The sequence below is a fragment of the Leucopleurus acutus genome (genome assembly GCF_964270905.1).
Source record: "Leucopleurus acutus genome assembly, chromosome: 11".
NCBI classification, from domain to species: Eukaryota; Metazoa; Chordata; class Mammalia; order Artiodactyla; family Delphinidae; genus Leucopleurus; species Leucopleurus acutus.
In genome coordinates, this window is record NC_139152.1 from 42273662 (window position 1) to 42417840 (window position 144179).

The window sequence follows — 144179 nt, forward strand, 5'->3', positions numbered from 1 at the left end:
GCCTCTGCCCTAGGGTGAGCTGCCCCTCTTGATTCCTAATTTCTGTTCTAGACAATGGCTACATGGGCTAAGCCCATGGTCACATCTCCTGTTCAGTTTTCTCCCAACTGAATTTGGACTAAGATGTTTTTGATCTCAGAGGGCATTTGACATTCCTCAGGACTTCCCCTTTTCAGGTGTGAGTTCTTCCATTCTGCTGTGGGTAGGAATCAGCTGTTCTGCTAACTGTGGTTAGTGATTACCAAGGATGAGGCCATCTCAGGCAGCCCAGTATCCTTCATGGTTCCTTTGACAGACCTGCCCTGCTTACTGCCCTGGTGCCCCTGAAAGTAGTTTTCTCTTGTTACCTCTGGGTGCCTAAAGTGAATGTCATTGTTGAGAAACAGGAGCTAGGGAAGCACCTGCAATGATACTGGCTTCTGCTGGATAATTTGAACTAAAGTATATTTCAAACCCCTCACATTAGCTTGTATTATCACACGCATTTGCCTGTCTAATCTTTTCACCCTTCCTGTGATGGGCAGAGACACAGCTCATCGTAGGAGAGGAGAATGAGGCGGGGGTAGTGCACACACATCTCTGGCAAAATGAGCCCCAGGTTCCTTGGTGTGTCCAGAGTTGTTAACTTCATGCAGTGTCTGTAAACTGCATTTGTAGGTCTGGCAGTGCACTGAGAGGGCAGCATTAAAATCCTCCCTGTGAATGTTGCAATGGGTGGTTGGCTAATAGCGGGGTCTGTTCTGCGCTTTGCTGGCAAATTGACACCCTCCCTCCACCCCCATACACACAGGAGAGCCCTGTCCTACCCGCTGCCGAGGTCAGGGTCTGGGATGACAGGGTCTGGGATGACTGGCTCTGGGGGCAAGTAACAAACTATTTCTCCTTTCGGTTAGCCTGGGGTTTGGAACAAGTGACAGGGAATCAGGAAGTTGGTGACAGTCACAATCATGAACACCCATCAGACTCCCTCCCCACAATACCGTGTACACAGCTCCCGCCCCCCAAAGGCCCAAGCCTCCAGAGGAAGAACATCTGAGGCCCTACGCCCACCGGGAGGCTTCTCACCGCTAGCCCCTTCGCTCAGGAGCAGCGTGGCACCGGCAGGAGGAAACCTCTCTGAAAGATTTTCTGTAGCGGAGAACAGGGGGTGGCCCAACGTGGGGAGATGGGGCACAGAAGGGGTGCGGGGGGATGGGTGGGTGAAGGGCAGAGGCCACAGGGTCCCGAGAGAGTGCGCTGTCTAGTCCCTCTTCATCCTACCCCTCCAGGTCCCAGAGACCTGAGCTTTTCTTTCGTCCTTTCAGGAGGGCGCAAAGGTAGAGGGGGTCCTACCGAGGGAGGAGCTAGAGGCCACCACGACAGATGGACCAGCCCGGTCCTGCCCCTTCATTTTACTGTCGGGGGGTGGCGAGGAAGAACAGGAGGAGTAGAAGGTGGGCGGAGGGGGGAGGTGGCGAGCAAGGACTTGGCAGAAGCGAGCTCGACTGGTGGGAAGTCGCGAGAAGCAGGAGAGCTCTGGGTTCCAGGTCCAGGGGAGGGTCGCGGGCTGCTTCTGCCGCTTACCTGTCGCGCCCAGGAAGAGCCACAGCCGCGCGGCCGTGCAGGTCGCGGGTTTCCCGACGGGAAGTCCTGGAGGGCGGGGCCGGGGCGGGCCCTGCACTGCCGCTGGGGCGCGTCCTCCCCGCCTCTCCCGGGCCAGGTGCAGGCGGCCATCCGCCGCGCCCCCGAGCGCTGCAGCGCGCCGCGGAACGCCCGGCTGCCCCGAGGTCGCCTCCGGCCTTATGCACCCAGCCCGCCACCGCCGCCGCTGCTGGGAGTCCGGCTGCTCCAGCTTCTCTGGATCTCAGCAAACCCCGGGGGGCAGTCTCCGTGGCCAGGTTCTCAGCGCCGGTAAAGATCGGAGGGTCCTAGCCACCCCAGAGACGACAGGCATTAGCCGAGCCGCCGGCGGCGGAAGCAGCTTGTTTATGGAACCGCAGCGTGTGGCGCGCGGGCTGAGGGGCTGCGCTGCCTGAGGGGCTGCGCTGCCGGAGCGCTCAGAGCCGGGCAGAGAGGCGCCCCTGGTCTCCGTCCCAGGTTTGCTTCTCATCGCCGGGGTGGTCCCTAGCAAATGACTCCTCCCCTCCATCCAACAGTGAGAGCAGGGAATTTGCTGTGTGCCCCGAACAATGCTAAAAAAAGCCTTCATGTGCCAGGTCTCAGGTAAATCCCAGCCCTAGCAAATAGCTACGATTATTGTCCGGAATATACATGGGAGGCGGCTGATAACACAGCTAGCAAGTGCTCCTCAAAAGTGTGGTTCCTTGACCAGCAGCGTCAGCGTCATCGGGTAATTTGTGAGAAATGAAGATTCTTGGGCCCCACCCCAGACCTAAATAATCCGAAACTCTGGGGATGGGGCCCGCAATTTTATCTTTAAAAGCCCTCCGGGTGATTCTGGTGCATACTCGACTTTGAGAACCACTGAACGAGTAGAGACAGAATCCAAATAAGTAAGTTCAGTTCCTACAGCCACGCTCTGAATCATCCCCCTCGGGCGGCTCACCGGTTCAATCCAGCTCTAAGGTTCTGTGATGTAACCTTTTGGGTCCTTGTCTCAGTAATAGAGAAGGACCCCTCCAAATAGCCGATAATTTGGAAATTTTCTGGCGTGGAAAGTTCGACCACCAATTTTGGTTTTCTTCTGTTTTGATATTTAAACGCGTTTGTGTTTCTAAGTCTGTAAGACCTGGGAGCAGGGGCGTGGGTGGGTAGATCTGAGCAAGAAGGCAGTTGTGACATGAACTGGGAAGGGCAGGGGAAACTACTGGGGATTAACAGTTGGATGGAGAGAAGTAACCTTGTTTTCTAATCTGGGACCCCAGGGTAGAATTGAGCTATTCAGAAGGAGGCCAGAGTTATTCCAGTGATGGATTCTGGAGAAAGGAGGCCAGTGGAGCATGGAGAAGAAGATCTTGCCTAGCCACACTAGATCGGGAAGCAGGTGAAGGATGGACATTCCCAAAGGGGTAGAAAATGGAGGCATCCACTCACTCTCAGCCTGGTCACCTATCTCCTCCCCTAACACCAAGCAGCTGAGTAATCCCGCCCCAACTCCCTTCCTTTCACATCAGAGACTCTGTCTGGGGTTTAATCCCTAAACAGAGACTTTCTACAGAGTTTGCCTTGATCGTCCGTTTTGGTTCCTTTACAGACCCTCAGGGTTCATTCTCGTTCCCACTGCTCCAGCTGCCACCCTTGTCACTTGCCTGATTCCACAGCTATTTTTCTCAGAATAAGGGCATTTCCTGTTGAAGACTGTGGGATGCTGCCCTTCATTTCTCTCTCTCCGGGGGCTCGACACTCCTGTGCGCGTCTGACCCTATAGTCTTTGCACCACCCTTCCTCTTGATCCTGATCTGACCCTTGAGCCTTAGTCAGGACCCAGCCTGACCTGAGGGTGATGGGCTCATCTGGACTCACAGCCTCAGTTCTTCCCCAGAACAGAGTCATGACTGCTAACCCCATCCCGGAGTCCCTGAGAGGCTGATGCCCAAGGAAGCAGCATTGGTCTGTGTTGTGTGTTCCACATTCTGGAAGCAAATTACTCATTCAGTTTTACTTTACCTGACTCTGATTTTAAACATGACTTTGAGTCCTCAGAACAATGAGCTGCCTGATTTGGAGGTGCATGTAGTCCACAGGATGTGTGACCACACTGACTGAGCTGTTCTTTTTTAAAACAATTAATTAATTAATTTTTGGCTGCGTTGGGTCCTTGTTGTTGCACACAGGCTTTCTCTAGTTGTGGTGAGCAGGGGCCACTCTTGATTGTGGTGCACGGGCTTCTCATTGAGGGGGCTTGTCTTTGTTGTGGAGCATGGGCTTTAGGTGCACGGGCTTCAGTAATTGTAACACGTGGGCTCAGTAGTTGTGGCGCACGGCCTTAGTTGTTCCGCAGCCTGTGGGATCTTCCTGGACCAGAGCTCGAACTCGTGTCCCCGGCTTTGGCAGGCAGATTCTTAACCACTGCGCCACCAGGGAAGTCCCATGACTGAGCTGTTCTGTCCTCGCAGGAAGGACTGGAGGCGAGCCACACAGAATGACTGCATGGCAGGCCACTTAAAAAATAGTTTTCTTTAATTGAAAACATTATAAAGGCACCTGGTTAAAAAAAATTCAAGCACTAGCAAAAGGTATACAGTGAAAGATACATTTCACTTACTCCTCTCTGGAAATCATCTGTGCCTACTCATGACCGCAACTTTCCATCATTAAACTCTTCTGCAGGGCAGGCTTGGATTCCCCACTCCTCAAGAAGTCCTGTGAATTTCTTTCTTTCTTTCTTTTTTTTTCTTTTCTCAGAATCTTATTCTTATTTCTTGCCATTTTAGTTTCTGTTTTTGGGTGTTCTGAAGTTTCGCTTTTCACAGCAGTGTACTTCAGGGGTTTTCCCCCAGAAAGGCAGGAAGTGTGGTGGGGAGCAGATGGGTGGAAGCAAGCGAGACAAGAACAGCTCTGGGAGGCTATTGACATCAGCCTTGGTCTTTATGGAGTCTCTCCCTTATGCCTGTGGTCCCTGGCGAGGGGATGCCCACCTCCGGGTGGGGCAGAATGAAGGAGACCTGCCCACCAGGAGGAGGTGCTGGCTTCACTTGGGAGGGAAAGTTGGACGGAGAAGCTGCCACGAGCACCCCAGGGAGGTCAGGAGGGAGGGCAGGTCCACCCACCCTGCCCCAGACTGTACCCCTCCCCCACCCTCTGCAGGTGCCTGACCAGCGGAAGGAACCTAACACGTCCCTTGAACATCTTTAGTCTCAGTTTCTTATCTGTAAGGACTAATGATACCTTAGGGGTGGTTGTGCAGGTGGAGCTGAGAACTGATGCGAAAATGGCATAGTTCAGGTCCTCTGTTACATCCATTTATCTCTTTTCTCCCCCTATTTCCCCCTTCCTCTTTCTCATCTCATTCCCGTGCTCTGAAGAGAAACCATCAAAGTGAGAAATGTTTTAGGAGCCCAAGCAGAGCTGTTCCAAGTTCTGCCGTAATCACTCATGCATCACAGTTCACTCTGCTCTGCGGGCCTCAACTTCCTCATCCGTAAAAAGGTATAATATTATTTTTACTGTTGAGTTGTTACATTAAATAAGTAAAACGTTTAACCCAGTGCCTGGTATACAATAAGCACACAATAAATGTTAGGATGTCAGTCGTTATCACTAGCTGTTGTCCTTCTTCCCTTGCTACCTTCAACAATACCATGTTAGCCCACCATGCTTTAGCTCTGTGCTAGGTATTGAGTAGGACCAGAGACACGAAAGTAAACAATCTGTTTCCTTCTCCTCAGGACACTAACCTAGGAAGGGAGGTTGATAAACGTAAAAAGGATTAGGACAGGGCAGAGCCAGGACTCTAAAGCAAGGCAAGTGCTTTGGGTTTAAAATTGAAGGGGGCACCAAAAACTCAGTAATCAAGTAGTATATAATGTAATATTTAAAAACATCAAAATTAGTGCAAAAGATATCGATGATGAACAAAATATGAACAATTTAAAACAGAGTAGTGCTCTGCTGAGCCATATTGGAGCCTGAGGTAAAAGAAAAAATGTGGACCCCATGTCCATGCTTTTTTTCTATTAATTTTTTTTGGCCTCGCTGCACAGTTTGTGGGATCTTAGTTCCCCAACCAGGGATCGAACCCAGCCCCTCATCAGTGAAAGAACAGAGTGCTAACCACTGGACCACCAGGTAATTCCCCCATTTTTCTTTTATATAACTGAAGCCTCCTTATATCATACAATGAATAATTGTTTACTCTCTTGGGAAACGTGGGAAAGGTGCATTATGACTAAGGACACTTCCACTTAAATTACACACGATTTTCTTAAAAGCACTCAAGATACCCAGGATCTGTGTGTACTTTTTAAAAAAGAGAAATTTAATAATTGTGAAGAACATCTACATGCTTGCAAGATTTTGCTATGAGAACTCTTTCTGCTGAAAATGATGATATATTATTTATTTAATTTTTGACGGTATGCGGGCCTCTCACTGTTGTGGCCTCTCCCGCTACGGAGCACAGTCTCCAGATGCGCAGGCTCAGCGGCCATGGCTTACGGGCCCAGCCGCTCTGCGGCATGTGGGACCTTCCCGGACCGGGGCACGAACCCGTGTCCCCTGCATCGGCAGGCGGACTCTCAACCACTGCGCCACCAGGGAAGCCCGATGATATATTATTGTTTAATAACTTTTTTAAAAAAAGAAAGAGATATGCACATTGAACCTTCTGAAACAAAGGTAATCGTATCTCAACCTGACAAAAATATAAGAATAAACTCTCCACCAGAGCAAACTCTCCCCCAGCTAACTGCAAAACCTCTGTTATCTATCCCTAAAAAATAAGAGAGGAGGTTCCTATCTTCTTAGGTATTTGAACAGACGATACATTTCCTTACAGAAGGTTGAAATATATATGATGGCACTGGAGTGTTGTTTAATATTGTTTCAGATTGACAGTAAAGGAGAGGTGATGGAATAACTCAATGGCATGTCTAATGTCCTGATTTTTAATGTCCCCTTAGTGTCCTGAAGTTTTTGCCTCACTGCTTCTTAATTCCCATGGAATCTTATTTATTTTCAATGGGTAACGTGCGTATGGCACAATGATCAAAAGTTCCTAAGTATAGTGAACTACTCCTATCCCTGGTCACCTAGTTTTCCTCCCCAGAAGCAGCCACTGTTAGCAATTTCTTTTGATTCTTTCTAGAAACATAGATCAGAGAAGGAGTCACCCTGATTTTAGCAAGTACCTTAAATAGTAGCTTTTTTCTTTTCTTTTCTTTCTTTTTTTTTTTGCCACACCATGTGGCATGTGGAACTTCCCTGACCAGGGATCGAACCCGTGCCCCCTGCAGTGGAAGCCTGGAGTCTTAACCACTGGACCACCAGGGAAGTCCAACTTTTTTCATTATATTGTCTGAAGTGGTTAAAGTTATTTTAAAAGCAATTAACTTACTGAGCGCTCTTTGTGCCTCTGATAGATTTCCAGTGGACTCTCTTGGGTTTTCTAGGCAGACAGACCTATGAACAGCATAGGATTTTGGCAAAGTGGAAACGGTTTTGGAGTGAGACCTGGGTTGAATCTGTGTCTGATTTTAAATCCAGCCTTTAAAAAATGTTGGCACTCTCAAAAAAAAAAAAAAACAAAAAATAAGTTGGCACCCTCCAAAAGCAGCATGTAAGTACAGAGTGGTCCTTCCCCACAGGTGTGGTGGGTAGAGGGGGCAGAGGCCACACAGAACCAAGGACTGCTCCTCTGCCCTCTCCTGGGTTTGTTTGACCTGGATCTGCATAGATCCAGAGGGCTTTGATCTTGGGGATTTCTAAACAGCCAGTGACCAGGAGGAGAGACTGAAGGGGAAGCCCTAAGCTACCTTTTCTTTCTCCACGAATGGAATGTGAGTTGTGTTTCCTGAGAGCAGATTAAGATAGATTCTATTGTTTGAAATCATGGATTTATGACTCTCTAAAGAGCTGCTAATTGTCAGCAAGACCTACAACCTCAGCCCACCCCCCATGTAGTAGTGGGAAAAAACAGTCCAGCACATGGGAATGGGTACAGGTCTTCTCACAGATGGGACCCACTGCCAGACAGGGAGTTGTTGGTATTGGGTGAGGAGTGGTACTAAGAAACACCTATAGTTGGTGAGGAAAAAACCCACATTCTTACTTACTCATGGAATTTTATCAATTTGAAGGGATGCCCCAGGACATCTCTGATCCCTTTATCCACTCCATGGAAAAGATGACTGGAGACGTGGATTATCTAGTTTATTTATATCACATAATTTTTTTCAACAGGACCTCAGAGGAGCATGAATGAACTCCTTTATATCTTACACTACCAGGAAAAGACAGACCTGAGGTGGTGCCTTGATATAAGTACAGTCCTCCAGGCTGCAGTAAGATGGGACAGCATTACATTGTCATAACGGGTGATGAGCTTAAACTTTGAAAAGGTAATTGGCTCCACTTACTAATTATCAAGACTTAAGATATCATGGGGTTCAGCAGTTACGCGAGGTTTACGGAAAACTATACCAGGCTTGCCAAACTACCAAGTGACTTACCAGGTACAAAACAAGGATGCCTCGCGAATAGAAGGAGGAGCCCCACTGTGGGGAGCTGGAGACAGACTTAGGACCCTGATGGGCTCTGTAATGTGTTATCCTGTCCTGGCGTTCAGTACCCTGAGGAGCCCACAGGTGCTGAATTTTTTTTTAATTAATTCATTTTATTTATTTATTTTTGGCTGCATTGACTCTTTGTTGCAGTGCGCGGGCTTCTCGTTGCCGGGGCTTGTCTCGTCGCGGAGCACGGGCTCTAGGGGCGCAGGCCTCAGTAGTTGTGGCTCGTGGGCTCTAAAGCGCAGGCTCAGTAGTTGTGGCGCACGGGCTTAGTTGCTCCATGGCATGTGGGATCTTCCAGGACCAGGGCTTGAACCCGTGTCCCCTGCGTTGACAGGCGGATTCTTAACCACTGTGCCACCAGGGAAGCCCCAGGTGCTGAATTTGAAGGCAGTAGTGGTCAGGGTATTTGACCTCCTGGCATTTTTGGTCCCTTGGCCATTAGCTCAATATGGTGATCTCCTTGCCAGTGACGGGCAAAGAAGTGTGTCTACTGGGGGCCTGCGGGAAAGCTTTCCATTCCTTTGAATGAAACAGATACAAGAATAAGACAGCCTCTTAAAAGCCTATCTGAGAACAAAGCCCACACAGTGACAAGGTGGAGCAAAGGGATGACAGAACCTGGGCCACCACTGACACTGGTTTTTTTTTTTTTTTTTTTAATGTTTATTTATTTGGCTGTGCTGGGTCTTAGTTGCGGCACGTGGGATGTTTGTTGCCACGTGTGAGATCTTCATTGCCACGTGCAGGATCTTCATTGCTACATGTAGGATCTTTAGTTGCGATATGCGGATCTTTAGTTGTGGCATGCGAACTCTTAGTTGCGGCATGTGGGATCTAGTTCCCTGACTAGGGATCGAACCTGGCCCTCTGCTTTGGAGCGCAGTCTTAGCCACTGGACCGCCACGGAAGTCCCCACCACTGAGCTGGAGCTTATACTGCTCATGGGGACCATCCTATCCTGGTATCTGTTATGTGAGATAACTCAGTGGGCTGTTCTGGAGCCAAGGGAAGGATAGGGGGCACCAGTCCAAAGCGACCCAGACCTCCTCTAAGGACATTCAGATTTTGCTTTGAGTGTACAAAAACAAGAATTTTCTGTAGAACCTGGAGCACAACAGTGGAAACAATCCTACCTGGGGAGTCAGAGAACCTCAGAGCTGATATGACCCTCATCTTTTAACTCCCATGGCGAGGAAGCCATGTCTGAATGGGAGCCTTAGCCTGCTGCCCACGTGAGCAGCTCCTCTGAGCCCTCGCAGAGGAGGGAAGCACTGGAGCTGGGACTCATGCACCTCTTGCCTTCGGGACCAGAGAGTAGGAGCCCAGGGAACGTTCTGGAGGTGCCAGGTCACCTCGCCCATTCTTCACAGGGTTACCCCACAGTCAGATGCTATGGGGGAGGCACATCTCAGTATATGGGGTGGGAAGCCCTGATAGAACGCCCCCCAAGCAAAGGAAAGACTTGGAGAGTGACGGCATGGGGTTCCTCAGTTAGCTGGCAGTTCTGTAATCGTGGGCAAATTGTTCAACCTCAGTTTTCTCTTTTTAAAAAGAAGATATTGAGGTGAGTCTGTTGTGGAATTTGATGAGCTAATGTATCTAAATCACTTGTAATGTGCTCAGAATATAATGAATGGCTTTCCTGGTATGTGCCCATAACTCCTCCAGAAAGCCTCACCTGCTTGTTTTCAGCGTTTGGGCAGGAGCCACACAGCTTTTTGATGAGCTTGGCTGACTGTGGAGTTTGGTCTGGGTTTGAGGCTGGGCAGGAATGACCACTTGGATCCAGTTCAGAGTTCTTTTGTGTTGGTTTATTCCCCAAGGAGCTGAAAGCAGTCCAAGGGATAGAAATGAGACCAGGGTACATCCAGGTGGCTCCCCACGGCCTCTTGTGTCAGTTCCCAGAGAAGCATCCCTCAGAGTTTGGTGACGTTGGCAGCCAGCGGGCAGGAAGACGTCTGCCAGAATGGAGGAGTGCAGAACTGCAGGTTGGCTGCCTTTGGACCCCGGGCACGGCACACCCAGAAACAACAAAAATACCTCGTAAGGCAATCATTCTGTTACTCAAGCCTGGTGACCCAGGTCTAAACTGCAAGCCTTGAAATTCTTCCTGGATCAGCCTTGGGACAGTCTGTCTCCCCTTATCTGCCCCTGTGCTGCAGGTAGGCAGCTGTTAGTCCGTAAAGAGCCTCATGAGTTGTGAGCAGGAGCCCCTTCCTCTGGGCAGGCGCAGACCTGTGTCAGGGCGTGGCTTGGCAAGCGAAGCGTGAACCGGGTGCAAGCTACACGGCCACCCGGAGCGGTCTCGGAGTTCCCATCTCTGTCCACAGCCTGCCTCAGTGATCTCTGCCTCAGAGGCAAGGGAAGGGGCTTCACTCAGGGTGAAACCAGACTCAGGGGCAAACTCTAGGAATCCACCTGCTTCGCCACTGTTGCTGTTTGCTGTAAGAATAGACGCAGATCTGATGTCAGGAGCTGCGTGAAGGAGACTGATGACTACTTAGGACCCGAACTGCCTACTGAGCATGAACTTGTCAGTCTGTGAGGCTGACTCCTGACCAAATGCAGGAGAGCCTGGGGAGCTTGACTCTGTACGGGGACAGACGGAGACTGGGACAGGACCGGTCAAGGGCAAAGGACCTTCTTTCTTCTTTGTCTAGCATGTTTTCAGGGAACCACCTTTGATTCTTAGTCCATGGAGTTCAGATGAGGCCCACCTCACTCCCCAGTACCAAGGGTGGACCTACAGACGGAGGAGGGCCCTGCCTTGACCAAAGGAGCCTGCATCCTCGCCCCGCTCAGCGGACAGCAGCGTCTACCTGCGGACACCACTGCACGTGACGATTGCCTGTAATCATCCAGATGTGGTGTCTGTCATCCTGGAGCAAAAAGCTAATGCTCTTCATGCCACCAACAACCTGCAAATTATTCCAGCCTTCAGCCTCAAGGATTCCCGAGACCACACCGTGCTGGGCCTGGCATTAGGGACTGGCACGCACACAACCGCAGCCCAGCTGCTGGGCTCCGGGGCTTGCATCCACGACACCATGTCAGACGGGCAGACCTTGCTGCACACGGCCATGCAGCGGCAGGACGGCAAGAGCGTGCTCTTTCTCCTGGAGCACCAGGCGGACATAAACGTCAGGACTCAGGCTGGGGAGACAGCTCTTCAGCTGGACGTCAGAAATCAGCTTCCCCTTGTCGTGGCTGCCACACGCACGTGAGGAGCTGGCACGTCTGGGCCAGATGAGACGGGGAACGCCCCACTGTGGCTCGCACTGGCACATAATCTGGAGGACATCGCATCCACTCTGGTTAGGCGTCGTTGTGATGCCACGTGCTGGGGCCCAGGACCTAGTGGGTGCCTTCGGACACTGCTGCACAGAGCCGTTGATGAAAACAAACGAGTCCATCGTCTGCTTTCTTATTCGCAGTGGCTGCGATGTGAATAGTCCCAGACAGCGTGGTGCTGATGGAGAAGGAGAGGACGAGGCCAGAGATGGGCGGACCCCCTTGCATTTGGCAGCCTCCTGGGGGCCGGGAGAGACGATACAGTGTCTTCTGGAGTTTGGTGCCACTGTAAATGCACAGGATGCAGAAGGAAGAGCGCCTGTCCACGTGGCCATGAGCAACCAACATGGCGTCGTCATTCAGCTGCTGATTTCCCACCCTGACATCCGCCTGCATGTCCGACACAGGCAGGGCCTGACCCCCTTTGCCTGTGCCAAGACCTACAAGAACAACAAGGTGGCCAAGGCCATCCTGAAACGAGAGTCTGGGGCTGCTGAGCAGGTGGATAGCAAGGGCCGGAATTTTCTTCACGTGGCAGTTCAGAAAGTGTGCTGTTCCCGATCAGTGTCTAGGCTAACGTGAATTCCAGAGTCCAGGATGCTGCCAAGTTGACCCCTTTGCACCTTGCTGTCCAAGCAGGCTCAGAAATTAATATAAATATGTATATTTATATATATGTATGTCATACGTATGTGCAAAGATCCTCTGGCCACCGTGATTAGTTTAGGGTTTAGCACATTACCCAAGCCAGGCTACTCAGAGCCTTTCCTGAGATATTTCCTGGAACTAGCAAAAAAGATGACCCCCTCCCCCCAGCCCCACACCTCTGATCCCCTACCCCACGTGACCACTGATGGAATCATTAGCTGGGAAGGTGACGTAAGTTCAGAGCAGCTAATGGCCATCTTTGCTATTACATGAGGAAGGAGAGTCAGCCTGAGCATGAAGACAACACTGAGAAAGCAAAGAATAAAGGTAAAGCACGAGAGGACCCTAACGTTATATTTTGTACTCCTGGATCCTGCTCTACCTGAAGTTGTTTATTCCTAGATTTCTCCCTTCTTCTGCTTTCTCTTTTTCTCCTTTTCTTTTCCATTTTTTCCTTTCCTTTACTGTCTCGCCCTCCCTCCCTCCCTCTGTTCCTGTTCCCCCTCTCTTCCTTCCTTTCTTCATTCTCATTTTGGTTGAAATTTGTTTGAGTGTGTTTTTGTTACTTGCAACCCAAAGAATCTGACCAGTAAACAATATGATGCACTGGATTAACTTACTGCTCTGGGAGAGAGGTGAAAGGGCTCTCTATGTTCATTTAAAACCAAGCCTGGCAGAGAGACAGCAGAGGGAAACTCCTAACAAAAACTTAGGAAAGGACACTTCTGGCTCTCCAAGGAGCAGAGAGAGTTGAGTGGTAACTCATAGTGTGGCAGGGTATGGGGGACACTTACAGATTGGGAGGGATGGACCACCCATCCTTTTAGGCTTTAACCTGTGAGATATACTCGAACAAGACAATTTCCCAGATAGGACTTGGAGATAGCTGGGAGACCAGGGAACTGGAGGGCTTCCGCTTGGGAGACGTCCCCAAGTCTAGAGAGGCAAGAGGCTGTTGCAGGGTCTGGCCTATCCCTAAGCCCCTCAGGACATGGTGTGCCTCAGACCCTGTTAGTGCTGGGTGAGCAGAGAGTTCACCATTTCTCCACTTCACTACTACATTAGCTTCAGGCCTGTTGACGTTCTGTGGCCAACCATGTCCCCCATGTTTGCTTTGGAGAGATTGTACCGAGTTCCCTAGTGAGGTCTTCCCTGTTGCATATAAAGAGCGCCTCTGTAACCTTCCTTTGTGCAAATCTTTGGCCATTTTCCTAGGGTTACCTGCTAGAAGTGGAACTTGCTGGGTCAAAGGCTATGAACATTATTAAGGTTTTTGATTCTTATTCCAGGAGGCACTATTATCCATTACGAGAAAAGAGATGTAAAAAGTCCCCACCCTTGTTGGCTAGGAGAGGGCTGATGGCTAAATAACTAGAGTAAGAGGTGACCTGTTTTTCAGAAAAACAGAGCCATATCACAATGTCTATAATAAATGGAATTAAGACCACAAAATGTGGTGTGGGTGCAGCAGATCACATAGCATTAAACAAATTGGACTGCCTGGTTCCCTGAAGATACATGGGTCAGAAAGCACCAGAAAGACCTAATGGGGTTATCAGGGTGCTTCCTTGAATATAGGAAGTGTCGGGACAGTAACAACTGAAGTTGCATTTACTGAAGGCGACTTTTGTGTAAACAGGGTTAGGACCGGAGGAGGGCAAAGAACTAGCATTTCTCTCTCAGGGAGCTCTTTGTTGAATGAGAGAGATCACCAGCTACAAATCAAATTATCCCAGGAGGGAAAGTCTGTCCTGGCGTAAGCAAGAGCGTCCTAACATTCTATCCACAGTTGGAATGGTTAATGCACGTGGAAGCTCCGTGGAAGCCGTAAAGCATCGCTGGCGTGGGGTGCAGTGGTAGGCACTAGGGGATCAGAGATGAAAACTCAGTCCCTATCTGTGAGGAGATATCAGTCTACTGCACAAACCTTCTAGAATGAGATAAGACCCGTACTGTAATAGAGGGACGTTATACAGGAGGTCCAGGATGGCACAAAGGCAGGAATGATTAACTTCCCTGCTGGAGGAAGAGGCGAGGTGACCTGGTTTGCGAAGAATGAGTAGAAGTTTGCCAGGTGGGCAAGTGGGGGAGACACAAATAGAGGGAGGGGCATACGTGTGACCTGGGTGGCCCCCAAAATTTGGAGTGCAAATAACATGCCCTAGCTTGTCCCCAGAATTTAGTGCTCTAGGTCCCTTGGCCTGCCAGAGCAGATCCAGAAGCTTAGCCTGGGGCCCTCTGAGGCTCCATTCTCTCCCCAGCATCCCTGTGGTCACTAGTGTTGAGTAGCGGCAGAGCTAGAGGGGTGCGGGGTAGGCGGGCTTGTTGCAGAAGGGGGCCAAAGTTAACGAGGAGGAGCCAGCCCCAGCCAGCTGGTCCTCAGGGCAAAGTTGGAGGCATGTGAAAGGACGAGGGTGCTGCAGCTATGTCTTGCCCTGAGAGGTCATTGCACTCCTGGCTGGACCGGTCAGAATTCCCTGTTTAAAACTCTTTTGGCTTTTCCACTAGGCCACTTCCAACGGGTAAGCAGCCTCCTGCCCTAGGGGTGTGGAGTGCACAGATTCTAATTGTAGACGTCTGTATCTGTTTCTTATGACTGCTATGACAAAGTACCACAAACTGGGTGGCTTAAAACAGAAATCTATCGTCTTACAATTCTGGAGAAATCTGCAGGGTCATGCTCCCTCTAAAAACCTGTAGGGGGACCCTTCCTTGACTCTTCCTAGCTTCTGGTGGTTTGCCATCCATCTTTGTCATTCCCTGGACTGGAGACACATCGCTCCAATCCTCCATCTTCACGTGGTGTCCTCCCTGTGTCTCTCCGTGTCTTCACATGGCTGTCCCTTTATAAGGACACCAGTCATATTGGAATCGGGACCTCTGCTACTCCAGTGTAACCTCATCTTAATTAATTCAACCTGCAGTGATCACCTATTTCCAAATAAAGTCCCATTCTGAGGTCCTGGGAGTTAGGACTTCAACACATCTTTTTGTTGCTGTTGGTTGGGTGGAGGCATAATTTAACCCATAGCAGCGTCTCTCAGACACACGGCAGAGCTTGCAGGTGGTAAGGAAAGTCTGGCAGCTCCCAGGGCTCTGAAGTGCAGCTCAGGGGTGACAGCCCGGGAACACAGTGTTTACGTTTTTTTGCTTGCAGACCCAAGGCTGCCTGCAGTTGTGGCTACAGGAAGGTGTGGGCTCCAGGGAGCTGGGGCTCTGCCACACCGCAATGATGCTGGGTCTGGAGGAGGTTGTAGAGTTGAGTCCCTGTCAAGGGAGCCATTTGGGGGCTTTTTCACAGCCATTATTCAGGGAAAGAGGCCCCCAGTGTAATACTCACTCCAGAGCGTTTTCCTTCCCGAACAGGTAAGGCGTGAAAAGGGATCTAACTGGAGACCCAGGTTTGTTTGTTTGTTTCCCAGAGTTTTCCTAGATATTTTTGTTTGCCCATTAAAAAACTAAACCTTGTTGGTAATTTTATTGTGATGTTCTGTAATTTATAGATGAATAAGAAGAGGATTAACAGCTTTAATAAAATCGAGTTTTTCCTACCAGATGCAGCGTGTGCCTTTCAATTTACTCAAGACTTCTCTTGTGCCACTCAGTAATAGTTTTCATATTCCTGCATGTTACTTTTCTGCTTGATCTCTTCATCCTTCGCTATGACTGTAATGGGAATCTTTTCACTCATGCTATTACCTCATCAGTTGTGCTCTGTGTTATAGGGAAGCTATTGAGTTTTGCATAATAATCTTGCACCCAGCCACTTTTCTGATGCCTCTTGTTTGCAATAGTTTTCAGTTGATTCCCTTAGGTTTTCCAGGTTTACAATGATATAATTTAGTCTATTCCTTCCTGATCATTTATCTATTTTATTCTTTTCTGTCGTCGAGGTCTGTTGGCTAATTCCTGCCCTATCCATTAATACTGGTGACTGTGGTCATCTTTAACTAGTTTCTGACTTTACTGGGAATACTTCTATTGTTTCCCTGTTAAGAATGGTGCTGGCGCTGATTGTTCCAGTCAGAGTCACCCACAAATGCATCTGCGCTTGGATTTATTAATCTTTTTTTCTTTTTTAAAATAAATTTATTTATTTATTTATTTAAGTTTGGCTGTGTTGGGTCTTCGTTGCTGCGCAGGCTTTTCTCTAGCTGTGGTGAGTGGGGGCTACTCTTCGTTGCGGTGCACAGGCTTCTCATCGCAGTGGCTTCTCTTTGTTGCGGAGCACGGGCTCTAGGTGCGCGGGCTTCAGTAGTTGTGGCTCGTGGGCTCTAGAGCACAGGCTCAGTAGTTGTGGCACACGGGCATAGTTGCTCCGTGGCATGTGGGATCTTCCCGGACCGGGGCTTGAACCCATGTCCCCTGCATCGGCAGGCGGATTCTTAACCACTGTGCCACCAGGGAAGTCCTATTCATCTTTTTTAATGGAGGGTATTTCTTTGAAACTTTCTTGTCTTTCCTTCCCCCATCCATGGTTTGGATTTTCTATGTCTTCTAACAATCTTTCTTTTTATAGAGCATTTGCCATTTAATTGAGTTTTTCCGTTACTTACACAGAATTGAGTACATATTCTTTGCATCAGTGAGGTTATTTATATCATCTCTTATTTTTCACACTTATGCTTTTTCACTTACCTGCCCCTCCTCACACTATGATTTGGTTAACTGATAGTTTATCTTTTTTTTTTCTCTAAAGAATTAGTTTTGAATATACATTTTCCCAGATTTATTGAGATATATTATTATATTGACGTATAACATTGTGTAAGTTTAAGGTATACAACATGATGATTTGATATATATGTATATTGTGAAATGATTACCACAATAAGGTAATCCATTACATCACACAGCTTTCAAGTATATATTTTTAACTATATTTTTATAGTTTTATATATATTTTTAACTATAGTCATCAGCTGTACCTTAGATCCCCAGAACTTATTCATCTTATGACTGGAAGTTTCCTTCTTTTTTATGACTACGTAATATTCTTCTGTGTGTACACATCACTTTTTTTTGTTTTGTTTTGTTTTTTTTTTTTTTTGCGGTACGCGGGCCTCTCACTGTTGTGGCCTCTCCCGTTGCAGAGCACAGGCTCCGGACGCGCAGGCTCAGCGGCCATGGCTCACGGGCCCAGCCGCTCCGCGGCATGTGGGATCCTCCCGGACCGGGGCACGAACCCGCATCCCCCGCATCGGCAGGCGGACCCTCAACCACTGCACCACCAGGGAAGCCCAACATCACTTTTTTTTTTAACTGAAGTATAGTTGATTTATAATGTTTCAGGGGTACAGCAAAGTGATTCAGTACTATATATATACATTTTTATATATATGTATATATATATTTTTTTCAGATTCTTTTTCATGATAAGTTATTATATGATATTGAATACAGTTCCTTGTGCTATACAGTAGGTCCTTGTTTATTTTTTTATATACAGTAGTGTATATCTGTCAATCCCAAACTCCCAGTTTATCCCTTCCCCCTTTTCCCCCTTTGGTAACCATAAATTTGTTTTCTATGTCTGTGAGTCTATTTCTGTTTTGTAAATAAGTTCACTTGTATCATTTTTTAGATTCCACAGATAAGTGATATATGATATTTGTTTTTCTCTGTCTGACTTACTTCACTTAGTATGATAATCTCTAGGTCCATCCGTGTTGCTGCAAATGGCATTATTTCATTCTTTTTTATTGCTGAGTAATATTCCACTGTATTTATATTCCACATTTTCTTCATGCATTCATCTGTTGATGGACATTTAGGTTGCTTCCATGTCTTGGCTGTTGTGAATAGTGTGCTATGAACACTGGGTGCATGTATCTTTTCGAATTAGAGTTTTCATCTTTTCTGGATATATGTCCAGGAGTGGGATTACTGGATCATATGGTAACTTTATTTTTATTTTAAGGAAACTCCATACTGTTTTCCATAGTGGCTGCACCAATTTATTGTACATTCCCACCAACAGTGTAGGAAGTTTCCCTTTTCTCCACACCCTTGCCAGCATTTATTATTTGTAGACTTTTAGATGATGGCCATTCTGACCCCTGTGAGGTGATACCTTATTGTAGTTTTGATTTGCATTTCTCCAGTAATTAGAGATATTGAGCATTTTTACATGCCTGTTGGCCTGTCTCCTTTGGAGAAATGTCTATTTAAGTCTTCTGCCCAATTTTTGGTTGGGTTGTTTGGGTTTTTTTGATATTGAGATATATGAGCTGTTTGTATATTTTGGAAATTAATCCCTTGTTGGTCGCATTTTTTGCAAGTATTTTCTCCCATTCCGTAGGTTGTCTTTTCGTTTTGTTTATGGTTTCCATTGTTGTGCAAAAGCTTTTAAGTTTAATTAGGTCCCATTTGTTTATTTTTGCTTTTATTTCCATTACTCTAGGAGGTGGATCAAAAAAATATAGCTGCGGTTTATGTCAAAGAGTGTTCTGCCTATGTTTTCCTCTAGGAGTTTTATAGTTTCCGGTCTCACATTTCGGTCTTTCATCCATTTTGAGTTTATTTTTGTATATGGTGTTGGAATATAGGACTTTTATGTCCCTTCCAACAATTCTCAGAGAACAGGGACAAGAAGTTCTGGAGAGATGCCAACAGATATCTAGATTATAATCAAATTGTTGGGACTTTCCTGGCAGTCCAGTGGTTAAGAATCCACCTTCCAATGCAGGGGACGCAGGTTTGATCCCTGGTCAGGGCACTAAGATCCCACATGCTGTGGGGTGACAGCCCGTGCGACGCAACTCCTGAGCACTCGAGCCACAACTATAGAGCCCGTGTGCCGCAACTACAGAGCCCATGTGCCACAACTACAGAACCCATGTGCTCTGGAGCCTGAGCACCGCAACTACTGAGCCTGCTTGCCACAACTAGAGAGAAGCCTGCACGCTGCAACGAAAAGCCCGCATGCCGCAACGAAAAGATCCTGCATGCCACAACAAAGATTCCACATGCCACAACTAAGACCCGATGCAGCCAAAAATAAAATAAATAAATAAATATTAAAAAGAAAACAAAACAAAAAGCAAATTGTAATGGCCCTTGTTCATTTTGCCTACCCCAAACAAAGCTGAGTGTTTCTATATCTGCTTCAAGGCTGGATTTGTTTTCTCTGCTATTCATTGACTGACCATCTCATAGTCCTCGTTGTTTGTGGTAAATCTAGCAAATACTCTTTCTTTCTTATATTGTATAAGAAAGGACCAGAGAAACTCTACCTTCTTTAAAAAGGAGGCTGGCCTTTTCAATTTGGCAAAAGATTAGAGGTAGAAAAAGGTAAAACCATGAGATACATTCAAATTCTATGTCTAGCCCCTTTTGCCCCAGCCCAAATGCTGAATAGGTCTCTTTTCTTTTTTATTAACTGCAAAATAAAAGGCCTCAAGGGGTGTTTCAATGCGAGTAGAAGTAGCTCGGGTTGAATTTATATCTATGTCAGATAATATGTTTCTAGAGATAAGAGGCAGTAATAGTTATTTTCAGAACTTCATGAGAGTTTGTTCAGTAAACTAATGAATGGGTATCACTGACAAGCTTTCCAAAGTGGAAATTATATGAAGCTGTAATCTGATGGGAAAGGGTAACAGAGGGGAAGCCCTTGGTTTCTGCTCTGGGGAGTTCATGTCAATTCTAAAGGAGATTCACAATTCACTGTTCAACTGAAGGCAATTCAACTTTATGCAGGAAACGGCTGAATGGAATTATATTTCTAGGAATCCGCACAATGAAGTGGAAAGCCTGAGTAGTTCTTGACCCAGCTCTGCTACTAACTGGCTTGGGCAAGTCCCTATTTTAGGCACATTTCAGCTTTCTAGTCTGTGGAGTGTTCTGTGTACAATTACAGACCCATTGGAGAGAAATGAGATAAGGTGATAAAAACACTGAGCATATAGAATTATACAGATGTGCGGTATTGAATTTGCAGCCACCTTAAGGATATACTAGGCCTACTGGCTACAAGTGAAATAAGAACTTCCCTGCTTAGCATAACAAGCTCAAGAGGTCTTATCCCCAAGAAGATAAGATATGGAGTGAAACCACTGTAAACAGGCTTGATTTCTAAGCAGGGCGAGGTTTGGTTAGAAACGGATAAGATAAATGTATTTAATGAACACAAATGTGTTCAAATCTGATATCAAGGACTTGGCAAGTGGTCCTTGGTTAACACCTGTTTCTCCTAAATTCCTGAATGACTTCCTTCCTATGTGGATCTGGAAATCCCAAAGTTTTTTTCTTCAAGGCCTGCTTTTCTGTTTTGTTCTGATCCCTCTATAAGTCCTTTCCTTCTGCCTCTGTTCAAATATCTCAATTGTGATTCCAGAGAAAGCAGAACGTAGTTTTCTGCCAGTTTACGTGGGTTCCGTCTACCAGAACCTTACTTTAGTCTGGAACAAGGTGTAAATGAGTACAGTATAGGAAATTTCTTTTATTCTTTCTTCTTTTTTTCTTTTTTTTTGGCTGTGTGACTTTCAGGATCTTAGTTACCCGACCAGGGATTGAACCTGGGCCCATGGCTATGAAAGCACCCCACACTGGACCGCCAGGGAAGTCCCCAGTATAGGCAGTTTCTAGGGTGATGATGACAAATGGAGGGAGAGTGATTTTCCCAGTCAAGAGTCAGTTTTTGTGGCGCTTCATTGTTCTTCCCTATGATGTGTGGTGTCCCAGGATGGCAGCGTGCTGTGAACAAAGAAAATCGTATTCCGTAGTCTCTTTAGATATGCTGTGACTTGGTAAGAGCTGAAGGCATATCATGCACCTGCATACCTTTTCAGCTTGACAAAGAATAGTGTCTCTCTCCCCCGCCCCACTCCCTTCACAGGAAATGCTCGCAGACAAACGCACAGCAAGCCCTAATTAAGTCTTTCCTCGGATCCTGACGTCTTTTCCTCCAACATTTCCTTGGGTGTAGATGTATAAGTAAGAGGAAGCAGGAGAAAGCAGATCAGGTATAAGATGCAGCTGGGAATTGGGAGCTCCCTAACGGTAAGAAAAGACTAGAACCTCTGCCCTGGCGGCTCTTTTTTTTTTTTTTTTTTTTTTTTTGCGGTACGCGGATCTCTCACTGCTGTGGCCTCTCCCGTTGCAGAGCACAGGCTCCGGACGCGCAGGCTCAGCGGCCACGGCTCACGGGCCCAGCCGCTCCGCAGCATCTTCCCGAACCAGGGCACGAACCCGTGTGTCCTGCATCGGCAGGCGGACTCTCAACCACCGCGCCACCAGAGAAGCCCTGGCGGCTCTTTTGACAGTTTAAACAGGGCAAGAAATATGGTAAGTTGATGGAGAAATTAAGATGCTTTAGATGGAAAAGTTGGTTGCAATGATGTGAGAACACTTTTCTCAGACCTTCTGAGTTTCTTGTGTTTGCGCCTTTTTTGTCTCTGAATAAGAGAATTTCAATGTTTTCCAGCCAATGTTTAAAAATAATGTAGGCGCTCTTTCCCTGCTTCGCGCGGAGGGGGAAGCTCGGGTAAGTTCAAGATTCGGCTCCACCTGTAACCCACCGCCGTGGCCGAAGAAGGCATTGCTGCTGGAGGTGTAATGGATGTTAACGCTGCTTTGCAAGAGGTGCTGAAGACCGCCCTCATCCACGGTGGCCTAGCCCGTGGAATTCGCGAGGCAGCTAAAGCCTTAGACAAGCGCCAAGCCCATCTTTATGTACTTGCATCCGACTGTGATGAGCCTATGTATGTCAAGTTCGTGGAGGCCCTTTGTGCTGAGCACCAGATCAACCTGGTTAAGGTTGATGACAGCAAGAAACTAGGGGAATGGGTTGGCCTCTGTAAAACTGACAGAGGGGGAGAACCCTGTAAAGTGGTCGGTTGCAGTTGTGTGGTGGTTAAGGACTACGGCAGAGTCTCAGGCCAAGGATGTCATCGAGGAGTACTTCAAATGCAAGAAATGATCCAATAAAAAAACGGGGCTCTTGTTCCTCATAAGTTAAAAAAAAATAATAATATAGGTAAGGTGCCTAGTGGAAAATTTGGGGCTTTTTTTACTTACCTGAAAAGAGAGTCCCACAGACTTTACCATGTCCCCGGGGGTTCAAGACCTAACCTCTCCCCACCAAAGTCTAAGAACACTGGTATTAGAGAAGGAAGGATGTAGAGACAAAGTTGGAAGGATAGCCACATTTGGAAGCCACGAAGAGAGGGTGGGAGGCTACAAAAGTTAGGGAAGGACAAAAGCCCAGGCAGCCCCATGGGAGGCAGTAGGTGGTTAAGTGTGTGCACTCTGCAATCAGATACATCTGAGCTAAGGGCTCAGCGTCTCCATTTATTAACTGTGCTTGCTGCGTGAACTGGGGCAACTTACATCTCTAAGCCTCAGTCTTCAGTGTTCTCATCTGTAAAATGGGATGATAGAACCTACCTCATAGAGTTGCTGCAAGCCTCCTTGCTTCCCTGTGGGGTGTGTGTGTGTGTGTGTGTGTGTGTGTGTGTGTGTGTGGTCTCTGTCTTTACCCATATTTTGCATTTTCTTGTCCATTTTATGACTCCTTCTAGGCCAAGAATGCTGTTTTTTCTGCTTTCTTTAGAAGAATAATCAGTGTGAGGTGGTGTCCTTGGCTGAAAATCCTCCTTCTAGCTCCTCCCACGCCTCTTTGCTGGCCAGGCTGAGAGCAGCGTATCTGCACTTTTCCAAGCAGTGTAGGGAGCAGTAGTGGCTGGGAGCCTAGAACCTGGACCCTGGAGCCAAGCGAGCTAGACTTCTTTGGGAAGGAGAGACCAAAAGAGCCCTGGGAGGGGAGAGCCTATCTGCAGCGCTCCAGAGAGCAGCTGCCTCAGGGCAGCCTAGTTCCTTTTGTAATTTGCGCAATAGACCAGAAGATGGGGCTCTTGACCCTGAGTCAAGGGCCAGAGGCTCAGACTTTTTCTACATTTGAACTGGAGGAAAATCAGATCCACTAGAGCTCCCAGGAATCCTCTACCTCCTCATTCTCCCTGCCCTGACCACTCCTGCCCACTCTCATGAGAGCACCATGGGAGCTGGCTTTCTAGGGAGTGGGGAATGGAGGACACATCTTCCCTTTGGTTGCCATCCTTGGCCCCTCCTGAATTACCACGTTCCCAGAGTCCGTATAAATGACCCCCTGCCTCACGTTTCCCCCTCTAACCCATCTTGCCCCCAGTGGCAGATTTCAGCAATGGTACCATTTATATAGGACAGTGTTGCATTGTGGCTAAGAACTCTAGAATCAGACAGATTCATCCTCGACTCATCTCATCAGATGAGACTCTCCTCACCTCCTCAGAGAAGCCCCCCTGACCACCCCATCTAACGTAGCTCTCCCCACCCCCATGCCCATTACGCTATCACATAACTTTGCAATTTACTTCACAGCAGCTCTTATAACCTGTAATTGTCTTGTCTTTTTACTTGTTTGCTGTCTCCCCACTAGACTGTAAGGCGCAGGAGGTCAAGACCCTGTTTGTTTTATTGCTGTTTCCCTAACACTCAATGCTGAATACACAGATTCTCAGTAAATATGTTCTGAATTAATAAATGATCAAATCCCAGCTTCATGACTGCTTAACCTTGAGAAAGCTGCTAAACTTCTCAGCCTCAGTTTTCTTACCAGTGAAACGGAGAAATAATGGAGAGTTAGGAATATTAAATGACACCAGTGCATTTAAACCCTGGGCCTGGTGCATGGAAGTGTTCTTTAAAATTTTCAGCAGTGTCCTACTTTCTATCACATGAGAGAAAAAAAAGTCTGAACTAATTAGCTGGCTCTCTATAATTTGGTCATAGTTTTTCTTTACCACAATTTTTACTTCCTACTGCTCTTCTCTATAACTTTCTGCTTTGGTCCAAGTTGTGGCTATCCTGAGTGGGTCATGTGCATTCCTATTGTTAAATCTTTGCCCAAGAATTGAGATGCTTGCTCTCCTTACCTTGGCTCGACTGTTTTCAGATTTAGCCCAAACCCATGTCCTCTGTGTCATGTTCCTAAAGTGTCCCAAGTCATAAAGATCATTTTCTCTTCTGAATTTTTATAAACTTTCTTGTTTATATTACTCATATGGCTCTTGTTTTATGTTCTATTATCTTGTCATCATATTAACATATATATTATTTCCGTGATTAGACTGTAAGCCCTTTGGAGATATGTATTTTATTTTATTTTAAAATTAATTTTTATTTATTTATTTTTGGCTGCGTTGGGTATTCGCTGATGCGCGTGGGCTTTCTCTAGCTGCGACGAGCAGGGGCCACTCTTTGCTGCGGCTCGCAGGCCTCTCATTGTGGTGGCCTCTCTTGCTTCGGAGCACAGGCTCTAGGCGTGTGGGCTTCAATAGTTGTGGCACTTGGGCTCAGTAATTGTGGCTCGTGGGCTCCAGAGCACAGGCTCAGTAGTTGTGGCTCACGGGCCTAGTTGCTCTGCGGCATGTGGGATCCTCCCAGATCAGGGCTCAAACCCGTGTCCCCTGCATTGGCAGGCAGACTACCAACCACTGTGTCACCAGGGAACTCCCTGTATTTTATTTTAGATTTCTCTGCATCTTCAGTGCCATTTGGGCTTGTCCTTAGTAGGTGTTCAATTTGTTTTTGGTTAGACTGAATTAAAAGCACATATATTCACTTATGTATTTAGAAATTATGTATATATATTTATACAACTTGTATAACTTACGTATTTATAGCTATGTTCTATGTGCCCAGCATTCTTTTGAGGCTCTGTGAAGTATACAGAAGGGCATAGGAAAAATAATTTTGCCTTCAGAAACTTACAATATTATAGTAAGCTAAAGTCAACATTTAATGAAAGTACTTAACCACAGCATGGTAACTGCTATAAGAAAGTTATGAGGTGCTATGAAGATTCAGAGGAGGGAGTGATAACATCTCCTAGGGGTGTTGGGGAGAGTTGAGGTTTCTTGGAAGAGGTAGCCTTTGAGACTAACTTTGAAGGATGATTAAGATTTCGATGGGCAAAAATGGGGGTGAATTCCAGATTCAAGGGACAGGATTAGTGAAGTGATGAATTAGGGAAGAGACTGTGGCAATGAACACTAAGAAACAGGACCAAGGCCTTAAACCAGAGACCAGGAACATGGTTCTGCCTCAGGGACACTGAAGCACAAACTTGTTTCAGATTTTCGGGCCAACACAAGGAGTGGTATGCAGGGGTTGAACCTTTAACATGCACCAACCATACTATTTTCCCCAGGTGTAGCTTCTTTGGCGGCTGAGGATGATTTGCAACTGTTCTTTTTCCTTTAATAATGTGGACTCACCTACAGTCTGATAGTGGACATAAAGCAAAAACCCCTTTTTCCTCCTCTTGGGGACAGAGAATTGGCTGGATTATGGCCAGCCTCTCTTTTCTTTTAAACCCAAATCAAACTGAATGTGTTACTCATGGGTTTCTAACCTTGCCTTAGATCAGTAGTTCTTCTGTTGTTAAATAATTTGCCTTAGATCATTTCTCGGAAAAGCTGGAAGCATTTCCGTGGAATTATTTCAACAATCATCCTTAGCTCAACTCTGTGCTTGTACTGCCAACCTGAGACCCAGGGAGAAGACCTAAACTGCAGTGAGTCCATGGAGGGGATCGGATCACTGCCTGCCTGCTTCTCGTTAATACTCTTTAAGCTGACCGCTAGCTCGAGGATTAACAAGTAATTTTAGAAGGCCCTTCCCCCTCACCCTCAGTTCCTTCCTTCTGCAACCCCAAGGGATGGTTCCCCAGAATTTAAAAATCAACACCCAAAGAACAAAATCACGATAGACAAAACCGACACTTTCTCAGTTTTCAAGGGTCAGGTGCATCCACAAATAGAACCACGAAATTTTCAATCTCTAGCAAGCAGTCGGAAGGACCTTCAAACCCAGAGGCCCCTGAAGGGAGGGAGGCGGTTTCCATGGCAACCGGGCCCCGGAGCGGTTGGCTCTCCCGGCTCCCTCCTCCTCCTCCTGGTAGTCCAGGGTACCGCCGGACAGCGGCCTCCGGTGCTCCGCGCCCTGATTGGCCGCACAGGCCGCGCGTTGATTGGCTGCGGCGAGGCCTCGCGGGCCGGCGGCTATGGAGGAGGCGGCCGCGGTTGATGGTTGACTGCTGGCTACAGGGTAGGGGTCGCCGCTCGGGCGATCTCCTCAAACCCGACCAGAGTGCCTGGACTGCTGACGTTCGACCTGGAGCCCGCGGGCGAGACCTAGTTGGGCTCCGCCATGCGGGCCGGGAGTAACGAGCCGGACGGCGTCCTCAGCTATCAGGTAGGGCCCCGCCTCCCGCCCCTCCCCGGGGCTCAGCCTCCTCATCCTCTGCCCACCCTCCTTTCTCTGCCCCCGAGTCGGGGCTCCGCAGGCCACTCCCTGAGGGCGAGGGGAGGCCAGCTCGGGACACCAGGGGGCGCTCGGGGCGGTCGGGGATCGGGCCCGGGCTGCGAATGGGTGACCTTGGGCCAAAAGGGAGAGCCGCATCCTTTGCGTGGCCGGCTGAGGAGCCCTGACGGCCCGCGGCTGGTGACCTCTGTTCTCCTCGGATCCTCCTTGCTGGGAAAGAGGCTGGCTTCTGGCCTTGCCGTGTCCTGCTGGAACGTGGGCGAAAGGGTAGCCAGGGACCTTGCTCTGGTGAGGCATGTCTCCTCTTTGTGTTTTCCTTTCAGGGGGTTTCTGGTTCCTCACTGGCTCAGAGGAAGAGCTGGAAAAGACTTGAGGCTGAGACCAAACCCTAACCCTTGTCAGTGTGGTCAACTTTATGACTCCCTCCATCCCGTTGCACAGCCAGCTGTCAAGTTCTGGATAGGGAAGTGGAAACGGGCTGGGGAAGTATTAAGGGGTCAGGAACAGGTGTTTATTTAAAGGAATGAGGAAACTAGGTTTAAGTAGCTGATAACCCAACTGTTGGGGTGGCTAATGTAAGGTAAAGCATTGGACTAGGGGTCAGAGACTGTAGGTTCAAATCCTACATCTGCCTCTCACAGGCTTTGTGACCTTGAGTAAGTCACTTGCCTCTTTGAACCACAGTTTCTGCATCTAGCAAAATGGGAATGATATTATCGGCTTTGCTTACCTCACAGGGTGATTTTGTGGACAAAATGAGGTGCTGTTTGTGAAGGAGCTCTGTAAAATGATGTTTATTGTGTGGCAACCAGTATAGGAGTGGGAGCTCATTGAATTCTCACTCCCCCCTTTCCTGTGCCCATCACGTGACGATGTGGTTACTGCTCTGGAAAGAGGGGTTGAAGGGAGGTCAAGTCTGAAGTGGAGGGCTGTGAAGAGAATGATGGACCTTCTCAGAAGGATGACAGGTCTTGAAACAAGGGTCATGTTGACGTCAGGATGGTTTCTGTAAAGAGGCAGAGAAAACTTGAGTTTGTAGCAAAATGGGTATCACTGACTCACTCCTCTTCTTCCTGGTAATAGTTTACTACTAGATGATCCCATTAAGTGTGTCTGTGTATGTGTGTGTGTGTGTGTGTGTGTGTGTGAATAACCATTTTAATCAGTCACACAAATAAATGTATTATTTATAAACTGTGATGCGTGCTTAGAAAGGAAGATATGCAATGCTGTGAGTGTATATCACAGTGGTTCCAGCTTTGGTCTCAGATCACAGATTTTGCTAAGGAAGAAAATTTGGGCAAAGATCTAAAGAATAAGTGTCAACTGAGGGAAGAGGGAGATCAAAGGGCTTGGAGACAAAGAACAGCAGAGGAGGCACATCTGGTTAGAAGACCTGAAAGAAGGCCATTGTGGATGGAGCCATAGGGAGCAATGAGGGGAATGGTGTGAGATGTACTCTGGGGTCATAACATAGAGAGAGAGAAAGAGAGAGGAGCCAGAGAGAGAATGAGAGCTAATGAGATCATGATTACATTCTCCTCCTGAAAGATTTCTCTGGCTGCAGCAGGGAGAACAGGCTGGAACGAATGTGAGGAGACAGTGTCCTTAACATGCAGAATGTGTTCCAGTTGTATTGTCAAGATCATAATAACCCCCAGGCTTCTGTTAGTGCTCTGTGAAAATGATAATTCCTGAGTGCTTCTGGGATAGGACAGAAAATAATTATCTCTTTTATATCTAGTTCATGAAACTTTTGTGGGCAGTGGGGTGATGAGAGAGCAAAGAATAGAGTGGAAACAGCAGGATCTCGTAAAGGCTGAGTCAGGGGATGGGCAAATGGGTACTTGAGATATAGGGTGGAAAAGAAACAAGAGTAGAAGGAGGAAAGGAAATGGGGGTGACTTGGGGGAGACACAGTCAATCGATTGAAAATTACCAACTAAGCCTCCTGTGTGCCAACTGAGCTGTGTGGAAGGGAGCGGGCGTTGCAAAGTGAGCAGACTGTGTAACTTGTTGTAAACTGAGATTCCAGGCATCACATCTAAATAACCTAAGTCTAGGCTGTTTTCTCTGGTTTGGACTACTGTGCTGGCTCCTAACAGTTTCCTTCTGCTCTTCCTTCTACAGTCCACTTGCCCCATGGCAGCCAGGGAGAGTTTTTTTTTTTTGTGGCTGTGTTGGGTCTTCGTTGCTGCGTGCAGACTTTCTCTACTTGCGGCGAGTGGTAGAGACTTTGTTGCAGTGCGTGGGCTTCTCATTGAGGTGGCTTCTCTTGTTGTGGAGCATGGGCTCTAGGTGCATGGGCTTCCGTAGTTGCAACACGTGGGCTCAGTAGTTGTGGCATGCAAGCTATAGAGCACGGAGGCTTCAGTAGTTGTGGCTCACGGGCTCTAGAGCTCAGGCTCATTAGTTGTGGCACAAGGGCTTAGTTGTTTACGGCATGTGGGATCTTCTCAGACCAGGGGTTGAACCCGTGTCCCCTGCATTGGTAGGCAGATTCTTAACCATTGCACCACCAGGGAAGTCCCAGAGAGGGCTTTTTTAAAAAAAAATCAACTAATTAATTAATTAATTTTTGGTTGCGTTGGGTCGTCATTGCTGCCTGCGGGCTTTCTCTAGTTGCGGTGAGCAGGGACTGCTCTTCCTTGCAGTGCGCGGGCTTCTCGCTGGGGTGGCTTCTCTTGTTGTGGAGCACGGGCTCTAGGTGCGTGGGCTCAGTAGTTGTGGTTCGCGGGCTCTAGAGCGCAGGCTCAGTGGTTGTGGCACATGGGCTTAGTTGCTCTGCAGCATGTGGGATCTTCCCGGACCAGGGGTCGGACCCATGTCCTCTGCACTGCCAGGTAGATTCTTAACCACTGTGCCACCAGGGAAGTCCCCCAGAGAGAGCTTTTAAAAACACAAATCAGATGTCATACCCTATTTGGAAACCCTTCAGTGGCTTCCCAGTGCACTTTAGAATAAAATCCAAACTCCCTATTGTGGCCTACCAAGCTTCATTGTGACCAGGGCCTTGCCCACCCTCCCTGACGACCTCTCCTCCACTCTCTCACCACGCACCCCTGCACTGGCTATCTTTCCGTTCCTTTAATATGACCAGCTCCTTCAGGCCTCAACAGCATTGTTCTTGTCATTCCTGTGGACATTCATCTACCTGGGCCTTCTTGTGACTCAACTCAGATGCCCCCTCCTCAGGGTGGCTTTCCTTGGCCTCGACTCACAGTTAATCTCGTTCATATGATCCTGCTTTCTTTTCTTAATAGTATATATAACTTATCTGGAGTGTTCTTGTTTTGATTTCTTGATTACTATCTTTTCAAATAGAAGCTTCATGAGGGCAGGGACCAGGTTGAAAATCTTGTCATCTGCACAGTGCCTGGTATAAAATCTGTGCTCAGTTGCTGAGTGAATGAACGACTCTCTTGTATCCAAAGTCAATGTACTTCTCTTTAAGGCGCTCCTGGTCTTGTCAGTATCAGCCCAGAGCCTCAGACGGCCATTGCTTTATTACACGGAAGCTCTCCTTTCCCTGCTGCTGTGCCTTTGCTCAGGTATTCTAGCTGGAAAACTTTCCCCCTCTTCTCCACCTAGAATATTCCATTGGAATCTTTAACGTCTGGCTCCACGTCATCATCAGAATTTATCACTCACTCTTTTTTGCTCACAACCACCACCACGTGCTATAACTTCTTCCATCCCTTACTTGTGGAATCTACATGTTCATCTCTGCTGCTAACCTGCCAGCTCCCTTTCATGTTGTTGGTTGTGTAAGTTGTATTGAGTGCTTGCCACGTGCCAGGTATGCTGCCAAGTGCTTTCCATGCATTGTCTCCTTTAATTCTCTCAATAACCCTGAAACTTATATGCCCTTATTATGCTTATTTTCCAAATGAGGAAACCAAGATGTAGAGTGGTTAAGTAACTTCTAAGAAGTGGCAGAGCTGGCCGTCTGTAAAGAAGTGTCCTTCATCACTCTACATTACCGTGGCTTGTGTCTCTGACACCTGGACCGGTGACTGATTAAAAATGAGCACTTAAACGTGTTTGGGAAGATACGTGTGGCAAGGTGTACAAAGGATGTATTAGAGTGGGAAGAGCTGGAATGAAGGAGGCCAGCTAGGTGGCTGTTGGTGGAGTTTAGGATGAGTTAATGAAGGCCTGCATTATTGAATTTTTTTTTTTTTTTTTTTTTTTACGATACGCGGGCCTCTCACTGTTGTGGCCTCTCCCGTTGCGGAGCACAGGCTCCGGACGTGCAGGCTCAGCGGCCATGGCTCACGGGCCCAGCCGCTCCACGGCATGTGGGATCTTCACGGATCAGGGCACGAACCCGTGTCCCCTGCATCGGCAGGCAGACTCTCAACCACTGCGCCACCAGGGAAGCCCTGTGTTATTGAATTTTGATGAGATCTCCGGAGGTGGTTATTGCAATTTTAGGAGTCAGTGAGCTCTTAAAAGGGATAGTAAGAGTGGAAGGAGATCAGAAAGCTTGAGGGAGAGCTCCTAGTTTGGACTGGAACTAGGGACAACTTGTAGCTTCAAAATTCTCCCGATCAGCACTTCCAGAACTGAGCAGAAAGCATTTTTGGAAGAGAAGGCTGGAGAGGTTGAAACCAGAAGCACTTGGTCAAGTGGTGCTGGGAAGCGCAGGGAGGTTCAGAGAGGGTGCCAGTGGTGGAGAGGGGAGCAAGTGAACTTGGGCAGTTACCAAGGCTTTTACGTGAATCAGGCCGGCTTAGAACGGGAAATTTTGAAGAAATCTTCAGAATACCAAATCCTGGTGAATGGCTGATAACTGGGAAGCTTGGCAGATGGGAAGAGAGTCACACTTTATGTTTTAAAGTAGACCTGAAAAACTCTCAGAGGCTAGTGCTCAGCGGCCCTGGCACGTGTTTGTGCTCAATAAATATTTGCTGAGCGAACGAATGGCTCTGTAGAGAGCGGATAACTTTTCTGAGGGTCATGGTCAGTTCATGGGAAGCAGTCAGTATGTATTTGCTGAATGTTACTGAACAAAAGTATCAACCAGAGCAGCTTCTCCTGTTACTGCCTTGCAATGTACAATCCATCCGCCTCCAGCCCCTCCCCACGCACTAGGTGTTCCTTTCCTGTGTGGGAATTGGGGAACATGTGAGCGTTCTCTTTATCTGGCATCACCAGTTCTACTGGGGAGCTTCAGCAGGAGAGGTGTGGACTTTCCTGCCAAGCAGAGAATTGAGGCAGGCTGGGGGGACAATTCAGTTTGCAAATTTACTTCCTTCTGAACTTGTAGATAATTGTCTTAGCTCATGGTTTGCCTTGGCAGGGTAGACAGGGCTCTCAGTTAAGCCTGCCACAGTGGTAATCAGGACACAGAAGAGCAATGTGTTCTAAATCTGCTGCTAGGTAACAGCAGCAAATCTGAGATAATGGAGAGGTTGATTGTTTCCTGTAAGGTAGTAACAAGTTTATTCTGGTTTTGCTAGTTAGAAAGCCATTAATGTATGTATTAGTGTCTATTGCTGCCCTAACAAATGACCACAGATTTACTGGCTTAAAGCAACACGAATTGATTAGCTTACAGTTCTGTAGTTCAGACGTTCAGCACAAGTCTCACTGCGCTAAAATCAACGTGTTGAACGGGGCTGTTTCTTTCTGGAGCTTCTAGGGGACAATCTGTTTCCTTAATTTCTTCAGTTTCGTGAGGCTGCCTGCATTCCTTGGCTTGCAGTTCCCTTCCTCCATAGTCAAAACCAGCAACACAGCATCTCTCAGACCCTGCTTTTGTCATCAAACCTCGTTCTCCAGCTGCGCTCTTCTGCCTCCCTCTTCCACTTTCAGGGATCCTCGTGATTACATTGATCCCACTGGATAATCCAGATAATGTCCTTATTTTAAGGTCCACTGATTAGCAGCCCTGTTTCCGTCTGCAACCTTAATTCCCCATTGCCGTGTAAGGTAACGTATTCATAGGTTCCAGGGATTACGATGTGCAAGTCCTTTGGGGGCCATTATTCTGCCAACCACGATGTGCTAGCTAGTAAGTTGTATGGAACAGGAGGGACTCTAAGTAGGGTTCAATAAAAAAGTCGCTGAGAAACCAGAGCCACTTTGGAATTTTAGGCCCCTAGCAGGCTGCTGAAGTGTCAGAATAGGAAGCTCATGGGTGTTCAGGAGCTCACGGCCACTGAGAGGGGGTCTAGAACAGCTGCATACATCCTCATGGAACCCCTTTTTCTTGCTATAGGTTGTCAGCATTCATTGAGGAAGTCAAATTGAGGGTATTAGAGAGTTGGGGATCTTTGGGTCAGATTCAGTGATGGGCTCTACAGGGGGTCAGAATTCATGGGCTTTCTGGGTGAAGAGGGAGTTGGAAGTGAATAAGGAGATGGAGAAGTATTGGAATTCTGGGCAGTAAAGGCAGTGTGAAGTACAAGGATTTAAGAAGGTAATAATATGACGATCTTGAGCTGTTTTCACTGTGGACATTAATCCATGATTAGGTGACCAGAGCTCTCTAAAATGACCAGGTTCTTTGCCTTTGGCAATGTTAGCGTATGATGTTAATGCATTGTAGTATATAATGTTAATACAGAGAGACTTGAGTTGACGTTCCTCCTATCTCACTTAACTCTTGTGAGATCTTACTTAGCCTTGATTTAGGACTGTTGTGCGGATTAAGTGAGGTGAGATGCGTAAAGCACAATGCTAGGTATACAGTAAGTGCTCAGTAAATATTTGTTCCCAGTACTAATTGTGGTGACTTAGTTTGTTGATTAGAAACCCTGGAAGTCACTTCTGTATTTGTTGATTTAAAATGATTGTGTATCAGAACTCAATAAGTACTTGTTGTTGTTGGGTGGGTGGGGTAGGAGGGTGTTACCTGAAACCATTGGATAAAAGATGAAAGGGTGGGACTTCCCTCGTGGCGCATTGGTTAAGAACCCGTCTGCCAGTGCAGGGGACATGGGTTCGAGCCCTGGTCCGGGAAGATCCCACGTGCCGCAGAGCAACTAAGCCCATGTGCCAAAACTACTGAGCCTGCGCTCTAGAGCCTGTGTGCCACAACTACTGAAGCCTGCACACCTAGAGCCCGTGCTCCGCAACAAGAGAAGCCACTGCAATGAGAAGCCCGTGCACCTCAATGGAGAGTAGCCCCCGCTCACCGCAACTAGACAAAGCCCGCGTGCAGTAACGAAGACCCAACGCAGCCAAAAAAAAATTAATTAATTAATTAAAGAAAAAAGATGAAAGGGGCTTTGGAGGTGAAAGAGTCGAGACTGATTGCAGGAAGGGAGGCTGCGCTGAGTCTGGCAGTACTACCACCCTGCAGGTTCAGAGTGGAGCCGCAGCGAGGGGTCAGGGAGAGGGCTCAAGGTGGGCTCCACTGCCTGCTGCTTCTCCCTCGCCTGCAGCCTCTGTGTCTGCTTCAAGGATCTGGGGCCATTATGTAAGACTCAGCCCCACCAGTGCCTTTTAACTTGTCCATTAACTGTAAGTGAGAATCTGGTCTGCTACTCAGCTATAATTCATTCATTTGTCAAGGCTTATAACAGTGCTTTCTTTCTCATGATGTGCCTTGCAATTTCAATGTTTTAATGTGTATTTAACCCTCTGAGTTCTTTTTATCTTACTTAGTCCTTCCGGTAGGCACCCAAGTCAATACACATTTACATAGTGGGTCATTCTCATGAGCCAGTGAGACATACAGAAACAGGGTCTTTTCTCTAGTTCATCCTTCTTTACCTTTCTCTTTCCCTCCCTCCCTCCTTTCCTTTTTCTCCTAAACTTATACAGTGTGGTTCTTATGATTCTAATATTTTCTGAGTCACAAGCTCCCCTGAGAATCTGATGAAAGTTATGGACCCTCTCCCAAGAAAAATGCACCCTCACACATAATCCTCTGAAGCCCATTCATAGGAACCCTGGAAATCCATGGTTAAGGAATCCTCTCAGCCATAAATGATGACGGTATCAGAGGAAGTAATAATCAACTGGTGAGGAATCTGCAGCAAGCACAGACCAATGAGACTTGAGGTTCCTTTCTTTTCATTTTTTATGATTTTAAGCAAACTTTTATATATTTGAAATTTATGGAACATTTTAAGCATATACCAAAGTAGAGAGACTTGAAGTACCCCATGACCTGGCTCCGGCAATGAACAATCAACCTATCTTGTTTCGTTTATGGGTCTACCCATTCTCCAGATCCCAGACATCATATAAGTAAGTATGTATCACTTGAGATTAAGGGCCCTTTTTTTAAAAAAATGACATAATCACCATATTACAATACAGGCATACCTTGGAGATATTGCAGGTTCAGTTCCAGACCACCACAATAAAGTGAATATTGCAATAAAGCAAGTTGCACAAATTTGCTGGTTTTTCAGTACATATAAAAGCTATGTTTATACTATACTGTAATGTATTAAGTGTGCAATAGCATTATAGCTAAAAATGTACATACCTTAATTAAAAAATACTTTATTGCTAAAAAATGCTAACCATCATCTGAGCCTTTAGCAAGTCATAATCTTTTTGCTGGTGGAGGATCTCGCCTTGATGCTGATGCCTACTGATGGACCAGGATGGTGGCTGCTGAAGGCTGGGCTGGCTACTGCAATTTCTTAAAATAAGACAACAATGAGGTTTGCCACATCCATTTACTCTTCTTTTCACGAATGATTTTTCTGTAGCCTGCAATGCTGTTTGATAGCATTTTACACACAGTAGAACTTCATTCAAAATTGGAGTCAGGGGCTTCCCTGGTGGCGCAATGATTGAGAGTCCGCCTGCCGATGCAAGGGATGAGGGTTCGTGCCCTGGTCTGGGAGGATCCCACATGCCACGGAGTGGCTGGGCCTATGAGCCGTGGCCGCTGGGCCTGCATGTCCAGAGCCTGTGCTCCGCGACGGGAGAGGCCACAACAGTGAGAGGCCCGTGTACCACAAAAAAAAAAAAAAAAAAAAATGGAGTCAGTCCTCTCAAGCCCTGCCACTGCTTTATCAATTAAGTTCATGTAATATTCTAAATCCTTTGTTGTCATTTCAGCAATCTTCATAGCATCTTCACCAGGAGTAGATTCCATCTCAAGAAACCACTTTCTTTGCTCATCCATAAGAAGCAACTCTTCATCTGTTCAAGTTTCATGGTGAGATTGCAGCAATTCAGTCCCATCTTCAGGATCCACTTCTAATTCTAGTTCTCTTGCTATTTCCACCACATCTGCGGTTACTTCCTCCTCTGAAGTCTTGAACCCCTCAAAATCATCCATGAGGGTTGGAATCATCTTCCTCCCAACTCCTGTTAATGTTGATATTTTGACCTCTACCCAAGAATCAAGAATTTTCTTAATGGCATCTAGAATGGTGAATCCTTTCCAGAAGGTTTTCTATTTACTTTGCCCCTACCCATCAGAGGATTCACTATCTATGGCAGCTACAGTCTTATGAAATGTATTTCTTAAATAATGAGACTTGAAATTCAAAATGACTCCTTGATCCATGGGCTGCAGAATGGATGTTGTGTTAGCAGGCATGAAAACAACATGAATCTCATTGTACATCTCCATTAGAGCTCTCGGGTGACCAGGGGCATTGTCAATGAGCAGTAATATTTTGAAAGGAATCTTTTTTTCTGAGCAGTAGATCTCAACAGTGGGCTTAAAATATGCAGTAAACCATGTTGTCAGCGTATGTGCCGTCATCCAGGCTTTGTTGTTTCATTGATAGAACACAGGCAGAATAGACTTAGCATAATTCTGAAGGGCCCTAGGATTTGGGGGATGGCAAATGAGCATTGGCTTCAACTTAAAGGCACCAGCTTCATTAGCCCTTAACAAGAGTCAGCCTGTCCTTTGCAGCTTTGAAGCCAGGCACTGACTTCTCCTCTCTAGCTATGAGAGTCCTAGATGGCATCTTCTTCCAACAGAAGGCTGTTTTGTCTACACTGAAAATCTGTTCTTTAGTGTAGCCACCTTCATCGATTATCTGAGATAGCTAGATCTTCTGGATAACTTGCTGCAGCTTCTGTATCAGCAGTTGCTGCTTCACCTTGCACATTTATGTTATAGAGACGGCTTCTTTCCTTAAACCTCATGAACCAAGCCCTGCTAGCTTCAAACTTTTCTTCTGCAGCTTCCTCACCTCTCTCAGCTTTCATAGAATTGAAGAGAGTTAGGACATTGCTCTGGATTACATTTTGGCTTAAGGGAATGTCGTGACTAGTTTGATCTCCTATCCAGAACACTGAAAGTTTCTCCACATCACAGTAAGGCTGTTTTGCTTTCTTATCATTTGTGTGTTCACTGGAGTAGCACTTTTAATTTCCTTCAAGAACTTTTCCTTGGCATTCACAATTTGGCTAACTGTTTGGTGTAAGAGGCCTAGCTTTTGGCATATCTCGGCTTTCAACATGCCTTCCTCACTAAGCTTAATCATTTCTGGCTTTTGACTTAAAGTGAGAGACGTATAACTCTTCCTTTCACTTGAACACTTAGAGGCCATTGTAGGGTTATTAACTGGCCTAATTTCAGTATCGTTGTGTCTCAGGAAATACGGAGGCCTGAAGAGAGGGAGAGAGATGGGGAACTGCTCGTCAGAACACAGACAACATTTATCGATTAAGTTTGCTGTCTTAAATGGGCATGGTATGTGGTGCCCCAGAACAATTACGATAGTAGTATCAAAGATCACTGATCACAGATCACCATAACAATATAATAATAATGAAAAAGTCTGAAGTATTGCAAATTACCAAAATGTGACACAGAGACATGAAGGGAGCAAATGATGTTGGAAAATGGTGCCAATAGTCTTGCTTCATGCAGGGTTGCCACAGACCTTCAATTTGTAAAAAATACAATATCTGTGAAGTGTAGTAAAGTGAAGCGCAATAAAATGATGTACTCCTGTATTATTATTTTACTTAAAAACTGACAGTAATTCTTTAATATAATCATACACCCATCCAGTTGATTAAATTTCTGTTAGCACCTTATAGTTTTTTTAAATAGTTTTTTGAACCAGGATCCAATCAAGGGCCACACATTCACATTCAAGCCTGACCTTTCAAATGCTGTGGCTGATGGTGTTTGACAATGGCTCTGTTTTCTTTGGCAGGACAAAGAAAGTGGATGAACATTTATTCAGTGACTTTAGACTGTGATTAACCAGTCTAAACTAGGGAAACAAACAACAAGTTGATTTTCAACCTGAATATTTTAGATAATCGACCTTACTCTTTATATTTTGCTTTTATAGTCTTAGAGTCAAGAAATCAGTCATCCCTCCCTCTGCACCACAGCCCTGCTCCAGATTCCTGCTGTGTTCTATGCTGTGTGAGGTGTCTGTGGACAGTACTAAGCATTGTAATTAATTGGTCCCTGCCCTCCAGATATTACAAACCTGTGGGGAAGCCAACATGAAAAATTACTCGTATATACGTACATAGGTATACATATATGTGAAGTTTTATGAGGAAATATATGATCATATGAGAAAGAGTTAAAAAAACTAATAAATATTTACTCATCAAAATGTATTGGATACCCACCACATACTGGACATTGTACTAGGTGCTAGGTACATAGTGGTGAACATAAGACACAGTACCTACCCTCCCATAACTTACAGGAGCACAGGCTACTTACAGTGGTAAGCTACTGTATTAGGCTCTAGGAGAACAAAAAGATGAAAATATGTGACTCCTGCTGTCAGGAAATTCACAGATAACAAATAAGTCTAAAATAAAGGTACGTTTTTTCCACCTAAAAGTTATTCTTTAGAAAGGACTTGACTTATTTTATGAGAGTCTTTACAACTTAGCTGGAAGTGAAACTGACATGCTCTGGGAGATTGACTCAAAGCATCTATGGTAATGAGGAAAACATTGATGTTAAAGATGTATCTGACGATTTTGAATAACATTACTTTATAAAATGTGAGAAAAGTAGTATTTCTAAGTTAACATATTGTTTTATGTATCTGTAATCATTTATAAATATTTCAGTATGAATACTAATAGATAAGGATTCTTTAAAAAAGTAAGCATAGTACCACCTAAAGAGAAAATAATTTCTTTAATATCATAAAAGATAAACATTTCTGATTGTCTCAAATGTCATAACTTTAAAAATTACTTTATAAATAACTAAAAATTATTTTAGTTAGTTTAAATCAGTATTCAAATTAAGTCCACATACTGAGATTGGTTTGTTGTCTCTTTTAACCTATTGGTTTTGCCTTCCTCTCTCTCTTTCTCTTCTTGCAATTATTTATTTTAAAAAAGGTGGTGGGGAGAGCATTTGTTCTATAGCTATAGTTTTCCACAGTCTGGATTTTGCTGATTATACTCCTGTGGTATTTTTTTCCCACTGAACTCTGTTTCTTTGTATTTTCGGTAAATTGGTATTTGGATTTAGAGTCTTGATCAGATTCAGGGACAATTTATTTGGTGAGATTACTTCATGCGTGGTGATAAGGTCTCCCATTAGGAGGCACACAGTGTCTGGTTGTCTCTCTTTTTGTGATATTAGTGGCCTTGAAAATCAATGCAGTCCATTAGGGATTGCAAAATGGCGATGTTCTAATTCTAACATTCCTTCTTCATTTATTCTTTTCTATAATAAGAAACTTCTCTCATCTACTCTATGGTACCACTCTATGGTACAATTTAAATAGGAAAGTTGGGATAAATTTTTACCATTTTGCAAAATAATGAGTTGGTTTGCTAGTATTATCCTCCAATGTTGACCAATTAGCTAATTTTTAAAGTGACATGGTGAACTCATGGATTTAAACATATTTGATATATTCAATCTGTTACAGTTATTACCCTTACTGATGTTCAAATTGTCCTGTTTTTGGCAAGGGACCTCTCTAAGTTGGATCCTGAGCCCTTTTGACATAACCCTTGTTGTCTTTGAATGTCTTTTAAGAGAAAATGGCATTTTAAGAGACCACAATCTAGGTGCTAATGATACTTATTACTATTGGCTGATCATTTTTTCTAGGCCTTTAGTCTGGATGGAGCTAGGAAATATAAATTTACAAATTTTAAAGCATTTAAAGATATATCATTGTTGATACTTCCAGTGCTTCCAATTCAAATTCAGGACTATGTGTCCTGCAACCGTATCTGCTTTCACACCTTCTGAGAACCCCAGGTCTCAATCACACTGAGAGTGCCAGAAAGTTCACATAATCACTCATTTATTTTATCTCACAGTACACAACAGTCTCAGAAAAATAACACCAACACTACAACCAACAATATGACAACTAAAAAGCAGTTTAAGATCTTTTCAAATGCTTTTTGTCCTTAGGATATATGTCACTAAGAACGTTCTTAGGATATATGTCACTAAGAACGTTCAGTCAGTTATAACTTTATGGTATAAAGTTACTTGGAATAGTTATGCCATCAGTTTGGCACTTGTTTTCATTTTGTTTTTGATTTGTGGGAATTGCTTTTTAAAATGTAAAATTTTGGGTTTTTTTAAATTAATTAATTTTGTTTTAAAATTATGTAAAAAATGTGCAAAATAAGTTATCTTCAAAGAAATTTAGTTTCTATCCTTATCTTCTTTACCCCATTCCCTCCCTCCTCTGTAGGTAACTATTTAAAAACATCTTTTACGGCTTGCTCATTCTTCCTATGTATGTTTTTAAGTGTAAGCAGATGTTTTTGTTCCAACACCCTTTGTTAGATAAAAGTCAGCAAATTAAAGTTTCCTCCACCTTGCTTTTTATTTAGCTTTTAAATTTATTTATTTATTTATTGTTTTGCGGTACACGGGCCTCTGCACTGCCGCGGCCTCTCCCGTTGCAGAGCACAGGCTTCGGACGCGCAGGCCCAGGGCCATGGCTCACGGGCCCAGCCGCTCCACGGCATGTGGGATCTTCCCGGACCGGGGCACGAACCCGCGTCCCCTGCATCGGCAAGCAGACTCCCAACCACTGTGCCCCCAGGGAAGCCCCATCTTTTTAAGTTTTTTAAAGATACGAGTTTGTATTAAAATTACAAAAATGTAACATTATTAAGGTATGATTCATGCAAAGTGCCATGTTTCTGAACTAAAATAAATGGATAAGAATGGAACCTAAAGAAGTATTAGACATGTAATTCAATACTTAAGACAATTACAAGTGATTCAGATTTAGTTTAATTTTTCAAAAAGATCATGAAATCCTTTTTGCAAGACTCTTGAAAATGACTCCTACAGAACAAAACGATAGAGAGAAAACATTTCAACAAAACATTTAACAACCACATTGCTCAAGTATTAAGGACAGAGATCTAGAAAGTAATACATATTGATTTACTTTGCATCTTGTAATTACCTCTGCTATCATGGAAACTCTCCCACAATAAGCGTACATCACAAACATTTTGTACTTAATTTCACAAGGTCACAGCCCTCCTGAGAGCCTATTCATGGACTTCATTTTCAAAAGTGGTAACGATTTCCAGAAATTGACTCATTTTCTCATATACATCCTAGAAATGCCACCTTCTCACTATCTTCCACTTATTTTGTGACCAAAAACTACCTAGAATACCAACGAGCACTAACATATCTGGCTTGAAAACATTAAACATTTTTGGATGTTGCTTCCTATCTTTTAAGTACAAAAAAGGCATTTCAATAAAAACAAATATATAATGAAGTCATGTTCCTTTGTGTGAAGAAATATGAATGAACTGTGCATTAATATTTAAAGGCAAAGTAGTTCACTGCCAAAACTTTAAATGTCTCACTTTAAATGTCTCAAGAGCACAACAAATTCTGAACACACTAAGATCATGTTGCTACTTCAATATTCTTGGGAATGGTGAGTGGTCAGTTGGTCTGTGGTTTAGGATCAGTTTCCATGCTTGTTTCTTGAGCTGCTTCTACCTTTGCGGGCTTTTCATAATTTTCCGTTGTTTGATTAAGTTCATGGAGGACAGTAAGAAGAACGTAAAACTGTTTCCTTCTCAATTCCAGCGTATCTTCAACACCTTCTTTAATATGTGAAAGATGCTCTAATTCTTTACGCAGAGCCTCTAGTTCCTTTAATGTCTCACACCTGTCTGGATAATGGTGGATCACTTTTACCAGTGCATCATATTCTTGGTGATTTTTTCGTATTCGTTTTGCTTGAAGAATTTGCCTTTTGCACTCAGCAATTTTTTCATGTGCTTCAGCAATGCTACATTCTATTTCTTTGTAAATTTTTTCATAATTTTCCATTTCTCTGAGATTCATATCATATACCCGCAAAGTTTTGCGCATTGAAAATTCACATTGGGACAGCGTGAGCAGCATACGTTGGTACTGGCTGTAGTCCTCTTCCTGGGATCCAGAGTAGCACCATTTAATGAAACTTTTCACTAGCAGATTAATTCTCCGATCATCTCCAGCGCCATCTCCATCAATTAGGAGACGCTTCCGTATGATTTCGTCGTCAGTCACGGACCCCATGGCGTGGGCGGCGGCGGCGGCGAAAGCTGAGGCGGCGGTTGGCGGCGGTTGGCGGGCGACGGAAGTCGAACTCCCACAATGCAGCGGGGTAAACAGTTATGGAGGCGGGGGCGCGTGCGACCGTCCGCTCACACGCCGCCGCCGCCGCCGCCGCCGCCGCCGACGCTGCCGGCGGCAGCGGCGACCCTGCGCTCCCCGAACTCCCCAGGGGGCGGCCGTTCCACCTTGCTTTTCAAACTTAATATTATATCTTGGAGATTATTCCATGGTAGTAATAATATATAATTTAAAATATGCCTATAAAACTAAATAGATTAATAAAATACTGTAAATTGACATTTGACTATTTTAGCTACTTCCCTAAAAGTTTGGCCTCGAAAACTGTTCTTGAATCTTTTCATTGGGAAAATGGATTGCTTTATGTTCAGGGTTGCCTTATTTGGGAGCATAGGTGGGCAACTATAAAACAGTACAATTGGAACCGGAAGTTGGAAATTTGAGCAGGATCTACAAGGATGGTGAGGATTTGGGTGTGCTGGAGAGTTGGGGAAGGACCTGCTAGATGACCAGACAGTGTGGAATGTGTATGGTGCCTACGGGATCAGAGAGCCTGGCTAGAGCTGCAGGTTTGGTAAAGGAAATTGATTGTCAGGGAAATAATTATTTGAAATAATTCAGGATCTGGTGAGGGTCTTGATAAGGTAGATGCCATTATCTTTGTTCTTTTAACAAAGATTTATTGAGCACCTACTTTGTGAAAAGTCTGCAGGGTGCTGGGGAAACGGGGAAGAAAGATATGGTCCCTCCCTTAAGGAGCAGAGACATTTCATTACTAAGGAGAAATACAGTGTGCTGTGGGGGCATACTAATGGGAGGTAGTCAGGGAAGCCTTCTAAGGAAGTGTGTTTAGGCTGAGATCTATGGGATGATGAATAAGTGTTAGCTGCTGGTGATGGACGTGGGAGTAGCAGGGAGAGGGTGATAGTTCTAGGCCGAGGGGCAGCCCTCAGGGAAGAAAATGAGTGTGGTTCCATAACTGAAAAAATGTCCTCTGTGTTTGAAAGGGCTGGACAGTGGAGGATAGAGAGGATCAGAGATGAGAGTGAATTCAAGAGAAATTGCAAATGAGGACTTGATAAGAAAAAGGAACTGTTTCCTGGAAGGCATATGATAGGCACTCAATACGTGGAATGGATGAATAAATAAGCTTGAGATTTCAAATGTGGACTACGAAGTGATGGAGTCATGGGTAGGAGTAAATAAATGGGCACAGGGTACTAGTTTGGAAGGCAGATTAGTTGGGTTTTAGACACATGGATCTTGAGGCGTGACATTCTGGCGGTTTGTCAAATACCAATCCTCACAGCTTCAGGCTACTGTTGAAATTGTAAGGCTCAAGTGTGGGAAACAAAAGATAGAGTGCTTTTCCTTGGGAATTATGGTTAGAAGAAGGAGATGAGACTTAGGGTGGGACAGAGGAGAAGGGTGGAGAATTTCAAGGACAGAGTGGTAAACAGAGGTCAAGGACACCAGCTTGTACCAAATGAGACAATCTGGTTGACACCACTTGCAAAATGCCAACATGTTATACAGACATATGGGTGGAGTGGGGAGGGGTGGGAAAGGCACGGGATCTGCAGTCACAAGACCTGGACTCAGTCCTCACTCTGCCTTTTACCATATTTCTGACCTTGGGCAGTAATTACTTAAAGTTTTCTGAGTATCCGGCTGCTTATTTATGAAATGAGAAAGAATGGCTGCCATGTTTGCATCTCAGAGATATTGTGAGATTGAAATTAAAAATATCTGTAAACTTGGGCTTCCCTGGTGGCGCAGTGGTTGAGAGTCCGCCTGCCGGTGCAGGGGACACGGTTTCGTGCCCCGGTCCGGGAAGATCCCGCATGCCACGGAGCGGCTGGGCCCGTGAGCCATGACCGCTGAGCCTGCGCGTCTGGAGCCTGTGCTCCGCAACAGGAGAGGCCACAACAGTGAGAGGCCCGCGTACCGCAAAAAAAAAAAAAAAAAAAAAGGTAAAAATATCTGTAAACCATTGGGTTTTCCCCCTCAGTGTTGCATAAAGGGTGTGGCATACACGCGGTACTTGAGTGAGTGTTTGTTTGTTTTTTGGGGGGGGGCCGCGCAGCATGAGGGATCTTAGTCCCCCAACCAGGGGTCGAACCCATGCACCCTGCAGTGGAAGCGTGGAACCCTAACCACTGGATCGCCAGGGAATTCACTTGAATGAATGTAGGGGTATTACTGTGGCTACTAATTTTATGTTTCAACAGAGACCAGATGAAGAAGCTGTGGTGGATCAGGGTGGGACCAGTACAATTCTCAACATCCACTATGAGAAAGAAGAGTTGGAAGGTAAGCACTGCTGTTCTGTGTACCGAGGGAAATCAGCAAGAGGCAGCCTGGCGTGGGAGGAGCAGCTTTGCCATCAGGAGACCTGGGTTGGAGTCCTAACTCTTCTTCACTAGCTGTGAGACCTTGGGAAAAAATCACTTAATTTCACTTAGCCTCATTTTCCTCATATGTTAAATAAAAGTAGGGATAATAATACCTGTCTCACTGTTAGGCTCTAGTAGACAGACAGCTTGTGAGACAGTACTTTCAGCACAGTAAAGTCCAATATAAATATTAGTAAATGACCTATTCCTTGAGAATGTGAAACACTCAGATCAGTTTATTGATTCTTGACAACTGCTTGGAAATATAGATACAAATTTATACAAAAGAAAATAAAATACAAATAGTTTTAAAAACTCAGTTTGGCCATAAGACCCTGTTTTTACCCCGTTTCCAATGTATGCTCTTCCCATTCTAACAATACCCATTTCTGCCTGGTGTTTTCATCTAAACAAGAAAAGGGAAAACACACACGCACCTATAACATATTTGGTGAGAGTTCACAGCGTAGAGTTGTATAAAAACCCACTGAAGTGGAAGCGAAGGAAGAGGCCTTTTAATTGACCTGCTCTATCTAGTTTACCTTATCAAGGCTCTTCTTCCTTTCTCTCCTCTCCCACCCCCACTCCCCCCATGACCCTTTTGTGCTGTCCTTCTGCTTTCCTTTTTCCCACGGAGCCTAGTTTCCTGATAATGATGGCAATGCTCAGTTTTATTAAAGAAAGCCTCGCGTCCTCTATAGCTTGAACGAGAACCCACATTTGGCTCAAAAGCCCTTGTGCAATCTCTGCAGCATCTCCTGCAACGTTGAAGGCTATGATGCAGTAACTTTCTAATGACTGAGACAGCACGTGAAGTGTCTCTCTGTACTGCTTGTTCCTGTGCTGGTTTTTTTTTCCATCAAAGTTGTACAGTCCCCAGAGAAAACTTGTCCTTTGGATGGGAGAGCCAAAGCTGTAGAGGCTGACTCATCCTCTGGGTCTGTTACCATGAGAACTTATGTGGGTGGCTCTGTGGAGGTCAGTGGAGTTCAGACATATCAAGGTCGAGCTTTCGAAGTTATTTTGACCAGATGGAAGAGGAGCCAGTGTGGGTTTCAGCAGTTGGGAGAAAGGGGAAGAAGGAAGGGTGTGGAGGTGGGAGGCTAACATTTGTTGAATGACCCTTGTGTGACAGGCATTGGATTAGGCACTTTGCACAAGTCGTCTTTTTAATCTTCACAGCAACCCAGGCAGGTAGGCATCATTCCTATCTTACGTGATGGGGAAACTGCTCAGGGTCATCTAGCCTAACAGCAGGTGAGGCTGGGATGGAATTCTGCTCTTTCCACTCTACCACACTGCCTGCAAGGGAGGACGGTACCCAGCATTAACCACCTAACCTCAGCTTCTTGCTCCATCATACGAACATTTTTATGTGTTGCCCCACCCCTCCTTCTGCCCTGATAATCCTTTTGCCTCCCTACCATCTCACTGTACCGTGGGGGTACTTTTACTTTTAGTTTAGTTGTCTGGGCCCACTAGACCTTTGCCCTCAGCAAAGAGGTAACCATTTATGAACACTCCTATCTACTTGGGAGTAGAATAATAAGACTGGGCAAACACTCTTGGATCCCGAGGACTGGGTTCCATCACAGAGGTCAGTTGAGTAATTGGCAGTAGGAGCATCTTCTCAATATGACATCATCTATTCCTTACGTAGTATCCATTTTCCTGTAAAAGAAGGCCGTCTGTGATGATGGCATTGCTAGGGGAAAACAGTCCTTTATACATAGACCTTTTGGAAAACTAGAATCTTATTTATGTTGTAGCACTTAAAAAAAAAAAAGCACTACAGGCAACAGAGGACATATAGTGCCCACGCCTCAGGCCTGATGTAGTTCTCAAGCAGCTCTGGAGAGGAGAAGAGGAAGTTGGGATTTGCTGGAGGATCGGCTATGCTGTGGGCCCCGCCCTGACTCATCCCGAGGGCAGCCCTAGGGCTCAGTGAGGCTGCACTCAGGGAAGTGCTGTCTCTTGAAGGCGTGGAATAAAATCAGTCCCACTCTGATGGAAGACAAGTAAATTGTTCTGTGTTCTAATTTGCCATGTGTGCCATGATACAAGGTTCTGCGGCTGCAGATAAAGCTCTGGGTCTTCCTTCCCCTTTGTTCTATACCCTCTACACCACGTGACATAAACCACTTTGAGAACTACTTCTGAGATGTAGTCTCTGGACATTGTTAGAGACTTGTAAACGTGGTTTTTTTTTGCAAAAATTAACTCCATCAGCAGGAGAAGGTGCATTAAACCATAACATCGCTTTTTTTATATACATGGGAAGAGTCAAAAGCAAACAGTAGGACAGATTTCCGAAGAGAAACTCGCAAAGAGCAATAGTCCATGATTGCTTCAGTGGGCTCTCCCAGTCCCAGAAGAACACCGAGCAGTGGCTTTAATTAGAGGAATGGCTTTTTCCGTCTTTTCTGGCAGGTCATTATTCCTGATTAACTACTAGACTAATGAATCCTAGAGTAAGTTTGGTACCTTCTAGTAAGTTTTCAACAGAGGTAAGAGCCATTTGGCCTTAGTTATAAGTTGAAAAAAAAAGGCTTGCATGTGCTCCACATGTTAGACTCCCCCCGCGGTTCCTGACTTTGTGTCAACTTGAAGTCCAGGGGTTGGGACACCCGTCTGTCCGTGTGAGCTAGCGAGCTCTGTGCGCATGCTTGATAAACAGTGTGCTTGGAATGTACTCCGCCTCGGAAGGTCCAGGTTCCATCTGCAGGGTGGGCTCCCCCTGTGATTTCTGTCCTGCTCTGCAAGGTTCCATCCCAGTTCACTAATGATTGCTCTCTGTACGTGTGTGCATACCTATTTAAAAAATAAATTCTAAAATTACATCTTCTAATAAGTTTTTACTAAATGAATACTTGTATTTGCACACAGTCCCCAGAGAGGAGGTTTGACAATAACTGGAAAAAAGACTGGAAAGAAGGCAGAATTTAGGTGAGTAGGTAGGTAGATGAGGGGGATGAAGACTGTGTGGGCAGGAGAGCAGTTGAAAGGCCAGCAAAGAGACCACAGGATTGGTTTAGTAAAGTCGTTGGGCTGCAGAATCCCGTTAGATGGACTGAATTTTATTGGTGCTGTATTCATTTCCCAGTGTCTATTTGTTTGTCTTCTTTTTTGATTTCACTCAGAATATCCAAGTCCCTGCTTCCAAGTCTCCAGCCTAGAAACTGATGCCTAGTTTTCTGATAACCACTCGGTCATTCTTAGCTCTGTGTCCTGCTGGGGCTTGTTTTCATTCTTGCCTGTCTCTCTGGTGTTTTCAAAAGGCAGGTGCTGTGGTTGGCTAATGTTTGTGGGAACTGATTGGACCAAAAAAATTTCTTAGAGAAGGAAAAGTCTTCCTTGGTAACTCTTTCCAAAAGTCCCCTTATCCAGGAACTCTTCCTGGAATAAGCTCTCCATCCTCAGGCTGGCTAGGACCTTCTCAATCATCCCATGCCCTGGTGAGTATTTCACCCGCTCGAAACACATTCACTTTGGTTACATGTTCCTGTTGTGACCCCTTTCAGATCAGAGGCCTTCTTAGTTCAGGTTGTGTACTGCTGAGGGGATCCTAAGGGGTTATGTTCCTGCTGGAGGCATCTAGGAGGTATTCCATTTTCTGAATATTTGTGGAGTAATGACCACGTGGAAGATACCGTGCTTTGTTATGTGAGGGATTCCAGGAGGAAGAAGGTCTGACCTGGGACTTGGAGGAGCTTGCAGATGAATAGCGGGAGAAAGACTGATAGATGCCTAACTTTAATGCAAGGCGTAAGATAAGTTCATAAGAGAATGCTAGCCAAGGACTCAGTGTTGACAGGAAGGAGGCAGCACCTCTGATCAGGGGGATCAGCAAGAATACCAAGAAGGAAGGTGCATTTGCAATGGATCTTGAAGGAGTGAGGCAAGTCAGCGTCCGAAAGCATTGGTGCATCTGTGCAAGAGCAGTTTGGTTTAGGTGGAGGGGAGTGTGAGGTGAGGTGGGAGCGTCAGCTGAGGCCATGAGGAGGAGACGGAGTCAAAACCAGGCTGTGGGGCTTCCCTGGTGGCGCAGTGGTTTGAGAGCCCGCCCGCCGATGCAGGGGACGTGGGTTCGAGCCCTGGTCTGGGAAGATCCCACATGCCGCGGAGCAGCTGGGCCCATGCGCCACAACTACTGAGCCTGTGCTCTAGAGCACGTGAGCCACAACTACGGAAGCCCGCGTGCCTAGAGCCTGTGCTCCGCAGCAGGAGAGGCCACCGCAATGAGAAGCCCGCGCACCGCAACTAAGAGTAGCTCCTGCTTGCTGCAACTAGAGAAAGCCCGCGAGCAGCAGTGAAGACCCAGTGCAGCCCAAAATAAATAAATAAAATAAAATAATTTATTTAAAAAAACCCACCAGGCTCTTTTCGTGTTGTTGGTATAGATGCAGAAGGTGTACATCTCTAGATTTTTTCCCCCCAGAACATTTATTTGGTGTGAGCATGTGTGGGATTTCCACTTTGATCTCTCTTGAGATGATCACTCAGTTCTTTTAGAGAGCTTTCCCTTTGTTTCCCTGTTGAATGTATAATTGGTTCTAGAGGAAGAAAAAACTAGAAAGGAGGCTGGGGCCCGAGCATGCTGGAGCATGAAGGGTCCCGACTATAAGAGTGAGCTGTGATCAGAGCAGTGCTTCTGGAGGATTTGTTTGTAGGATCGAATTGGTGGGGGAGGCAGGAAGGAGGCCCCTGCTGTTGTCAAAGTGGGAGGAGAGAAAGACTTGACATCTCTAATCTATGGGATGGAGTGCTGAGGGGCAAGGTGGAAATCCAAGGTAATGCTGAGGTTTCAAGCCTGGAAAGTTGAGAGAATGCCATGAACAGAAACATAGAAGAAGCGAGTATGAGTCTGATTTCAGATGGAGGATGGTGGGTTTGCTTTGGAACATATTGAGTCACTGGAGATAAAGATTTGGGGATCATTTGCAGAAGTAAACTTTGAAATCAGGAGAGCAAATATCACTAAAAAGAGAAGAAAGGGACCAAGGACAGAAACCCGGGGAACCTTCCTTTGGTGGATTGTGGTAAGGCTGGAGAAGCAGTCAGAGGAGTGCAAGTGAGCCAGGGAAGGCCGTGGTACAAGTATGGGAGAAGCCCAGACCACCAAGGGGAGGAAGTAGTCGAGGGATGGGGCTGCCGCCTGGAGCATGGTGGGCTCTCCAGAGAGTCTTTTGAATTGAACTGAGAGAGACGTAAGATGATAGAGGTTTGGTGATTCAGTGGCTTTGGCGTCCCTGATGAGGGTAGTTTCAGTGGAGAGCGGCCACGTGCAGAGGCTGTGGAACAAGGGGATGGTGAGGAAAGGGAGCTAGGTCGGCACACTGTTCTTGAACATGACGTAATGGAGAAGGGAAGGGGACAGGGAGAGACTTGGGAGAATAGCACTGCACTGGGAACATTTCTTTTTTATTTTTATTTTAAAATATTTATTTATTGAATGAAGGATTCTTTAAATTGTTATAGTGTGCAAAAGTTTCATACACATGATTTCATATAATCCCATAACCCTTTTTTCTCTCTACTCCTATATTGCCTATCCCTCCCCCCTCACCACTGGTAACCACTGGTTTGTTCTCTATATCTGTGAGCCTGCTTCTTTTTTGTTTTATTCACTAGTTCGTTGCATTTTTTAGATTCCACCAATAAGCGATATTGGTGGAATATTCCAATTCCAATATTCCAATTCCACTTATTGGTGGAATATTCCACCAATAAGCGATATTATAGAGTATTTGTCTTTCTCTGTCTGATTTATTTCACTTAGCATAATGCCCTCCAAGTCCTTCCACGTTGCTGCAAATGGCATTATTTCATTCTTTTTATGGCTGAGTAGTATCCCATGGTATATATGTACCACATCTTCTTCATCCATTCATCAGTTAATGGACACTCAGTTTGCTTCCATATTTTGGCTATTGCAAATAATGCTGCTGTGAACATTGGGGTACATGTATCTTTTCAAATTAGTATTTTTGTGTTTTTCAGATCTATACCCAGGAGTGGAATTGCTGGGTCATATCATATGGTAGGAATATTTCCTTTTTAGGTAAGAGGGACTTGAGAAACCCGTGGAAGGGATGGATGGAAAGGAGAGACTGAGGATAACTGATGAAGTGGGACCCAGTGGGGTGGGAGGCGGTGCTCATTAGCCTGGAAAAGAGGAAAAGCTGGAGGAGGAAAGTGAGCCTGACTGAGAATGGAGGGAGTTCCCAGGACAGGGCCTGTCTTTTCAGTACAATATGAAGCAAGGTCACCTGCTCAGAGGAAGTGTGGGTGCGGTTGTCGATTTGAAGACAGTGACTAAAGACTGTAACAGCTCCTGTGGTGGAAGATGTGCAGGGGCAGCCTGAGATCCAGAGGGTCGAGCAGCAGTAACTGGGCAGAAATGGGGGAAGATCACTGCTCTGTGTATCCAGGTGTAGCATCCCTGCAGCTACTGCTTCTGGGCTCCAGCCTCACCAGGAAGACTGGGGAAACCAGGTGGAGGTGAGAGAGGCCTGGAAGTCAGGCACAAAACAAAATAATGTTTATGGATGGAATGAGAGAGTAGGAAGGAGGAACTAGAGAGGAACACTATGGGATCACTTACTTTCTTGTGTTCCCCTCTTTTTGTAAAATATTTAACATCTCTCCCTCATGCTCCCAGCCTTATGCCCCTTATGATTTGTAACTAGTCTCTCACTGCTATTCTAGGTGGTGCAGAAAAAATATAATGGAAACTGATCCTGGAATTTACTGGTTGCTAAAATTGATTCCAGGCATCGTGTTAAGCATTTTACGTACATTTCTTATTTGCTTCTCACAAAAATCTTCTGAGTTTAAAGAATAAGCTTCAGTATTCCTTTTTAAAGACAGTCACAGAGGGCTCCCCTGGTGGCGCAGTGGTTGAGAGTCCGCCTGCCAATGCAGGGGACACGGGTTCGTGCCCTGGTCCGGGAAGATCCCACATGTCGCGGAGCGGCTGGGCCCGTGAGCCATGGCCATTTGAGCCTGCGACGGGAGAGGCCACAGCAGTGAGAGGCCCGCGTACCGCAAAAAAAAAAAAAAAAAAGACAGTCACAGAGAGATTAGATAACTTGTTGAGGGTCACACGGCTAGTGAATTTGGACCCAGGCAGGTTGACCTGAGCGCTTAACCACTTTCTCAAATGGAAGTGGCCTCCCTGCCTAGACCTGCTGTAGGTGTCATGGCATGACTGCATCACGTTTTATCAATTGCTCAAATCGTTGTAGTAGCAACAACTAGCGTTTGTTTTGGACTCTACAGTTTGCAAATCATGTTCACGCCCATTATTTCCTTTGATCTTAACAACATTCCTGTGAGGTTTGCAGCCACGTACAGGACTGAGACCTTCAACTCCCCCATCTCTACAGCTTCAGTCCTGGAGGTCTTTGAAGTTTTGTCATTACAGCGTTGTGACCAGGCCAAAGGATTGTACTCTTTTCCTTCTCCCCTCTCATGTATACTAGCCTCCTTTTCCTAAAGGAGTTCTCTCCACAGACCTTCTGCTTCTTTTCAGGTCATAGGACTCTGTACGTGGGGGTCCGGATGCCGCTGGGCCGGCAGAGCCATCGGCACCACCGAACCCATGGCCAGAAGCATCGGAGACGAGGGCGGGGCAAGGGAGCCAGCCAGGGGGAGGAAGGCCCCGAGGCCCTGGCCCATGGTAACACCTCGGGAGGGAGGGAGGGTGGGTGTCCACGCGGGGAGGCCTGGTGAGGCCGAAGGGGTGTGGGATGGACGTGGAGCAGGGGGTGGGCTTGACTCTCTTCCATAGACTTTCCCCAGCTTGCTTCAGGAAGAAGAAATGCCTCTGAGAATCAAAAGTATCTTCCTGAAAACTTCACAGTTCAGGCCCCCCCAAATCAATATCATAGAAGGTGAAATCATTTGCTAGAGGATTAGCCATTCTTTTTGATCAAATTCATCAGATTTCTAGTTTCTCACGGGTTTTCTTCAAATGGTCTTATTAATAATTTTTTTCCTCCTATGAAACTGCTTCCAAAGCATAGCTTTTTTTCTGGGAATAAAGAAATCTTTTTGACCGGAGTTCAGGATTATCTTGTGTATGTTCCTGAAGTTGTGAGGCCCCCCAGGTGCGCTGAGTGTGGCAGGATGCTATTTCTGTTGTAAGCTGAGGCTGGGAGCAGACCTTTCTCCGTGGCTGATTTTCCAGACACGCCATCTCAGCGTGTTCAGTTCATTCTTGGCACTGAGGAGGACGAAGAGCATGTGCCTCACGAGCTGTTCACAGAACTGGATGAGATCTGCCTGAAAGAGGGAGAAGACGCCGAGTGGAAGGAGACAGCCAGGTGAGGCCTTAAGATCGCCTGGGTCCAGATTCGCTTGGGCAGACAAATGTGTGCCTTTCCGTGAGTGACAGGCCTGCCTGCCTTTTATTTCTTCACGGGAGACCTGACGACTGACACGGGGACTGATGTTCTAGGGTCCTCTGGGGGAAGCCTTGATGCTGGCCTCTTGGTCACGTCTGTGGTAATACCTATGTCAGTTGACCTTGAGCCCGGGATTGGTGATGGAAACACAGAACGTTAAGGGGGTCCTCGCTTACTAGCTCCTGGGCTCTTGATATTAAAGGTCTGGCTTATAAGATGCCTGAGGGGGCCGCCTTGGTTTAGACCTCGCCCAGCAGACATAGCGTAGGTCCAGCCTTTTCCTGCGCATGAACCATAGCATCATTTGGGTTTTAATTCACTGGAAATTCCAGAATTTTTGAGACATCCTATTGGACAGTCCAACTTCACAGACACCTTTGGGATTATAGCCAGCCCGACAGTAGGCCTCCCTGGATTAGTTGTAGAGTGACTATGCTTGTCTAAGGCCCAAACCCCAGAAGAGCCCTCAGATTGACCCGGGCCATGTCTAGAGCTCCTGCAGTGACTGACAAGCGAGGCTTCTGGGTGATACAAAGCCGGTGTGCCTGAGCCTCGGGGAAGAAGGTAAGGTGGGTAACCAGCGAAGCGTGGTTCCACCTCTCATTGGAACAGCGCTTCCTGGATACCTGCTGTATCCGTGGGTGTGTTTCCTGGGTAGAGAGGATTAAACAGGCCAGTCAGCCTGGTACCAAGCAAGGAGGGAATTAGCCTTGTCATTCTGTCTTTGCCAACGTCTGAAAGTCACACAGATAGGCTTTTTATTTTTTTAATTAATTAATTAATTTATGGCTGCGTTGGGTCTTCACTGCTGCGCGCTGGCCTTCTCTAGTTGTGGCAAACGAGGGTTACTCTTCATCGCGGTGCGAGGACTTCTCGTTGCGGTGGCGTCTCTTGTTGTGGAGCACGGGCTCTAGGCGCGCGGGCTTCAGTAGTTGCGGCTCGTGGGCTCTAGAGCACAGGTTCAGTAGTTATGGCGCACGGGCTTAGTTGCTCCGCGGCATGTGGGATCTTCCCGGACCAGGGCTCGAACCCGTGCCCCCTGCATTGACAGGCGGATTCTTAACCACTGCGGCACCAGGGAAGTCCCAGACAGGCTTTTTAAAAAGATAAATATATCATTTTATTAATGTGATTTGTCAACGTATCCAGATGATATAGATTAGATCTGTTATTTTTTTAATTGCATAGGCAATGCATGCTCACTAGAGAAAATTAGAAAATAAAGATAAGCAAAAAGAAGACGAACATTACGTGAAATCCTACCAAGCCAGGGATAATGAGGAATATAACATTTGATGTCTTATACATGTTTGTGTTTGTATTTTAAATTTTTTCTTTAAAGAAAAATGGAATCAGTTTTGCACTGTTTTATAACCTACTTTGTTCACTTACAAGTGTACCCTGAACGTATAGATTAGATTACAGTGTTCAGTATGATTATTTGGGTATCTTTCTTTGTGGCTTACGTTAAAAACTCTCTCCTGAAAATTCCTCATTTTCTGTCTTTAACATCTGGTTGTTTGTAATGCTTCCAGGTGGTTGAAGTTTGAAGAAGATGTTGAGGATGGGGGAGAGCGCTGGAGCAAGCCTTACGTCGCAACCCTTTCACTGCACAGTCTCTTTGAGCTAAGGAGCTGCCTTATTAACGGAACGGTCCTTCTCGATATGCATGCAAACAGCATAGAAGAAATCTCAGGTAAGTTTAGGTGAGAGAAAACAGAGGAATGTTTGTGTCAATTAGGAAGAGTGGTGTAGAGGAAAGAAGAAAGTGGCTGTGTGTCCTTGGGCAAGTCACTTACCTTCCCGACCTCAGTGCCCTCAGCTATGGGATGGGTTTCAAACTAAGAAACTACCCCACCTATTCCACAGGCTTATCATGGGATACAAATGACATGGTGTGAAGTCTTCTATTTGCCTGTTCATTTGGCAGACGTTTATTTTGTATCTATTAATGCTTGATAATGTGCTAGGCACAGGGGAATGAAGATAAGATACAATTTCTGTCCTCAAGGAGCTCCCCTTCTAGTGGGGAAAATAGCCATGGGTGCAAGAAAAGAGCTCTGGTTTGGTAATAATTAGAGAAAGGGGCAACTGGGAGTTGTGCAGAGAAAAGGGGGTTAGAGTGAAAGAAAGATTTTAAAATATGGCAGCTAGGGAAGTCACGTATGAAGTTGAGCCAGAGTACCCCCACTTCTTCAGCAAGACGTGAAGGGGAGGTGTCTGATGGAGTTGCCTGGTACAGGTGAGTGTAAGTTACTATGTTTTAGGAATGGAGTTTGATAAACACCTGGGTGCATGTGAGGATTTTCCTCAGCTTGGCTTTGTTTGGCTGGACAGGTTACATAAAGATTTCTCCAAACTTTTCTCCATTTCAAGTATCCAAGTAGTTCTGCCTCTCTGGGATCACATGGGGACCCAGGGAGGGGTCAGTACTGATGGGATCTGGTGTCACCTCCGAAGGCCCTAAGGGAAAGTTATTCCATGCTTCTTCCAGTTTCTAGTGGCTCTAGGTGTCCCTTAGCTCATGAGTGCACAACTCCAATCTGCCTCTGTCTTCACCTGGACTTCTTATCTGTGTCTCTCTCATAAAGATATCTGTCAGTATCATCCAAGATGCTCTCATCTTGAGATCCTTAGTTACATCTGGGAAGACCCTTTCCACAAATAAGATCACGCTTACAGATTCTGGGGGGTTAGCACATAGACGTATCTTTTGTGGGGGAGGCGCCGTTCTACCCACTACGGAAGCCAAGAGAGGAGAGAGTTTCAATTCATCAGTGTCAGATGCTGTAGAGAGGTCAGGTTAGGTAAGGACCAGAGACATCTGCCAGATTTAGCAACTGGAAGGTTGTTGATGATTTTATTAAAAGCAATTTCATTGAGGCAGCCAAATTGCAGGGGGTGAGGAATTTTTCTTTTGAGAACTTTAAGAGATAGGGGAGAGAGAGAGAGAGAAAGAGAAAGAGAGGGAGAGAGGAGGCAGTAGATAATGGGAGACCTGGGGTGGACATTCTCCTTTTTTTTTTTTTTTCCAAGATGAAGGATTCTGAAGCATGTTTGTAATATGGGGCAAGGAACCAATCAATACAAAGGTTAAAGATAGAGAAACCTGGATCTTCCACTTAATATTTGAAACAGATTTTCTTTATTTATTGCTTCCAGCACTTGGATAGTCATGGATGGAGTTGGAGTTGAAGATAGGTTGGAGTTTTGGGGAGGTGGGGGAATGGGTATGTAGGGTTGAAGTAGAACTGCTGTGGTTCTTCCCATCAGGTACCTGAGGTATTCGTGTTAGTGATAAGGATGAGTCAACAGTCTCAAGTGTTTACTGTGAATGAGCACTTTATACGTCTCATTAATTTTTTATAACAGTCTTCTAAGGTAGGTGATAATATTAGCTCCATATTACAGATGAGGAAACTGAGGTACAGAGAGGTTATCACACAGAAAGTGGTAGAAGTGGGATAACTGTGGACCTTTAGCGCTAGAACCCATGCTGTTAACTGCTGTGCTAGTAGCCTCTCAGTAGCAGGTATTGGGATTTTTTCCCCCTCAGTTCTGCCAGGCTTGGCAGGTAAAGGTTGATGCTTGGTGGTAATCACGTGGGGTACTTAATCAAGAACAACTTAATGATTCTTGGAAGTTCCCCTTTTACGTAGTCATTGGGAGTTCTACAGTTATAGTTTCTCTTGACAATCACAGCAATGTTAAAATCTCTGAGAAAGGGAACGTAGAGGAACTTTGGCAGATGACAGAACAAAATGGTAATAATGTGGATTTTTGAGTCAGACAGTCTTGGGTTTGACTCCCAGCTGTGCAACGTACTAGATGTGAAACCTTGGGGAATTTTGTAATGTTCGGGCCTCAGTTTCCTGATCTGTAAAAATTGTTATAATGCCACCTAGTTCTCAGGGTTTTTTATAAGGATTAGATTAGATAATTATGTAAAAAGTTCAGAGTGTCGTTCCTGGCACATGTTAAATGCTCAATAGTTTCCATTTCTAATAATAATGATTTGTTACGTGAATAACGTATAATGTGTCTCAGCTGCTATCATCAAACAGCTCTTTCAGGCACTGAAGCGGAGACTGTACATCACTGACCCTGGTAGAACTGCCTCTCCTACTCCTTGTCCCTTGCCCCTCACCCCACTTGACCTTGGTCTCTTTGGGTTCACTGACCATCAGTTTGAGTGTTCATGTTAGCACCTGCTTTCCAGACCTGATCCTGGACCAGCAGGAACTGTTCAGTGACCTGAATGACAGCATGAGGGTTAAAGTACGGGAAGCCCTTCTCAAAAAGCATCATCATCAGAATGAAAAGAAGAGAAATAACCTCATCCCCATTGTTCGCTCCTTTGCTGAGGTTGGCAAGAAACAGTCTGATCCACATTCAATGGATAAACATGGTAAGATTATTAGGAGTAACTGTTTTCTCTTTTGATTAATAAGACATTTAGGAGCTAGTTGGAGATGCTAAGTTACTAGAGGGTAGGGGCTGTATTTCTCTAATATGCTTTCATGCTCACTTAGACACAGTCCTTTTTGGTGGATAGGCACGGTGGGTGGCTGGGGCTGGTGACGGTCATCTCTTGTGGCACTAGGGATGCATGCCTCAGATAGATCTCAGTGGACCCCGGGGGAGAAGATTGTGCCCCAGAATGGCCTCAGAACTGATGTGGCTTTAGGGAGGTAGCCACATTAGGGATAATTCGGGGCCAGAGAAGTTCCACTGGAGCTTTTTAGAAGTAAACCAATGTCTTAGATTAGGGAAGCAAAATGCAGTAGTGTTAACTCTTGAGTCAGATTTCCCGGCTGGAGATTCTGACTTCACCTTTTGCAAAGTGTGTGACCTTGGGCAACCTCCGAAACCTCTTTAAGTCTTACTTTCTCCTCTGTAGAATAAGGATAATAGTGAGATCTGCTTCCTCAGTCTACAGTGAGGCTTCAATAAATTAATCCATGTAAAGCCCTGGAGCCAGGTGCCTGGTGGGTTGTAAACATTCAGTGAATTTCAGCTGCTGACTAGTTTCCTTTTCTGAGGCCTAATCTATGCTGGTCTCCTTGTCCCCACATTTACCGAATCACAGTGTGCAGGGGATGTGCCTGGGAGTCTAAGTTTTTGAAAAGTTCTCCATAGGACTTTATGGTATGCACTCCTGGTTAAGGATTACTGCCTTTAATAGAGGAAGAAAAGAGGATCACAGATGGTTCAGAGGGTGCAGGAGTAGTAAGACCTCTGTTCCTCCCTTTACTGCTAACTGGTAGGTAAGGAGATAGGTGTGTGTGGGTCCTTGCTTCATAGTCATTTGGACCACTTCTCTGTGTGGACTTTGCAGGAGATAGTCATAGCCAGCTGATGATGGACGGGGCGTGTCAAAGGGGGAAAGGGCAGGACTCGGAGAATTCTGTTTGATTTTCTCCAAATAGGTCAGACTGTGTCTCCTCAGTCCGTTCCAACTACAAGTCTTGAAGTAAAAAATGGAATGAATTGTGAACACAGTCCCGTGGACTTAAGCAAGGTGAGCAGAGACGTGGAAGTTGGCTTACAGGCCTAAGCAGATCTCTAGTGGAACCCAGAGTCTTATTGCTGGAAGCTGGATAAGCTTTGGCATTTCAACACCCCTTCTCCAGGACCAGAGCCCCTTCTGCAGAAAAGGAGGCCCATCTACCTGCTCATGTCTTCTTCCTTCTCCAGCCCAGACCTCTCTGACTCATCAGCTTGTTCCCCAGATTCAACATGCTGAAACCCACTAGCCACTAATAATCCTCCCTGCCACACACCTCCTGGTGTTTCAGAACTATTTTCTGATACCTGCTCTCCAGTAGCTCCTTCTTAGCCTCCAAGGGTTCTGCAGAAGCAGTATCTTTGCTACTGTTTCCTAAAACTACTTTGTGGTTGAAACTCTTCTTGGGGACTGTGGCTTGGTGTCCCAGGCCTCCCGCAGGAGCAGAGCCCCCTGCAGCTTCCGGCTCAAACCGTGATCTCCCTGCCGCCAGCCTCTCCTTGCTCTGGTCTCTCCCCGACGCTGTCCTTCCAAAATGCAGACAGTGTCACTTCTCAGCTCATAAGGCTCCCTGAAACCTCCGACAAAGCATCCCAGTATTTTAAAATGGAAACAATTTGACCTGGAGCTTCAAAAACATTCTTCTTTGGGGAGGCATGGTGTAATGGAATTCAAATCAGAGCCCCTGGATTTAAATTCTCTTAGAAGCTCTGTCGTCCTGGGCAAGTCAACTTCACTTCTCTGGGTCTCAGTGGCTCCATTCATTTTTTAAAGTAAAAAGTGAGGCTAATTAGACCTTACAGAGCTATTGTAAGGATCAAGTGAAGTAGTGTGAGAAAACGTGTTAAATCAAAAATGATTTATGAATGTCAGTTATGAGGAGGGTGATGGATGCGTGAGGTGATGGCTCCCACACTGTCAGGGGGTTCTTGGATTTTCAGGTCGACCTTCATTTCATGAAGAAAATTCCCACTGGGGCAGAGGCCTCGAATGTCCTGGTTGGAGAGGTGGACTCTCTGGGCCGCCCCGTTGTCGCCTTTGTGAGGCTGTCTCCGGCAGTCCTTCTCTCGGGCCTGACAGAAGTGCCCATCCCAACAAGGTAAAGACCTGGACCGCAAAGCTCAGTGCGTTCCGTCTGGTGTGCAGGTTTGTGTGTGCTCTGGTGGAAGAAAGCAGCTAATGCCAAAATGGAGGATTAATTAATTTGGGGAATGCTGTTTAAAATTCAGCAATGATCTCAGAAAACTGGGGTATATTTGATCAACCTCTGTGCGGAAGAATTGTAAGACTTTTAAGGCTCTGACGGTTCAGTTTCTATGACCTTGGAAATGGAGAACCAAAGAGTGTTCAAGGGCCACTTGCTTGCTGGGATGGGAAGCCTGTCTTGCTCTCCCTGTTCTGCCAAGCTGTATCCCAGGGAAACGTCTCTGACCAAAGGTATTGATGTCTCTTTCCACAGTTCCGGCAGGATTTGTTTGGTTTGCAAGTATGTCCACATTTGTTCAAAAGGCTATTCATGCGCTCTGAAGGTGGTGATTCAGGTGATTCAGGGCCCCATTAATTACAGAGTATTCAGATGTCCGGGACACAATTTAGACTCCTCTACAGGGCTTGATCATTTCAACTGCTTTATCCCTCTCCTCTCCCCATCATTTTCTTATTAGAGCAATGAATGAGATTCAGATAACCCTGAATTTGCACTACAATGCCATGTTTTGAAAAAGTGTCCTTCCTATAGTAAGGAATTGTGTCTATGGAAACCCTGAGAATTATAACCACATTATTGAATGAGTTGTACAGGTGGCTTCCAATGCCTACAGTGGAGCTATTAGGTCAAGGCTACTCGTATTGCTCCGTCATTAGTCTGTCTCCTTTTATCGAAGGTACTGTGATGATTTCTGTTTGATAGGAAAGAGAAGTGTTCTGCTGTTTAGAGAGGAAAGATGCCACTTCTTTATATTTACTTACATAATTTAATCCTTTTTGTGTGTTGCCAGATTTTTGTTTATCCTACTGGGTCCAGTAGGGAAAGGTCAGCAGTACCATGAGATTGGCAGATCCATGGCCACCATCATGACAGATGAGGTACGCACACCCCTTCTGCCTTTCATGCATTCGTCTTGTAAATGTTTATTGAGCATTTACTCTGTGCCAGGCATTGTGCTAGTCATTGGGGATAAAATAATTATAATCGTGATGTTTGCTGGAAAGCAGTACAGGTCACGTCTCTGAGGACCAAGCCCTCTGGGGGATTTTTCTTCTTCTGTCATCTCTCGCTTTTTGAATAATCAAGGATGCAGAGAAATCTTTCTCTGGGAAAATTATTTTTGCCAAGCAGGATACCTAGAGAGAAAGATATTAAGGCTGACTTAACTTTCTAGATCTAGAAGATGGCTAATTAAATACATCCAAGCTATTTACATAAAGAAACCTTACCCCCATTTCACGTAAATGAGACCGGTTAGTATAAAGGTCAGGGGGATGCTCTCGGGCACTGTCATGTGAATGTACCAGGGTGACTAGACGCTTCGGCTGCCGTGGTCCTGAACCCCCACTGCATCCCTGCTGAGGACTGTGCTGCTCAGGTAAGTTGCAAAGTAAGGCCTTGAAGAGGCCTATGTCTCAGCAGGCAGAGGGGCGTGGGCTGTGTTTTGTCAGCTGTCTTTGGCTCGGAGGCATATTGGAGGCCTATGAGGAACCTTTCTGAGAAATTCCATCCAGTTTTTTCTACCCATTATGATCAGGAAAATTCCTCATGCATCTTGGCTTTTGTTCAATTCTTTGAGGAGATAACAGAGTTATAAAACTTTCCAGTCATCTTATCTCTTTCTATACTAATAGACATATATTTAGTTCTTTTTGACTCATCTCGTCTTTAGATTCTTTTTTTTATTGTTTTATCCTTGCACTTCTCTAAGTGCTAACGTTATCTACATTTCAGATCCCCATGACAGAGATAAAAATCAAGAGGTTTTATTCATCTTTCACCATCTCCACTGGTGATTGTTTTAAGTAAAGTGACTTTTAGTTTTCCTGAGGACATTTTTCTTCTCTGTAGATTTTTCATGACGTGGCATATAAGGCGAAAGAGCGGGACGATCTCCTGGCGGGGATTGACGAGTTCCTAGACCAGGTGACGGTGCTGCCTCCAGGGGAGTGGGACCCCTCCATTAGAATTGAGCCGCCCAAAAACGTCCCTTCCCAGGTAATGTATGCACATGAGACAGTGGTGGCTTAGTGTCGCTTACTGAGTGCACACCATGGACAAAGCAGAGACCGTGAGGGTGTATGCTAAATAAGTTGAGATGTGGTTCTGTTTCTGGGCATCTAGCATGTCAGAACAGTAATAAAATATGAATATGCAGTAACATAGATTGGCTCAGGTGTGGTGGGGTCAGTCAGGATTACCCTGGGATGAATTTTAAGCCAACTTTTGAAGGATTGATGTAGAATGGCAGAGAGGAGAGGAGAGGACATTTCTTGGGAGCATATCATGAATGAAGCCATTAAATGAAAAGAGGTAGTTGTATAGAGAGAGCAAATAGAGTCCCTCACACTTTTTTTGAGAGGTTAAAGATGGAAGGGAACTTCTACTGTACGCTAGTCCCCAGGCCAAGTGCTTTACATATGCTAATTCAACCTCCCAGTAACATCTCCATATAGGTATTGTTGTTCTTTGTTTTACAAATGAGGAATAAAAAAACTATCTTCAAGGTTTTAAGGTAAAGATTACACACAGATTTGAAACTTGAACTTAGGTCACGTCTGATGCCAAAGCCTCCACTTTTCTGTCTCTGGGTGAGACAGAGTTAGGTATCAGCAGAGAGGAGGAGAAATTTTTTTTTTTTTTTTTTCAGGAGAGTCAGTAAACTCCTCCAAATCAGTAAATGCATTTGAAAGCTATAACAAAGAATTGGCTATTTTGGGGCTGCTTTTGGATTTTCTCATCACCAACCCCCCCCACCCACCCCCCCACCCCCAGCAGGAAAGACAGAATACAGGGCTGAGTTTGTTAATTTTGCGGTCTTCTGTTAAAAGGAGAAAAGGAAAATGCCTGGAGTTCCAAATGGAAATGTTTGCCACATAGAACCGGAACCACATGGGGGCCACAGCGGGCCAGAACTTCAACGCACTGGGCGGTAAGTTCTGGAATGTTTCACGGCTGATACTGCTTACCGGACAGAAGTTGTATAAAGGAATGAGGCATCCTCTTTACTTTCAGCCTTCTTCTCTGTAGTATCTTTATTGGCTGGGAATGACTTTTCAAATGGAACCACTGACTATTAAGTATTACAAATATATCAAATATTATATTCATTCATTCAAATTTCTCAAACCACCTAACATGTTCTGTCTCCCCTCCTGGCCTTGCCCCAGGAGGGGAGACAGAACACGTTCCCTCTGATTTGAACACTTGTCCCCTTCCTCATTTCCTGGCTGACTGCTTCTTATCCTTTGATGCAGCTTAGGTGTCACTTCCTTTGGAGAGCCTTGCAGGACCCTCTTTAGAGGAGGTTAGGTGTTCCTGCTAGGTGGTGTCCCAGCTTTGAGCTCTGTCCCTTGCGCACCTGCCACCCTCCCCCCAGCCACCTGTTATAGTCCTGATCATACTTTATTACTATTTATTGATTTGATGTCTTTCCTGCCAGAATGTTTGCTCCATAAGGGCAGGGACCCCATTATATTCCTAGCACCCAGCACAGTGCCCTGCACAGAGTAGGCACTCAATTAATATCTGGTGAATGAATGAATGAGTGAATGAATGCTTTTAGAATGATGTCTGTTCTGTAGCATGAATGGACAAGGTATGGATAAATATTGAATGGTTAAGTTAAGAAACCCCTTGAGGTAGGGAAATAGGTACTATGTTAGGTGTGTGTCTCAGAATAGGCAACCTACTCTTTTGGGCCCAGATTTTAGGACAGATGTCCAAGGAGGAGGTTCTCTATGGTAGGTGAGAACAGCAGGTCCCCAGGCTGGGAGGCTTTATATTCCAGGTAGGGAGGCAGTAGAAGAGGATGGTATTTTGGGTTGGAGTGGCATCCAGAGGTGTCCCCCAGATCGTGGGAGGAGGTTCAGTCTATGGCTCTGGCTCTGTAAGTTGCGCTTATGTCTAAGAAGGATCTGTTGGGCGGAGATTCCCAGGACAGGACTCAGATGATGGAAAGGAGTTTTACTGTCCTCTGTTCTATTGCTTTCACCATATTTTTTCCTCCTTGCTTGAAGTTGCTTTCCTTATTTCCCTATCCTCAGTGCCCTGCCTAATGGAAACTCAAGGTTGTTTTTTTTTTTTAATTGTGGAGAGCGATTTAGTTTTGCATTCTTGGAAATTCAGGGAGAGAAAGGAGAGGAGACTGAGAAGCAGGAGAGAATGGCACTTCACCAGCAGTGTCCTGATGGGGAGTATGCATCTGGTTGAAGGAATGTATTGGAGGGCGGGGAAGGATAACTGGGCTCTGGGGAGGGATCACCGGAGGAAAGGAGGAGCCTTTTGATGGAAGGGGTCACTGAAAAGAGGGAGCAAGCTCCAAGAGTAAGTTTCACGTTTTCTTTACAGTTGGAAGAGGTCCGAATTGGGTGGGGAGGCCTGGTATTGAGAAGCAGTTCGAGGAAGCATCTGTCTTTAGAATAGTTTCCAGGATTGAGACTGTCTTAGATGAAGTGGTGTTTTTTAAAAATTAATTAATTAATTTATTTATTTTTGGCTGCGTTGGGTCTTCATTGCTGCGTGTGGGCTTTCTCTACTTGCGGCGAGCGGGGGCTACTCTTCATTGCAGTGCGCAGGCCTCTCACTGCGGTGGCTTCTCTTGTTGCGGAGCACGGGCTCTAGGTGCGAGGGCTTCAGTAGTTGTGGTTCGCGGGCTCTAGAGCACAGGCTCAGTAGTTGTGGCGCACGGGCTTAGTTGCTCCGCGGCATGTGGGATCTTCCCGGACCAGGGCTCGAACCCGTGTCCCCTGCATTGGCAGGCGGATTCTTAACCACTGCACCACCAGGGAAGTCCCAAGGTGGTGTTTTTTTTGCGGTACGCAGGCCTCTCACTGCTGTGGCCTCTCCCGCTGCGGAGCACAGGCCCCAGACGCGCAGGCTCAGCGGCCATGGCTCACGGGCCCAGCCGCTCCACGGCATGTGGGATCCTCCTGGACCGGGGCCTGAACCCGCGTCCCCTGCATCGGCAGGCGGACACTCAACCACTGCGCCACCAGGGAAGCCCAAGGTGGTGTTTTTTAAGGGAAGGGTCTTGGGTTTGGATTTGATAGAATTTCAGAGTTATGATTTATCCTTTTGACCGTAAAGCCAACAGCTTTCCTCCAAACACATAATCCATGCAGAGGTGAGATCTCATCTTTCTTTCTGTGTCAGAAAGAGGAGAATAAACTAGGCGGGCAGTCACTTATAATCAATCCCACATGGGGGTTTGGGAGCTCATTAGGTTGGATCTCAACAGTTATAGAATCTTGGAAATGGTGCCTGTCATCCCAAAAGAAAATCCCATAGAGCCAGGACCGACATACACTTAATCAGCAACCCCAGGTACCTTTACTCACAAACTCAAATGGGGTTTGAGGAAGTTCTCCCATAATGTTGAGTGAGGAGCTGCTGGAATTGACAAAGCTGAAAGGAAGGGTCATCTGGACTCAGAGCCTCACTCGGCTTACTGTGGGAGACGCTGCCTCTTCCTGAGCTCCGGAAGTTTTCCTCAGTCCTCAAGACACATGACCTTCCTCCCCTTGTAGCCTTTTAGTCCAGGTGACCTAATGCTCATATTGGGGATCATAGTTCATGCCAGCTCTGGCTCTTTTCCCAATCTCAAATTACGTACGGGTGAACGTGAACCTTCCCCTGCAGGTGGACATCCTAGAATTTTCTGGACCTTCCTGGACTTCACCGAGTAAAAATGCGTTAGCCTGGGCTTTATAATTCTTCATACCTTTAGCTGTGTTTCTCTGAGGTGGGGCACAACCTGGGGGTACCATCCTTGTCGGATGGAGAGGTATTTAAGATGCGGTAGTGTGGGCTCTAAGAAGATGGGAAAGGGGGCAAAGTTGAGAACGGTCTGAGTTGTGTATGATCTGACCTGCCAAGCCAGGGCTGAGACAGTGTCTTGGGCCTCCCTGATGTTGACATAGGCCATGATGCCAAGGCATTCCCATATAGAACGAAGAGGAAAGTCTGACTAGAGTGTTCCTAGGCCAGAAGCTTCATGGCAGAGAGGATACTCTGCAAAGGGGTTTTCCAAGGTAGATTTGTGTACTTCACTGGGGAGGCCACGTTTGGGAAGGGTTGATGAAAGAGAAGAATCAGGAGCTGCTGTCTCGATGATCGCCCCCCACACTTCAAACAGGTTTCTTCCAAAGCACAGCAGACAAATGGATGGCTGGCCTGTCCCTAAAGCCCTCCTGAGAGGGCTTCCTAAGTCAGTGCTCCAGAGCCTAGGGACCCTCTACACGGGTAAGTCCTTTCTTGCATCAAGCTTAAATTCATATCCCTGTGTGCCTCCTGCCCATCCCCCCCCACCCAAACTTGGACACCAAGGGTAGTGTTGAAAGGGAAAGGGAGTCCCAAACGTGGAGGGAAGCATCCGTGTCTGATTACTATCTGTGCTAGATGAGCTGTTACGGTCTGCGTGAGTGAGGGATGAGGCTGACGCCATAAACAGTATTCGGAAATCATTCTGTTAATTTATACCATCGATAGGAGCCTCAGATCTTTTCCCTCTCCTTTCAATCACTAGGCAGACAGATGTCCTTCCTTTCTGTGGCTTCTCATCCGTCCGTTTCACATAAATCTTTTGCCCATTACTCACAGACACTCCTCCCTGAATAATGAGCCTCCCACATCCAGGAGGACCAATCATGGCAGCATCATAGGGTGAGGCTCATTACTGTAGAAGGTAATTCTCCCAGAATAATACCCTTCAGAGGAAGGTCACTGGTGATTGGGAGGTGATATTCACACGGTGCTAAAGATGCTATGTTGGCTAAGGACCTAGAAACACTTGAATCTTGCCCCAGACTAATCACGGTTGCCCATAAGGTCCTTGAGGGGCTATCCACTCAGAGGAGAAAGCAGGACCAAGTGACATTTTATTACAGACTGTAACCTTGGTCCCAAACCCTGAGGCGGAATGCTTATGCTCTAGGTTAGACCCTATGGATGGCTCCTTACCTCAGGTTTGCTAGACAGGCTAAAACCAAAGCAGGTCACAAGGCTGGCTTTGCCTTTCTCCCCTAAACCCAGACCCAGATTGTGATGTTACTGCTGTAAGGTGAAGAAGGATGAATCCCAACTGTGCCCCTCAAACCAGAGGAAAAGAGCAAGTGGGTCAAATAGAACAGCATGTGCCCTGTGTCCACCTGCTAGATGAGAGAGGGAGCTTTTGAATGGAGAAAGAGAGCTGCCTGGGCCTTCTCCCCGGGCATACAGGTCCCAGGCCTTGTGTGACACAGGGCAAAGAGAAAGAAAGAGCTAGCCAAGCCTCCTTTCATGAGAGAGTAGCTCGGTTTTTTGTTTTTGTTTTTTTAGTTTTTTATTATAGAAAATTTCAAACATAAACAAGAGGAGAGGACAGTGTAATGAACCCCCCACGTGACCATCAATAGTTATCAACATTTTGCCAATCTTGTTTCATCTATTTCTCCCCCACTTAATTGTTTTGTTTTTGTTTTCTAGATTATTTTAAACCACATCACCAGTAGCATGTCATTTCCCCTGTAACTACTTGAGCAGGTATCCCTGTCCGATAAGGACATTTTGAAAAACGGCTATTATGCCATTATGAAATCTAACAAAATTAACAATAATTCTTTAAATTGTCTCATGCTCAGTCCATATTCACCTTTTTGTGGTTGTCTTAGTGACATCTTTTTAGAGTTCATTTGTTTGGCATAGGATCCATTGGAGGTTTGCATTTGGTTTTCATGTTCCCATTCTGTAACAGCTCTCCTCCTTTTTCCTCCTATGTCATTCATGTGTAGAAGAAACTAGGTAATTTGTCCTGTAGAACGCTGAATGGCTCTCTTTGGTACTCACCTAACAGCTTTTACCCTGGTGCAGCGATTCCACTCTTAGCAAAAGTGCCCCAGTCTGGGAATACTCCTCCTCCTTGGTGTAGGACACCTTGCTCTCGATCTGTCTCATGCTTGGGAAGTGGAGAGGGGTCCTGAGGTCCTGCCACCAAGTCCTGTTAATTCTGCCTCCTGATTAGCCCTCGAATACACACACTTCTCCTCTTTCCAATCCACAGCCTCCTGTCTTGCCCTACGTTCCACTCATTACACCCCCATCAGAGGGATCCTTCCAGAATGCCTGCTTACTTATGCTGCTTCCCTGTTTACAGTCCTTCAGTACTTGACACATAATTGGGATCAAGTTCTAATTCCTTTTTTACAAGGCCTTTGTGACCCAGCTTTTCCAGCATCTCCAGCTTTGTCTATTGGTATTTGCCCCTCACACTGTCTTATCCAGCCATAACTCAGCACCTTGAGCCCGCCATGCGCTCTCATCCCTAGGTGTCATCCATGCCAGCCCCGCTGCCTCATCTGGCTAACTCCTGGTTCATTCTCCAGTCCCCACTGCAATGCCCGTCCCTGTTCTTTGCTGCCATTTGCTCCCTCACAACACTGCCTGTCCCCTGCACTAGATTGTTGGTCCTAGAGAGAAGGGCTGTGTTTGCCTTGCTACTGCTGCATCTCCAATACCTGGCACAGTGCCTGGCATGAAGTATCTGCTACTACTTGTCAACTGCATGAATGAATTATTATGCTAATTTCTCAAGAGTAAGGTGGGTAGTTGTTCAGAGTAAGAAAGTGCATGTGATAGGGGCTTTTTATCTAGAAAATGTATAATAAAACTAACAATTTTAATACCCTGATGCTTTTGTACCTTTCTTCCTAACATCTCAGAACTTGAAGTTTGAAGCTAATACTTAATTTCATGTTGAATTTTGGGAACTTTTTACTGAATGGGTAATATGCACACCCAAGTTAATTCCTTTTATGCTTGGGATAATCATTTGAACTTATGCGATTGGTTGCAGATAGAATCCGTGCTGGCCCCAGAGAGATCTCTTGAACTTGGGGTCACATTGAAGCCAAAATATTACCTCTAATTCAGAGCACATCTGAAGTGCTTTCAGATGTGTGCTGTTGACACGCTTTCCTGGGAGAGGGACTGCGTTAGAGGCCTGTCTGCCATGTTTCCGCAGGCTGTTTGGGGGCTTGGTGCTGGACATCAAGCGGAAGGCCCCCTGGTACTGGAGCGACTACCGGGATGCACTCAGCTTACAGTGTTTGGCCTCCTTTCTGTTCCTGTACTGTGCCTGCATGTCACCTGTCATCACCTTTGGGGGATTGCTCGGAGAAGCCACTGAGGGGCGCATAGTAAGAACTTTTAACCACTTCTAATGGTCCCAAACAAGAGTAAAAATTTTATGATGGCAGCCAAGTCCGCTGGGGGGGAAAGTTCCCTGGGCAAGGACTGAGGAGATTGGATTCTTCCTACTGAATTACTGTGGTCTTCTGACCTCATGCCAGCCAGCAGCACAGCTCTCCCTTTAGAACAGACCCTCTTCTGCTTGAATATCAATTTCAGTAACTGATTGCCCAGTTGCATTGCCCATTGCCCCAAGGATGGAAAATGATATATCAATGTCATATGCAAATAAGATTTAAGGTGACTGTATGACAGCCCGTAGTGTGAATGGTATCATTGTGCTTTTCTATGTATATTTATAAATACTGAATTGAGTCATGCAGAACAGGACTTAGTTAAGGAATCACATGTGGATGGATTTGGGCACCCGAATTATCAAAGTCATATCCATTTACAGGAGGATTAGACTGTGTACACATCACTCTTGCTAAGACGAAATACAAGCAAATGGCTTGTCAGGCACACCGGAGAGCTGAGTTGGGGCTGCACATAAGCCTGCATCACTCACTGCAGATGGGCTGTGGACTCAGGGATAATCTTTTCTTCCCCTCTCAGAGTGCAATTGAATCCTTGTTTGGAGCCTCCATGACTGGGATTGCCTATTCCTTGTTTGCCGGACAGGCTCTCACCATCCTTGGAAGTACTGGGCCAGTGCTTGTGTTTGAAAAGATTTTGTTCAAATTCTGCAAGTAAGACATTTGGTTTTCTGAAAACTCTACCTGGATGTGTTAGTGTGCTGTTAGGATTGAATGTCAGGGTCCTAGGTGAGTATAAGTAGGCAAAGAGCATTGTTTGGTCTGTTGCCCTGCCCCCAGGTAGGACCATACCTAAAATAGCAGATCTCTTGGCTTTAAAGAGCTTTATTAATGTCCTTCAACCACTATTGAAGTCTTGACTTTTTATCTTTAAAAACACTTTCCCTAGCTAATCCAAACTCCTCCATTTCCATTTCCAGTCCATTTTTTTTTATTTTATTACTTTTTATTGGAGTAGGGTTGCTTTACACTGTTGTGTTAGCCTTCACTGCACAACAAAATGAATCAGCCATACGCATACAGATATCCGCTCCCTTTTGGACTTCCCTCCCATTTAGGTTACCACAGTGCATTAGGTAGAGTTCCCTGTGCTATACAGTATGTCCACAAGGGCCAGCTCTTTTTTCTTAACTGCAAGAATAGGATCTTAATCACGTCGGGCAGTGATGGCAGAAGTGTGTGGCGGACAGCTTCCACCTCCTCCACTGTCTCTGTCCTTGCTGTGGCAAATACCACCCATAAAGCAAATCTTTGTCACACCATCCCAGGGCAGCCTTCAGGAGCGAAGTGCAGTCAGAATTAGGGACAAACTGGGTTGCAGTACTGGAAGTGATAATAAGAGATGAACTAACCACGTTTCTGACCCTTTGCCTCCAATGCAATGGGTCAGAATGTAATGCCATCCACCCCTGATTTTTGATGAACTTTGGTTTTGTTTCAGAGACTATGCTCTTTCATACCTCTCCCTGCGAGCTTGTATCGGACTGTGGACCGCCTTCCTGTGTATTGTCCTTGTGGCAACTGACGCCAGTTCCCTTGTCTGCTACATTACCCGCTTCACTGAAGAAGCGTTTGCCTCCCTGATTTGCATTATTTTCATCTATGAAGCAATAGAAAAGCTGATTCACCTGGCAGAGACCTACCCCATCCACATGCACAGTCAGCTGGACCACCTCAGCCTGTATTAGTAAGTATGCTTTCTGCTTCTGCTTTTTATAAAAAATAAAGTGAAGGACCTGAGTATAATGGCTGAGGTAGTGTGCCCGGCAGTACTTGTAGCTTCTGTTAAGGAAGTGTCTTGGCCCTCTGGGAAACAGAGCTCAGACATGACGTGGAGACCTGGGGGCCTGCCAGAGGAGAACAGTCAAAAGTGATGAAGGGGAAGATGGATTAAGAGTGAACCTCAGAGGGGACTTGAGAAATGCTTTCCAGGGCATGTCTTTTGGGTCCAGGCATTAAGACAAAAGTAGGCTGCAAATGTAGCAGGGAGAATTCAAGTTAGTTGTTGGGAAGAACTTCTTTTGCAAGGACTTGTGAGGCTTTGGACCACATCAAGATCTCTCTAAGTATATATAGGCTACTCTTACGCATTATCAGGTAGAGAATATTAATAATTCCTTACAGATCCACAGGTGTCTTACTCTGTATGCTAAAGATCTAGAAATCTACTTATTTACCTAGATTTCAACTCAAGAGATTGTATTTTGTTCGGTTATTCAGTATGGTTTGGAGCATTTGGAAAAGGGACAGAGTATTTGGCCTGTGTTTTCAACCCTCTAGGAGAGTCTGGTCCTATAAACATTTCTTCTCTGGAATAGTCTTCTCCAAATTATGATTAAATAGAATTCTCCTCATCCTTTAGCTTTGAACATCAAGTTCCCTCCTTCTGGCTGTACCATTCTGATGTGGAAGGTCTGGTTGTGAAGTGAACAATGTCAATGTGAAACTGCCTGAGCAGAAGGCACACTGCATGGAAGTGCCTGCCAGCCAGCCACAGATACACTTTTCTAGATTCTAGCTATCCTTTCATTCACCCTTTAAAAATCAGGACTCATAAAACATGCATTAGAATTTAAAAATGATTTTATTACAGAATAATCACCATTAGGGAGTATAATCTTTGAAGCTAGTGGATTGCCCATTGGCATTGGAGTAAGGTTCATTCTTTGACCTTTTTTAATCATTCATTTATTCATTCATTTAACAAATATTTGTTGAGCACCTACTATGTGCCAGGCACTGTTTAGGCTCTGGAAACATAACGGTGATCATGACAGACAAAGGATCTACCCTCATGAGGCTATATTCTAGTGGGAGAAGACAGACAAAAGTGACCAGCTCTGGACTGAGTAGACTTTGAATCTGGATACTGTAGTTCTTTGTTAATAAAGCTCAAGATGGTATTTTTCTTATATGTCCATTGCATTCCACTGTCGATTCATATAGAGCTGATATGAAGCTAGAACTCCCCAACTCTTCAAGTGATTTTATGTTAATATGTGTGGAACTGATTTTTTAAATAGACTTAATTTAAAAAAAATAATAAATTTATTTATTTAGGCTGCATTGGTTTTTTTTTTTTAACATTTTTATTGGAGTATAATTGCTTTACAGCGGTGTGTTAGTTTCTGCTTTATAACAAAGTGAATCAGTTATACATATACATATATCCCCATATCTCCTTGCTCTTGAGTCTCACTCCCTATCCCACCCTTCTAGCTGGTCACAAAGCACTGAGCTGCCCTCCCTGTGCTACGCGACTGCTTCCCACTAGCTACCTATTTTACATTTGGTAGTGTATATATGTCCATATATACACTACCGCTCTCTCATTTTGTTCCAGCTTACCCTCCCCCTTCCCGGTGTCCTCAAGTCCATTCTCTAGTAGGTCTGCGTCTTTATACCTGTCTTGCCCCTAGGTTCTTCATGACCTTTTTTTTTTTTTTAAAGATTCCATATATATGTGTTAGCGTATGGTATTTGTTTTTCTCTTTCTGACTTACTTCACTCTGTATGACAGACTCTAGGTCCATCCACCTCACTACAAATAACTCAATTTCGTTTCTTTTTATGGCTGAGTAATATTCCATTGTATATATGTGCCACATCTTCTTTATCCAGTCATCTGTTGATGGACACTTGGGTTGCTTCCAAGTCCTGGCTGTTGTAAGTAGAGCTGCAATGAACATTGTAGTACATGACTCTTTTTGAATTATGGTTTTCTCAGGGTATATATGCCCAGTAGTGGGATTGCTGGGTCGTATGGTAGTTCTATTTTTAGGTTTTAAGGAACCTCCATACTGTTCTCCATAGTGGCTGTATCAATTTACATTCCCACCAACAGTGTATGAGGGTTCCCTTCTCTCCACACTCTCTCCAGCATTTATTGTTTGTAGATTTTTGATGATGGCCATTCTGACCGGTGTGAGGTGATACCTCACTGTAGTTTTGATTTGCATTTCTCTAATGATTAGTGATGTTGAGCATCCTTTCATGTGTTTGTTGGCAGTCTGTATATCTTCTTTGGAGAAATGTCTATTTAGGTCTTCTGCCCATTTTTGGATTGGGTTGTTTGTTTTTTTGATATTGAGCTGCATGAGCTGCTTGTAAATTTTGGAGATTAATCCTTTGTCTGTCGCTTCATTTGCAAAAATTTTCTCCCATTCTGAGGGTTGTCTTTTCGTCTTGTTTATGGTTTCCTTGGCTGTGCAAAAGCTTTTAAGTTTCATTAGGTCCCATTAGTTTATTTTTGTTTTTATTTCCATTTCTCTAGGAGGTGGGTCAAAAAGGATCTTACTGTGATTTATGTCGTAGAGTGTTCTGCCTGTTTTCCTCTAAGAGTTTGATAGTGTCTGGCCTTACATTTAGGTCTTTAATCCATTTTTTTTTTTTTTGCGGTACGCGGGCCTCTCACTGCTGTGGCCTCTCCCGTTGCGGAGCACAGGCTCCGGGCGCACAGCCTCAGCGGCCATGGCTCACAGGCCCAGCCGCTCTGTGGCATGTGGGATCTTCCCGGACCGGGGCACGAACCCGTGTCCCCTGCATCAGCAGGCAGACTCTCGACCACTGCGCCACCAGGGAAGCCCTCTTTAATCCATTTTGAGTTTATTTTTGTGCAGGGTGTTAGGGAGTGTTCTAATTTCATACTTTTACATGTACCTGTCCAGTTTTCCCAGCACCAGTTATCGAAGAGGCTGTCTTTTCTCCACTGTATATTCTTGCCTCCTTTATCAAAGATAAGGTGACCATATGTGCGTGTGTTTACCTCTGCGCCACCAGGGAAGCCCCTGGGAGTGTTTTCTTAATTTCACTTTCAGATTTTTCATCATTAGTGTATAGGAATGCAAGAGATTTCTGTGTGTTAATTTTGTATCCTGCTACTTTACCAAATTCATTGATTAGCTCTAGTAGTTTTCTGGTAGCATCTTTAGGATTCTCTATGTATAGTATCATGTCATCTGCAAACAGTGACAGCGTTACTTCTTCTTTTCCGATTTGGATTCCTTTTATTTCTTTTTCTTCTCTGATTGCTGTGGCAAAAAATTCCAAAACTATGTTGAAGAATGGTGGTGAGAGTGGGCAACCTTGTCTTGTTCCTGATCTTAGTGGAAATGGTTTCAGTTTTTCACCATTGAGGATGATGTTGGCTGTGGGCCTGTCATATATGGCCTTTATTATGTTGAGGTAAGTTCCCTCTATGCCTACTTTCTGGAGGGTTTTTATCGTAAATGGGTGTTGAATTTTGTCAAAAGCTTTCTCTGCATCTATTGAGATGATCATATGGTTTTTCTCCTTCAATTTGTTAATATGGTGTATCACATCGATTGATTTGCATATATTGAAGAATCCTTGCATTCCTGGGATAAACCCCACTTGATCATGGTGTATGATCCTTTTAATGTGCTGTTGGATTCTGTTTGGTAGTATTTTGTTGAGGATTTTTGCATCTATGTTCATCAGTGATATTGCCCTGTAGTTTTCTTTTTTTGTGACATCTTTGTCTGGTTGTGGTATCAGGGTGATGGTGGGCTTGTAGAATGAGTTTGGGAGTGTTCCTCCCTCTGCTGTATTTTGGAAGAGTTTGAGAAGGATAGGTATTAGCTTTCCTCTAAATGTTTGATAGAGTTCTCCTGTGAAGCCATCTGGTCCTGGGCTTTTGTTTGTTGGAAGATTTTAAATCACAGTTTCAATTTCAGTGCTTGTGATTGGTCTGTTTATATTTTCTATTTCTTCCTGGTTCTGTCTTGGAAGGTTGTGCTTTTCTAAGAATTTGTCCATTTCTTCCAGGTTGTCCATTTTATTGGCATATAGTTGCTTGTAGTAATCTCTCATGATCCTTTGTATTTCTGCAGTGTTAGTTGTTACTTCCCCTTTCTCATTTCTAATTCTATTGATTTGAGTCTTCTCCCTTTTTTTCTTGATGAATCTGGCTAATGGTTTATCAATTTTGTTTATTGTCTCAAAGAACCAGCTTTTAATTTTATTGATCTTTGCTATCATTTCCTTCATTTCTTTTTCATTTATTTCTGATCTGATCTTTATGGTTTCTTTCCTTCTGCTAACTTTGGGGTTTTTTTGTTCTTCTTTCTCTAATTGCTTTAGGTGTAAGGTTAGGTTTTTTATTTGAGATGTTTCTTGTTTCTTAAGGTAGGATTGTATTGCTATAAACGTCCCTCTTAGAACTGCTTTTGCTGCATCCCATAGGTTTTGGGTTGTCGTGTTTTCATTGTCATTTGTTTCTAGGTATTTTTTGATTTCCTCTTTGATTTCTTCAGTGATGTCTTCGTTATTAAGTAGCGTATTGTTTAGCCTCCATGTGTGTGTATTTTTTACAGATTTTTTTCCTGTAATCGATATCTAGTCTCATAGTATTGTGGTCAGAAAAGATACTTGATACGATTTCAATTTTCTTAAATTTACCAAGGCTTGATTTGTGACCCAAGATATGATCTATCCTGGAGAATGTTCCATGAGCACTTGGGAAGAAAGTGCGTTCTGTTGTTTTTGGATGGAATGTCCTTTAAATATCAATTAAGTCCATCTTGTTTAATGTATCATTTAAAGCTTGTGTTTCCGTATTTATTTTCATTTTGGATGATCTGTCCATTGGTGAAAGTGGGTTGTTAAAGTCCCCTGTTATGATTGTGTTACTGTCATTTTCCCCTTTTATGGCTGTTAGTATTTGCCTTATGTACTGAGGTGCTCCTATGTTGGGTGCATAAATATTTACAATTGTTATATCTTCTTCTTGGATTGATCCTCCCTTGATCATTATGTAGTGTCCTTCTTTGTCTCTTGTAATAGTCTTTGTTTTAAAGTCTATTTTGTCTGATATGAGAATTGCTACCCCAGCTTTCTTTTGATTTCCGTTTGCATGGAATATCTTGTTCCATCCCCTCACTTTCAGTCTGTATGTGTCTTTAGGTCTGAAGTGGGTCTCTTGTAGACAGCATATATACGGGTCTTGTTTTTGTATCCATTCAGCCAGTCTGTGTCTTTTGGTTGGAGCATTTAATCCATTTACATTTAAGGTAATTATCGATAAGTATGTTCCTATTACCATTTTCTTAATTGTTTTGGGTTTGTTATTGTAGGTCTTTTCCTTCTGTTGTGTTTCCTGCCTAGAGAAGTTCCTTTAGCATTTGTTGTAAAGCTGGTTTGGTGGTGCTGAATTCTCTTAGCTTTTGCTTGTCTGTAAAGGTTTTAATTTCTCCGTCAAATCTGAATGAAATCCTTGCTGGATAGAGTAATCTTGATTGTAAGTTTTTCCCTTTCATCACTTTAAATATATCCTGCCACTCCCTTCTGGCTTGCAGAGTTTCTGCTGAAAGTTCAGCTGTTAACCTTATGGGGATTCCCTTATGTGTTATTTGTTGTTTTTCCCTTGCTGCTTTTAATATGTTTTCTTTGTATTTAATTTTCGATAGTTTGATTAATATGTGTCTTGGCATGTTTCTCCTTGGATTTATCCTGTATGGGACTCTCTGTGCTTCCTGGACTTGATTAACTGTTTCCTTTCCCATATTAGGGAAGTTTTCAACTATAATCTCTTCAAATATTTTCTCAGTCCCTTTCTTTTTCTCTTCTTCTTCTGGGACCCCTATAATTTGAATGTTGGTGTGTTTAATATTGTCCCAGCGGTCTCTGAGACTGTCCTCAATTCTTTTCATTCTTTTTTCTTTATTCTGCTCTGCAGTAGTTATTTCCACTATTTTATCTTCCAGGTCACTTATCCGTTCTTCTGCCTCAGTTATTCTGCTATTGATCCCTTCTAGAGAATTTTTAATTTCATTTATTGTGTTGTTCATCACTGTTTGTTTGCTCTTTAGTTCTTCTAGGTCCTTGTTAAACGTTTCTTGTATTTTCTCCATTCTATTTCCAAGATTTTGGATCACCTTTACCATCATTTTTCTGAATTCTTTTTCAGGGAGACTGCCTATTTCCTCTTCATTTGTTAGGTCTGGTGGGTTTTTACCTTGCTCCTTCATCTGCTGTGTGTTTTTCTGTCTTTTCATTTTGCTTATCTTACTGTGTTTGGGGTCTCCTTTTCGCAGGCTGCCGGGTCGTAGTTCCTGTTGTTTTTGGTGTCTGTCCCCAGTGGCTAAGGTTAGTTCAGTGGGTTGTGTAGGCTTCCTGGTGGAGGGTACTAGTGCATGTGTTCTGGTCGATGAGGCTGGATCTTGTCTTTCTGCTGGGCAGGTCCACGTCTGATGGTGTGTTTTGGGGTGTCTGTGACCTTATTATGATTTTAGGCAGCCTCTCTGCTAATGGGTGGGCTTGTGTTCCTGTCTTGCTAGTTGTTTGGCATAGGGTGTCCAGCACTGTAGCTTGCTGGCCGTTGAGTGGAGCTGGGTCTTGGCATTGAGATGGAGATCTCTGGGAGATTTGTGCCATTTGATATTACGTGGAGCTGGGAGGTCTCTGGTGGACCAATGTCCTGAACTTGGCTCTCCCACCTCAGAGGCACAGCCCTGACACCTGGCCAGAGCACCAAGAGCCTTTCATACACACGGCTCAGAATAAAAGGGAGAAAAGCAAGAAAGAAAAAGATAAAATAAAATAAAGAGTTATTAAAATAAAAACCAAAAAATAATTATTAAAAAAAATTGTTAAGTAATTAAAAAAAAGAAAGAAAAAGAACAACCAAACCAAAAAACAAATTCACCAATGATAACAAGCATTGAAAACTATACTAAAAACAAAAAACAAACAAAAAAATGGCCAGACGGAACCCTAGGACAAATGGTAAAAGCAAAGCTATACAGACAAAATCACACACAGAAGCATACGCATACACACTCACAAAAAGAGAAAAAGGGAAAAAAAAAATATATATATATATATCGTTGCTCCCAAAGTCCACCTCCTCAATTTGGGATGATTTTTTGTCTATTCAGGTATTCCACAGATGCAGGGTACATCAAATTGACTGTGGAGATTTAATGCGCTGCTCCTGAGGCTGCTGGGAGAGATTTCCCTTTCTCTCCTTTGTTCACACAGCTGCTGGGGTTCAGCTTTGGATTTGGCCCCGCCTCTGCATGTAGGTCGCCTGAGGGCGTCTGCTTCTTCGCTCAGACAGGACGGGGTTAAAGGAGCAGCTGACTGGGGGCTCTGGCTCACTCAAGCCCGAGGGAGGGAGGGGTGCGCATGCGGATTGAGCCTGCGGCGGCAGATGCCGGCGTGGCGTTGCAGCAGCGTGAGGCGCACCATGCGTTCTCCCGGGGGAGTTGTTCCTGGATCCCGGGACCCTGGCAGTGGCGGGCTGCCCAGGCTCCCGGGAGGGAGGTGTGGACAGTGACCTGTGCTCGCACACAGGCTTCTTGGTGGCGGCAGCAGCAGCCTTAGCATCTCATGCCCCGCGGCTCGCGCCCGTCTCTGGAGCTCCTTTAAGCGGCGCTCGGAATCCCCTCCCCTCGCGCACCGGGAAACAAAGAGGGAAGAAAAAGTCTCTTGCCTCTTCGACAGGTCCAGACTTTTCCCCGCACTCCCTCCCGGCTAGCTCTGGCGCACTAGCCCCCTTCAGGCTGTGTTCACGCCGCCAACCCCAGTCCTCTCCCTGCGCTCCGACCGAAGCCCGAGCCTCAGCTCCCAGCCCCGCCCGCCCCGGCGGGTGAGCAGACAAGCCTCTCGGGCTGGTGAGTGCTGGTCGCACCGATCCTCTGTGAGGGAATCTCTCTGCTTTGCCCTCCGCACCCCTGTGGCTGCGCTCTCCTCCGCGGCTCCGAAGCTTCCCTCCTCCGCCACCCGCAGTCTCCGCCCGTGAAGGGGCTTCTAGTGTGTGGAGACCTTTCCTCCTTCACAGCTCCCTCTTTGTCTCTGTTTTTTCTTTTTTCTTTTGCCCTACCCAGGTACGTGGGGGGTTTCTTGCCTTTTGGGAGGTCTGAGGTCTTCTGCCAGCGTTCAGTGGGTGTTCTATAGGAGCAGTTCCCACGTGTAGATGGATTTCTCATGTATCTGTGGGGAGGAAGGTGATCTCCGCGTTTTACTCTTCCGCCATTTTGAAGCTCCTCCTCGCTGCGTTGGGTCTTAATTGCTGGGTGCGGGCTTTCTCTAGTTGTGGCGAGCAGGGGCCACTCTTCTTTGCGGTGCGCAGGTTTCTCATTGCGGTGGCTTCTCTTGTTGCAGAGCACGGGCTCTAGGTGCACGGGCTTCAGTAGCTGTGGCCCGTGGGCTCTAGAGCACAGGCTCAGTAGTTGTGGTACACAGGCTTAGTTGCTCCGCAGCGTGTGGGATCTTCCCGGACCAGGGCTCGAACCCGTGTCCCCTGCATTGGCAGGCGGATTCTTAACCACTGTGCCACCGGGCAAGTCCCTAAATAGACTTAATCTTTTAAGAGCAAGTTTTAGAATCAGCAGAATTGAGCCGAAAGTACAGAGAGTTCCCACACACCCACTGTGCACACACACACAGCCTCCCCCACTATCAACATCCCTCACCAGAGTGGCATGTTTGTTGCAGTCAGTGACACATCATAATTACCCAAAGTCCAGAGTTTACATTAGGGTTCGCTCTTGGCATTGTACCTTCTGTGGATTTTGACAAATGTGTAATGACATATCTGCCACTATAGTTTCCTACAGAATAGTTTCCCTGCCCTAAAAATCCTCTGTGCTCTTCATATTTATCCCTCCCCATCACCCCAGCCCCTGGCAACCACTGATCTTTTTACTCCATAGTTTTGCCTTTTCCACAATATCATATAGTTGTGATGAAACAGTACGTAGGCTTTTCAGGTTGGCTTCATTCTCTTCGTAATACGCACTTAAAGGTCTTCTGTATCTTTCCATGGCTTGATAGCTCATTTCTTTATTGCACTGAGTAATAGTCCATTGTCTAGATGTACTACAGTACATCCATTCACCTACTGAAGGACATCTTTGTTGTTTCCAAGTCTGGAATTGATTTTTTTATACCTAAATGTAGGACTTTATGACTTTCCCTATTTTCATTTTGTTGATTTCCTCCTATTGTTATTACCTATTGAGATCTTTTTGAATTTTAATTCTGTGATGCTATATCCTTAGAAGGCATGCTCATTAAAATCAGAGATGAAACAAAGTTGGTGGGAATGGCTGTATCAGTTGAGTATACTGGGAGGCAGTTCAGGAGTGAAGCATGCTGGGACTAGGAAGCAACATGGTGGCCAGTGGGACAGGTCTGGTCTGCTCTGGTTTGGATGCAAGACGAGGCCGGGGGAAGCCGGGGAATGGTCAAGATAGTGGGATATTACCAGGGATGATGTAGCTTCTGTCATAATTCCAAGAGGCTCTGATTTTTAGAGCAAGAATGTGATGCAGGTTTAAGGAGCAAGATACTTAGGCTTGGGGACGCTGTTGAGAGCTGAACGGCGTATCCGGTCCTCCTTGCCATGTAGAGTGAATTTCATAGGAAGAGCCTTAAGAGATAGAAACTAAGCAAGGAAACTACCACGTCAGATGCCAAACTTGGTTGTCAGCACAATTTAACCCAAGACCCGCATGCCGAGTTGAGCCCAGTTTTAGTAACGATTGACTGAAAAATCAGGGTATGGTTGGGTCTCAATGAATAGGACCAACCTCAGGGATCTGAAGTGGGCAAAGGAGAAATAATGTGGGCTTTGGCAGTGCCTGTAGCCCTGTCATGACTAGAAATATTTAATTGAATACTTGGCTACTTCCCTTAGGAATCTTTTTTCTTCTCCCCTCAGCTGCAGGTGTACTCTCCCAGAGAACCCAAACAATCACACCTTACAGTACTGGAAGGACCACAACATCGTGACAACAGAAGTCCACTGGGCCAACCTGACTGTTAGTGTAAGTCTGGGTGCTGCCAGGCGGCTCGGTCTTGTGACCACCAGGTTTAAGGGGACCTTCTAGGTAGGAGTGGGGTAGCCCTTCAGCAAGCTCTGGCATTTACAGAAATAAAGCTTTTTTTAAACTATTCTTACTGACTTTCCTTTCCCCTTCAAAATTCTCTCTGCATAAAGGGAAAGGAGGACTACCTCTCTCTTCTCTCCCACACGATCCCACCCAGTGACCCTGCACTCAGGATGTGGGCGGATGAAATCAGAGAGGGTGGGGGGCCACATACAGGTTTTGTGGGGCTCGAAGAACATTCAAGTTTGGAAGTCCTCTGTAATAGAAATAATACAGATTACTAGGGCCCTCCTAGAACCTCGTGTTTTCTTGAGACAGTTTGGTTTCCTTTACAAAAGTGTTTTAGTTAGGACTCTGAGTAGTCACCCTGCCTGCAAGCAAGAGCCCCACAACTACATGGAGGGCAAGTAGATGCTGCAGGCAGCCTGAGCTTCCCAGCAGCCGTGGGATGACAGTGCTGGTGGGCTCAGCAGCTCTTTCCTCCCTCCTGCCTGCCTTTCGTCACCCGGAATGCCTGTTCCTTCAGGAGTGCCAGGAGATGCATGGAGAGTTCACGGGCTCTGTGTGTGGCCACCATGGACCCTATACTCCCGATGTGCTCTTTTGGTCCTGCATTCTATTCTTCACCACCTTCATCCTCTCCAGCACCTTGAAGACATTTAAGACAAGCCGCTATTTCCCAACCAGAGTAGGTAGCACGCTCTTGCATTTCTTTCGTGTTAGACTTCTAATGTAACAGAGCCTGTTCTAGGCCTCCATGGTGCTTGTGAGTGGATTGGCAGGCGCCGAGCTCCAAATGACCTGATTTTGGAGGCCGTGGCCTTCTCTTCTTCCTGTGTCCAGCAGCCTCTTTCGTAGGTGTGTGGTGTGGGATGAGGGGTTAATACTTCAGAGGTTTTGATTGGAAAGTGTCAGGTGAGTTTAAGGTGGTAATCGTGTTCTCTAAGAGAGATAAGTCTCATTTCCAGCCTGCTGGGGCAGGTAGCGAGCAGCGGCTGGAGCTGGCTCCTGAAGGTAGTAAATTGGGATGATTGCTTGAGGTGTGTGTAGGGGACCCCAGAGTCTCCTCCCTGGGATGGCTGTGGCAATAGCTTGTGAAATCGCTGACTTGGTCTGCGTGACGGTTTGAAGCCTCAGCCGTCTCTCCCCGACGCAGATGGCATTATTTGTGTCCTGACTCGCTTGGGCAGGCTGGAATTAGAGGCCAAGCGTAGAGTGGCTAAAGGGGTCTTTGCTTTGAGGAGGAGATAATCAGGAGGAAGTGGCGGTTTTTCCGCGTGTGCGAGTCTTCAGTTGGGCGCCTTTGCAGAGCAGGATGTGTGAATGGGTGAGGGCTCAGTGGCTGAGGCATTTACTGTGCACACGTTCACGATGAAAACACAGTCTCAGACGTCAGTCAGCCTGCACAGTGGTTAAGGGAGGCGCGTATGGAGTAAGTTCTGGGGCGTGTTTCCGGTCTGGACGAACTGTGAACAGGTGGCAGCTGTGTACTGACTACTTGCTCCGGCCCGGGTCGAGTGCTACGGGGGATGCAGAAGAAGTTTAAAATATGACCTCTGTAGCATACACGCTACTATATACAAAACAGATTAAACAACAAAGACCTACTGTAGAGCTCAGGGAACCCTACTCCGTATCTTGTAATAATCTATAACGGAAAAGGATCTGAAAAAGAATATATATATGGAACTGAATCACTTTGCTGTACACCTGAAACATTGTAAATCAACTATCCTTCAATAAAAAAAATAATAAATAATAAAACAAACTGTAAAACATGTGAATTGTATCTCAATAAAGCTATTATATGATTTTAAAAAATATATGGTCCCTGCCATCAGATAGGAAAGGGAAACCCATGAAGCAACCATGCCCATAGGAGACAGTAGTAAATAGTTAGATGCCATAAGGGCCATAGGAGTTCAGAGGAGAGAAGGGCCCTGGGCCCCAGGCTGGTCAGGATGGGCTTCATGGTGGGGCAGCTACATTTTCAGAGAATTTATGTAACATTCAGAGGAGAACTAACAAAACCAGGGAAAGGGAGCTGGAAACCTCAGGTTTCAAAGGAAAGCAAAGTCAGATGAAGGTGTCAGTGATGTTACATGGGGCTAAGATATATTTGGTTCTGTCTCGTTGGAAGTTCGGATTAAGGTGGGCACTGGGCATTTGAGGGGCATTGTATTTTATTAAAGCTACACTAAACTGTAGAGTGGGAGAGTCAGTCCCCTAAGGGACAAAATGGTGATAAGTGCTATGGAGAAAAATAAAGCAGGAAAGGAGTACAGGAAGTGCTGGGATGGAGGGTGGTGACCACTTTTAAGGAGGAGCATCAGAGAAGATCCGATGGGGAAGGTGATATTTGAGTGAACGTGAAGGAGGGAGCTACCCACAGGGTTACCTGAAGGGAAAGCAGTTGAGGCAGAGGGATGAGCAAGTATAAAGGCCCTGAGGTGGGCGTGAGTCTGGTGTGAGTAAGAAACAGCAAGGAGGTCTGTGTGGCTGGAGCAGAGTGAGTGAGCCAGGGAGCACTGGGAGCCGGGTCAGAGCAGTAAAGATGCCAGTGCATGCGGGCCTCACAGGCCAAGAAGGGCTCTGGGTTTTTTAATTCAGTGAAATGAGGAGCCATTTCAGGGTTTGGGTAGAGGAGTGATGTGATCTGACTTGTGTTTTGAATGATCACTCCAGTGGCTTCATTTTTTTCATTAATTAATTTTTAAAAAATTTTATTTATTTATTTACTTTTGGCTGCATTGGGTCTTCATTGCTGCACGTGGGCTTTCTCTAGTTGCGGAGAGCAGGCTCTAGGCGTGCAGGCTTCAGTAGTTGTGGCGCGTGGGCTCAGTAGTTGTGGCTCACAGGCTCCAGAGCGCAGGCTCAGTAGTTGTGGTGCACGGGCTTACTTGCCCCGCGGCATGTGGGATCTTCCTGGACCAGGGCTCGAACCCATGTCCCCTGCATTGGCAGGCAGATTCTTAACCACTGCGCCACCAGGGAAGTCCCTCCAGCAGCTTTAAATAAGGACAGAGGCAGGGTTAGGAGTCTGCTGCAGCTATAGAGACAAGAGTCGCTGGTGCCTTTGATCTGGGTGGAAGCCATGGGGGCAGTGAGAAGGGCTCAGATTCTGGGCATGAGCTGAAGGCAGAGCCAACAGGACTTGCAGATGGACTCGATGTTGGGTCTGAGAGAGAAGAGGAGTGGTGCTGCTGTGAGGTTCTCGGCTGGCACAGCTGGACCTTGCTGGTCCCAGGAAATCTTATCCCAAGTTCTCAGAACTGTTCTCTAAATGCTTGGCCTAGATGCTCTAAACAGAACTCCTCAGAGTTTGGAGTGGGTTCCAGTAGAGTTTGTCAGAGGATTCATTCTCCCCTGTCCTATCCACACTTCGGGGATGAATTTGGGCATGTTAACAGTGTCCTGTTGTTTAAAAGTGCTTGTATTAATTGAACCATAAAATTAAAGCATTCTTCTGAGGATGTTTAAGCCTTTTACAACACCTGAGTCTTTTCTATCGTATTTAACCTACTGAAACACGTCTCCAATCCTTTCTTGTGCCAGGTCCGCTCCACGGTGAGTGACTTTGCTGTTTTCCTCACTATCTTCACAATGGTGATTGTTGATTTTTTGATTGGAATCCCATCACCAAAGCTTCAAGTTCCCAGTGTGTTCAAGGTAAACAGATCTCAGGGTACTTGATGCCCTTACGTAGTTTCATGGAATCTGGTCCCAAGTTATTTCAGAGGCCTTTCCCCATCCTGATCATGAATTGTTTAGTCCTCTAAACCTGAACGTTGCTCTCCTGCCTCACCATTCAGAAAAGCAAACTCCTCAGGCTTGGCCGAGTTCAAGTCAGAAAAGTCAGAACATCTAACGTTGTTTAATGAGTGAAAATTATTATTTATTTTCATTAATGCTACTTATTGTTTTTAATATGTGAAGATTTAAAACAATGGAATATGTGTATTTACGTAAATATATGCCAGAGACTGTGGAAATATGGGTCTCTGGAACACGTCTGGTTAACAGCACGTCATTGAGCATCAGCTGTATAAGGGTATCAGGAAGGATGAAAAGGCTCTTTGCAGGCCTTGGTCCCGCCCCTCAGGAATCTTGTCCTGTGAGGAGGTGAGCTGGCCCAGGAGCTTCATTCTCAGTCTAGGGCCCCCACCAGACTAATCGTGACATCTCTCCAACCCTCATTCATTGTTTGTATATCTCTCTATAATCTATACTGTTTATCCAAAAACCAATACAAAAAAGTAAAACAAATGACCAAAACATGGGGACTCCAAATCTATTTCAATTGGGGGGCACTAACTGAGTAAACTGAGAAGATGGAAGAGCTGAGCTCAGTTCCGTAGGTCCCCGCAGGGTGGAGAGGAGAGAAAACCTGGGCGTCCTCAGGGACCAGAGAGGAACCAGGAGAGGAGAGAATGGGGGAGGCTGGGGAGGAGGAGGGAGCTGGAACGTAGGCCTTTATCTTGTAAACACCCGGCACAGTTGGCCTTGTCTTCCCTTTCTCTCTCTCGCTCTCTCTGAAGTAGGCCTGGTTAAAAATACCTTTTTCCATATTGCTTGAAAATTTTAAATTTTATTTTGTTGAATTTACTGAAATGCCACCAGTTAGAAATTGATGGATTAAAAAACACCCTCTTTAAAACTATATACGTCCTAGAATATGGCATTCTCACCTTTGTGTGAACGAGTGCAGTCAGCTTTTTCCCTAATACCTGGCTGAGGTTGACCCTGCGGGAGGAATGGATTTTGTGTAAAAATAACTAATCTGGGAGCATTAAGAAGTCCCTGGAAATGTTCCCTGATGGGTAGGCTTAAGACAGTCAGAAGACACTGAATTTCTGGGACATCTGGGAAGAAGGCCTCTGCGAGGTAGGAGAGACGAGAGGGGAGATGGGAGAATGTCAAAGAAAGTGTTGCTCATTGGCAGGCCTCACTTTCAGGAAGCAGAGAAGAAATTTTCTTCCTTCTTCTCTTCCCTATTACACCACGTGGCCGCCAGTGACCAAGACCCAATCTGAAGGCTAGTACTATTACTGATGGGGTAATGTCAGTCAGGGTTTAATAAGTTTTTGTGTTGACCTAACAATTTAACTACCACTTAGAACATTGTTACTAAGCAAACACAGATTCTGTAAACTTTCGGAACCTAAGCTATTCATAATTTGGGACTTGGTGACATTATTGAAGAGTGTTTGAATCCTAGAGTCATAACCAATATGGAACCAAGTACTTTGGATGTGATAGTCTTTGCTTTGTTCATTGAGTTTTGGTGAATTCTGGGCCAATTTGTACCCCTGGTCTTTTATCCTCCATCACTACTCGCCAAACAAAGTGAACTTTTCTTCCTCAGAGTACCTTAGCATTTTTTTGAGATCTAGGAGAGTTTAGGAATTTTACAAACACCCAAATAAGGTTGATGAACAGTAGTCTTACAGGGAGATCAGAGAGAGTCCTAGATCACACAAGTCCCCAAGTTCAGCAGTCTTGGGCTCCTTTCTCAAGTCTCTAGTGCCTGGACCCCTGTTTCACTGCTGATGGGAGGAGGTCCTTGGACCAGTCCCCTGAAATTCCATGTAACTGGCTCTATGTTGCCTTTATTTGTTCTGTAGACATACATTATACGGCTTCTGGAGGGGAGCAGTGAGGAGGATAATCAAAGTTATTTATATTTGTCTTTGGAAGTCATTAAGTTCTTTTATGACAACAGCTTTTGTTGTTAATTATATTTTACTTGGGCTAATGTTGAGATAAAGTCACTTTTTCTGTACACAGGGGTTTGGAGAGTAGGGGAAGGAAGTGAAGTAGTAATGAATATTCCGTAAGAAGTTGACAGTTGGGGACCGAGTCTTTCAAAAGGGGATTTGGAGCAAGGCCATAGATTTCCTGTGTTTCATGCTTTTTTTTTTTTTTTTTTAATAAGGATTCTCATTCAGGAATAAAAAGAATTGTGCTTGTTGTGATTCCGTTTGATCTGTTTTGCCCTAATGACTATAGTTAACTTAAAATACAAAAATCTTGTTTTTTCCCTTTAGCCAACACGGGATGATCGAGGGTGGATTATTAGTCCCATTGGCCCCAATCCCTGGTGGACTGTGATAGCTGCAATTATCCCAGCTCTTCTCTGCACTATCTTGATATTCATGGACCAGCAGATCACAGCTGTCATCATTAACAGGAAGGAACACAAGCTCAAGGTAACAAGAAGTTCTGACCTAGGACTCATAACGGCAGCCTATTATATTTTTTAAAAATTTAGGGTAAGCCTGTTTAGGTCAGGAACTGTAGAACCTGGATAAAATCAGTCATGGGAGGAGCTCATATGGGGTTTCCAGGGGTTTCCAATCCCTCCATTAATGACAAAGATTGGTTTGGAGATGAAACTAGGGTAGAGCATGATTGTATGATGTGAAGGAAGCTTGGAGTCCATTACTCTTCTCTCAGACCTGTGAGGGAGGTTGGTGGGCAGAATTCCTGGTGGTCCCCACGTAGCCACATGGTCTGGGTCGGGCTTAGGTTCCTGATGTTCAGGTCAGGGCTTGGGCCACTGTTTCCTAGAAACAGGTATTCTCTCATTGATGTGCATTATCGAGGTTTCCAGACTGAACCTTGAGCCCAAGGATTCTAGGAGGTAGGGTTGGTGCCAGTACATTTATTAGTGAGAGGCTTCATGCCTCATCTCTATTCCTTTCTTCCCTAGAGTAGGCAGCATCCGTATTTGGCAAGGAATGGGGAGGGTTTGTGGGAACCTGTTTATCTCCGACTCCTGTAGGGTCTACCCTCTAGAATGGTCAAGATGTGGCTTGGTCTCTGCTTACTCTGTCAAGAAAGGATGAATCTTTGAATATGTGAGACTCAGGGTGAGATCTGGGGGCACTTGAATAAAAATCGGATATTGGCATGTGTAAGACCAGCTAAGGTTTCTCTTTCTTCTTTGTTCCCTCCACACCAGGAGGGGCTGGAAGACTGCTGGAATCTCTGGACCCCTTCCTTCTTATCCATACACTCCTTCCTGCTTTGGGCCTGAGACTCTTAGCTCACTGTCCTATGTCCCACTACAGCCAGCCCACTGATGGTGACGGAGACTCTGTTTCCCCACAGAAAGGATGTGGCTACCACCTGGACCTGCTGATGGTGGCCGTCATGCTGGGTGTCTGCTCCGTCATGGGCCTGCCCTGGTTTGTGGCTGCAACTGTCCTGTCCATCACACATGTCAACAGCCTCAAACTGGAATCTGAGTGCTCTGCCCCTGGAGAACAGCCCAAATTCTTGGGTATCCGAGAACAGAGAGTAACAGGCCTTATGATCTTTGTGCTGATGGGCTGCTCAGTCTTCATGACAGCTATATTAAAGGTAACCGTTCATTCATTCATTAGGTAAATACTGAGTGCCTGATTTGTGCCAGGAATTCTGTTAGGTGCTGGGAATACAGCACTACGGCAAACAGATACACATACAAATACCTGCCCTGAAGGAATTTATTCTAGTGGTATAAGACAGATAAGATGTAGTTAAGAAAGTTAGTTAAGAAAGCAAACATGGTAATTACAGAATATGGTGTGTGATAAAAGGAAATACATGGTACTCTCTGTAGTACTATAGAGAATTAAGGGGAGATGTTTTAGTTACTATGGTCAGAGAAGGCCTCTCTAAGGAGATGGTATTTGAGATGAGATGGAGCCAGCCATGCCAGGGATGGTGGGAGAGGGCGTGGGGGAAGGGAGAAAAGCAGTCTAGACAGGCCCTGAGGTGGGAAATGGTGATATGTGTTCTAGAAGATGCCAGGGCTCAAGGGTGTTGAGTTAAGGCAAGAGCACTGAGATGAGACTGAAGAGTGGGCAGGGGCAGATCACGCAGGGCCTCGCTGACACTGGTAAAGGTAACCTTTGAAGGGTTTTAACAGGAGAGGGACATGATCCATTTAGTATTTTAAAAAGATCTCTCTGGCTGATATCTAGAGAATAAGTTTTTAGGGTTGAGGAAAAATAGAGGCAGAGAGACTGGTGAGTCTGTTACAGGTGAGAGGGGATGGTGGCTTGGATGAGGAAGTTGGTAGTAGGGATGCATAGATATCTCAGAGGAGATCCAAAGGTCTTGCTGGTCGACTGGATATGGAATGGGGTGAGGAAAATGGAAGCATCAAAATGCCTGCTAGGTTTCTGACTTGACCATCTGTGTGGAGAGTGATGGCATTTAAGAGGGAGAAGACTGTTATGAAGGAGGAAGTGATTTTATAAGGGGTGGGCGTGGTCAGATTTGAGTGAGATGTCTGGGAGGTATCTGAGTGAAGAGGCTAGAGGAGGCTTCTGGGCTAAAAATATAAATGTGGGAGTCAACAGCACATCGGTGGTATTGAAAGCCAAAAGAGTGGATGAGGGAGAAAGGTAGATATAAAAGAGGAGGACTAGAGAGAAGAGCAGAGTCTAAGGAGAGCCGATATTTCGAAGTTGGGTAGAGGAGGAGATAGCAACAGAGGCTCAGAGGAGCTGCTGGCGGTGGAGGGGGGACACCAGCAGGCTGTGATGTCAGGGAAGCCAAGCAAGGGGAGTGATTGGTCAGAAACTGTCTGGAAAGATGAAGACTAAATCAAGGCCATTGGGTTTGGCAACATGGAGGCCTAACGGGACTTGACAAGAGCAGATTCATTGGAACAATAGAGCAGAAGCCGAATGACAGGGGCCGGAGAGTAAATAGGTGGTGAGGAAATAAAGGGCATGTGGGCAGACAACTCTTTCAAGAGGTTTTTTTCTGTGAAGTGGAACAGAAAAATGGGCAGTGGCTGGTGTGACATGTGGGGTGAAAAGAGGATTTTTGGACAGATGGAGCCACCTTGAAAATGAGAAAAAAATTTTTTTTGTGGGTGTAAGACCTGCATCTGGGAAAAATAGAATCAAAAGGAAAGCTCTGTCTGCAAGCCCCAACCATTCCAGAGCAGTTACTTATCTCCTGTGCCTCCTTCTCCCTCTTTTTGATGAATTGTCAACCACCTCAGCCTGCAATGCAAATGCTATTTAAGGGTGAGAAGTGGGAGAGGAGGGAAAGGATTCTGAACCATCTTCCTGTCCCCTTACCTTCCACTTAATCTTGCCACCTCTCCTCATGGCCCTGCCCCCTTCTACTCTCTGTCTCCAGCCCTGGGTGCCTCTGGTCCAGGTGCCATCTGGAGGAGCCCAAAGGTCGCTGCTCCTCTGGGAATGTAACCATGAAGGCCTGGTGGTGGGCAGTGCCTGGCCTTCCTGTAACTGTCTCAGGGGGATTCTTTTAGGAAACCATTCAATAGTTCTTCCAACCAGGTTAGCACCAAATTGAGATGTCTACTCACTCTAGAGCTGGAGCAACGTAAAATCCAATGGGGATTTTCTGGTTCAAAGAAGAATTATGTTTGGGAATGTTCTTTAGCCTCAGAATAAAAGCAAGTCGAGTTTAGTCTTTGCAAAAAGACTTTCCTTGCCTTGATTCCATAGGCCTCATTACTCTACCTCATAGAGTTGCTCTGAAAATTACCTAGATTGATATAATGTGGTAAGTATGTATAGTCAAGTGCAGTAGAGTAATGTTGATATTTCTCCCCAAATTATTCCTTCTCTGTTAAGATAACCTCCCTACTCCTGCCCTCAAGTCTCTGGTTAGTAAAAAAGCAAATGTTATTAGTCTATATTAAAATACACCAAATCCCTGAGGAGATGATTCTGCGATTAGAAAAGATTTAAAACATTTCAGTTCCGTAAAAGAGATGTGTGTGTGTGCGTGTGCGTGTGTGTGTGTGTGTGCGCCCATTTCCCTGGAGGAGGAAGAGCCAGATGGGGAGAAGAAGATGTGAGACCTATGATTTAACCAGGACCAAATTACACTTACGTGTAATCATTTCATTTCCGAACAAAATGATTTTTTATCATTGTCAGCGTCTGTTTTTGCTTCTACTTCTAAGTCACGTAAAGGCAGCAGAAACGAATGCAGCATCTATGCAGTGATTTTGTGACTTGGCTTCCTTCTTGGAGATTTGGAAGTTTATATAATCTTGAGTGTGCTATGATACCAAATTTAATTTCTGGCCTTTCTGCCCTTTCGTCTTCAGTTTATCCCGATGCCGGTACTCTACGGAGTTTTCCTCTACATGGGAGTGTCTTCACTACAGGGAATTCAGGTATTGCATGGTTCAGCCAGGCAGTGTCTTCTCTTGGTGAGCTCACCTGTCCTGACCAGGGAAAGACAGCCTCCCTAGGGGAGCACAAACCAGTTCTTGAGAAACCATTTCCTAGTCTTGCTGCTTCAGCTATTTTAGACATTTCTTTGGGCACTGGGCAAAAAACTCATGTTGGCATGAGTGCACAGAGACTTTCAGGGTGGCCTGATTCAATGTCATGGTTCCAGTCGTTCATCAGTTATTCAACAGACAATCATCAGGCACGTATTAAACACATTTGTCAGATGCTGGTAAACTTAGGTCTGAAAGGTTGGTCAAGAATTAAACTGGCTTCCACACATGGACAACACTAGGTTTAGTGCCAGGCTAAAGTGTGAGGTGGGGGGGCGGGTTTAACTGGGGGTACATTGGTGAAGAGATTGGGGAGTCGTGGGAGCTGCTCCAGGTAAGCAGGTATTACTTTCTGTCACACTCTGCCTTTTCCCATCTATCAACTCATTCCTCTGAGTCCTTTGAACAGAGAGAATCAGGAGGTAACTTGGGTACCCAGATAATTTGATAATTTAGCCACTTTTTATACTGGTGGCTCGTTCCTCTTTGTTATTTTACAATGTCTAGTGGTCACTGTTATGCACTGAGTTCTCATGTGACTTTGGGCAGGTTATTTATTTATTTAAAATTAATTTTTATTGGAGTAGAGTTGCTTTACAATGTTGTGTTAGTTTCTGCTGTACAGCAAAGTGAATCAGCTATATGTATACATATATCCACTCTTTTTTAGATTTCCTTCTCATTTAGGTCATCCCAGATCACTGAGTAGAGTTCCCTGTGCTCTACAGTAGGTTCTCATTAGTTATCTATTTTATACGTAGTAGTGCATATATGTCAATCCCAATCTCCCATTTCATCCTACCCCGCCACCCCTGGTAACCATAAGTTTGTTCTCTACATCTGTGACTCTATTTCTGCTTTGGAAATAAGTTCATCTATACCATTTTTCTAGATTCCATATATAAGCGATATTATACGATATTTGTTTTTCTCTTTCTGACTTACTTCACTCTGTGTGACAGTCTCTAGGTCCATCCACATCTCTGCCAATGGCACTATTTTGTTCCTTTTTATGGCTGAGTAATATTCCATTGTATATATGTACCACATCTTCTTTATCCATTCCTCTGTCAATGGACATTTAGGTTGCTTCCATGTCCTGGCTATTGTAAACAGTGCTTCAGTGAACATCGGGGTGCACGCATCCTTTTGAATTATGGTTTTCTCCAGATATATGCCCAGGAGTGGGAGTGCTCGGTCACATGGTAGCTCTATTGTTAGTTTTTTTTTTTTGTGGTATGCGGGCCTCTCACTGTTGTGGCCTCTCCCGTTGCAGAGCATAGGCTCCGGACGTGCAGGCTCCGGACACGCAGGCCCAGCGGCTGTGGCTCACGGGCCTAGCCGCTCTGTGGCATGTGGGATCTTCCCGGACTGGGGCACGAACCCGTGTCCCCTGCATTGGCAGGCAGACTCTCAACCACTGCGCCACCAGGGAAGCCCTGTTTTTAGTTTTTTAAGGAACCTCCATACTGTTCTCCATACTGGCTGTACCAATTTACATTCCCACCAACAGTGCAGCAGGGTTCCCTTTTCTCCACACCCTCTCCAGCATTTATTGTTTGTAGATTTTTTTTTTTTTTTTTTGCGGTACGCGGGCCTCTCACTGTTGTGGCCTCTCCTGCTGCGGAGCACAGGCTCCGGACGCGCAGGCCCAGCGGCCATGGCTCACGGGCCCAGCCACATCGTGGCATGTGGGGTCCTCCTGGACCAGGGCATGAACCCATGTCCCCCGCATTGGCAGGTGGACTCAACCACTGTGCCACCAGGGAAGCCCTGTTGTTTGTAGATTTTTTGATGACGGCCATCCTGACCGGTGTGAGGTGATACCTCGTTGTAGGTTTGATTTGCATTTCTCTAATAATTTGTGATGTTGAGCATTTTTTCATGTGCCTCTTGGCCATCTATATGTCTTCTTTGGTGAAATCTCTATTTAGGTCTTCCGCCCATTTTTTGATTGGGTTGTTTGTTTTTTTGATATTGAACTGCATGAGCTATTTGTATATTTTGGAGATTAATCCCTTGTCAGTCGCTTCATTTGCAAATATTTTCTCTCTTTTTGAGGGTTATCTTTTCGTTTTGTTTATAGTTTCCTTTGCTGTGCAAAAGCTTTTAATTAGGTCCCATTTATTTATTTTTGTTTTTATTTTCGTTACTCTAGGTGGTGGATTGAAAAAGATCTTGCTGTGATTTATGTCAGAGAGTGTTCTGCCTGTAATTTCCTCTAAGAGCTTTATAGTATATGGCCTTACATTTAGGTCTTTAATCCATTTTGAGTTTATTTTTGTGTATGGTGTCAGGGAGTGTTCTAATTTCATTCTTTTATATGTAGCTGTCCAGTTTTTCCAGCACCACTTATGAAGAGACTGTCTTTTCTCTATTATATACTCTTGCCTCCTTTGTCACGGATTAGGTGGCCACAGATGCGTGGGTTTATCTCTGGACTTTCTATCTTGTTCTGTCTGATCTATATTTCTATTTTTTGTGCCAGTACAGTACTGTTTTGTTCATTGTAGCTTTGTAGTATAGTCTGAAGTCAGGGAGCCTGATTCCTCCAACTCCTGGGCAGGTTATTTAATCTCTCTGGGTCTCTGTTTTCCTTTTTATAATATAAGATGGTCATTTTTTCTATATCCAGAATGTTATGAGATTTCTTTTTTTTTTAAATAAATAAATTTATTTATTTATTTATTCTTGGCTGAGTTGTGTCTTTGTTGCTGTGTGCAGGCTTCTCATTGTGGTGGCTTCTCTTGTTGCGGAGCACAGGTTCTAGGCGGGTGGGCTTCAGTAGTTGCGGCTTGTGGGCTCTAGAGCGCAGGCTCAGTAGTTGTGGCGCATGGGGTTAGTTGCTCCGCAGCATGTGGGATCTTCCTGGACCAGGGCTTGACCCCGTGTCCCCTGCATTGGCAGTGGATTCTTAACCACTGCGCCACTAGGGAAGCCCCATGAGATTTCATTTTATCTTTTTATTTTTTAAAAAATATATATATTTTTTGAATATTTTATTTATTTATTTATTTGGTTGCACCAAGTCTTAGTTGTGGCAGGTGGGCTCCTTAGTTGTAGCTTACCGGCTCCTTAGTTGAGGCACGTGGGCTCCTCAGTTGTGGCACACAGACTTTTTAGTTGCGGCATGCATGTGAGATATAGTTCCCTGGCCAGGGATCAAACCTGGGTCCCCTGCATTGGGAGTGCAGAGTCTTAACCACTGTGCCACCAGGGAAGTCCCTATCTTTTTACTTTAAATAGTCAGTAAAAAGCTCCAAACTCCTCAAAGAACAAATAAGAGATTTGGTCTTTTAAGCAGAAAGATACCACTGCTTATTTTGTTTTCAACACTGCCTGAGAAAGATCTCTCTCAGGAGCTAGAGTGTGGGAGAGGAGAGAGAAAGCTGAACCCAGAATTAGAAGAGATAGGTTCAAATTTTGACTCTGTCACTTACCAACCTTGGTCAAATTACCTGTTCTCTTTGAGACTCAGTTTCCCCTTCTGTCAGGTAGAAACGGTATTACCCACCTTTCGGAGCAGGTGATATTAAGAGATATGAATGGGATTAACGAGGCCCAGAGAAACCACCTGAAAATAAATGCCAGTTCCCTCCTTTCAGTTCTTTGATCGTCTGAAGCTCTTTGGGATGCCTGCAAAGCACCAGCCAGACTTCATCTACCTTCGGCACGTGCCGCTGCGCAAAGTGCACCTCTTCACCCTCATCCAGCTGACCTGCCTCATCCTGCTTTGGGTCATCAAGGCATCTCCAGCTGCCATTGTCTTTCCAATGATGGTGAGTTTAAAAGGTATTATTCTTTATTTTAAAAAATAGTGATAAAATATACATAACGTAAAACTTCCCATCTTCACTATATTTAAGTGTACAGTGGCATTAAGTACACTCACAGTGTTTGCGCAGACATCACCACCATCCACCTCCAGAAGGTCTTTCATCTTGCAGAACTGAAGCTCTGTACCGATGAAACAATACCTCCCCATTTCTCCCTCCCCTCCGTCCCTGGAAACCACCATTCTAGTTTCTGTCTCTGTGAATTTGACTCCTCTAGTTACCTCATGTGAGTGGAATCGCAGTATTTTTCCTTTTGTGACTGTCTTGTTTCGCTTAGCATAACATCTTCAAGGTTCATCCATGTTGTGGCATGGTGGGGTTTTTTGGATAACAGCCATCCTAATGGGTGTGAGTTGGTATCTCATTGTGGTTTTGATTTCCCTAATAATTAGTGATGTTGAGCATCTTTTCATGTGCTTACTGGCTATTTGTATATCATCTTTGGAGAAATGTCTATTCAAGTCCTTTGCCCATTTTAAAATAAAGTGGCATGTTTTTTTTGTTGTTGAGTTTTAGGAGTTCTCTGTATATTCTGGATATTAATCCTTTATTGATGGTGAGTTTTTGTTTTTTGGTTGGTCTTTGCAGGAGCAGCATTATTTTGAGGACCTTGAGGTGTGGAAGCATGTGTGTAGTAGTTTACTATGTTTACTTTTAAGGCTACTAGTCTGCCTGTCTGTCTGTCTGAATTTCTTTCTCTCTCTCTCTCTTTCTCTCATATATCTGACATGGAGAGGACTCTTCATGTTTGCAGTAACTTGCATATTACCTCAAAGCGATATGGTTCCTATTTAGAATTTACTGCAATCAGAAGTGTCTATAGTGGTGGAAATGCACCATTTCAAGCCACTGGGAAAGAGGAAGAGGTTGGTCTAGCACTGATAATTGACTGGGACATCCTTGCCTCTTTTCTAACTGAAGCAAGTGCTTTGGAAAGGAGACCAGGAAAGCTGAACTGTGTGGTTCAGCAACAGGTGACAACCTGTTTTCTAAAACTAGGGTGATGATGAAATTCTTGCCATCTGACCACCTCACTGTTCCATCTTGTCCTCTTGAGGCCTTCCTGTCTCTGGCTCACTCTGTGTCATGAGGATGCTGAGATTTCAGTGGACTCTTTGAAAGTTACCCAAAGGGTGGGCCTCAGAAGGGAAAAGCCAATGAGGGTAATGTCTGGTACTCATTTAGTTACTTTTGAACTCTGTCTTACTGGGAGAATATTCAAGGGTGAGGAATCTTCGGGGTCCTTTTCCCCTAATCTCCTAGATATATACCCTCCTGATGGGTGTCTCAATATTGTCAGAATACATGTAGGGTTCTGCATTTGGGTGTTATGTTCAGGGCTTGAGTGTTTGGTTAAAGAAATAGCAAATTCCTGGCAACTCCTGGAAGGGATACTATGAATTTTGGCTTTATTGGGAAAATAGTCATTGAAATTAGGGAGAAATGAATTTAATTAGGCTGATTTGCCCCATGCCTGGTCCAGTCACCAAATTTAGCTGGTGAATACCAGTCAGTCCAGGCAGGTCATTCTGGGTTATTATTGGTTCTCCTTTGGCTGAAATGGCCCTCATGGGGAGAAAGTGGAGCAGCAGTTGAGATCCCTGGTTGTTTCCATTGAGGAAATTAGCTGTCAGATTTTAGGGAGTCACTTTCTCTCCCTGGGCCTCAGTTTCCTCATTTATAAAATGAGTGTCAAGCCAGGCCAGAGGGCAGAGACAAAAATCACTCGAGATCCATGCCGCAGGCATAAAGCAAGGATTTTGTGAGTAAATGTATAGGCAGAGGATCCGAGGAAGTCCAGACGGTCCTTCAAGGCCCTCTCACCCCCTGGTGACCCATGTTTGGTTTGAGCTTGGCTGGCCCCACCAAAGCCATCTCCTGGAGAGGTTTGCCACCCCCAGGCTGCCTGGTAGCCCTTCCTGCTGGCCTCAAGCCAGGGGAAGGCAGCTCTTAGGGCCATCTGCTGATGAAGGGTTCCTCTTTTCAATAAAGGAATTAAATTAGTTCGGGTAGGGCATCAGTAAGTTGTAGGGTTGTTATGATGAGAGTTAAATAAACTATTGTATAGAAAACACTTAACTTAGTATCTGGTTCAGAGAGCCTCAATAAAGGCAAATATTATGATTATTATGAGTTTGATTTTGCTTGACATGTTTCTAGTCTGCTGTGAAAATAAGACTGCTTTTAAACTCCAGGGAGGAAATGAGCCCCCCTAATTCACTTTCTTTATTTTTCTTCAGGTTTTGGCCCTGGTCTTTGTCAGGAAAGTCATGGATCTCTGTTTCTCTAAGCGGGAGCTGAGCTGGTTAGATGATCTCATGCCGGAAAGCAAAAAGAAGAAGTTGGATGATGCCAAAAAGAAGGCCAAGGAGGAAGAGGTCATAGTTCTTGCACCAACTGCAGACTTTGGGGCAGCTTCAAATTACAGAACATAGGAAGGGCCACATGAAAAGTCAGCATGTCTCGAATCCCAAGGGTTATATTTAGGAGTGGGGAAGATTACTCCAAAGATATTCTTAGCCGATGTCTGTCCTTCATCGTCAGATTTGATAACCGGTTGTTTTCCCTCTGTTTGTCTACAGTCTACTCATCAGGTTCACACTTAGAGTATGAACATGGAATCCGCTCTTATTATCAGATCAAATGGTTCATGTTCTCCCAAAGGTCTAATTTGACAAGTATAAAAAACCTACTGTTTTCCAAGAGTATTTGTCACGTACCTAACTGCAGATGTTGTTGTGGTTCGCAAAGATAACTTGCATAGGACTTTCTGTCCTTCCTCATTTCCCTCAGCAGTTGGCATCTGCCATCCACACAATGGACCTTCAATCAATGGCCTATACGTGCAAAGAATGGATGTGTAGCAAAATGAAAATACCAGGCCAAGACTGAGCCTGAAAGTATTTCCAAATACAGTTAGTGCCTGAAATAGTGTCCTATGAAATTCTTTTTTTTTTTTTTCTTTTGTGGTACGCGGGCCTCTCACTGTTGCGGCCTCTCCCGTTGCGGAGCACAGGCTCCGGATGCGCAGGCTCAGCGGCCATGGCTCACGGGCCCAGCCGCTCCGCGGCATGTGGGACCTTCCCGGACCGAGGCACGAACCCGTGTCCCCTGCATCGGCAGGCGGACTCTCAACCACTGCGCCACCAGGGAAGCCTGGACTTCATTTTAAAGGAATTTTTTTCCTAAAATCTTGAATTTTAAAAATCTTGTATTTTTTTTCAAGCATTATTGAGATATGACTGATATATAATATAGTGTAAGTTTAAGGTGTACAATGCAATGATTCGATATGTGTATATACTGTGACGTGATTACCACAATAGGGTTACTTAACACATGTATCACCTCACATACTTGTATTTGTGTGTGTGTGTGTGTGTGTTTGTGTGTGTGGTGAGAAATTATAAAATCTGATCTCAGCAATTTTCAAATATATAATAGAGTATTGTTAACTATAGATACCATGCTGGATATTATATCCCTAGAACTTATTCAGCTCGTTGACCACCTTCACCCATCCCTGCCCCCTATGCCTGGCAACCACCAGGCGTTCCTGCTCTCTGTTTCTATGACCTCAGTTGTTTTAGTTTCCACATGAAAGTGAGATTATACAGTATTTGTCCTTCTCTCTCTGACTTATTTCACTTAGCATAATGCCCTCAGATTTCATTCATGTTGTTGTAAATGGCAGGATTTTCTTCTTTTTTAATGGCTGAATAGTATTCCATTGTGTGTGTGTGTGTGTGTGTGTGTGTGTGTGTATTGTGGAACATTTTAAATATACACAAAGGTAGAAAGAACAGTCAGTATTCATAGTTCCCTAATTGCCTTATTATTATTTTTAAGCATCGGTGTGAATCAGGATCCAGTAAGGTTCATATATTGCAATTGGTTGATATATTTAAAAAATTTCTTTTGGGGTTCCCCTCCTTTTTTTTTTTTTTTTTTTTGCGGTACACAGGCCTCTCACTGTTGTGGCCTCTCCCGCTGTGGAGCACAGGCTCTGGACGCGCAGGCTCAGTGGCCATGGCTCACAGGTCCAGCCGCTCCGCAGCATGTGGGATCTTCCCGGACCGGGGCACGAACCCGTGTCCTCTGCATTGGCAGGCGGACTCTCAACCACTGCGCCACCAGGGAAGCCCCCCCTCCTGTCTTTTTTGTCTTTGACATACAGGGTTTCCTGCCATTTAGATTTTACTAAATATAACTTTTGGTATCATTTAACATGTTCTTTGTCTCCTATGTTTCCAGTAAATTGGTGGTTGTATCTAAAGGTTTACTCAGATTCAGGTTCTTTTTTTTTTTTTAAATACTATTCCATAGGTACAGATATTGGGTTGTCTCTCTTTTTGTGGGGAGTCAGATCTATGAAAGAACATAATTATACTTACTTATAATAAATGGAGAGAAAATCAGGTAGAAATTATGGTGATTGAAAAACGGGCTGGTGTAGACTATTGGTTTCATTTGATCCAAGATAAAGTAATGTCTCCTTTTCTTGCAGGAGGCTGAGAAAATGTTAGAAATGGGGGGAGACAAGTTCCCCTTAGAGAGCAGGAAGTTACTAAGTAGTCCTGGAAAGAACAACAGTTTCAGGTAAAACTCCCCCAGCCCCAAGGAGTTGACTGTTTTGGTGGTTGTGTAAATGTTCTGGCTCTGTGATGGGGGCTGTGTCACAAATGCAGCTGCTGGTATAAACAGCTAAACATTCAGCCTCCCGGTTCCAGCCTGTGAAAACACCTTTCCTTTCCTGGTTTTCTGAGGGCCTGCCATGCACTGGGCACTATGCCAGGTGCTGGGAATCACAGGAGGACAGAGCTGCGGGAGCCCATGTGCTCCCCAAACCAGTGGTCCTTCTGTCTCTCTCTGCCACCTTCCAAAGGTGAACAGGATGTAGTCTTTGCTTCTCAGCCTGGTGGCCATGAAATTCCCATGCTTAGGCAAGCCGTTGGGGGCTGGGCAGAGACAGCCCCTTCCAGCTTGGCTCATGGCGGCTGCAGTCCTGGGAGCCAAGGGGGAACCGAACTGGGATTCCCCAAATTCCTTACTTCTGCCAGCGATCTTAACCCTTTGGTGTATTAAACCTGTTGCTCACCACAAATCACAGGAAGCTAAACTGGTCCATTTGCGGTTTCATTACTGGTGTTTTGTTTCCGCTTTGGAAGAGGAACACAGAAGCTGAAAGAAGCTCAGAGGTGGAGCGGGTACAGAAAAGGAAGAGAGAGGGGATCTGGGTTATCTAGATGCTAGATAATTTACTGCTGAGTTATTGAATTGATTGTGGTTTATACTGAGGGGGAGATGAGGAAAGTCTTTTCTTTGGTTATTTAGTTATTTATGACAACTAAAAATAGTATATATTTAAGGTGTGCAACATTATATATATATATATGTAAAATGATTACTACAATTAAACTAACAACATATACCCATCACTTACTATACTTACCATTCTTTTTTGTGTGTAGTGAGAACACTTGAGATCTACTTTCTTAGCAAATTTCAAGTGTACAATACATTATTATTAACTATAGTCACCATGCCTTACATTGTCTGCAGAACTTACTCATAACTGAAAGTTTGTACCTTTGATCAATAGCTCCCCTTTTCTCCCACCCCCCAGCCTCTGGTAGCCACCATTCTCCTCTCCGTTGCTATGAGTTCAATTTTTTTTAACTTACCCCAAAGAAATGGAATCTTTGATCTTTAAGAAACTTTCTATAAGTTGTCAGGGAAGGAGCCATAGGCTTTGCATTCTCTACGGCAAAACAGGAATCATGTTCCTTCTCTAGCAGATGCTGCCTCCCCTCTTGGCCTTTTAGAAGGAGAGTCTGGCATGTGGAAAAGTTTAGAGTACTGGCGGGGGCGGTGGGGGGGGTGTCTAGGAGACCAAGGACTGGATTCAAGGTCTTGATTCTCCACTTACTGACGTCTGACCTTGGACAGTCTCTTAACCCTATGAGCTTTGGTTTCTACATGTTAAAAATGAGGATGTTAATAATCTCTGATACTGTGAGAGTTAAGATAATATATTGCAACAGTCCTTTGTAAAGTACAAATGGAAAAGATCTGGCCGCGTAAATGAGAAAATAAAGAGTGCTTAGCACCATGCCTGGCACACAGCAAGCGCTCACTAAGTGGTAGCTCCTGATGCTGCCACTTCTGGCCTCATAGCGCTGTCACCAGCATCCCCAGAGGGGCCCTTCAAAGGAGAACAGAACTGTGGGGGCAGGGCTGGCCGCTAGCCGGCACCCCGGCCCAGGCCTCAGCTCTGACTCACAGGCCACCTTGCTTCTCGACATTCCGACCATCTGGTTCCCAGTGCTCCCGAGAGCTGTGCGACAAGCTCCCTCACGCCTCATCTTTTCCCTTCTGATGGGTAGTGGGTATCATAGACTGAGATGTAGACCTTATTTGTATGTCTGACATTGACTGTCCTAAGCATTGATTTCAGATGTGACCCCTCTGAGATTAATATATCTGATGAAATGCCTAAAACCACAGTCTGGAAAGCTCTCAGTATGAATTCTGGAAACACAAAGGAAAAGAGGTATAATTGCCGATTTTTATTTCTGACTTTTAAAACTAGCAATCATGTTGAAAGTAAAATATGTTTTAGTTGTAAAGTTGAATTTATCCATGAATAGCACATCTAGCATTGTTGCTAACCCCACAGAATAGCTATAAACCTAAGAAAAGGAAAAATGTTTTCTAACTATTTGAGCAGATATGCTGGTTTGAGCTGCCCATTTACCCAGGCCCAAAGTCAGGATGGAATTATTTTGGAATGTAAATTTGCTTTATCTGTTTTGTTCCCTTAATCCTCTTTCTAGTTCCCATTTCAAAATCTGTAGAGCATCTCTTTGGTTCTTGCAGCCACACAAACTGGAAAATCCTTAAAATATTTGGGTAGTGTTGATAGTATTGATACAGACTTTAACCTATTTAACTTATTCCGTAATGAGAATAATTGTCAAGGAAAGATTTTGAAATATTAAATTGTAACCGTTTTCTTATTTTGGAAACTAAATTCTGAGTATTGTTTGTCAGTAGCATAGATCAATTCTTAATCTGGTTAATGAAAAAAATGGAAAGACTTGAGGCATTTTTGCTTACGTTGAAGTAGGCTGTGTACTCAAATTACATGAATAATTTGGTCCAAACACTAAGTCATCAGATAACCGAAGGTAAAATCTTAGGTCTTATTAAAGGCAACTTTTCTAGTTAAAAAGAAGAAAAAAAAGCAGTAGGGTAGGTTAGGAGACTTGGCTTAGCTGTTAATTCCATGTGTAACCTGGCAGACCACTGTTTCTGGTACTCGGTTTATTCAGTTGTGAAATGGGGGTAATAATAACTGTCTCACTCATAAGGCTGCTCTGAGGAGAAACTGATGTGCTTTGGAAAGCCACAGCCACCAGTGGGTGGTAGTGATGGGCTATTTCATCAAATGGGTTAAAAGAAATCTGTACTGAATGTGAGTGAAATATAGAATCTTGTTTCCTTCAGAGGAAAATCCAGGCAGCTGTCGAAATGTATAACGCACACGGTTATTTTTAGTTGAGAACTAGTCTCCTTGTAAATGAACTTAAAATACAGCCAGATCGAAATTGTGTTGACATCTTCAAAGTATTGTGTTAAAATCAGGAATGAATCATGTGTTCCCTTTTCGTCTAATTGTAACACTTTTATTCAGTCTCTTCAACTAAAAGTCTTTGCTGGGATGGAGGATGTGGGCCGTGAGGTGCCACAGGGAAGTTCTGGTTACAGAGAAGATGACGAGTGTCTCAGAGAAGAAGCAAGCCCAGGTCTGGCCCTGTCCTTGGTCCTGTCGAAGCCACGCGAGCATTCAGTTATTGGTGGTGTGCATCGGAGGGCACCGCCTGGTATGAGTGTGGAAGCAGAAGACCACCTCCCGTTGGTACTTCTCCTCTTCCTTCTCTTTCTCTTCAGAACTGCCACCACCGAAGACCCAGCTTCCCATTTGCCAGACATTTCCTCCGAAACCCTCTGCTGGCCTGCTGAGCCGTACGGATCCATTCTGCCACTGAGGATTTCCTCGGTGAGGTCCCTCTTGCTCAAGGACAGGGTGAGGAAGTAGGAGGAGAGCAGAGAGGAAAAGGAAGCCCCTCCAGTCCCATAGTGGCCGCAGGCTCCTGGGCAGCCCCGGGCCTTGGTCTGGTTGCCTGCTCTGGGGGATGCTGGCGAGACCCAGAGGCCACCAGGAGGGTCTGCTCGTAGGAGGGTCAGCGCCCTGGGCCTTGGCAGTGCTCACCACCACAGCCAGAAGATGCCTCTGGCCTGGTGCGTCTTCATCGCTCCCTAGCAGCAGCCTGCATAACTCAGCAAGAACCTTGGATGATGAAAGGGCCAAGGGGGACATTGAAGTTGCTTAGCTCAGACAGGAAAAGGCCTGGGGGAAAATCAGTGATGGCGAGTGAGGATGAACAGCTTCTCCTAACTTCACTGATAGGGTAAGAGAACAAGCTTCAGTGGCTACAGAAGGAATTAGTTTAGACATCAGGAAGGACTTCCTAGCCTGAAGATTTGTCATAGTGTCTGCTTTCTAGATATCTGGGAAAGGTTTGACTGTAGTCGTTTGTGAGTAGAAAAGGAGATAAGGTGTTCTTAATTGGCCATGTTGTGGAAACATCCATGTCCTGCTGCTGTCTCTTGAGGACACACTCTGATTCCATTCCTGGAGAGATCCAAGTGCTTACGTAATGTCTCCTTAGCTGCCTTAGTAGCAAACCATCACCAACTCAATGGACCAGACCACCTTCATCATCCTGGATTTTTTTGTTGACAGATGTTCTGACTTTCAGATGTAAAAAGCCACATTGGGAAATGAACTGTAAGTGGTGAAATTAATTTTGGTATTTAGTTTAAAACTATATTTATAGTTTCTGTCTCCTCTTCTCTTTTGCAATGAATATCGAGGGTTTGGGCTCCATTGTGTATAGACTTTCCCTTCCTTTGTGCACAGAATGTGACTAGCAAGCATGTCGGTACCCAGGGGATCTGATCAGTTCAGTTTCCCTCCTGGAAAATATTTGTACGGTGGGACCGTCCGTCGGTGTGCTCTCCTTTCATAGGTGAAGAGTTGGCTACGTAACTTTATTGAATTTTGCATTCCTTAGACTCATAAATATATTCAGGTAGTCTTACTCTAAGGACCTTTGATACTGAAGGAATCCTGCCTTTTTCCTATTTCCCTATCTCTTAGTGTCAGTCCTTTTAATACACAGATGATTTTCAAAATACTTAACAACTGGTACAGAATGGGCACCAACCACTCAGAACGGATGCCTGCTGTAAACAAGCAGTATGTATGGCCATGCCAGTGCCTATTGGCTGAACGTCACCGGGCTTTCAACTATTAAAATGACATTCCTTTGAATTGTGGGTATTGTTCCTGGCTTGTCTGATTTCTACTCACAAGGCTGTTTCAGGGACAGCCTCGGCATCCTTTCATATGCTGCAGACAGGAACAGGCATGCTTCTTTGAACTATATGGGCATTAAAATCTTTGAGAGCCAAAGCTTCACATTTTATCACTTTAGGATAAATGTAATATTGTACCCATCTACCTACCTAATTTAGAAAAATCATAAGGCAACCTGTCATTGGGAAAAGCTTTCTTGCTGACTTTCCCTGTCCCTCTCTGCTTCTGTGAGCTTTTTGCCTCCTTTTTCATCTTCTCTGTTCCCTGAGGACACACACACACACACACACACACACACACACACACACACACACACACACACACCCCGCCGCTTTTCTTCCCCCATCTTGCCCCGCCCATCTTTTCCTGCCACTTCTGTATAGGGAGGGTGGTGACCGCTTCACTTGCTCCCCTGGCCTCGGCGTGGCAATGAGGAATACGGCAGGGAAGAGTCCATCATGCAACAGAACTACGTGGCAGAGTCACTCAGAAAAACCTCTCTACTCACACACTGACGTCTTGTGATGCCCTGTGCTGGCAGGCTTCCCGAGAGTGGGGAGCCGGTCTTTGTTAACTCTGTGTAGTACGCTTCCTGAGCCAGACCCTCCCAGCTTACCGCGCCTTCGGAACGTTAGCTACTTTGGAAGGCTGTGCCAGTCTTTTTAGGCTATTAGATTTTCTTCAAACAACAGCCAGCCTCGTTTGTGCTACATCTCAGTGGTAGGAACCATTCCCTACTCTTCCTCTCTTATCTTTCCCGAGTCCCACCCATCCCTCAGCCCCAGTCCTGGCTGCTTCCCTGCTCAGTGGCTGGTGACTATGGGTTGCAGAGTCAAGTGGGGGGGTGGGGTGTTTAGGGTAGGAGACTGGGACTGGTGGTGGAGCATCAGCCACGTGTATGTACCTGTGTGTGTATGCACGTGTGTCTACCAACAAGTGAGAGTGTATCCATGAGATTTCATTGCTGCTGCTAAACAACCTCGTGCACCTGAGCTGTGGGGACATCAAAAGAATATGGTCATTCTCCCTTCTAGGGCTTCCCCTCTCTATTCTGATAGAATTGCCTGAGGGCAAATACAGGTAGATTAGTCTTAGAAAAAGGTGTTTAAGCTCAACATTAATGAGAAACTGATTTAGGGGTAGAAAGCAGGTAGTTAGGTAATTCCCATGCCCAGGCTTGCTTGGGCCAGAGAAGTAGTCCCTCTTTTCTGACAAGGGTAAATTCAGGAGTCGTTTGAGTGTTGGCAGGGCAATGCCTAATAGGCTAGCAGTGTAGAGGAGGAAGGGAGGGAGGCCGGAGATTTAAGAAAATGATGGTGAGTGGACTCTTGCTTCTAAACAGAAGAACTGGCATCACTAAGTGGGTGGGTTACGTCCTAGCCCATGACTTACGGAAGGGGTTGGTTTAGATAGGAGGTGAAGGCCAGCAGAAATATGCTGTGAAATTGCTCAACACGTCTGGTTGCAGGAAATGCAGGCTAGTTCTCTGTAGCTGTATATGATTTCAAACTTCTGATAATGGGATTGTCAAGAGAGCTGGTCTTTACTGCACACAGCTCCTGTCCCCCTCTCCTTGTTGGTATAAATTTGCCTGTGGGGTAGAGAACCATATATTTTCAAAAGACGTTATAAATAGTTGCTATTTCTATTTGTCTGAGATGTGTCTGGCTTTTAAATTAGTCATAAATGTTTGATAAAAATCTGGCATATGCTAAGTCTTAGGTTTTGTTGACATATCAGGCTGACAAGAGGTCAGACCTTCAGAGGTCTCTGGTTTGGGGAATCTGGTTTCCGGTCATTCAAAAAAACACAATTCCCAGTTCGACTTTATTTTCTACCTACTCAGAGCTCTAGTCTTCTCTCTTAATAGAGGAATCAGTAATTCTCCCTGCAGCTTCTCTGTCAACTTCAGCGTCCACGTTTGGAGTCTCCACATTTTCCTGATGCGTAGGAGAAGGCTTGAGCCCGGGGCCCGTGGCTTTCATTTTAACCAGCGTCAGACATGCTATTAAGTATGTTCTCTCTGCTACTTAATCAGCTTCTCTAAGTGTCTTCTTTTGCTGGAGAGTTAGTGCCACCTTCTTACACCTTCCTCAGACTTCTCAGGTTCCCAGGCCATATCCTGGCAGGACATTCAACATGCATCGGATGTTCTCAGGCTTCTTGACTTTCTTTTGGTTGTAGCTGCCAGGACTCCTAAGGTAGAAATCCTTCCTGTCGGCCCTGACTGGCCAAATGAGACAGCGTCTAAGCTCTTCCCCCTTGTACTCACTCAGCTTTTTCACATACTCCTTCCCATCCTTTCTGCCTTTTCCTCAGTCTGTCAAGTTTTCCTTGGAGGCAGGAAGTTCTTGGTCAGAGGTCCTAACCACCACGGCCAGTTAGGACTGGTGAGAGGGGGAGGAGGCTGGACAGTTCTGGGGCTTCTCAAAAGGGTGAGACTTACGGTTATTTGCCTTATTTAGGGTGAGGGACTAAGGATTCTCAAGCCCTCAGGGTCATCCATATTTCGGTGTAAATAGAAAAAGACATTCCAAAACCAAATAGAAGGGATTTTTCTGCCAAATCTACTCTTTTTTTTTTTTTTTTTTTTTTTTGCGGTACGCGGGCCTCTCACTGTTGTGGCCTCTCCCGTCGCGGAGCACAGGCTCCGGACGCGCAGGCTCAGCGGCCATGGCTCACGGGCCCAGCTGCTCCGCGGCATGTGGGATCTTCCCGGACCGGGGCACGAACCCGTGTCCCCTGCATCGGCAGGCGGACTCTCAACCACTGCGCCACCAGGGAAGCCCGAATCTACTCTTTGTAATTCTTGGTGCCCTTGGGGTCTTGCATTAATTATAGAGAATGGGTAGCTGACTCAGCTCACATTTCTTTATCGCAAAGGAGGCTGATCTTCACCACCAAAAGAGGTGTGAAGTAACTATATGATTGCCTGAAGCTTGGAAAGAGGAAAGGAGTGTCACGTGAATCTTTTCAAGAGGAAAATTCAGAAAGTGGCATGATTCATCCATTAAGCATAATTCTTTTAGAAGATTCTGTGCTCAAAGGGAATGGAATGGTTTCTGATCCTTCTGGAAAGAAAAAGAATAGCATTTTCTTTAACCCACTTTCAGCATTGGAGAATACAGAAGTTTTCTTCTAGCTGATGGCATTAATATTTCTGAGAGCGAGCGAGCCCACTCACAGCCCTTTCCCGAGCCCAGCAGAAATCAGCAGAGCTTGGGTTCTCTTAGCAGGTTTGCAGTTGACTCCAACATGCAGGTTTCTCACATGTGCAATAATGTTGGAAACAGAAGTACCAAACTGAATATGCAATTAACTCCTTTTGCAAAAGAGGCCAAAATCCTCCTCCCCATGCCTCTCTCCCATATTCACTCCTCCAAGACGATAAGCCTCCCCCTCGTTGATCTCTGTCTGTCTGTCTGATTGGTTAGATACGGCTGCCCTCCCAAGCACATGGTGTCAGGTGGAGAGCAGAGTGACCTTCCCACGGAAGGGGACGGCTTGAGGTGCTGGTACATTTCCCTCGTTTTCTGTGTTCTTTCTAGTAGGTCTCCTGTAGAGATAGAGATATTTTTGTTTTAGAGATTCCAAAGTATATATTTTTGGTGTAAGAAATGTACCCTCTCCACACTCCCTGGTGTAAATAGGACTGAGAACAAACGCGTTGCCGTGATAATTCCATAGCGATCTGCGGTAGGGGTGGGACCCCTGTCCCTCACCACCAAGTCTCACGGCCTGTGTCTGTGAACCAGGGGAGGTGATGGTGACGCCTCTGCCTGCCCAGACCTTCCTGTGCTCAATGGGTGAAAAATAAAGTCTGTGTAACTGTTCACACCTGTGGTGTTCTTTGAGCTCGAACCGCGGGGCTGAGGCAAGGTGACCACCTTCCAAACTTGGGAAGGAGAGTTATGAAGGTGGGGGAATGCGTGGGGTCCGCTGAGCGGGTCTGAAGAGGGGCCTGTACACCTCTGGGTGCAGACCCTGAGCAGTCCCTAGGCAGAGTCATGGAAGAGGCTAGAGGGCCCTTTCTTTGGGGACCACTTCGATTTATGTTTGGGTGAGGGGACAGGACAGCATGAAAAGAACGCCCACTTGGGAGATACAACCAGGCTGATGAGACCAATTGCTAATGTTTAAGGACTCAACCACTGCATAGAAATCCAGATTTTAAAAATCTACTGTCATTCCACATAGTTTTGGTTTGGGGTGGGGGGCGGGGCAGGGGTGCTCCATTTCTCTTCCTCTCAAATCCAGTCACTGGAGGGATGGAGAAAAGGAAATGAGGGAAGCAATGCAGTAAGAGTAGAGAGGTGAGTGAGGGGGTGAAAGGCAAGGGTGGGGGAGAGCCAATCAGCCAGCTTTGTGGAATGTGACTAGCAGGGCATCCGCTGGGAGCATCCTGGACACCAGCCCAGTGTGGACCTTGCAGTAAGGAGAGCCAGGGCAAGTGGGCTGTGGACAGCGGATGAGCCAGCTTTGAGGCCTTCGTTCTCTTTGGCTATATACTTGTTAGGTCACTCCGTCTCACGGAGACATGCTCATATTGCATTGGGTAGCGGGTGGTGTATGGGAAGGTGAGGGAATGGAGCCAGCTTTCATCCTCTGAGACAGCGGTCCCCAACCTTTTTGGCACCAGGAACCGGTTTCATGGACGACAGTTTTTCCACGGACAGGCGGTCGGCGGGGTGTGGCTCAGGCGGCAGTGCGAGCCACGGGCAGCGGCAGAGGAAGCTTCGCTCGCTCGCCCGCCGTTCACCTCCTGTGCGGCCCGCTTCCCAGCAGGCCACGGACTGTTGCCGGTCTGCGGCCCAGGGGTTGGGGACTCCGGCATTCAGACATGAAAAGCACTTAGGACGGCACCTGGCACACAGTAAGCATAGAGTAAGTAACAAGAAGTCTGGGGGTGGGTGGTTCCTGGGTGGTTAATAGCAGCAGTCACATCAGGCTCTGGTCAGGTTCTCTGCAGGTGTCTTGGGTTTCCCCTCATAGTCACAAGATGGCTCCAGGAGCTCCAGGCATCACATCAGGCAGCATAACTCCCCAATACAAGAGAGGCTAAAGGGGCATTTCTCTAGCTTCTCCCTCTCTTTTTAAAGGGGAAAACCTTTCCCAGAGGGGCTCCCCCTGCAACATGTCATTGGTCAGAACTGGGTCACATACTCATCTCTAAGGTGGGAGAAGGGGATGGGATTGTCCTGTTTGGCTAGGACCAATTGTCTTCATCCTCTGGGGTTGGGCCCATCTTCCTTGACCATATTGCTGCTCCAATACTTGTACAAAATTAGGATTCTGTCAGCAAGGAATAAGGCAGGGGCTGTAAGCGATTCAATATCCAAAAGGCTCTGCTAAAGGATCCAGGAGAATCTGAACCACGGGGCCTCCTGCAGAGCTGGAGCTAGGCCGCAGCAGCAACAAGGAGCCTCAGGAGGCCAGGGAGCCTCCCCGCAGGTCAGTGGTTCTCCACCTGCCTCTACCTGAGAGTTGCCTGAGGAGATTTTTAACCTACTAATGCCCGGCCCCCACTCCACACCAATTACATAGACTCTCTGGGGATAAGTGCGGGCACTGGCGTTTGTTAAATTCTTTCCAGGGCTTCCCTGGTGGCGCAGTGGTTGAGCGTCCGCCTGCCGATGCAGGGGACATTGGTTCGTGCCCCGGTCCGGGAAGATCCCACATGCCGCGGAGCGGCTGGGCCCGTGAGCCATGGCCGCTGAGCCTGCGCGTCCGGAGCCTGTGCTCCTCAACGGGAGAGGCCACAGCAGTGAGAGGCCCGCGTACCGCAAAAAAAAAAAAAACAAAACAACTTCTCTCCAGATGATCCTTACGTGCAGGCAGGGTTGAACGTCAACTGCTATTACGCTTCACCTTCAACTTGGCCTGACAGCTCGCCTGTATCTGCTTCACTTCAAACCAGCTTATTCTCACCCTCCACTGTATATGTTCTTCTACCTTACAGCCCTTCTGCAACGTCAGTGTCTCTCTGCCTAACCTGTCACAGCCTTAACCATCTCCAGATTCTTTGAGCTTCAATCCCTATGGCTCACAGCTTTCACCATCTCTGTATTTCCAGAATCAGATTCCCAAGATTGAGAATGTGATTGGTCTCTGATCATCATTTCTTAGCCACATTGTAGGTCCCTGACCAGCCTATGAATCAGGGGCCTTTGGGTCTGGGACCACCCCTGGGTCAACTGGGGGAGAATTAGGGTCAAGCAGTAAAAAACATGGCAGTTGAGGGATGTTCCTTCAGCAAGGGCTGTGACTTGTCAGTTTCTCTTAGAAGGAGACAAGGGCCAGGGAGACAGAGTAAGTGACGTGCCTAGATATCTTAGTGATGTCCAAGGCTGATCCCTGGGTTACAGACCTGGTCACAAGTTCACCTCTTTTGCCTCTTGGTTGTGTTTAATTACTGGGGCTCACAGGTACATGCTTGCAAGAAAAATGAGCAAGTATTCCACTGCTCCTTCCTTCAACCATTGCCCCCAAAGGTCGCTAGCAGAACCCCCCCCACCCCCCGCACAATCTCACCTGCCTGGTGGATGTCAGCGCTCACAAGTGGAGGGAAGTGCAGAGCTTCCCTGTCACGAGGCTAAGGGGGTGTGATTGAGGCTCCCAGCAAGTGGCAGGTAAATGACAAGAAGCCAGGAACAAGCCCGCCTGCCTTCCAGTCCTGCTCTGCCCTCACAGCTGCGTGACCTGGGGCAACGCGCTTCACTTGTGCCTCAGTTTCTTCCCTGCAAAACGGGAGTAATAATACCACCTACTCTACAGGTGTATGGCAAAGACTAAATTAATTAAGCACGTAAGGCCGGCCCCTCCCTGCGCGCCCTCTGTGCCTCCTTTAGAAGCAGGTCCACCCCTCTCCCGCCTTCCCAGTCCTCGGTCTCGCAGCTGTGTGGTGGAGTGGACGCCCTGGAGTCCAGGGGAAAGGGGTCGCGGTGTCTGTGTGGTTTATAGGTATTAACTCAGGAAGGAGGCTGCCTGGTCTCAGCCGTGCTCCCCAGCTCAGCTTCCATCTGGGGCTCTAGGGCGCCAGCCCAGTGTAAGATCATCTGTTCCTCATTCAGCCAGTGACCTTTGGGGTATACTCGCTAGGTGCAGAGGGGAGAGACGGGGTGACCAGGGGCTTCCCAAGCCCTAAAGGGTAATGGCCATTTCTCTACTCTTACCAGAGTCCCCAGAGCCCCTCGGCACTCTCAGAAATTACGAAATAAACTATCACCTGATTTCCCTAATAGGCACAGTGGGTAAAGAGAAGATGCCCAGACCTTGACTGCTCAAAGTAGTGGTAAGTTTTCTAGTAACTTTGGGCTATGTGATTCTAGCTCTAATTTTGAGTCAGAAGGGCCTCCGTGTCCTCTTTTAACAGTTCTATCATCACCCTCAAAAGCCTTCCTTGGGCACCTCATAACCTAGCATGCAGGGCTGAAGCCCTCACCAGAGGATCACTGGCAAGAGTGGCCAACATCTGTTGTGCGTGTGCCATGCCTGGCTAAATGCATCGCGCGTACATGATCTGACCCTCACAATACATGGAATGGGTACCGTTCCTCCTACAGCTGAGGAAAAGGGAAGCTCACAGAGATTACAGTATTGAAGTCCACACAGCTGGTATAGCAGAGACTTGAGTGAACCCATGTTCGTGTGTGTGGAATCTGTGCCCTCAGCTGCCACTCTCTACAGGCTTCACGAGGTTTCCAACTATGGGGTCTGCGTCTAAAACACATGCCCTGATATATACAGACTGAGAAAATTATTATAGAAATGTGCAATGAGAGAACATACCAGTTACATGACTTTTAAACAGCAGGCAAAGTTGAGAAAACAAACACAAATTCCAGAAAGAGTGCCTATGATATGGCAGGTATCCAATGATTTTCTCTTCCTTCCTTCCTTCCTTCCCTCCCTCCCTCCCTCCCTCCCTCCTTCTTTCCTTCCTTCCTTTTTTTTTGTCCTCTGAATGGCCAAGGGAAATGGTCATTTCTGAGCAATACTGGAAACATTTTCTCAAGAAGAGGAACTTTAGGATACATTGTTAAATGTGAAGAACTCAACGGCTGATCACATATTTGGGGAACCTGGGTAAATCATTGTTGGTGGCCAAATTGTTGCATCATAATCCACTGCATCCCTCTCCTTACCTTGGCTCTGGGGAACTGTGGTTTCATGGTACCTGACGGTGGTCAGACCCCACAGGGACTCCTGTGTCTTCTTAAGAGGCTGCTGGAAAAACAGAGGAGGCGGAACACTTGAAGAAAATGGAGGAGAGACTCAGGAAGTCCTGGCAACTGGGTTGATCTCATCTTTGTCCTCAAAACTCATGTGTTGAGTGCCTACCAATGAAGGGGGTGGGGGAATAAAAGTTCTCAGAGGACCTACAGAGCACAGCGGTGAGGACTGTGTGTTCTGTGGGATGTAGGAGGGGATCCTCTTAGAGCCCAGGTAGTCAGGGAGGCCTCCAGAGATGATACAGGAGAGAAGGAAGGAGAGGAGGGAGAGAAGACCGTATATAGTCAGGTCCCAGAGGCAAGAATGCTCATGGAATATTTTGATGACAGTGAATTTGACCGGTTTGCCTGTGCTTAAGGGTTTTGTGTCAGAAAGCAATTGTACATGAACTTGGAGGCAGAGGAAAGAAGACCTCGAACGCCAGGTTAAGGAGGACCTTCCTATAGGTTCCAAGCCACTATCTCAAGGGAGACGTATGCTCGTTGACGTTTTGGAAAAATTCATCTTGTGGCAGTGAGGAAGAAGGCTTGGAAGAGGGGAAGTAATGTGGGTGGACCAGCATGAGGTGGGCTCTGGAGCAGAGGGGCCAGGGGTGATGGAGAGGAAGGGCAGGTGAGGGAGAAGAAGGAAAAAAGCAGCCGGATGTGGGGGACACACAGGCGGAGTGGACATCACTCCAACGCCACACGTCTGAGCAAAAGGCATAAAGAGTGAACTCGTTTGACAGAGCTCCAGAGGATGTAACTGGAACCAGCTTCTCTTCTAGGAAGGCCGATTTGGGCTCAAGGTTTGGAACTTAGGGCTAACCGAGAATGGAATCCGCTGCCTCAGGAGCCAGGGCGTGCCCAGCTTGCAGGGGTGCAAGGTGGACGCCGGCCAGGAACCTGCAGGTGTGGGAGGATGGACGGGCGGGCCCATGCCTCCGTGACAGGGATAGGGAGGGTGCCGCAGACAGACAGCATCGCCCGGGAGGAGGATGAGAGATGGGAGCGTGGTGATGAAGGAGTGGGTGGGGAACAGATGTCTGAGTCGAGTGGAGGAGCAAACGGTGCAGGGAAGAGAGAGAGTGGGATGTAGTTGTCTGCTTTTGAGGCCGAGCAGGGCCTCAGCACTTCGAATCCCCAGCGCTCTGGAGCAGGGTTTTTGGGTTATGTGGGTCCTGGATTATGTGGGTCTAGGTTAAAATTTGGGGTTCCATAAGGACACAAAAGGCTGCTATTATAGGACCTCCAGGCCCTCTCAGAACCCCCAGAACCGACTCATATCTGCTCATGAAAACGGTGACCTCGGTGACAACCTCATATCCAAGCTCCACGCCCGCTGCTGAGCGAGACCCTGCTGCCACTGCCACCTCCGTCACTTCTGTGGACACGCTGTGCTGATCCAGTCTGCACTGGGCCGGCACCCTCGTGTGCTGACGGCATTGGCTCACTGGGGACCTCGAGGCAGCAGCGCCGAGCTGCTCACTCTGATCCAGGGCTGAGGAGCCTTTCCTCGCAGTGCTGAGTCACCCTCCGCCAATGGCTTCCCAAAGCTGAACTGCCTTGGGTTCCTCCAGTGGCCAAAGGGAGAGAGCATTCACTACAAGATGGCAACTGCCTGGAAGGCCCAGGTCCCACAAAGAGGCGGACTGAAGAGGTTGACCCCTACTAATTCCCTACCCTGGTCCAGTCAGCTGTGTCCAAGGTCAAGGTCACATGGGCAGCAGAGGCTGTGAATAGGGGTCGCTCCTAGGAGGAGTTATGGGTAGGATCAGCATCACTGCTCATGTAGCATCTCTAGTCTAAAAAGCCACTGTAAAGACTCAGGATGTGTCAAACACTGAGCCAAGTACTTTCAATGCATGATTCACTTAACTCTCACAACAATTCTTTGAGGTAAGCATTGTTATTCCTTTATTACAGGTGTGGAAACTGAGGTTAAGGAAGTTAAGTGATATACGGCCCGTAGATGGCAGAGCTAGGATTCAAACCCAAATCCTTCTGAGTCCAGAGCACATTGTTGCTCAAAACCACATCATTGTTCATTGTTCTGACCACACTGGTTCAGCTCATCCAACTTCTAGGCCTAAATGACCACTTTGAGGGCTGAGTAATTTGGTTTGGCCATATCTACACTGACTTCCTTATTTATTTATTTATTTATTTATTTGCGGTACGCGGGCCTCTCACTGTTGTGGCCTCTCCCGTTGCGGAGCACAGGCTCCGGACGCTCAGGCTCAGGGGCCATGGCTCACGGGCCCAGCCGCTCCACGGCGTGGGATCCTCCCGGACCGGGGCACGAACCCGCGTCCCCTGCATCGGCAGGCGGACTCTCAACCACTGTGACTTCCTTATTGATTCAACAAATAATGACGGTGCATTTACTCCGAACCAGGCACTTCCCCTAGGGCTTGGGACACAGCGGTGAACAAACTCACGGGACTTCCGGTCTAGAAGGGGCTGACACAAATGAGCACGTTACACTGGAGCGGGGAGGCTGATCTCACTAACAGGATGGGCAGTTTGGAAAACTTTGTAATGGACCCCCAGTCTCATGGTGGTCACATGGCTCTGGGAAAGGGGAAGTCAGGAGACAGGATTCTGGCCTGACTCTGCCGGTTACTAGCTTCAGTTTCCGTCTCTGGGCTTCAGTTTCTTCGTCAGTATACATGAGATGTCATGTTTAGATGGGTTTTTAAAAATTTTTTATTGAAATGTAGTTGATTTACAATTTCGAGTTAGTTTCAGGTGTACAGCAAAGTGACTCAGTTATACACACACACATATACACATATATTCTTTTTTAGATTCTTTTCCATTATAGGTTATTACAAGATATTGAGTATAGTTCCCTGTGCTCTACAGTAGGTCCTTGTTGGTTATCAATTATATGTATAGTAGTGTATATACTTTAATCTCAAACTCCTAATTTATCCCTCCTCCTCTTCCACCTTTGGTAACCATAAGTTTGTTGTCTATGTCTGTAAGTCTATTTCTCTCTTTATTTTTTTAAATTTTATTTATTTTTGGCTGCACTGGGTCTTTGTTGCTGCTCGCAGGCTTTCTCTAGTTGCAGCAAGCAGGGGCTACTCTTTGTTGTGGAGCACGGGCTCTAGTCATGCAGGTTTCAGTAGTTGCAACATGTGGGCTCAGTAGTTGTGGCACGCGGGCCTTAGAGGGCACAGGCTTTAGTAGTTGCAGCGTGTGGGCTCAGTAGTTGCGATGTGTGGGCTGTAGGGCACACGGGCTTCAGTAGTTGTGGCATGCGGGCTTCAGTAGTTGTGGCTCACAGGCTCTAGAGCGCAGGCTCAGTAGTTGTGGTGCACGGGCTTAGTTGCTCCACGGCATGTGGGATCTTCCAGGGCTCGAACCCGTGTCCCCTGCATTGGCAGGTGGATTCTTAACCACTGCGCCACCAGGGAAGTCCCTGTGAGTCTATTTCTGTTTTGTAAATAAGTTAATTTGTATCATTTTTTAAGATTCTCCATATAAATGATATCATATGATCTTTGTTTGACTTACTTTGCTTAGTATGATAATCTCTAGGTCCATCCATGTTGCTGCAAATGGCATTATTTTATTCTTTTTTATGGCTGAGCAATATTCCGTTGTATATATGTACCACCTCTTCTTTATCCATTCATCCGTCGATGGACATTTAGGCTGTTTCCATGTCTTGGCTATTATAAATAGTGCTGCTATGAACACTGGGGTGTGTGTATCTTTTCAAATTATAGTTTTCTCCGGTTTCATGCCCAGGAGTGTGATCACTGGAAAATATGATTAGATGGTTTCTTAACTCTCTTCCAAGTTTGATGTCCCTGGAGTCTATAATGAGGGCAGGAATTGCTTGGCAGGATCAACTCTGTGGTGAGCCAGGAGCCACAGAGGTGGGACAAGCCCAGAAGACGGGCCAGGTGCACTTCAAGAGAAATAGGAACTTCAAGAAATATTTTAAAATGTAGAACATCTGTGCCCAGATTCTGGGGGACTTCTTCATTTTCAGGGGAAAAGCCTCCCACGAATGCCACCAGCTTATCAGGGAGCAACTCCCCCCTTCCCTGTTGAGATTCGCATCATGGAGGCCAGAGATTTTCTGTGCAGTACTGAGCATGCTCAGTGAATAGGGAAAAGCTCTTCTGTTCTTCCTCTACTCAAACCCACAATACTTCTGACACCAGATGCGTGGGTTTTCCATACCAGGCAGTTCTGACACTGACTGCCTCACGTTAGCACAGACCCCACAGGTTAAGGGCTCAGTCCCGCAAGACTGTCCTCCCTTCCCCGCTTCAGATGTCAGTCACAAGTAGTGGGTCCCCAGGTTATCCACAGCCTCTGTCTGAGTTGGCTACAAACTTCCCACGATCCCTTCCTTGGATTTGATAATTTGCTAGAGTGGCTCATAGAACCCAGGAAGATAGTTTACTTACTGTTGCCGATTTATCTCAAAGGATACAGGATACAGGTGAACAGCCATATGAAGAGATACATAGGGTGAGGCCTTGAAGGGTCTCCAAGACAGGAGTTTCTGTCCCCGTGGAGTTGAGGTATCATCAAACGAATGTGTTCACGAACCCTGAAGCCCTGCGAACCCTGTACTTTTGGGGTTTTTATGGAGGCTTCATCACTTAGGAATATCAATTATTGACGCAACTTCCAGTCCCCCTCCCCTTTCCAGAGAATGGGGGTGGGAGGGGACTGGTAGTTCTATACTTCCAATCATGACTTGGTCTTTCTAGTGATCAGCCCCCATCCAGGAGCCCACCCAGGGTGGCCTCATTAGAACAAAAGAGCTCCCATCATCCAGGGAATTTCAAGGGATTTAGGAGCTCTGTGTCAGATGCTCCTGTAACTCAGGAAATTATAAGGGTTTTAAGAGCTCTGTGCCAGGAACTGGGAGCAGAGACCAATCTACGCTTTTTCTTCTATTATTTCGCACTCAGAATTTCCCTTTCTGCTTTAGCCACACAGGTCAGGAGCAAAGGCAAGGCCTGGGACTTCAACCACTAGCGAGCCTTCTCCCTGCTTGCTGGGCCCAAACTCCACTCCCCATCTGACTTTCCTTTCATCTCTGCATCCCAGCTCTGCCACTCACTAGCTGTGCGACTCTGGGTAAGACACTCCTCTACTTTGGGTATCAGTTTCCTTCTCCGTAAAGAGAGGATGTTGAATTTCAATGAGTTTAAGATCACTTCCATCCCCATCATTTTATGATATATATATATATATTTTTCATTTTATGATACATTTGAAATTACTCTGCTACAATACAATGTACATATTATGTGTTTAATGTTTATTCTATAGTGCATAAATATCATACAAATGACGGTCACAGAGAGAATGAGTCTCCATGTTTAATCCACAAGCATTTACTGTGTATGAGCAGAGCTGATGCTGAACTGAGAGATACAGAACTGATGGAGAGTAACAGAATCTGAGGTGCTGGCATTGATGTGGGACTTGGGCACATCAGGGAGGATGGAGGGCAGGGACCGCAAGTAATGACATGGAGATCTGCTTGCCTGGCTCCCTTGTTCTTGGGGCCCAGCAGCCATTGGGCCCCAGCATTAGACTGGAAGTCTACACCTTCCTCATTCCTACTAGTTCTAGGATGAGTTTCCAAGGTCTTTCTTTCCTGGTAGAGCCCTTCCAGTGCACCACCCAGATGGCCACCAGACTCTGAAAACTACTGCAGCCCAAATTGCACAGCTGTGTCTGCCCTGCCCCTTGGATTGAAATGCCTTGAAATGCCTGGTGTGGATAAGTTTGCCAAACCGCCTTTGGACTTGGTTTAGCTGATCTCACTTGAGGAGGAGAAGGGAGACAGGGCTGCCTCTCCTGTCCTGGGGTTTCCTAGGGTCACCCTGTGTAGTTATGCACAGGTCGCCCTGAAAGGTGCCCAGGTCAAAGGGAAAACGGGAGCTGGAACCCAGCTCTCACTCCACTCACCATGCTGTGTGCCCCGACATGGCTGCATTTGGGTGGGGGAAGGAGGACCTTTTTCAAATTTGCACAAAGGCGCCCTAAGGGCTAATCACGGTGGCTCTGCGTTTCCCAAGCTCCTGCAATGTCATCTGTTACCGCCTTGGTCCATCATCCCTTCCCACATGTCTTAGAGCTCCTCACCTCTTTCTCGTCCACTGAAATGTGACTCTGGGACCTTCAGATCTGCCCTTGGGTGTTTCTTCTTGAACTCCTGTTTCCATCCTCATTACTGCCCTAGCTCGCTTCTCAGACTTCAGACTGATTCTATCTCCACTTCATTGATTAGAGCCTGAGAACCAAAGTATCTGGGGAAGGCTGAGCTTCAGTGAAAGTAGAGTGCCAGGAGCAATAGCAGGAAAGTTCAAGAATAAATGGGAGTGTGTTCCTATGAGAAAGAGGGTTTCTAAGCATCTAAGGAAAGGGACCGGTTAGCGGGAGGCCAAGGAGGACCTGAGTCTGGGATGGGAGGGCTAAGCTGATGGGCATATGAGAGTAAGAAAGCACTGGATCCAGAAGGAGCTCCAGGGGCAGAGCTAGTGGTGTCTGCTACCCTTCCCAGGACACGCAGCCTGCATCAGGAGCATGGCAGGAGCTGCAGACAGGGGCATGGGGTGGCAGTGGGTACTGCCCACAGTAGCACAGAGCATGGGGTGGTAGTGGGTACTGCCCACAGTAGCTGCCATGTAAGTATTTGATAAATACATATGGACACAGTGTTGATATTCTCTGGCTGCCCTTTATCTCAGAAGGCAGCCTTGCTTCAAGCAAATCTCTGGCCTCAGACAAGCCACTGGAGGACCCCCAAGATCTGCAGCAGCAGGTTCAAAGGGCAGAGCTGACCATATGGTAGGAGCTTTCTCACCCATATATTTGTTACCTTTATTCCATGGTCCCTTTTCCCTGCCTACCTTTGAAATAGATTATCTCAGAAGAATCAGGAGATAAATCATGGTTTTACACGCCAAAGTCCAAAAACTGGCCTGTAACTAGACTAGACTCTAAACTTCTGGAAGACGGAGACGAGGTCTGTTGTGCTCATTTTTGCATTCCCAGTGAAACACTGCATCTAGCACATGGTACATGCTTGGTAACTCTTTGTTAGATGAACATATAGCCCAACTCTGAGGCAGAGTTGGTATCAATTTCAGGCAAAGCTAAAGGTGTAAATATGGAGCCCACACTTGGGTCAGAATAACTCCAAAACTCACATAGAGAGGACTCACCCTTTTTCGTAAGTCTAGGAAGCTGTCCAGACAGTTCAGGGTGTGCTGAGGCCAGCATGAGAGACTTGGCCAAAAGGTTGGACTTTCCATCCCATCTTTGCTCAGCCTGCCCTCTGCTGGAGTGACTTGTGAACAGCGGCTAGTCCAGAGGGACAGAGCCAAAAGCAGGAGGCCTCCAGAATCCCATTCAAATCCTACTCATCCTTCAGAGTCCAACTTAAATGTCACCTCCTCCAGGAAGCCGCCCCAGATTCTTGCAGCTGGAAGCAAGTCCTTTTATTATGTGCTCTCACAGCCCTTCATTTACACTTCCCTAAATGGTGCTGTCTACCTTATGTCACGATTATGTAGTACATACGTTATCTCCCTAACTGATTTGTGAGATCCCAGGAGAAAAGGATTTCCTTGGTTTTTTCTTTTTTGGAAATTTACTCCTGAAAGATTTTGCACCTGCCCAGAAATGTCTCCTAAAAATAAACCCTAAATTTACATCATTAAAAGAAGTCCTTTGAATTCAGATGTATCTTCAAAAAGACCCAATGAAAATGTAACTATGAAAAGATGTCATCATGTTGCCTGGACTGTGAGTTATTAACCACTCAGGGCATTAGCACATCAGCAGTGCCCAGAGCTCAGAGCCATAGTGTTATGGGAAAAGTTTTTAGGTGGCAAAGAAAGATGATAAAAGGAGGAAGGTTAAAGAGTAAAGGAGGAGGGACTTCCTTCGTGTTCCAGTGGTTAAGACTTCGTGCTCCCAGTGCAGGGGGCACAGGTTTGATCCGTGTTCGGGGAAGTAAGATTCCGTATACCGCATGGCGCGGCCAAAAAGCAAAAAAAAAGAATAAAAGGAATAAAGGAGGAGAGTTTGAGCACGAGACAATTCTGAAGACAGTTGGCTGCGGAGGTTGGGGAGAGGTTGGGGTATTGGAGAGGGCAGAAGGGGACTCAGGACTCCCTTACCCTGAGCCAGAGGTTCCAGAGGAAAAGTGTGGGACACATATCAAAGGAGCCATTGCATCTTGTAGGATCCAAAGAGAAATTATTGGCTCCAAATACAAAAAGAAAACAGTAAAACAAAATTAACATATACTTAATTAAATGTCAATAAAATATAACGTCAAATTCATTAATTATTCAATTTAGCATTTATAAATATTCATTCCATTTGAATAGAATTTGTGGGTTAGATTTTCTCATTCATAAGAATTCCCAAGGAGAGACAATGACTCCTGACAAATCGTAGCCAATTGCAAATTAAATATTACTTATAGCCAAATAATTTCTAAAGTAAAATTATAAAACTCCATTCAAATTTTCAGGGCAAAATTATATTTAATGTAGGATGTGAGTGCATTTTAATATATTTGATATAAGAAAAGTAGGAGTCCCTGGGGCTTACAAAGTTTTTAAAACGGCCCTGAGTATCAAAGATCAACTTCATCCCCTTCAATTTCACTCTCTATGACGTCACACCTTCCACAAACAGACAAGCTGCTTCGTTCTCCAAAACAAAACTTGCATGGACCTTCTTGTCCACCTGCAAGGGCCAATCTTTTAGAATTGACTGACTGAGGAAGTGTTTGGAATAAATAACTGAAATTTTTTCCTGTTCCCAAGGGATGCTCCAGAGGGAACCATGGTTATTCATTCCTTATGTGTATTTTCCCAGTATCTTCTGCATTTACAAGCAAAAACTGGAGACATGCTTTCCAACTTTCCCCTTTACATAGCTATTAAGATACTGTGCAGATCACTCACACTGCCATGTTCCTGATCCTTTCTACTTAACAATCGAATCCCCTTTTTAAAACCCATAAGTATGAGGAAACTACTAGTAACCCTCCCAGCAAAATGGTTAGAAGGGGAAGAAACGTACAGCCCTTTAGGAGGTAGAAGCAGTTTGTATCTAGTCAGAAGACACTGAGCTACAGAATGTAGTTAAAGAGAACTCCTAAGTCATTTTTTGCAGGGACAATTTGGACATCCGCAGAGAATGCCAAAGTCAGAGGCTATGGAATGAGTGAGCCCTGTAGAAGCCTGATGGCCAAGAGTGACATTTTTTTTTTAATTGCAAGAAAAACAGTGATAGAGAAGGCCAATGCATCATCTTTCTCCTCATCCTTTCTTTCCTCTCTTATTCTTGCTGGAAATAAAAAAAGATGGCCAAGAAGCCTGGAGGCATAGGCAGATGGAAACAGAGAGGGGCCAGCTTGTCAATAAAAGTTGAGTGCATGCTGGGAGCAGAAGGAGAGGCATGGGTTGCAAGGCCTGGTCACAGCAGGGCTGCAGAGAACTCAACACCAATTCAAGAGACCAGAGAAGGGCTGGAGTCCATAGCTAAGGGGGGACAGGAAGAAAATCCAAGGTTTAGTCAAGCCGTGCTTTCTCTCCTTGCATTTAGAAGTCTAGTGAAGTCAACAAAGTGATATTTACTTAGTGGCTGCTGTGTACCAGGAAGGAGGACACAGGCGTGAGCAAAACAGATCAAGTCCACGTTTCATGGGGCTGTCAGGGAGAGACACACACGCAAATAGATAGCAAATACATGGGACATAATATCAGGTTGTGATCAGCGCTACAAAGACATAGAAGGCAGGGTAACAGGACAGAGAGTGACAGGATTACGGAGGAAGTGTGACTTTAGACAGGATAGTCAGGAAATGACTTTCTGGGGGTTAAGGTGGTGTTTGGGCAGAGACTCGTTCAAAGCGAAGGTCTGAGCTATTTCAGTATCTGTATAATGGGTGTTCCGGGTATGAGCGATGGCACTTTGGCAATGTGCTGGGCTGGCTGGGAGATGAGGTTGGGGAGCTGGTCACGTGGGCAGAGCCCCAGGGAGAGGCTCACTAGTGGGGTGACAGCAGCATGTGAAAAATCAAAATGGAATAGAAAACATCAGAATGCACTGCGGGTGGCACAGTAATATATATGTGTACACAGCATAAACAGAATTTCTTTTTTATAGATTTATTTTATTTATTTTTGGCTGTGTTGGGTCTTTGTTGCTGCGCGTGGGCTTTTCTCTAGTTGCAGCGAGTGGGGGCTACTCTTCATTGTGGTGCGCGGGCTTCTCATTGCGGTGGCCTCTGGCTGTGGAGCACGGGCTCTAGGTGCACGGGCTTCAGTAGTTGTGGCTCGCGGGCTCTAGGGCGCAGGCTCAGTAGTTGTGGCTCATGGGCTGTGTTGCTCCACGGCATGTGGGATCTTCCTGGACCAGGGCTCGAAGCCGCGTCCCCTGCATCGGCAGGCGTATTCCCAACCACTGCGCCACCAGGGAAGCCCCAAACAGAATTTCTTACACTAGATGTCCCAGTTGGAAAAGTCTGAAAGCCACTGATGTGAAGGTACTCAATCTGGACCTGGATCATCTTTACACACACACACACACACGTATTCACGTATTGTAGTAACATATACAATACCCGTATATATGCAAATAGTAATATACATATATAGTAATAGACTTTTTATCTTTAAGTAATTTTAGATTTTATAGAAAAGTCGTGAAGACAAAATACAGAGAGTTCCCACATACGCCCACCCAGTTTCCCCTGTTAGCATCTCATATTACCATAGTGCTTTGTTAAAACTAAGAAAACAACATTGGTCTATTATTATTAACTAAGCTCTAGACTCTATTTGGATTTCAGTCGTTTTTACAGTTTTTAGTTCCAGGATCCAACCCAGGACACTGCCTTTCGCGTAGTCACTGTGTCTCCTTAGCCGTCTCTGGTCTCTGATAGTTTCTGTCTTTCCTTGTTTATCACGATCTTGACGATTTTGAGGGGTATTGGTATAAGATATTTTGTAGAATGTCCCTCAACCTACAAACCATCCTGAGCTTGAACAAGCTCCCTGGGTCCCTGTCCTCCCTCCTGCTGACTGACAGATGGTGAGATCCACAGCTGTCGTTTCCCATTAACTGCAGCAGCAAGAGCCCAGACCCCGTGTCGGGAAATGGTTTTCCAGCAGCTGAACTGATGGCGTCCCCCAACCTGTTCTCTACCCCCGGCAGAGTCTTCATCACACCACACCGGCAGGACCAACAGACAACCACCAGCCAGCGGACCTCACACTGAAATGGCATGGCTGAGCAGCCTGCTAAAATCAGGGCTCAGGGAGAGAGGAGATACATGAGCCGCCTGGCCACAGCCCACCTGCCCCCCAACAAAAGGTCTGCGGCCCAGCTCCTCACTGGCAGCGGGTAGTAAGTTGCTTTGGTTAGTTGCAAAAAAGGAGATGCGGTTCCGATTTCACGTTTCTCTCCTCTCTCTCCCCCTCTTCCCTGATCCGTTTTAATGGTAACAAATCCTCATGATCAGAAACCATGAAATACTGGAGAGATAAAAAGAGCTAAGTGATATTCTGAATCCCTGGGTAAGGATCAAGGGAAACTAACCATTAATGAGTTCTTACGACATGCCAAACAGTATGTCACACCGATTGTATTATTCTTCAGAGCAACACTGAAGGCGAAATATTTTATCTCTCACTGTTAAAAGGGAGATGGTGGTCAGAAAAGTTAAGTGACTTTCCCAAGGTTGCATAGCAGGAAATCAGCAGAACCGGGATTGAACACAAGGCTGCCTGTCCCCAGTTCTTTCCCCTACCTTGTCATCTCTGTGTCTCCAGGGCTGTTCAGGGCCTGCTATATAGTTTGTACTTTTCTACTTGGCGCTGTTCTTTTGGGGGGTGGGGTGGTATTTGTTGGACCCCAGCTTAAGAACCCTATCGTTAGGACAACTTGGCTCCCTTTCCTCCTGGGTAGTTGTGATGGACTCTCTCCCACTCTGACAGCGGACTTTCTCTCGTGTTGTGTGTCCATTCTGCAACACTGAAGCCCGTCTGGGTTCTTCCTATATCATCACAGGCAGGAAAGCGTGCCTGGAACCGAGGGAGGGGCAGTAGACAGAGTCTCTGAACTGTCTAGCAATATAGAACCAATGCAGGTGTTCTGCGAAAGCATGCAGAACGCTTGCAGGGTTGGTTTTCGCCTGATGATGGCTGCTAACGTTATCTGAGTAGCCTGGGGCTGAATTGCATGAGCTTTGGAGCCAGATATCCTGGGTTCATCTCCAAATCTTGCTATTATGCCAGTTTGTTCTGTAACAAACTACCTGGAAACGTAGTGGCAGCTATTTTATGTCACGTGATTTTGTGGGTCAGGAATCCAGACGGGGCTTGGCAGGACAGTTCTTTGGCCCACATGGCATTAACTGGGGTCATTTGGTGGTCTTCAGCTGGCAACTGAAGACCAGCTGAAGATCAGAAGGGTCCAAGATGGTTTCATTCACATATCTGGTGCATCGTGGTGTTAGCTGGAGGGCTTGGCTCAGCTGGGCCCCTGTCTCTTTCTGTGTGGTCTCAGGGCCTCTCCACGTGGTCTCTCCAGCAGGGGTGTCAGATGTTTTACATGCCAGCTAGCGCCCCAAGAGAGCAAGCTGCCAGTCCTCTCAAAGGCTGGGTCTAGAGTTCACAAAGCCCCCTTTCTGCTGTCAAAGCAATCTGAGGCCAGCCCAGATCTAAGAGAAGGGAGAGAGATCTCACTCTCTGTGGGAGGAATGTCAAACAGTCTGGGGCCACGTTTCACCCATCACTGCTCCTCACAACTGTGTCCCTGGGCAAGTTTCTCAACTTCCTTGAGCCTCAGTTTCCTCATCTGGAACAGTGGAGATAATAACACAAATCTCACAAAACTGTTGTTCTGAGGATTAAATTAGAGAGTGGATGTGAAGTGCTTAAGACATTGCCACAATATGTAATGCACTCAATAAATGGGAGCCCCTCTAGTGCCATGGTTAAGTTTACAGGCTCTGGAGTCAGACTGTCTGGGATTCATTTCTGCCACTTGGCAACTGTGTGACCCTGAGCTCGTTAACTAACTTCTTTTGCCTCCATCGTGTCCTCTGTAGCCACCCCATAGAATTGTGTTACTGGGACTGGGATCATACATGTAAGCACTGGCTCACAGAAAACACCCACATGTTTTTTGGGTGGTGGGAGTGCGTTCCCTGAATCAGAGGAAGCACGTCCTTGTCCTGGGCTTCAGTGACGAGATGCGTCTTTAGGTTAACACCTTGGGCAGTCTTAAGGAAACTGAGCTCAAAGCGGAGGTGCCACTGACCCTTCTGGTCATAACCGTGAGCCAGGTATCAGGTAAAATGGGGTGGATGCCGCCTTGCAGAGTTACTGACGATCCCACCATAAACCAGTGCAAAAGAGTCAATGTTGGCTGTTGCCTCTGGGCTGCAAGAAACACATCCACCCAGACAAGGTAAAGCAAATCGCTTCCGCCTCCTGGAAAACATCAGAAGGAAATCGCAGAACAGTAGCAGAGTGAAGGAGCAAAACTGTCAGAGGCTTTCATTAAGGATGGGTGCAGGGTTGTGCCATCCAGCTAGCACTTGGGGATTTTGCAGAGCCCAGGGAGTGACTGGTGGCATGGAGGCTCTGGAAAGTGCCGAATGCACGGGCAGTTGGGTAATCCCCATATCACAGAGGCCCAAGGTATCAATAGAAGGGGGTGGCATCATCAAATCTCAGAGTTGGGAGAAATCCCAGAGGTCCCACCAGATGCATGAATAGCTCCTACCTTCTAGGACAGTGGTCACATCAACATCTGCTTGTGCAGCCCAGTGGAGAGTAGTTCGCTATCTCTTTGGTAGTTCATCTTGTTTATGTACATCTCTGATTCCTAGTTCTCTCTTAAATTAAGAAAAATCTGCTTATAGTTCTAGCTCTGGTTCTAGTTCTGCTCTGTGGTAGCACACAAACAAGCCTCCTAACACATACTAGTTTTCTAGACATTTGAAATCAGTTCCCATCCCCTCTGAGCCTTCTCATCACCAGGACAAACAGCTCTATCTCCTTCTATTGTGTCTCGGTGATCTGAACTCTCTCCACCACCCTCAGGATTCTTCTCTTGAACTTCTCTTTCTAGAAATAAAACAAAATCACCCAGGTACCCCACAACCAGAAAAACAAAAACAACTTTGAATTCGCTTGTGTTCCTTATCCACTCTTTAGCTCTGTGCTGACACTCTCTTATATAGTTGGTATCATAGCATTTGGGGGATGCTACTGTCTTCACATCATGTGGTGGATTAAAATGGCCACAAATTCTTTGCTACTCTTTCCACCAAGAGTTGGAGCCTATTTCTCCACCCCTTGAATCTGGGCTGGCCTTTTGATTTGCTTTGGCCAGAACATAGCAGAGGTGATGTCTCAAGAGACCTAGCAGCTCCCACTTTGGTCCTCTTGGGATTCTGGCCTGAGACCACCCTGCTGAGAAGAAGTCCAGGATATGAGAGCCGGTGGAAAGGGAGGCCCATTTCTTTCAAACATTCCAGCCGTCGCACCCGAGGCCCCAGACACACAAGTGAGGCCATTTTGTTGCATCAAGCCCAGGATGCAGCTGCATGAATGGGGCCAGGAGAGACGAACATAAGAATTGCACTTTCAACCCACAGAATGGTAAAAGAATAAATTGTTCATGTTTTAAGCTACTAAATTTTGAGGGGTTTATTGTGCAGCAGTAGAAAACATATTTTTACAGCAGAAATCATTCACTGACTGCTTTTAGTCTACACTCACCCACAAGGGTTTTTCCCCTTGCAATAGTGAAATATTTATCTACCGACCTTCTCCCCTTAGGTGCCCTCAGCTTAGGGCCTCCTGCCCTGTGGGGAGAGAGTCCAGCTGTCTTGTTTTGCCAATCAGCTGCATCACTAAGAACACATGCCCAGCATGGGAATGAGCTGCTCAAGCCAGGAAACTAGACCCCTATTTTAAGTGACAGTTGTCATAGAAAAACAGAATGTCTGAAACTGACATCAGGAATAGGGTGTTATTCAGCGGCTGGTATCTTATTGCCTGATACTGGGAGGAAGTTACAAGCCAAAGGAAAACACAATAGCCTATGGAAGAGGCCAAGTGGTAGACTCTCTGTGGAGTCAAGAGAGGAACAAAATACTAACTTCCATTGCCAAGAAGTTTTTTTCTTTTTCTTTCTTTCTTTTTTCAATATCTTTTTTTGGGTCTTTGGATTTCCAGGTAGCAAGACCTTAACAGAACTATAGAAATCAATTCATTTCAACAAACAATTCTGAGCATCTATTAAGTGCCACAGCCTGTGGACGGGGAGGCAATGAAAAACAACACAGTTTCTGCCCTCAAGGAGGTCAGTTCAGAGTGGTTCAAATCCAGAAGATTTCATCGCAAGTAGCAAGGCTTGTAAATATGTCAGGATATCTGCTGTAGCTGTGATGCTTTAGCTCTGGAATCAGCAATTTCTCTACAAAGCCTTGGTTCACAAATAAGATACACTATTGGCCAATAAGCACATAAAAACGTTGCTCGAGAGCATTAATCATCAGGAAATTTATATTAAAACCACAATGATATATGATTACACTCACTAGAATGGCTAAAATTAAAAGAGTGACAATAAAATCATTGAAAAAGATGTGGATGACTAAAAAGCTCATACTGTTGAGCTCTGGAAGAACTTTGGGGAAAAATTGGCAATTTTTAAATAAACTTGTAAAGTTTTGTATTTACCATGTGACATAGGAATTTTACTCCCACGTATTAACCTAAGAGAAATGAAAATCTAAGAAACACAAAGACTTGTACGTGAATGTTCATAGCCACTTTATTCATAATAGTAAAATAATTGGAAACAAGGCAGATGTCCATTATCAGATGATTGGATCAAGAAATTGTGGTATTTCCATACAATGGACTACTGCTCTGCAATAAATAGAAATGAACTGTGATACACGAGACAACACAGACTAATCTCAAAAACATTATGTTGTTGGGCTTCCCTGGTGGCGCAGTGGTTGAGAATCTGCCTGCCAATGCAGGAGACACGGGTTCGAGCCCTGGTCTGGGAAGATCCCACGTGCCGCGGAGCAACTGGGCCCGTGAGCCACAATTACTGAGCCTGCGCGTCTGGAGCCTGTGCTCTGCAACAAGAGAGGCCGCGATAGTGAGAGGCCCGTGCACGGCGATGAAGAGTGGCCCCCGCTTGCCACAACTAGAGAAAGCCCTCGCACGGAAACGAAGACCCAACACAGCCATAAATAAATAAATAAAGCAAAACTGTCAAAAAAACACAAAAAAACACAAAAAAACATTATGTTGAGTCAAAGGAGCCAGGCACAAAAGAATATATACTATATGATTTCGTTTGTATGGAAACGAATGCATGGTAATAGAAAGCAGATGAGTGGTTGCTTGAAGCTGGTGTTGGGTTGCAGAGCTTAACTGGGAAGGAACAACATAAGAAAACCTTGGGGGTAATAGAAATGTTCCATGTGTTGGGTAATAGAAATGTTCCATATGTTGGGCAATAGAAATGCTTCATATGTTGGATGTGAGCAGGGGGGTGGTTGCAAGGGTATATGCATTCATCAAAACTCATCAAATTGTACACTTTAATTGGACTCATTTTATTGTATGTAAATTTCGTTTCAATAAAGCTGATGAAAAAACTTTACAAAACGTATATTCAGAGAAGTGCTACTATTTCTACCCCTTCTACTCAGTGTTCTGCTGGAGCCAGCTTGCACTTGCTTGCAAGAGGCAATTCTGTGCATCTCTGCAGGCAGCTTGAAATTGACCACCTTGGGAGTATTTACACCAAGGAAAGTGGCAAATTTACAAACCAAGGCTTTTGCAGGGTTTTGTTTTATTTTTTCCAGACGATTGGTTTACCTGCCTATCGCTGCCTCTACCTGACCTATCCTCCACTTGTAGATAAACCGTCTCACTGGTTTCTAGTTTATTCTGCCTGTATCTTTTTGGAAAAATCAGCAGATATGTGTTTGTTTTCTTATTTCCTCTTTTTTCTTACACAAAAGTAGCATTCTGTATATGCTTTTTTGCATTTTGCTTTTTTTCGCTTAAAAATAAATCCTGGAACTCACTCCAATTCAGTTCACTGAGATTATCTCCATTGTTTTTTCAGCTGCATAGTACTCCATTGTTTGACTGTACTGCAGTTTATTCAACCAATTTACTGCTTTGGGGCATTTAAGTGGTTTCCAGTATTCTGCAGTTACAAGTTACCCATAAGGCTATAATAGATAACCCTGTGCCTGTGTAGTTTTGTGTTGTTGGAGGTGTCTTTTGAACTTAAATTCTTAGAAATGGGATTGCTGGCCCAAAAGGCACATGTTACATATTACCAACTTCCTCTCCATTGGGCTGTACTAGTTTGTATTATTACCAGCAATGTATGAGAGTGTCTGTATCATTACCACCTTGCCAACCACGTATGTTGTTAAGCTTTTGAGTTTTTGCCATGGTATCTCAGTGTAGTTTCGATCTGTATGTCTCCTATAGTGAGTGAAGTTGAACTTCTTTTCATGTAACAGGGTATGGTGCAGACTGTTGCCCCCCACCCTACAAAACCTTTCACTTGTAGGGCTCCTTCTTGTCTGGCCAGGTCTTAGCATCTTATTTCAAGTCATTGAAAGAGAATCTGATTGGCCCACCTGCCTGTGACTTGGTTGCTACCCCAGGTGCATGCGGCCCTGATCAGCTGTCTATTCCTGTCATACAACAGGGGCTTGATGGGAATTCTCAGAAGGCAGTGAGCAGTCACTGTATGAAAGATGTTGAGTGAATACCAGTACTGAAAATGTGTGTTGGAGCCCAGATGGCCCCTTCTGCTAAGGCTGATACTGTCTGACGATTCCTTCCTTCAATACATATTTTTCACTGAGTACCTACTATGTGTAAATGCTGGTCTAGGCACCATGGAGGAGGCAATTTTTTATATTAAGAACATATTATGGAGCATTTCAAACAAATATAAAAGTAGAGAAAATATATAATGAAACTCCATGGACCCATCACCCAACTACAACTATCAACTCATTTCCATTTTTTTTCCATCTATACACCACATACTACCCTCCCCCATGGCTTTACGTCATTTCATTTGTAGATATGTCAACATGAGTCTCCAGAAGATAAGAACTCCTAACGATAAGGACATAACCATAATAACATTATCACACCTTAAAAATGAACAGTAATTGCTTCATATCAAACATTCACTCATTTCAGGTTTGCATGTTTGGTTGTTTTTACAGTTTGTTCAAATCAAGATCTAAATAAAGTCCATATATTGTAATTGATTGGTACGCCTTTCAAGCTTCTTTTAATCTATAGCTTCTCCCTTTTCTCTCTCTCTTTTTTCCTTTCAACTTAAGTATTGGAGAAACCAGATCATTTGTCCTACACAGTTTCCCACCTGTGATATTATTTAAAATATTCCTCCATCCTTTGTACTTCTTTGAAATTCAGATTTTGGGACTTCCCTGGTGGTGCAGTGGTTAAGAATCTGCCTGCCAATTCAGGGGACACGGGTTCAAGCGCTGGTCCGGGAAGATCCCACATGCCGCAGAGCAACTAAGCCCGTGTGCCACAACTAATGAACCTGTGCTCTAGAGCCTGTGAACCACAACTACTGAGCCCATGTGCCACAACTACTGAGGCTGTGTGCTGCAACTACTGAAGCCCGCACACCTAGAGCCCGTGATCCAGAACAAGAGAAGCCGCCACAATGAGAAGCCCGCGCACTGCAACGAAGAGTAGCCCTGCTCGCCACAACTAGAGAAAGCCTGTGTGCAGCAATAAAGACCCAATGCAGCCATAAATAAATAAATTCAGATTTTATTTTTTTTTATTTTATTTTTTCGGCTGCATCACACAGCATGTAGGATCTTAGCTCTCCAACCAGAGATGGAACCCGAGCCCCCTGCAGTGGAAGTGTGAAGTCTTAACCCTGGACCGCCAGGGAAGTCCTCAGATTTTATACATTTATTTATTTATTAAAATTTTATTTATTTATTTATTTTTGACTGTGTTGGGTCTTCGTTGCTGCGTGTGGGCTTTCTCTAGTTGCGGTGAGCAGGGGCTACTCTTCGTTGCAGTGCACGGGCTTCTCACTGTAGTGGTTTCTCTTGTTTCGGAGCACGGGCTCCAGTAGTTGCGGCACGTGGGCTCAGTAGTTGTGCCACAGGGGCTTTAGAACGCAGGCTCGGTAGTTGTGGCGCATGGGCTTAGTTGCTCCGCGGCACATGGGATCTTCCCGGACCGGGGCTCAAACCCGTGTCTCCTGCTTTGGCAGCGGATTCTTAACCACTGCGCCACCAGAAAGTCCCTATACATTTACTTTTGCAAGACTCTTTCAGACAGACACAAATATATGGCTGTCGACAGAGTGGAGAGAGTCAGGAGGCTGCGTCTGGCTCCAGCTGTCATAGCCATTGCAGTACGTTGAGCTCCATAGAGACAGTTCCTCGGGCAAGGGAGAGCCGGATGGGCACTGGGCCCCCCTGTGCCTCACTGAGGAAAACTAATTAAACATGGGGAAAGGAGATCCTAAGAAGCCGAGAAGCAAAATGTCATCCTGTGCATTCTTTGTGCAAACTTGCCGGGAGGAGCACAAGAAGAAGCATCCAGATGCTTCAGTCAGCTTCTCAGTGTTTTCTAAGAAGTGCTCAGAGAGGTGGAAGACCATGTCCGCTAAAGAGAAAGGAAAATTCAAAGACATGTCAAAGGCTGACAAGGCCCGTCATGAAAGAGAAATGAAAACGTATATCCCTCCTGAAGGGGAAACAAAAAAGTCCAAGGATTCCAATGCACCCAAGAGGCCTCCTTCGGCCTTTGTCTTGTTTTGTTCTGAGTATCGTCCAAAATTCAAAGGAGAACATCCTGACCTATCCATTGGTGATGCTGCAAAGAAACTGGGAGAGATGTGGAATACACTGCTGCAGGTGACAAGCAGCCTTGTCGGTGGAAGGTTGCTAAGCTGAAGGAAAAGTACAAAAAGGATATTGCTGCATACCGAGTTTAAGGGAAGCCTGGCAGCAAAAAAGGGGGTCGTCAAGGCTGAAAAAAGCAAGAGAACAAGGAAGAGGAGGAAGATGAGGAAGAGGATGATGAAGAAGAAGAAGATGATGTTGATGAATAAATCGGTTCTAGCGCAGTTTTTTTTTCTTGTCTATAAAGCATTTAACCCCCCTGTACACAACTCACTCCTTTTAAAGAAAAATATTGAAATGTAAGGCTGTGTAAGATTTGTTTTTAAACTGTACAGTGTCTCTTTTTGTATAGTTAACACATTACCGAATGTGTCTTTAGATAGCCCTGTCCTGGTGGTATTTTCAATAGCCACTAACCTTGCCTGGTATGGTATGGGGGTTGTAAATTGGCATGGAAATTTAAAGCAGGTTCTTGTTGGCGCACAGCGCAAATTAGTTCTATATGGGGATGGTAGTTTTTTCATCTTCAGTTGTCTCTGATGCAGCTTATACGAAATAATTATTGTTCTGTTAACTGAATACCATTCCATAATTGCAAAAAAAAAAAAAGAAAAGAAATTGCAGCTGTTTTGTTGACATTCTGAATGCTTCTAAGTAAATACAATTTTTTTTTATTAGTATTGTTGGCCTTTCCATAGGTCTGAAAACTTTCTTCTTAAGGGGAAGGTAGTCTTTTGCTTTTGCCATTTTGGATCAGACTAATCATGACAATGTTTATCTTTCATACAGTTGGCTGATAAAAAGCTTTTGTCTAGACACCCTGCATACTCGTGATGAGGGTAATAAAAGTTGAACTGAGACAGTTTTCATCCATAACTGAAACGCAGATCTTGATCGGTTGATATCAGATGTCACATAGCCCAGTTACATTTACAAAGTGAAGAGTAACCAATCTACTCAGAGGACTGGATTATTAGAATCAAACGTTTGAAAGTCTGTCCTCGAAGGACTAATAGAAAAGTATGTTCTAATCTCTACACGAGGACTCTACATTCTTTAACTCCCATTACCACGGAATGGCAGCTATATTTGCAGTTCCCACGTTAGAGACCTGAGAATGTATCCCCAAAAGCGTGAGCTTAAAATACAAGACTAACATATTAAATTTTTTTGTTGACATTAGTCCCAGCAAAGGCTCTGGAAAAAACGTGCTGGCTATAAATGTCTTCTCCTATTTATCTAAATATGGATTGTTTAGGAAACTTGAGACCCTCCACTAAAGGTACTTTTAATTAATTGGGCCAACTTTTAAAATTGTATACCGCATTTTAAATCAGGTACATTTTCCTATATTATGGTCTGCCCCTTTATAAATCAAATAGACATGAGGGAAGAAGACACTTAAGCTTTTGTGATCTCAGTATGAATTATCTGATTTATTTGAATTTGAATTTTCTTTACAAAACTCAGCCTCATTCATTAGAGTCATAGGTTTGTCTGCTTAGCAGTTTAGGGAACACTTTGGCAATTTTGTGGTTTTTGAGATTATCATTCTCTTAAAGTGCCCGTGTTTTAAAATAGCGTTCTTGGAATTTTACATGCTTTTGTGATGGAGTGAAGTTTTGTTATATAATGTGGACTTGGATTCTTTCCATTTGCATTTGTTTATGTAATTTCAGGAGGAATACTGAACATCTGAGTCCTGGATGATGCTAATAAACTAGTAACTCTAGAGGTTTTAAAAATATGTACGGTTGTCTCTTCTTTTGAGATGTCACTAGTCATGTTCAATCCATTATTAGTTCTTTAGGGGATACAAAGTGGTGATATTTTAATTCTATCATTTCTTCTTTATATATTAGCTGGAATATTTCTACAAAGAGAAGCTTCTCCTTACCTGTTTGGTTATCCCTATTTATAGTTTTCTTAGAAAGGCAGGATAAGTACTTGAACCAGTTTCAACATAAGAATTGGTTCTTGGCATGGAAAATGCAATTTGAATCTGACATGGATCCTGCCCTCAAGGAGTTTCCCATTTGGTAGGGGGATAAGAAATGTGGACAGAGGTGATGGGAGAATCCAAGAGGTGCAAAGGATTCTGAGTATGCCCAGAGGACCATTGTTCCTGAGAGACAGAGCTGGCTGGGACTCAGTGCTTCTGGTTACTGGACATCAGGGGGGCCTAGTAAAAGTGTTCACATTTCAGATGAGCCTCCAAAGATGGGGTGGCAGGGATCTCCCCTTCTTCGAAGCCTGGGCTTATGGTGTTCCAGAAATAAGATAACTTTTTATTCTTCCTTGCAGTCCGGTGTGGCTGTATGACTAAGTTCTGGCTTATAGGCTGTTATGAGAAAAAGTAACTTGTGTGATTTCCACATTGTACCCTTAAAGAGAGGGGAGACCTTTCCCTTTGCCCTCCCCCATTCTACTTCTCACAAAGTAGATGTTGTGGTACCCCATCTTGGAACACAAGGACCAGGAAGCATCATAGAGATGGCAGAGCAACAAGATAGAAGGAAGCTCCTGGGTTTCTGGTTGCCCTTCTGTGAGCCACTGTACCAGCCCTGGATGCTACCCAACTATGACAAGAACAAGGAATAAACCTCTTCCCCTGATGGGGTGGCCGTGGTGATGCGAGTGCCATCTGGGGTCTCCCTTGAAGCATCTAGTATCTGCTGGTGCTAGGACATGGTGGGAAAAGGAATCCAATTCAAAGAATGTAGGGGAAGGAGAAAGTGTAAGGCAAGGTAAATGTTTTCACATTGAGGAAGAGGAGAGAGCAATTAAAATGTCCCAAAGTCTCTTAAGGGTAGGGTTATAGGTATTTTTGAAAAGCATTGACTCTCCCTTTTTAATCCTGAAGTTTACTCAATGTGAGAATCAGGCTAAAGGTGTTTGTTACATTGATGGTCACACGGCCAAAGGCATTATTCACGCACCTTTAAAAAGTGAAGTGTTTTTTCAAATATTTTCTATACTCAGAAATTATCTAATAGATGCTTTAGCATTCTTTTATTCACATTTAGATTTGAAATTCACATGGAATTGGGTTTTGTGTATGGTATGAGGTAAGGACAAATTCAACTGTTTTAAAAATCATCCTTTTTCTTATTGTGCTACAGTGATAACTTTGTCATAAGTCAAAGGCATTTGGGAGTTATCTACTAAAATTGAACAGACATATTCCCTCTGATCCATTAAGTCCACTCCTAGATGTATATCTAACAGAAATGCATTCATACGTGCGTGAAAAGAGAGATTTGAGAATGTTTATAGCAGCACTACTCAGCCCAATAGACGACAATATTGTATTGTAATCATCAAACTTGCTAAGAGACCAGCACTTTATGGGTCTTAAGGATCATCATATATGGGATAGAGATGCTAATTATCCTACAGTGGCAATCATATTACAGTACATAAATGTATCAAATTAACATGATGTACACCTTGAATTTGTGCAATGGTATATGTCAGATATATTTCAATCTTAAAAAAGGTAACTGCCCCCCAAAATAGCCCTAAAATGAAAACAATCAAAATGTCTATCAGCAGTAGAATAGATAAAGGAATCATGGTATATTCATGCAAGAAAATAGCATACAGCCATGAAAACAAGTGAGATAACTATATACAATAACTTTGATGAATCTCAGAAACATGTTATTGAGTGAAAGAAATCAAAAGTAAAATAATATAAACAATCTCATTCTATGTATATAACATTTAAAAATGGGCAAAACGAATCTATGGTGTTAGAAGGTTATCTTTGGGGAGGAGAGTAGAGTTAGTAACTGGGGGGGACCCGCAGAGAGTTTCTGAGGTACTATTAATGTTCTATTTCTTAACTTGCATGGTGGTCACCTTGTAGTAATTCTTTGAACTGTACATTCATAATGTTTGCATTTTTTGTATGTGTATTATATATCAATCTAAAAGTTATTTTAAAAAAGAAGTTGGGGGACTTCCCTGGTGGCACAGTGGTTAAGAATCTGCCTTCCAATGCAGGGAACACGGGTTCGAACCCTGGTCCGGGAAGATCCCACATGCCGCGGAGCCCGTGCACCACAACTACTGAGCCTGCGCTCTAGAGCCCGCGAGCCACAGCTACTGAAGCCCGCACGCCTAGAGCCTGTGCTCCACAACAAGAGAAGCCACCGCAATGAGAAGCCCACGCACTGCAGCGAAGAGTAGCCCCCCGCTCGCCACAGCTAGAGAAAGCCCGAGCGCAGCAACGAAGACCCAACGCAGCTAAAAATAAAAATAAATAAATAAATAAATTTATAAAAAAAAAAAAGAGAAGAGGTTGGTTGCTATGTTATATTCTAAAGGAAGGAAGACTGAAAGAGAGGCATGACAGAGTTAGGACAGAGCCTATGTGGAGGTGGTATTCTTTTGGTTTCAAAGTATCAATAGCTGTTACATTTCTCCAGTGAAACACCAGAACATAAGATATTTGATATACATGCAAAGCAATGTTTATTTGATACAAATTGGTAGATGGAAGAGGAAGATAAAACTAGTAGTCAGATTTCAGCAAATCTCAAATACCATTGACCATTATTTTAATAAATCATTTATAGGGGAAAATGCTGCTAATTAAATGTGAAACCATACCTTAACAATAGTTCTGGGTGACATATGAATTGGTCATATCAGCTTCTTATTGCTTTGAGATTTCTTTGATTTATTCCAAAAGATTTGGTTATTTTTCCTCCCTTTATTTGCCTTATTTGCTTGGTGGTATTATGATTGACATTGCTTTGCGTATATGTATGTCAGGTACAAAATGGAACACAACTTCATCTTGCTGTGGCCCTCTTCCTTTCTTCGGCCCTGTAAAGCTCTTGGTTGGTCTTTACAGGAGAATTAGAATTTGGGCCATTCCTCCAAAGTGAAATGTTTGCTTTATTACTACCAATGTGCCCCTGTTGCTGTGTTCCTCTGCCTTTCTGTGACTACAATAACCTTTCATTTCAATGAGCAGTCTTTTAAAAGACATTTTAAACATCAGCTAAGCTCATCTGCAGTGATGCCAATAGAATAGCTATGGCCAAGTTCACACATGTGAAGCAGTGACACAGCTGCTGCCTGGCCAACAGTGACTATAAGAGGATTCTCGATTTCAGAGATGTTAAAATGTGAAAAAAAAATGTGCATCTTAGAACTGATGAATCAGTGTGTTGAAGGAAAAGGCAGAGTCAGAAAATTACTATTTACAGAATTAGAGGAAGTCTTACATACTTGCATAATGTGGGCTGAAAATAAGAAGTGATGTATTTCAAGGCCCTAGAAGAAAATCAGGGAAAAGGTTAAAAGAAAATAACATAGTTTGCCTAAAATAAATGTACTATGTTTGGTGGAGGCTGGTATTCATTAACTTGATGTAGAAAAGCATGGCTGATCTCCCTCTCTCCTTGGGAGGCAAGGTGATATGATAACTTAGAGCACTGGAGTGCTGATAAATGTTTAGCAACTGGTTTTCTAGAAAAATGTGCATATATAGGTTTACTATAGATTTTACTTACATAAAGGATATGTAGCACACAGTTTAAAAATATTATTAAATATATTACTCTTTGTTGTAAATTACCATATAGCCAACTGATTCCCACAGAACACTTTTGTTGATTTTTTCCCTAACTCTGTATCCATAGCCAACCTACGGTTGCAGTTGACAAACGAGTACAGTTTTGACATGAACGTTGGTTGGTACTTTTGTTTACATTAATGAATAAGAGCAAAGTGAACAGCAAAGACATATGTTGGAACTTCACTGGTTTGTCAATGACATGAGTGATTTCCTTGCTGAATCAGATAACAGTCTTCTAATACTGAAAGAATCTTCCCTCAGTGTTCTCGTGTTATGAAGCATGTAACAGCTATAGACACAACACACTTTCAAGTTTAGTCTACATTTCGAACATTTTCCCACCTTCTTAAGGCTAGACAATCAGCAAAATGATAAATGAAGCCCTGCACTGTAATATGTGCCAATTGCTATGTTGTAAATATTCCCAGCGTGGTCAATTTCAAGTTATCAAAGTGATCTTACTGAATATGGAGTTAGGAAGAGATGTGAAGTAACACAATATTATTTAGTATTTCCACCCTATAGCTCTAAGAGATGTAAAGAATCTTAAAGAGTGTTGACACTAATCAAAAGTAATGATTATAACTAGGAAGTAATTAATTTTGAATATTTATTCTCTTGTTTTAAATATAATTTATTTATTGTAAGTTTGAATCAATTAATTTTTTTTTTTTTTTTTTTGCAGTACGCGGGACTCTCACTGCTGTGACCTCTCCCGTTGCGGAGCACAGGCTCCGGGCACGCAGGCTCAGCGGCCATGGCTCACGCCCAGCCGCTCCGCGGCATGTGGGATCTTCCCGGACCAGGGCACGAACCCGTGTCCCCTGCATCGGCAGGCGGACTCTCAACCACTGCGCCACCAGGGAAGCCCTGCATCACTTAATTTTTAATAATGGCTGTGCTTAACAAATGCTCATAAAATTCCTGAAGCTTTGACTATCAGCTCTTACAAGGCTGTATGTGTCAGCTCCGGCACATCTCTGCTTTGGAGTCAGACAAAGTCAGGTTTTTATTTAACTTTACTGGTTCCTCGTTCTCCAACCATGGGCAATATATCCAGCCTCTTCAAGGCTGGTTATTTCTACAGCAGGGCTAATAATACCACCATCACAGAGTTGAGTGAGGACAGAATGAGATCAAGTTTGTGAAGTGTCAAAATCAACACAAAATAGGAGAACAATATTAGTTTTTTTTCAGTTAATGCACTTGGCGAGTCAGGAGGTATACTGATTTTTTTAAATTGAAGGATAATTGATCTATGACACTATGTTAGTTCCGGGTGCACAACATAGTGATTCCGTATTTCTATACATTACAAAATGGTCACCGCACAATATTAATTTTTTCCTCTTTCTCTGGTCTTTCTCTTGTCTGATCTATCCTGAACACTGCTTGTTAAAATTATCTTCCTGAAACAAGAGATCCTTGCTATGTCATCTCTCTGACTTATAGTGGTATTAATCACAAACTTCAATTTGCTCTCAAAGTCTACATCTTACCAATCTCATTTTTTCATTACTCCTTAGGTCGTCTGTGCCCCAGATACAAATCTGCTGACATTTCCCACAGACTCCTTAGGGATCCCACCTCTACACCTTTGTTCCCGATACTCCTTCTTGTTGAGACCTTCCTATTATCTGTATCACCCTCCCCTCTCCCCGTCAGAACACACCTCCATAAGGCTGCCTTTGTTAGCCCCATCTCATGATGATATCTAACCTGAGTACTCAGTGCTGGGGATGTGCCGGGAACTGTAGAAAATTTCTATATGCATTATCCCCTTTAGTTAGTCCAATTTAGAGATAAGGAAACGGAGGCACACTGAGAGTAAATCGTTTTCCCAAAGTCGTACACCTAGTGAATGGTAGAGCTCAGATTGCAACTCGGGTGGTCTGACTCCAGAACGTGGGCTCTTAGACAACACGTTCTACTTAACTGCTTGAATAATTACCTTTTAAAATAAATTACATCTGTTTGTGTAATAGTACTGTATCATATATACTGTTATATATCACGTTCTTGGCCTTTTTCATGCCTAGGTTTATATGTTTTATTTAAGTACCATCTTCTTGAGGGCAGAGTTATTCATTTCTCAAACCTTTATAAAGTGGTCTCCCTATGTATCAGGTGCTTTATTAGACACTGGGGATATAAGACCTGTCCTTGGTTAAAGACATGACAAAACATCTTTATAGCAGAATACTATGTAGCGATAACAAAAAATGAGGAGGCTCTTTATGTAAAGACATTGGAAGTGTTCCAAGATATACTGTTAAGTATAAAAGCAAGGGGCGGAACATTTTGTACACTATGCCGACTTTTGTGTAAAATGGGGGGGGGTGTTAAAACTTCTTCTGTGTATTTTTACCTGTTAAAATAATAGACTCAGTTCTTATCAATATGAAGTTCATAGTTCAGACACTATACTATAACAATGCTATAGTTGAAGAAAATGGAACGTTGACCATCAAAAATATATATTCTGAAATCTTCAAAAATGATAAAATAATGAAGACCACGGTGGCAGTGAGGTGTTTAATGAAGTCTCATGCTCCCCTTGCAGGATATAGAGTTATTGCTGAGAAGTGGCTTCTAGCAAAGGACTTTGTTTCCAGCATTCCTTGCATGTGGGACCATGTGATTAAATTCCGGCCAATGGAATGTGGGCAGAAGTGATGTAACCATAAAACTTCCTGTGGGTATTGACATCCAGGAAGTTGCTGAATGACTGTGTACAGCAAAGCTACTTTACTCCCCTTCCCCCCTGCCACCCATCACCCATCAGGCTGCATATGAGAAATGAAATTCTATTGTGTTTAGCCAGTGAGATTACAGTGTATATCTGTTATTGCAGTTTGTATCAATTTCATTAATACACCACTTTAGTATAAAATTTTCCTCTCAAAGTATAACTGAAAAATTTAAATGACTCTTTCAGACTCTTACTAATTTATCTCACCTGATACGCATAATTCGGTATATATATATATATATATATATATATATATATATATATGCAGCTGGAATACTTGCTGAAACAGTTTCACAAATTGATTTTTCTTATTTTTACCTGGTACCTATGGTAGGCTCGTCCACATCACAAAGCTCTGCCACAGGCATATGTGACATTTCAATCTTTTTTTTTTTTTTTTTTTTTGCGGTACGCGGGCCTCTCACTGCTGTGGCCTCTCCCGTTGCGGAGCACAGGCTCCGGACGCGCAGGCTCAGCGGCCATGGCTCACGGGCCCAGCCGCTCCACGGCATGTGGGGTCTTCCCGGACCGCGGCACGAACCCGCGTCCCCTGCATCGGCAGGCGGACTCTCAACCACTGCGCCACCAGGGAAGCCCCATTTCACTCTTTAATAGATCCAATATTTCCATTTTCTTGACAGAACTGTATTTTCTTAGACCTTTTAACTTTTTACTCTAGTGTTAACATCTGCCAGCTTTCCTCTCCTTTTAAAGATTTTATTATGAGATGCATCCTACATACAGCAGAGGGCATAAAACAGAGAGCACATTTTCAAGAAAAATCAGAAAATGACCTGTAAAATGCCACCCAAGTCAAGAAACAGAACCTTGCTGACCCCCAAGAAGCCCTCCAATTGTCCCTTCCTGATTATAATTTCCTTTCTTCCCCTACACAGGCGATCACTACCCTGACTTTGGTGATAACGACTTCCTTGCTTTTCTTTATAGTTTTGCCTCCTATGTCTGATCCCTGAATTATGTAATGTAGTCGATCTGTTTTTGAACCTTCTATAAAGGGAGTAATCAGCTCCATTTACTTTGTGTCTTGCTTCTGTGTCCAAAACGATGTTTGTGACAGTCATCCATGTTGTTTCACGTAGGGCTAGTTAGTTCATTTTCACTGCTGTAGAGCAGTCCTTTCTGTGACTATACTGCATTTAACTTATTCATTCTAGCGTTGAAGGACATTTGACTATGGTAAACATCGCTTTTATGAACATTTTTCCCCATGTATCCTGGTGCAGATGAGCATGAGTTTCTCTAAGGTACACACCTGAAGAGTGAAATTGCTAGGATATGGAATGTGCCTGTCTTTAATTTGACTGGATAATTCCATTCTGTCTTGCACAGTGCACGCATTAGTGGTATACGAAAGTTCCCCTTGTCCCTCATCTAAGCCAACGTTTGGCATTGTCAGACTTTGAATTTTTTTGTCAATCTGATAGGCGTTTCATTGTGGTTTTAATTTGAAATTTTCATCATCAATAAGGTTGAACACCTCTATATATGTTTATTGACCATTTAGATTTCTCTTCATGTGAAGCGCTTAATTTAAGTCTTTTAAGTCTTTGACTAGTTTCTAATGGTGGTTTGATTGCAGGAGTTCTTAATCTTAGGCCTGTGTCGGTTATACGTTTTTCAAATATTTTCCCTACCCCACACCTTGTCTTTGTACTTTCTTTATGGAATCTTTTGGAAAATAAAGACTCAATTTGATCAGGACTGGATTTATCTTTTCCTTTACAGGTGGTGCTTTTTGTGTCTGGTTTAAGAAATCCTTCTTTTCCCTGAGATCGTAAAGTTATTCTCCAGTATTATATTCAAAGCTTTTATAGTTCTGGCTTTCACATTTAGATATTTATTCCACATGGAAGTAGAAGTCTGATTTCATTATTTTCCATCTGGTTACCCAATTTCAGCACCATTTATTGAAAAGTCTGTCATTTCCCCATTGATCTGCAATGTCACCTATGGTCATACATCAAGAGTTCATATAAGTGGGGGTCTGTTTCCGGGATTTCCATTCTGTTCCATTGCTCTATTCATCTTAACCCTGTGTGAACACCATATATTTTTTCCCATTTCAGTTTTCCTTCTGTCATTCATTCAAGACATTTATTTTGAGTGCCTGATAGACCCTCTTCTAGGTACTGAGGATAAAGCAGTGAATAAAGCAGACATCAAATCCCTGCCTTCCCAGAGTTTCTGTTCTAGTGGGAGAGTCAGACAATAAACAAGATAAATAAATAAAATAGACAGTATGTTGGATAATAATATTTGCTAAGGAGAAAAATAAAGCACGAAGGGGAATAGGAAGTATTGGGGGTGGGGCTGAAATTTTGGATAGGATGACCAAGGAAGGCGTCACTGAGAAGGAGATACCTGGGTTTATATCTAAAGGGAATAGGGAGCACCCTGTAGCTGTCTGGAGGAAGAGAGAAGAAGGATGATCCAGGCAGAAGGATCAGCAAGTGCAAAAGCCCTGAGATGGGACTGTGCCTGCTGTGTCTGAGTAATGGGTGAGGCCAGTGGGTGCTGTGGTGTGAGTACAGATAGAAGGATGTGAAGTCAGAGAATTAGCAAGGGCCAATCCCGGGAGGGCTTGTAATTCATAATACAGATTTTGGTTTTTACAGCTGCTAGAAGGTTTTGAGAGGAGTAACTTGACCTAACTTCTATTTAAAAGGATCCTTCTGGATGTTAAGTTGAGAAGAGACTGAAGAAGGGCCAGGGGAGAAACAGGGAGATCAGCCCAGAGGCGACTGGAACAAGTCAGGTGAAAGAAAATGGTGACTTGGACCAGAGGTAGCTGTGGTGAGAGAAGTTAGATTCTGGATTTGGCGATGGAGCAGATGTGAGGTTTGAAAGACGGTAGTTAAGTCAGGCTGATGATTGAATTTGAATCCCTGACATCTCACTCCACAGTCCACGTGGCTGCCCACTATGAATACTGCCTCTCATTGTGCCTATCAGAGAGTGTACTTACTACACAGAATGCATAGCAGTGCCGTCACTGAGGTTCCAGATGCTGATCTTGAGGCCTGAGGTACGCTCTTGTAGATGTAGTTTGACCAAATTAATCAGTAAATTATTTGTAAAGCTATAATAAAAGTAGGATAAGCCAGAAGCAAGATAAACCCAAAGTAGGACTGTCCAAAAGTCTACAGGCTAACACATGGTGGACATTGTCCTGGGGGATTTCACATTGCTTGCAGTGCAAAAGAAGACTGGAATGAGTGATGTCCTCTACATCACCAATATTTCTGCAGTGTGGAAGATTAGGAGTAATCTCAGAGATAAAAGTTCCAGACTGGAGTCTGCTGGCATCACAGAAAGCTAAGGGATTAAATCCTGTTTCCATTGAAGGGAACAGTAAATTCAGAGGAAGCAGTAACGTCTGGAATGAGGGATAGAAGATTAAGTAGACTATTATAGGGTCAAAAGGTAGAGATGAGAAGTGAGGCAGAACATCCAAAGAGGGAAAGTACTTCTGCTGGATTTCCATCAGGAAACCACAGATGACCTCTAA

At 45.1% G+C, this 144179-nt stretch overlaps 2 protein-coding genes and 2 pseudogenes across 4 annotated transcripts; 3 read left to right on the plus strand and 1 right to left on the minus strand.

Annotated features, from left to right (window-relative positions):
* Nucleotides 1-21641: 21641 nt before the first annotated feature.
* Nucleotides 21642-22029, plus strand: LOC309968213 (small ribosomal subunit protein eS12-like; annotated as a pseudogene). Its single transcript has one exon. The product of its transcript is annotated as a small ribosomal subunit protein eS12-like (transcript).
* A 4256-nt stretch (nucleotides 22030-26285) lies between these two features.
* On the plus strand, nucleotides 26286-110211 carry SLC4A8 (solute carrier family 4 member 8; the record flags this gene model as incomplete). Its single annotated transcript, XM_082850437.1, has 26 exons — nucleotides 26286-26345; nucleotides 44151-44232; nucleotides 51850-51996; nucleotides 52507-52642; nucleotides 54259-54419; nucleotides 56943-57131; nucleotides 58153-58244; nucleotides 59171-59328; nucleotides 60227-60314; nucleotides 61288-61434; nucleotides 62268-62368; nucleotides 68435-68609; nucleotides 69217-69350; nucleotides 70138-70383; nucleotides 80383-80488; nucleotides 81078-81239; nucleotides 84107-84220; nucleotides 86599-86760; nucleotides 87665-87916; nucleotides 90639-90707; nucleotides 94424-94597; nucleotides 96895-97032; nucleotides 99162-99253; nucleotides 101112-101207; nucleotides 102608-102743; nucleotides 110173-110211. The coding sequence occupies exons 1-26, from the start codon at nucleotides 26301-26303 to the stop codon at nucleotides 110209-110211; spliced, it is 3441 nt and encodes a 1146-aa protein (XP_082706563.1). The 5' UTR covers nucleotides 26286-26300.
* On the minus strand, nucleotides 41213-41862 carry LOC309968608 (THO complex subunit 7 homolog; the record flags this gene model as incomplete). The annotated part of the gene is made up of 1 exon (XM_082849910.1): nucleotides 41213-41862. The coding sequence occupies one exon, from the start codon at nucleotides 41860-41862 to the stop codon at nucleotides 41239-41241; it is 624 nt and encodes a 207-aa protein (XP_082706036.1). The 3' UTR covers nucleotides 41213-41238.
* Nucleotides 110212-131906: 21695 nt separating the features above from the next.
* On the plus strand, nucleotides 131907-132514 carry LOC309968530 (high mobility group protein B1-like; annotated as a pseudogene). Its single transcript has one exon. The product of its transcript is annotated as a high mobility group protein B1-like (transcript).
* Nucleotides 132515-144179: the final 11665 nt, after the last annotated feature.